This window comes from Nomascus leucogenys, chromosome 3 (genome assembly GCF_006542625.1).
Source record: "Nomascus leucogenys isolate Asia chromosome 3, Asia_NLE_v1, whole genome shotgun sequence".
NCBI lineage: Eukaryota > Metazoa > Chordata > Mammalia > Primates > Hylobatidae > Nomascus > Nomascus leucogenys.
In genome coordinates, this window is record NC_044383.1 from 140,399,705 (window position 1) to 140,543,883 (window position 144,179).

At 42.8% G+C, this 144,179-nt stretch overlaps 1 protein-coding gene across 2 annotated transcripts; it reads right to left on the bottom strand.

The window, feature by feature from the left end:
• Window positions 1-14,950: 14,950 nt before the first annotated feature.
• On the bottom strand, window positions 14,951-117,828 carry CNKSR3 (CNKSR family member 3). Of its 2 annotated transcripts, none has more exons than XM_003255497.4 (13): window positions 117,207-117,828; window positions 57,349-57,512; window positions 49,353-49,555; window positions 48,558-48,645; window positions 40,358-40,399; window positions 37,382-37,501; window positions 35,031-35,090; window positions 29,834-29,902; window positions 29,426-29,572; window positions 24,128-24,252; window positions 20,469-20,677; window positions 19,894-19,983; window positions 14,951-16,310 (listed from the first exon to the last, which is right to left on the bottom strand). In XM_003255497.4, the coding sequence occupies exons 1-13, from the start codon at window positions 117,256-117,258 to the stop codon at window positions 16,012-16,014; spliced, it is 1,668 nt and encodes a 555-aa protein (XP_003255545.1). In that variant the 5' UTR covers window positions 117,259-117,828; the 3' UTR covers window positions 14,951-16,011. The 2 variants fall into 2 exon arrangements, with proteins under 2 accessions (XP_003255545.1, XP_030665721.1); XM_030809861.1 differs by having other exon boundaries at window positions 16,020-16,222.
• Between the last annotated feature and the right edge of the window lie 26,351 nt (window positions 117,829-144,179).

Genomic DNA, 144,179 nt, shown 5'->3' on the forward strand with positions numbered 1-144,179 from the left:
ATCATTCTACCCATATCCCTCTTTTATTTTATTTCATTTTGAAGATAATAAAATGAACACCCCAGGTACCCATTATCCTAACCAAGAACTAGAATATTACTCATCAGTCACAAATCTCGTATGCTTCCCCACATTTTCTCAGCACCACCTTTGTCTTAGACCTCAGCCATTTGCCTTGCCTTAGCCCCAGCCTGTGCCTGACCAACTCACCTAGGCTACCGAGTTCCCTTCTAGGCTGATTAGAGTTGGCTGTCCCCTTGACTGGCAACTCTGCAGCAGGGCCAACCATACACACCCAGAGTTCCTAGTTCCTCCTGCCCTTTATGGAATCTGACAAAAGGCCACACTGCAGGGCATAGGCTTGGCATCTTGAACAGCAACAAAAGAAGGTAACACTTTGTGAAAGTATAGGGACATTAACTTCTCATGGAAAAATTCTCACCATTAGAAGACAGGAAATGGAGGCTCCCAGAGGATAAATTTCTTCTTCCCTTCCTCTCTTCTATAGACTATACCTTACAGCTTTCTAGGGAAGTTTCACTGAGTGGGACACAATTGCCTAGTGCCCCATTGTGTCTCTGTGTGGCTCATTTTGAAGTGATAGTCAGTAAGGTTGTGCATCATTTTGTGTATTAGTTTGTCGGGGCTGCCATAACAAACTACCACAGACTGGGTAGCTTAAACAACAGAAATTTGTCTTCTCACAGCTCTGGAGGTGGAAGTCTGATCAAGGTGTCAGCAGCATTGGTTTCTTCTGAGGCCTTTTTTTTTTTTTTTTTTTTGAGATGGAGACTCATTCTTGTTGCCCAGGCTGGAGTGCAGTGGCTCCATCTTGGCTCACTGCAACCTCCACCTCCCGGGTTCAAGCGATTCTCCTGCCTCAGCCTCCCAAGTAGCTGGGATTACAGGCACATGCCACCACACCCGGCTAATTTTTATATTTTTAGTAGAGACAGGGTTTCACCATTCTGGCCAGGCTGGTCTCGAACTCCTGACCTCAAGTGATTTGCCCGCCTTGGCCTCCCAAAGTGCTAGGATTTCAAGCGGAAGCCATCGCGCCCGGCCTGAGGCCTCTTTCTTTAGTGTGTAGCTGGCCTTCTTCTCCCTGACTTCACATGGTCTTTCCTCCGTGTGCATACATATCTGTGTCCACATGTCCTTGATTGAGCCCACCATAATGACTGCATTTTAACTGAATCGCTTTTTTTTTCTTTCTTTTTTTCTTTTTTTTGAGACGGGGTCTCACTCTGTCACCCAGGCTGGAGTGCAGTGGGGCGATCTCGGCTCACTGCAAGCTCCGCCTCCTGGGTTCACACCATTCTCCTGCCTCAACCTCCCAAGTAGCTGAGACTACAGGCGCCTGCCATCACGCCCGGCTAATTTTTTGTATTTTTAGTAGAGACGGGGTTTCACCGTATTAGCCAGGATAGTTTCGATCTCCTGACCACATGATCCGCCTGCCTTGGCCTCCCAAAGTGCTGGGATTACAGGCATGAGCCACCAGGCCCAGCCTGAATCACTTCTTTAAAGACTGAATCTCCAAATACAGTTATATTCTGAGGTACTGGGGTTAGGACTTCAATATGTGAATTTGGAGAGAACGTAATTTAGTCCATGCCATTTTGTGTCACCTTGTGTCTTCTTTTGCTTCCCTTCTCTTTTTTCTCACCTCGCCTTGGGCTTGTATCTTCCAAATAAAGCACCAATAGTTTCATCCTTGGCACCAGCTCTGTTTGTAGAGATTTGGGCTAATGCAACTCTCTGTCACATACCTGTGGCTTCCTTCCTTCCCCACAATCTTGCTGCCTCGTCACGGGTAACCAACATCCTAAACTTGGTCTTTTCACATAAATGTTGTGTCTAAATTATATATTTTTCAGTTTTACCTGTTTCTGAATGTTTAAAAAGAATGTAGCTGGGTGTGGTGGCTCATGCCTGTAATCCCAGCACTTTGGGAGTCTGAGGCAGGCGGATCATGAGGTCAAGAGACAGAGACCATCCTGGCCAACATGGTGAAACCCCGTCACTACTAAAAATACAAAAATTAGCTTGGTGTGGTGGTGTGCACCTGTAGTCCCAGCTACTCGGGCAGCTGAAGCAGGAGAATCGCTTGAACCTGGGAGGTGGAGGTTGCAGTGAGCCGAGATGGAGCCACTGCACTCCAGCCTGGGCAACAGAGAGAGACTCCATCTCAAAACAAACAAACAAACAAAAAAAAACAACAAAAAAAACAGTGTACCATTATATGTTGTCTTCTGATGCTTTTTCCCACTCAGCACTATATTAATAAAATTCATCTCTTTGATATGAATAGCTGTAATGTATTCATTTTTACTTGCTGCAGAATATTCCATGGTAAGAATATACCACATGTAAACCTTTTTTTGTCAACAGACATTGGGCTGTGTTCTACAAAGGCAGATGGCCAAGCAGCACACATAACAGGCGCCCTAGAGACCCTCTGCTGGGGATGCCTTGAGAAAAAGCAGAAGGAGTGCAGGTCCCCTGCTGTCAATTTCATCTGGGGCACTAAACAGACGGCTAAAGGAGCCCACCCTCAATCCAAAACAGGGTCCCTAAACCTTGTGGGGATTGTAAGCTCTGTGATGAAAGAGGCACCAGCCTCTCTACTGGCATCATCAGAGGTTGTGTTTGCAGCTAGGCAACACTGCAAACTAGCAGCAGGATTTGCTTCATTAGCATCGATGTTTGGGGAACAAAGAGCCCTTCCCTCCCCTGACAGCAGCAGCAGAATGGGGTCTAAGCCTTGCATTTGATGAGACTTCACTGCCCTAAGTCATGGGTCATTGCCAGTTTCCATGGAGCTCCGCAAGAGCCCGACTTCTTTTCTGGGAAACCAACTTATAGAACACTTTGACATGTTAGCTTTGTCCTCTGAGGTAGTTAGTGGTTTGGTTGTTTGTTTGGAGATGGAGTCTCATTCTGTCGCCCAGGCTGTAGTACAGTGGCACAATCTCAGCTCACTGCAACCTCCACCTCCTAGATTCAAGCGATTCTCCCACCTCAGCCTCCCAAGTAGCTGGGATTACCGGTGCCCGCCACCACGCCTGGCTAATTTTTGTATTTTTAGTAGAGACGGGGTTTCACCATGTTGGCCAGTCCGGTCTCGAACCCCTGACCTCAAGTGACCCCTGACCGCCTTGGCCTCCCAAAGTACTGGGATCGCAGGTGTGAGCCACTGAGCCCAGCCTAGTTAGTGTTTCTAATCCCCAGGATATATATCTAGGAGTGAAACTGCTGAGTCATAGGGCATGTGAATACTCAATGCTAATTTAACCTCATACTCATAATATACCAGATCCCACTGATCGTTCTAGCATATCCTCCAAGTATTTTCTAATCATTTCACTTTTGCCAGTCAGGTAGAGAGCAGCATCTCCCTGTGATTTTTACTTCACTTTCCCTGCTCGCTAGTGAAAAATCGCATGTGCATATGGACCATCTGATTCTCTTTTGCAAAATGCCTTTTCGCTCGTTTTTGTGTTGATTTGTCATTCTCTTGCCAGTTTGTAATAATTATATGTATATATTCTTACTGCTAACCCTTAGGACTTTTTAATCTTCTCCCAATTTGTAACTTTTTTTAAATTTTCTTTAGGGTGTCCTATGATCAGGAAAAGTTCTAAGCTTTAGCTTAGTTGAATTAGTCTTTTCTTTTGTACTCAGCCCTTTTATTGTCTTCTATAAGAAATCTTTCCCTATCCAAGGTTATAAAAACAAACTTCAAAATGATTCATAGATCAAAGAATAAATCATAATAGAAATTAAAAATTAGTTAGAATTGAAGGGTAATGAAAATGCCATATACCAAGCATTGCAAAACATGGCAAAATAAATGTTTTGGGGAAAATGTAGTCTTGAGTATTAATATTAGAAGAGTTGTAGATTAATAAGCTAAATATCCAACTTAAGAAACATGTCAGAGACCACTCATCCTGACCAATATGACTCTCCCAACCTTCCTTGAAGTTGCAGTGGCTGTGACTGTCATTTCTTTTCTTTTTTTTAGATGAGGGTTTTGCTTTGTCATCCAGACTGGAGTGCAGTGGTGTAAACCTGGTTTACTGTAACCTCAAACTCCTGGGCTCCAGCGATTCTCCCACCTCAGCCTCCCAAATAGCGGGGACCACAGGTGTACATCACCAAGCCCGGTTGTTATATTTTTTTGAGAGATAAGGTCTCACTATGGTGCCCGGGCTGGTCTTGAACTTCTGGTCTCAAGCAATCCTCCCAGCTCAACCTCCCAAGTGTTGGGTTTCTGACTGTTAGCCACCACATGCGGCCTTATTATTGTCATTTCTAGGCCAGGTTGGTTGAGTATTCACTTTCCTGGGGCCCATCCCCCAATGTACCAGGTGGGTAATGCCTGGGTCACCTTGAAGTCCAAAACTGGAGACATCATAACCAAACTGGAGACACCAGGAGCAACCCAAGTCCCTGAGTCACTAGCTAGAGGACAGCCACAGAGCATTACCCAACCTGGAATATCCAAAGTGGACTTTGATGAGGAAAATGTAAACTCTTGGTGTGTGAAGTCACTGAGATTTGGGGATTGTTTGTTACAGCATGAGCCTAATATAAGAAGTAAAAAAAAGAAGAATTCCAAAGGAAACAGAAGAAAAGAGAAAATAAAAAGCAGAAATCAGTGAAATTGAAAACAAAGAAACAACAGAAAGGCCCAACAAAGGGACCACTGTTCTTTCCTGAACCTTAAAAGCCATCAGATAACTGTCCGATTCTGTTCTTAGTCCTCTTGCCAAGTCTATTTTCCTCTCCCCATGCTGTTCACAAGAAGAGCATATCGAGAACCTGCATAAATAAAGCTGTGTGGGTTGGATTCTTTGTTGCTTATACCTCCAATGGCCAAATACATTTTCTTTCATCACAGGAACTAAAGGAAAGAGGGTCTGAGCACAGAGAATGAATCTAGGAAAGAGGTGACTGGTTTGGGCTGCATCAGGAAAACGCGAAGGCTAAAGACCAGAGCAAGAGACCAAAATGCAGGGAGTACAGGTGGAAAAGGGCAAGTGGAACAGAGGCACCCAGGGCAGGACAGCAGGGCTTCCTGGCAAGCTTAGGACGCGTGCTCCCCCTGCAAGGAGAGAAGGAAAAAGTAGAGTTTTCTTATTTGCATGCATCAAGTATTTTCCATTGCCAAGAAGAGAATTCAATCCCATTTCCCATGTAATGAGTGAAGGGTAGTCTATGTTTCCAGTTAATTCTACAAGAGTGCTTTCGAAAAAAGTACTTCAAAGAATTAATTGGGAAAACGATCATACAGAGCCCTGGTAACAGTCATCATCATCATCCATTGCTGTTTACAAAGGAGTCTCTGTATTTAACCATCCAGGATCTCTTTATTTTGTTTTCTTTGTTGAACTGCATCATAATTGAGTATCTCCTGCTACTTATTATCTTTCTGCAGTGCAGGATGTGTGGGGGAGCAGAATTTCCACTTGTTTTCTTTCATCAACAAAGTAGAACATCACAGATTCAGATGAGCCCTATGTAGCAATATGCAAAGGACTTTACTTGAAAACTCAACTTTCTTGTTCTCAGACTTTTATTAGTGTAGTTTGTTGTCTCCAATAGAGCAGCAACAATATTCTCAGTGGTTCTACCACTCAATCCCTTGGGATGCAGGTTCTTAGTAATATTTCACTATTTAGTCTACAGCCTCACTATGTATGTATGTACGTTTTGTTTGTTTGAGACGGAGTCTCACTCTGTCACCAGGCTGGAGTGCAGTGGTGCAATCTGGGCCTACTGCAGCCTCTACCTCTCAGGCTCAAGCAATCCTCCCATCTCAGCCTCCTGAGTAGCTGAGACTACAGGTGCACACCACCACACTCGGTTAATTTTGTATGTTTGGAGGCAGGGTTTCACCATGTTGTCCAGGCTGGTCTTGAACTCCTGGGCTCAAGCAATCCACTGGCCTCAGCCTCCCAAAGTGCTGAGATTACAGGCATGAGCCAACTGTGCCCAGCCAGCCTTAGTATTTATAGACCTGGTTGCCTCAGGTCCAAATCCCTCTCCTTCAATCAAATGTTATACAACTGCAACTGTCCTCCACGTCGCCTCCATTTATAGCGCATTCTATTACCTTACCTCCCCACCATTAACTTTTCCCTGGCTAATTTGAAACTGCCTGTACGAGCTTTAAATGAGTTCTTTGTGGACTTCAGAAAATGCTTACATTCTCAGCAGTTCCTGTAATCCTGTAACCAAAGAAGTGTTGTTGATGGCCAAGGTTTATTCTTCCTATAAATATGATTGAGTTCTGACACCTGGTATAATGTTTTCTTTAAAATGAGAGCCAATGTAATAAAATTCTATATGGAATAGTCTGCAAAATGCTTTACTATATTAATAAAATTAAAACAATTTTCACGGAAAATTTTAATAATTTTTTCTAACTTCTTTTCTGATTGCACAGTTAATTTTACCATCTAGTTACTTCCAAAATATTTTCTCTGCCTACAGAGCAAATATAAGGGTAAATTATACAGACCCTGCTTTAGAAAGGCTCACAGTCCAACCTGGTCTAACTAATACGATGAGTCAATGCTATGGAAAAACAGAAGAGACCAGTTAATTCTGTTCAGAGTAAGATCAAGGAGGATCTCGTATGGATGATCTTGGGACTTATTGGGGTAACTAGACCGAGAAGGATGAGTCCATTACCAGGATTTAAGAATTCAGAACTAAGTGCTAAGTAAGGGGTTTAAGGAAAGCATTGGCTAAAATTCACTGTTAGTTTAAATTACCATATACATGAAGTCTTAAACCCTGGCATTTGTATTTTATGTTGGCTAAAGAGTATAATTCAATAAGACCATTGGATAAATGCACTATTAAAGGTGCTTCAGTGGCATTCTTTCATTAAGAAATCTGCAGAAGGGTAGCACTTTCTAGTAAAACATAGTACTCTAAACACGGTTGGCTTACATGTTCTTCCATTTATTTAAGTGCCTTAAAAACAAAAGGAGAAGCAAAACCTTGAAAGATCTTGGTTTAATTCTTTTCTTCTCTAAAAGTAGGTTTCTGTTTTTTGGAGGGGATTTAATTGCTCATCTGATCTAAATGCCCATGACCAATTCTTGTTTATCATTGGCATGGCCACGAACACAAATAATATAAAATGCCAATTTAACCAATCCACCATGCTTGTTTTTTCTTTTTTCCTAGGAATTAACAGTGACAGGCCCCGGAAATAGATGGGTAAGAGCAAATCTGTGGTCATCAACTAGGTGCACAGTCCAGTGGGTGTGTAAGATGCATGCACAGGGCAGACAGTACAGTCTGCAACTGTGATGGAATTAACAGGGTAGGCCCTGGAAACAGATGAGTAAAAGCAAGTCTGCAGTCATCACTAGGTTCACAGTGCAGTGGGGGTGTGTGAGATGCACAGGGCAGACAGTACAGCCTGCAACTGTGATGGAATTAACAGGGTAGGCCCTGGAAACAGATGAGTAAGAGCAAATCTGCGGCCATCACTAGGTGCACAGCCCAGTGGGGGTGTGTGAGATGCATAGGGCAGACAGTACAGCCTGCAACTGTGGCGCAGGCACAGAACGGGATTGAATTTCGCTAAAAAGACAAAGGAAGAAAAAGTAGGGTCTCTGTCGTCAGGGCACTTGCAACCCATTAGGCTGAATCATATGAACTGCAGATTATGCAGGTAAAATATGGCCACATATCCACACCTTCATAGGGCTCTGCCTGACACACAGAGGACACAATCACAAGAGCCAAAGCAGGGAAGGGGCCGGGAAAAAGTGGACACAACCCCACCCCAGTCCAGCGGTGCCAATCAAACTGAGACTTACAGCCAACCTGAAATAGATTCTATTCATGAAAGTCCTTCCAGAAACAACATTCAGGATGACGGCATCAGTGTTAGCCAAGTGTCTGAGTGGTCTGGGTGTCACACGTGTGTGCCCCCAAATGGATGAAGTTCATGCACAACCAATAAGCCCCACAAAAGTGGTTGTTATGCTGAGCCGAACAACCATTTTTTACTTCCCTTTGTCTCTCCCATAGCTTCTCTTTTCCCTTTCACTTCCTGGAACTACCAAAGCCGTGGGTGGGGAGGCATCCAGTGACTGTCCTTTTCAGCTTCAACAATGGCAACACAATCTCTTGGCTTTGTATTTGTGTAAGAGTTCCTTTTCACGATGAGAATTTCCAAAATAGATACCATTCTACATTATTCCTTTATTTAAAACCACAGGAAACATAGAAACGAGTTTGAGGAATACCACTTCAAGATGGGAATGGGAGGCAAAAATGCTTCAGCCAACTAGGAGGTGGGCAAAACGCTCCGATTCCCTTTGTTTTCATATATGATTTCATTGAAGGAAGTGGAAGGGATTTAATAGAAAAGATATGATGATGACAAATCAAGTCAATATTAAAAGAATCCTTTAGGTCAGGCATAGTGGCTCATGCCTGTAATCCCAGCACTTTGGGAGGCTGAGGTGAGCGGATCATCTGAGGTCGGGAGTTTGAGACCAGCCTGACCAACATGAAGAAACCTCGTCTCTACTAAAAATACAAAATTAGCCGGGCATGGTGGCCATATGCCTGTAATCCCAGCTACTTGGGAATCTGAGGCAGGAGAATCACTCGAACCCAGTAGGCGGAAGTTGCAGTGAGCCAAGATCGCACCATTGCAATCCAGCCTGGGCAACATGAGAGAAACGCCATCTAAAAAAAAAAAAAAAAAAATGTGTGTCCAATCATAGACTTTTGTCATTTCTTGAGTTCTGACTCGGCCAAAACATCTGAATGAGATTTCTAACGGTAAAAACTGCATCTCCAGGCCACTGACCACATTGTGGCCCTCTGACAGTCTCACGCTGGCATTATTTTGCTGCTTATGGACAAAAGAATGAGCAATTTCCTGTTGGCCAGCTCTGAATACCTTATTCACCGGAGGCTGAGATGGAGTCAGTACTGCTACTACATGAACACGAGTCAACATCTCTTAAATGCTGTGTGCCTGACTATGTGAAGAAAGGGCCTTAAAAACATTATCTAATTTAATCACCATAAGCCTTCGAAGTAGACGCTATTATCATCCCCATTTCATAGATAACTGAGGAGTGGAGAGGTCAGTCACCTGCTTCAAGTCACAGATCTTCTAAGTGGCAAAGTGAGACAGCTGGATGATCCGACTTCAAAAGCTGAGCCCCCACCTGCTTCTATCTGCTTGATGCAAATTCCCAAAAGTCAAAGGCTTCTAAATTCGCGCTAATGCCTCAAATCCCTCCTCTTATCCTGGTGCAGCCTCAGTTGGAGTGACAGGAAGTTTAGATATGAGTAAGAAAACAGAACCTGACACTGGGTTAAAAGGACAATTTCTTCCTTCAGAGACAATCTTACTTTATATTAAACTGCATTTCTGAAGCTCCCTGATTCTCTAAAATAATCAAAATGTTCAGCCCAAGATATGTCAAAATGGTGGAGAAATATCTTAAAATCTAGTTTTCATCCCTCTAACAATAAAGTTAAATCCTCCCCTTTAATGGGTCTAGTCAGTGGAAGAACATTTCTCTCATTTTAATCATTTTTCTCCTGATATTTTCTCTCCTTTTAATCATTTCTTCACAAACATCTGAATGTTTACAATGCTCCAGGCAAGAGGAGAGAAAATGATGAGAATATCCTTATCCCTGGGTGTGAGGAGTAATTACTCCATTGCCCTTTTAAATACCTTTGAGGTTTATTTCTTAATTTTTTCCTCTAACTTCAGTTTCACAACTTCTTCATGAAACAAGGAGCTTGGTAAAAGAGGCCAGCGAGTAACAGGTTGGCTGTGAGTGTGACATGAATGCTCAGGCTGTAAACTGTCGTCCTCAGAGAGCAGTGACTCCAATGGTCAGTGACATGCAGGAGGAAACGCAGGATTAGGACCGACTTTCCTTAGGTGTAGCCTCACGTTTTAATCCCTGAGGTATGTTGTAAATGGGCAGCACATGAACAGGTGATCAACTCAGAAGACGAGCTTCATAAAGGTTGCCATAGAACTTTAGAATACGCCTGCAGATGGCCAAGTTACAACCAGAATTGAGTCCTTAATCACTGACCCCATGTGTATTTCTATGGAAGGGGAGTGCAGTATGTGCCCCAAAGGTTCTGAAAAACTGTTTGTGGCAGTCTCCTGGCTGTGTAGCATTATTTTGTTGCTTATAGACAAAATTTCTCTCCTCTATCCAAATCAGTAGGCCATAGGCCATTATTTAAGACAAATTTTTGAGTACAAAAAATTTGTCTTTTATATACACACATGCACACATATATAGGGTTTGGGACAGACTCCACATGCCTAAAACTAGAGGAAAAACAAGGCCCTCTAGCAGGTCTGAACATGATGTAATCACTTTTTCCTTTACTTATGTAAAAGGTACGTTTTGTCAAATTAGCACACTTCTGGCAATAATTCTGGCCCCAAATAAATAGAAACTTTAAGGTGAAACTTGGCAATTGTGAAATTTCCAAATAATTAAAAGGTAAATTTTACAGTAAAGAGATTAATTTTTTTCTAATTCCATATGCTATAGGTTATAAAATATATATTTAAATTCCCTTAGGTATTACCAAATGTATGTTGAGGTCCTCAACTGGGGTTGAGGGACCCTAACTAGGGTTAATACATCATGCAAAATTTTCCACGTATTGGAAGAAACATCAGAAATCAGCTTTTGTGTGCTCCTTAAGCCAGTTTTGAAATAGATTTTAAAATATTCACCTTCCAGCTGATTAGCATGAAAGGTTTGAAAAAAATACAAAAGCAGAGTGCTATGGATTGCATGTTTATGTCCTCCCAAAATTCATCTGTTGAAACCCTAATCTCCAAAACAATGGTATTAGGAGGTGGAGCTAATACCGTAAGCGGGCCTTTGGGAAGTGAGTAGGTCCTGAGGGTGGAGCCCTCATGAATATTAGCGCCCTTACAAGAAGGGAAAGGAGAGCTTGCTTGCTTCCTCTCTCTCTCTCTACCATGTGAGGATGCAATGGGAAGATGACGGCTATCTGCAAACCAGGGTAAGGGTGCTCACCAGGAACTCACCTTGATCTTGGACTTCCCAGCCTCCAGAATGGTGAGAAATTTCTGTCATTTAAGCTACCCAGGGTATGGTATTTTGTTATTGCAGCCTGAGCTGATTAAGACACAGAGTAACTCACAAAATAAATAACATCAAGTATCATTGGCCAAGCCAATGAGCGGCCATACCAAAAGTAGTCTACTTTTAAGATGTCCATCTTCCACAGAATCTCCAAGAAGTAGCTTGCAGTAGTCTCATCCCCACGGAAATGATGCAGTGATTTTATGCACAAGGGTAGAAGCAAAATGTGAACTAATGGTCTACAAAACTAATCTCATCTACAATAGGAGAAAACAAGTCAGGCCTACTCCTCCATACCATTCATGCCTATGGTGGCAAAGGCAGCATGAGTCTCATGCTTTGCTGGTGACATTCAAACGTCAGACAGATTTGCTTACTCGAGCTCTTTGGGGGATGAAAAGTTTTGTGTCAATACCTCAGGGTTTGCCGCAATACTAACAACCTAAAGAGGAATGTTCATGGTCTTCCAGGGAAAAAATAAAAAAAAGAAAGCCCACAAAATAGATTCTGAAATTTCAGGTTTGGTGGGGAAAGAACTGAGAGAGAAGCAGAGATAGGAAATGGACAAATATATAGACTGAAACACTACTTAAGGAGGATACAGGATTTCTTTTAAAATACTTGTCCTGAAAGAGATGGCACCCTCCCCCACCTCCGCCCAAGAGGCAGTTTTGGAAATGTGAGCACGTTAGGGGTGCCACTGATGGGCGGCCACTACTGAGATTTAACCTGTTGGAGCATGCGTGATACACAAGCCCTGCAGCCTACAGCCCTCACAACAAAGAGCTGACCCATCAACACAACTTTCAATTGCCCCACCAAATATTCATATAGATGGAAACTCAGTTTACAATAACAAATCTATGATCTAATTTCATTTTATATATAAACACACAAAGAAATTTTCAGCCCAGTTTTAATATGCTTTGGATTTTTCAAGAATGCAATGAAAGAATTCTATAAATGGAAGGAAGCCTATATACCAAGTGATTACGAGCAAGGAAGCCAGAGCCAGGCTTCTTTCATTTTAATCCCAGCTCTGCCATTCTTAGCACATAACCAGGATAACTAGCACATAACCAGGATAACTAGCACATAACCTGGGTAACTCCCTCATATGTAAAACGGGACTAACAGCAGTACTCACCTCATAAATTTATTAGAAAGGTATTAGAACAATGCCAGGCATGCAGCAAGCACTGTAAGAGTGAAGCCATTACGGACTTGGTATGCCTAGAACTTTATCAAGAATTGGCCACATTTTAGAAAATCATACTGCTGATATCAACCCCGTTCCTGGTATTGAACTGCCAATGCAGCGGGTCTGAATTGATAACTACCACATTCATGGTGATTTTTCATATATTTATATTTATATACACACATACAAAGTACGTGCCCTGCTTAGTAATATAACCATGCTAGAGTATGTACATAGGAAAATAATTATTTCATTATAAAATATTTTATCTGTTTCAGTTAGAACATCACTGATGGGTATGTTTTAGAGGCTGGTTATATTACCTGCTAGTTTCATTTCAGAATAGTAAATGGAGTGATGTTTTTATGAGTGAAGGTAAGCTTTATCATCCACGATTTTCATTTGAAGATTGAAAAGTGATGCTATAAAATATTATAATAGGGGTAGGTGTTGAGTTGTGTCTGGTAGAGTTTTAAAAATCACTCTTTTAAAGTATCCTGTCAAGGAGTTCAAGATCAGCCTGGCCAACATGGTGAAACTCCATCTCTACTAAAAATATAAAAATTAGCCAGGTGTGGTGGCGGGCACCTGTAATCCCAGCAACTTGAGAGGCTGAGGCAGGAGAATTGCCTGAACCTGGGAGGCAGAGGCTGCAGTGAGTCGAGATTGTACCACTGCACTCCAGCCTGGGCGACAGAGTGAGACTCTTCTCAGAAAAAAAAAAAAAAAAAAAAAATTTAAAGAAATAAGAATAAAGAATCCTGTCAAAAAGCATCATCAAGCAACTTCATATGTGAACACACATCCACAATTAAACCTGGATTACTACTGAGGCAAGCAGTTTCCATTAATTTCTAAGAAATCCATATTAAACTATTATTTATATATGTCCATAGTAGAGGTTTACAAAGGGTTTTTTTTTTTTTTTTAGCAGCAATATATTTTTCAGACACAATTCAGGAGAAAACCTCAAATAAAAAGAAAGATGAAGCTGTGGAGGGTGACTGAAGGTAGAGGAGCCAGGAGCTTCTCTCGCGGGTCCTGGGACTCCAGGGAACAAAGGCTGAAAAGCACCGATCTGGTTGGCCACTGCCTATAATGAAGACTGACTGCCGAATATTCATTTAAAGGATGGCTATTCAATTCACGAGTGGCATTTTCCCCACAGAAAAAGAGCTCACCAGCCAGCCAAGGCCTCCAAAGTGATTTAACTCATTATGCAGCAGAACTACAGCTCTTAGAGTTCTCCCCACAATCTGGGGAGTAAGAGGAGATGTCGCCACCCACTTCCTAGGCATAAAGCCAGCTCAAGACATGAGTAAAACAGGCAGGGCTGGCTCGCCCCTCGTACACAGCTCCCTCCTCATCACCAGTGCCCTACACGAGACCTCCCCAGCCCACACCCCACCCTCCTAGTGTGCTGAACGCCCTGTGCTCACACACTGCAAGCCTCTTCTCTCCATCTGCCAAACACCCTTGGGTCTCCATGAAATACCAGATCTTTTTTTTTTTTTTTTTTGAGACGGAGTCTCCTTCTGTCACCCAGGCTGGAGTGCAGTGGCCTGATCTTGGCTCACTACAACCTCTGCCTCCAGGGTTCAAGTGATTCTCCTGCCTCAGCCTCCCGAGTAGCTGGGACTACAGGTGCCCTCCACCATGCCAAGCTGATTTTTAGTAGAGACAGGGTTTCACCACGTTGGCCAGGCTGGTCTTGAACTCCTGACCCCAGGTGATCCACCCACCTTGGCCTCCCAAAGTGCTGGAATTACAGGCATGAGCCACTGCGCCAGGCCGAAATACCAGATCTTCATGGCAGTTGTCTTAGAGGTGGAGAGGAAAACAGCTAGACTGAGCCAGGTGTGGTGGTTCACGCCTGTAATCCCAGCACTTTGGGAGGCTGAGGCTGGCAGATCAGTTGAGGTTAGGAGTTTGAGACCAGCCTGGCCAACATGGTGAAACCCCGTCTCCACTAAAAATACAAAAATTAGCCAGGCATGGTGGCAGGCACCTATAATCCCAGCTACATGGGAGGCTGAGGCAGGAGAATCGCTTGAACCTGGAAGGTGGAGGTTGCAGTGAGCTGAGATTGCGCCACTGCACTCCAGCCTGGGTAACAGATTGAGACTCCATCTCAAAAACAAACAAACAAAAAACCAGTCTGATTGAATTCAGTCACAGTAATAATACGTGAGTGGGTGCTAGTTCCTTTAACCACACCAGAGGCATTTTAAAGGGAAGACATTTCCTAACTCCAGTGATTTCCATGGGCTGAATTCCAGGCAGTTCAGCAAACTCAACAGTTCCGGTGGTGTGAGAAAGGGCATTTTGGAGTAGGGGATTTCAGCTCTGCCTAGGAAGACACCCCAGAAAATTCCCCTCGTGCAATTTCACTCTGCATATGCTTCTCCTGTTCCTCCATTTCTAATCCATAAAATCCCAAAATGCTTGGGAGGGTTTATTTTGATTCTTTTTTTAACAATACTGCCCTCCTGGCAACAGCCACGATAGTCACTTGCTCATCTGAAAATGCCTTGCACTTTCTTTTTCACTAGCTTCGTGTATGACGCAAAACAAAAATATTTCAATTACAGGTGACTAAGAGTAAGAAAAATATACAACTATATTTAAAATACTTAAATTAACAAGATAGTGCTTTTCCATTCTAACAAAATATCATACATTCAGTTTAAACAAGAGTTAATATCCAGACACACGTTTTCAAAATACCTGATGCTAGTTGAAAATTAGTGACCATGAGGCTTTCCAAGATATTTCTAATTAGCAAACTGCGTACAATTTTGAAGAACTGTACACACCGTGCTGGAAGACAGACACTGAACAGGTCAAAATGCAAACTGATGTATCTTTCATCAACCTAAATCTTGTTGCTTCACTCTTCTAAATGATACTTTGGCTGTCAGCGAATCTTATAGCTTCTTTTCCCTTAAAGACAATAATATATAACAACAACACCCCACACAAATAACCATAAACTTCTTTGTGTGGAATAAGCCCTATCAAAATGTGTTCATGTTTCTGTACCAACAATCTATACTGAGACTGTCATGAAAAAGGTATCAAACAAGTGTAACAGGCCTACACTTAAACCTCTGCCTCAAAGGAGAAATCAGATACTTGCCACGTTATTGCGAAGTCAAAGCTGCTACACTTAAAATATGGTATATAGTTTAGAAAAATCAAATCAAAAATGTTTTCTCACTGGCTTTTTCAGAAAAAGAAGTTGGACCACAAACCAACACATCTGTGTGAAAATAGCCACCAATTTTAGTCCCCTCAGCCCCTCAAAGAGGAACAATGCCACCAGTCCCTCACAATGACCATAACGTCTCTGGCCAGGACTGCGAATTCTAGTGCATGTCTTCACATTCTGTCTCTGGGGAAGCAAGACAAACAGGCTCTACCCATTTCCCTCCTTTTGTCTCCACAAGCCAGCACCTAAGATCCTCTGAATTTGTTCCCATCCAATCCTGCAAACTTCCAAGAAGGGCAGTAGATAACTTTTCAAAAAAAAACAAAAAAAAAGAAATTGCTTAAGGTCCCTACATAATACTGAGGCTGAAACGAGAAGAGGCTGTCCACTGTAAAAGCAAGGCACTTGGGGCAGGAGCCAGGCAGGTGGCCTGAGCAGGGTCCCTCTCAGTGAGTCAACAGTTTGAGTCGCGTAAACCAGCTGACCAGGAGGGATGGTTCTGTGGACGAGGATTTTGTAGCTGACGAGCCAGATTTCTTTTTGGTCCCTTCCTCCTGGAATGGAATCGTGGCGCTGCTGTGGAGATCTGAGTTGATGTAGCACCTGCTTCCTCGGATGTAGTCCGCACCCCGGACCAGATGCCGCTCGGTCGTGGGTCTGGAGAACCGGTATGGGGGAGAGGAGCTCTCTTCGATGATCGGAGGAATCCGCTCGTTACTGAAATACCGGCAAAGGGCATCCTCCCCTGTTTCCAGACAAACTCCATTAAGTCACGATCCCAGCCGGGCGTGGTGGCTCACACCTGTAATCTCCACACTTTGGGAGGTCGAGGTGGGTGGATCATGAGGTCAAGAGATCTAGACCATCCTGGCCAACATGGTGAAACCCCATCTCTACTGAAAATACAAAAATTAGCTGGTGTGGTGGCAGGCGCCTGTAGTCCCAGCTACTCAGAGAATCGTTTGAACCCGAGAGGTGGAGGTTGCAGTGAGCCAAGATCGCGCCACTGCACTCCAGCCTGGCGACAGAGCGAGACTCTGTCCCCTCCAAAAAAAAAAAAAAAATCACAATCCCCTGCACAGTCCTCTTTGGAGGGCCCTTGGCCTGCCCAGACTTCTGCCACCTGGGCAGAATGTGGGCACCATACCTTTACTACTCTCCTCCCCGGATTGGCCACAAAGTCTCACCTGTGGCTGGGCCCACCAATGGGTGCTCTGGAAGCAGAAATGGGAAAGGTCCCTCATACTTTAGGCTGCTTTAGCGCCTAAGAGGTAACACACGGGTCTCCTTTAATGGGTGGGGATCAGAGACTGTAGTGCCCTGTGATGGCTGAACAAGAACTGTTTATGCACTGTTTAATGCAGGGCATTAAAGTCAGGCATTCAGGGACATTCCTGAACAAGGAAAAGAGTGATCCTGCCCTAACTGCCAGCAGACCCCCTGGGATGGGGGTGGAATGTTAAGAAACTGAATAGAAACTTAAAATACAGGACACTTTGGTAACCTGTAGCATCCTTGTGAAGCAGAAATTCTACACCCCAAAATGTGCAAAGATCTATGGACATGGATGCTTACTGAAACATTTATTTTTATGCTTATTTTTATTTTTTGAGAGGGTCTCACTGTCATTCAGGCTGGAGTGCAGTGGTGCCATCTCAGCTAGTTGCAGCCTCCATCTCCCAGGTTCAAGCGATCCTCCCACCTCAGCCTCCCAAGTAGCTGGGACTACAGGTGCACACAACCACACCCAGCTGGTCTCGAAATCCTGAGATCAAGCAATCCACCTGCCTCAGTGTCCCAAAGTGTTGGGATTATAGGCATGAGCCACCACACCTAGCCTACTGAAACATTTAGAATTTGAAAAAAAAAACAAAACCTAAATTTCCAACAGTGGCACATTGAATAAATAGGCATTAGAGCCATAAGATGGCATATTAATACAGCTATATTCTTTTCAAATATGGTATAGATAATATTCATTTTTACATAGTACTATTGAATATTTACTTCTCCCCTTTTTTTGAGACGGAGTCTCACTCTGTTGCCCAGGCTGGAGTGCAATGGTGCGGTCTGGGCTCACTGAAACCTCCGCCTCCCGGGTTCAAGCGATTCTCCTGCCGCAGCCTCCCGAATAGCTGGGATTATAGGCGTCCACCACCACACCTGGCCAATTTTTGTATTTTTAGTAGAGATGGGGTTTCACCACGTTGGCCAGGCTGGTCTCGAACTGCTGACCTCGTGATCCACCTGCCTTGGCCTCCCAAAGTGCTGGGATTACAGGTATGAGCCACTGCGCCCGGCCAACTTCTCCCATTTTGTACATTTTTCTAAGTATATAAATGTAAATACAGGAACAACTGGAAATCACATGAAACATTCACAGTGATTATTTCTTAGGTCGGAGAAACAGATTCCAGCCGAGCTTTATTTTCTCATGCCTTCCACGTTTTTCAATATTCTTGCTTTGCTTTTGTAATGAAAGGGGAACAGTCACATGGAAAAAGTGCCCATTGTCAAAGAGCCACATGTTGTATAAATCTATTTATATGAAACGTCCAGAACAGGCAAATCCACAAAGTAGATGAGTGCCTGTCAGGGGCTGAAGAAGGACGGAATTGGGAGTGACTGCTAAAAGGCACAAGGTTTCTTTTTGGAGTGACAAAAATGTTCTGGAATAGTGGCAACTGGTGCACAACTCTGTGAATATACTAAAACCCACCTGATTGTATATTTTAAAAAGCTGAATTTCATGCAATGAGTTATATCTCAATAAAACTGTTATTTTTTTTTAAGAGGCTGTGTGTAGATAGATACCTTTATTCCAAAACAGTCATGTAAGAAAAATATGGAAGGAGGAGTGGAGGGAACAAGCATTTTTCCATTTCCCAATTTCACACCCCATAACCCTGACACTTCATCTCTCTGTGTATAAAATAAATAAAAGATTCAACCCGGGCTCAGAAGAATGGCAAGAAGATGTTAACGTGTCTAAATCTAAACAAAGGACAGCCCTGCCACCTGCTGACTGCTCCACGGATACTCACACGTTAACTAAGGGGATCCTGAATGGTACCCAGGCATCTTCCCCTTTTTCACTAAGTGATATGGGTACTCAGGTGACAAACTTTACCAAGTCCCTAGAAAGGGTCAGGGCCCAATCAATCCCTTTGGAAGGTTAGGCCTCCAGAATTTTTTCTTCTTCCTTTTACTATCTAAAGCCTATTGTACTTTAACTTTTCAACTGCCCTTTGTTTCAACAACTGCAAAAACAATGTTATAACGTTCTGCCAATGATGACAATCAAATGCAATCTGGCAATAAAATGAGAATGTTTTAAAACATTTCACTCAAGACCAGTATAATAACCAGTGACTTTGATTACAGGGTGAATTAAACACAAATTTCTTTTCAAATAGTAATTGCCTTCTAACATAAGAAGGACTTGGAAGAAAAAAAATCCATGTTTGTTCATCAGAAATCAAACAGACTCCAAAAATAAAAGTAACAAAATTTAGAATAAGATTGTTTAATGAAAGCTGGGCATGATGGCACACATCTGTAACACCAGCTATTCAGGAAGCTGAAGTGGGAGGATCACTTGAACCCAGGAGTTCAAGGCCAGCCTGGGCAACACAGTAAGACCCCATCTCAATTTTTAAAAATAAATTTTGAAAAAGATTGTTTAGTGAATAATTTATTTCTATTTATTAAAAAATTAGACTATTGGCTGGGTATGATGGCACATCCCTGCAATTCCAGCACTTTGGGAGGCTGAGGCAGGAAGACCACTTACAGCTAGGAGTTTGAGACCAGCCTGGACAACATATTGAGACTCCGTCTCTACCAAATAAATAAATAAATAAATAAATAATTCTTTAAAAAATTAGCCAGCTGTGGTGGCGTGCACCTGTAGTCCCTGCTACTCAGGAGGCTGAGGCGGGAGGATCGCTTGAGTCCAGGAGCTCACGGCTGTAGTGAGGTATGATCATGCCACTGCACTCCAGCCTGTGTAACAGAGCAAGACCCTGTCTCTAAAAAATAAATGAATAAAAATTAGACCATTAAAGTCTATAGCCTTTTTACAGCACTCAATGCTAATTAGGATATCTACAATCACTAACCAGGATTACGTAATTTTGCCATTCTAGAAATAAGTAGGATCTTACAGATCTTCAGCAGTCCTAATTTTATAGATGAGAAAACGGGACTCGGAAAGGCCAAGTACTCAGTCTACTTACTATAACACATTTAGAAATAGAGGTGAAACCAGGGCCTGGGTCTGTTCACTCCCCATTTGCCGTTCCTTGGTTTGCTTGGATTAAACGTACCTTTCCTGCCATGACCTCGAGGTCTGGCAAAAGGGTCCACAATCCCCATCCAGTTCCCATCAGCAGGCATGGACAAAGGCCGTGGCTTGCCTTCAGAGGGATGAGAAAGAAGGTGACAAGTCTGATGAGTTCTGGAACTTTAGTGAATCCTTCCCTTTATTTATAACTTCGACCTCACAATATTGCACCCACTTAGACAGAAGCAATAACAAATTTTAAAATAAAAGTATTTTAAAGCACTGCATTTCCATAGCAGGCAACTAAGATAGAGGCACATTAAACTTGAGCCTATGAGTCTACAGAGCAAAGCAAGTCCAAAACCCAGGCACTGAAAGTTAAAACTGTAACATGATCTCACCCCGTTGGGCTTTGATGCCAGGCAGAGTAATGACTCAACAAGGATCCGCTTGAGAGAGATGAATAAAGGTCTCATACTTAGAATTTCATTGAGGTTTATGTTTTCCTCAGATTACTCTTAAAGTCTGCCAAATTCATCCAACAGTTCCAACTAAGGCAGGGGGCGGGGAGGAGAAGTCAAGGCCGACGGCAGAACAAAACAAACACTTGAAACTTACCATAAGATGGTGTTTTCTCTCTCATTTTTGTGGGCAGAATGTTGGTTTCCGCCGAGTACCCAGGCAACTGATCCGAGTCGGCAATGGTAAATCTTCGTCTCCGGCTTTCCTGGTCCAAGAAGGAATTCGGGGACTCTGAACCCTTAGGACCAGGCAATGGTTGTTTGTACTTACTGGACCCTCCATAAACAAAACTGCCATTCTCATCCCTGGAAGATAATGTGGACAATAACTAAATTGTTTACAAAGGTGTTCTCATACTGAAGAATTCCAGCAGTGCTGCTACCTCCGGCACACAGAAGATAATTTAAATTCTCCTTTTCCACTGGAGGAAAAGCGTTCCTTTTGTCAACCCCAGTGGCCGCTCAAATACATATAGATCCTATTAAATAAGCAAAATACCATGATGTAATGAAATAAGAATAAATGCAGGCCGGACACCGTGGCTCCCGCCTGTAATCCCAGCACTTTGGGAGGCCAAGGCAGGTGGATCACCTGAGGTCAGGAGTTCAAGACCAGCCTGATAAACAAGGTGAAACCCCATCTCTACTAAAAATACAAAAATTAGCCAGGTGTGGTGGCAGGAGCTACTTGGGAGGCCGAGACAGGAGAATTGCTTGAACCCAGGAGGCGGGGGTTACAGTGAGCTGAGGTCATGCCACTGCACTCCAGCCTGGGCAATGGAGCAAGACTCCATCTCAAAAAAAAAAAAGAAGAGTAAACGCAGGGTTTTTTTTTTATATATATCCAAACAAATATACCTTTGAAAAGACAGCCCTAGTTTTCCTGTGCTTCTGTGTATAGCTGAATATCCTATTTACTACAGCAATCACATGTTAAGGTACGCTCTAGGGAACCACGTTGCCCATGCCAAGAGTCGGATCTTTGCCAAAATCCAGCAAAAAAGACTTGATGTATAATGAAGTTGTTAGATTTGAAAACCATGTCAAAAGATACAAAGGAACCTTTATAGTAACCAATGGAGGGTGATTCTTTTCTGAACCAAATACTACAAAAACCAGCAAAAGTTGGATCACCGATTCCATTCTAATTCTATCTACATGTCAGTTTAAAGTGTAGGATTAATTTGAGTCCAAGTTACCAGCTGCTTAGTTTTTTTTTGCACTTGGTAAATTCCATTAGGCAAATCGGGACAAAAACTGCTAGACAAACTACAGAATCAGCTGAGTCCCAAAGCAATCTACTGATCAGCCATGTCTGTGTGTGGTATTCCCAGGTGGGATGGCACCCACCTACCCCTCCCACCCACAAATATATCTCCTTCCATACCTTTAAACCGGGCATATAACTCCCCATTCACAAAGCTTTCATGACTCATAACTTGTTTCTCGGTAATCCATTCGCATTTTTCATTCCTCAGAAAATCCTTCATGAGTGGTGTGTGTGTGCACTCTCAACAGCGTCTTCCCAAGCAGTTTAATCCAGTTCTCCTTCTAGCCCCAGGTTCCTTTATCTCTCACTATGTACACACCACCCCTTTTCTTGCCACTACTCCAGGAACCCAGACAAGAATATTCTGGATCAAGGGAGGGCGCCTTCCTCCAGTTTCTGATAGAACAACCCACACATTGGTCGTGGAATGTCATGCTCTCTATATGCAGAGGCAAAGACTATCTGTAACTTTAAACACACCTAAGATCCCGCGAACCAGAATGTCCCGATCACCTGAAGTACATTTGCTACACACTGTAGTAAGTTCTGAGTAAGCCAAGACTCAAGGAAATGGAAAACAACGTTGAATCTCTGCACCCAATACAGAATAAACACAATGAAGCAAACACCTCAGCCTCAAATGAAAACCAACAAACAAAAAATTCTGATATAAAGTAAAATGTCACTGTAATAAAATCCAGCCTGAACTTTATGAAATATTGTAGCCCAATCATATATTTCTCAATACAGGCTTGAATTGCTGAATAAGACCCTGGCAGTTCTATAGGGTCAAGGACCGAGTCTGTTTTGTGTCAGATGATAACCCAGACCCAATACTGGGGAAAGATATGCTGAATAAATGAGCCAGATCGTCTAGTTTTATCAACATATATAAATATGTGAGTTGATAAATAAGCCTAGATCACACCTAAATCATCCTGTACACTCTATATACCACCCTTATTATACCATACAGTATTTAAGTTAGCCATGAAGAAAACAACTATCTTTTTAAGAATTTATGGTACACACACAGGCCGGGCGCGGTGGCTCACGCTTGTAATCCCAGCACTTTCTGTGAGGCCGAGGTGGGCGGATCACGAGGTCAGGAGATCGAGACCACGGTGAAACTCCGTCTCTACTAAAAATACAAAAGATTAGCCAGGCGTGGTGGCGGGCGCCTGTAGTCCCAGCTACTCGGAGAGGCTGAGGCAGGAGAATGGCGTGAACCCGGGAGGCAGAGCTTGCAGTGAGCCGAGATTGCGCCACTACACTCCAGCCTGGGCGACAGAGCGAGACTCCATCTCAAAAAAAAAAAAAAAAAAAATTTATGGTACACACACACACACACACACACACACACAAATACGAAATGTTCATACCTACACTCACATGGGTTTGGGTTTGTTTTTTGTTTTTTTGTTTTTGAGACTAGGTCTCACTCTGTTGTCCAGGCTGGAGTGCAGTGGTATGATCATGGTGTATTGTACTGCAGCCTCGACCTCCTGGGATCCAGTGATCCTACCACCTCAGCCTCCTGAGTAGCTAGGACCACAGGTGCACACAACCACACCCAGCTTATTTTTTTGATTTTTTGTAGAGATGGGGCCTCACTATATTCCCCAGGCTGGTCTTGAACTTCTAGGCTCAAGCAGTCCTCCGAACTGGCTTCCAAAGTGCTGGAAATATTGGTGTGAGACACCACACCTGGCCACATAGGTTTTTTTTCAAGTTCTATGAAGAACACGTCTTTCTCAGCAAAATCAAGCTGCAACTCTCATTAATCTCACAGAAATACTTATTATCTACCCCCTCAAGATAAATTTACCATGGAGTTAATGAAACTTAACCTGCAGGGCCCCCAACAGACCCTTCCAAGGCCCCAGGAGAGCACGTTTTCACTTATTTTTCAAAAGTAAGGTATTGCTATATCCTTTACTTTGTTTCTTTTTTGAGACAGGGTCTCGCTCTGTCACCCAGGCTGGAGTGCAATGGCACAAACTCTGCTCACTGCAGCCTCCACCTCCTAGGCTCAAGCGATTTTCCTGCCTCAGCCTCCTGAGTAGCTGGGACTACAGGCATCTGCCACCACACTCGGCTAATTTTTGTATTTTTTTGTAGAGATGAGGTTTTACCATGTTGCCCAGGCTGGTCTTGAACTCCTGAGCTCAAGTGATCTGCCCGCCTCAGCCACCTAAAGTGCTGGGATTACAGGTGTGAGCCACCACACCTGGGCAATACTGCCATATTCTTTTCTCCAAAGGGCCCTCCCCACCAAACTGTATAGCTTCAAGCCCCACAGAACCTAGATCTGTCCCTACACTCCTACAAAGTAAGGCTGATCATATGTTTAACGGCAGTTCAAGATTCAGCCCTGTCACACTGTGGCTCAGCAACTTCCTCTCTCAAGACCCTCTTTTCACACCACCATTTACAAACGACACCAATGGGAGACAAGCATACCATGACAATGGACAGCAACATACCGGGGAGAGTAGGGAACAGCTGGCGGAGGAGGAATATAAAGATCCAGGATGGCCGACTTCTCCTTCTTCAGTGAGGTATCCATAGTGCTTTCAGGGGACTGGGTTGTCGTGGGTGGAGGTGAGGTCTGAAACAGGAGTAACGCAGCAATGCAGAGTGGAGATCAATTCAGAGATGATTCTTGGTGTTCATTTCCCCTCCCCCAAACCAACACCAACCCCGTGTCTGAACAGGGACTGAGGTCATTCATGTGTTTACAGATATTCCCAATATTTAACTTACATTCTTCTTTGAAACCTTAGAATGAGCTGAGGGATTTGAAAGACCATGTATAGTGGCAAGAAGCAGAGGCTTGGGAGCCAGGTGCCAGGGTTATGATTCTAGCTCTGAGCAAATCACTTAAACATCTGTGGCCTCCCTTTCCTCCTCTGTAAAGGAGTGATAATGATAATATCTCTTGCATAGAGCTGCAGTGAGAATTAGATGAGTTAGTTCATGAAAATTAGGAGCAAGGCTGGGCACGGTGGTTCACACCTGTTATCCCAGCACTTTGGGAGGCCAAGGTGGACGGATTGCTTGAGGTCAGGACTTCGAGACCAGCCTGGGCAACACGGCAAAACCCAGTCCCTACAAAAAATATATAAAAATTAGCTGGGCGTGGTGGCACACGCCTGTAGTCCCAGCTACTTGGGATGATGAGATGGGAGGATTGCTTGAGCCCAGGAGGCAGAAGTTGCAGTGAGCCAAGAGTGTACCGCCGCACTCCAGCCTGGGTGATAGAGTGAGACTCTGTCTCAAAAAAAAAAAAAAAACAAGAAAGAAAAGAAAAGAAAAAGAAATCAGTAGCAGTGCTACTATTGACTAGGAGTATTGCTTGGAACTCTGGATGTGATCCTGGCTAGACTTACTAGCTGGTTTTTTTTGTTTATTTTAATCTTCTGAGAGGGTCCTCAGAATGAAGCCAACTCCACTGACACCTTGACTTTGAACTTCTACCACCCCGTACAGCAGCCCTAGCAGAGTAATAGAGGTATTAACGTAAAAGCAGCTGTCAACCTGTCACCTGTGGGAGAAAGCCCATACTCCCCAGCCTGGCACTCCAGACTTGCCACTATAGTCTCATGCAACCAGTCCAACTTTATCTCCTACCCTCAGCTCCACAGAGTCGGAGCTACTCATTTCTTGTGGCAGAAGCTCTGGAGCCCACCTAGAGTCTCACTACCGCCACTACCACCCCTCGCTGCTGGGAATGTCAGCTGCTAAAGCGCACAGCTGCCCCTTCTCGGAAGAATGGCCCTCAGCTGACAGAGCTGCCTCGCCCGAGCAGGGCCACCAGAGCCCGGAGCTGTGTGGCTCCACCAGGGTGCTTTGTCCTGCATAGTAGGTCAAGGCTATGCTGCACCTGAGAGGCATCCTTGCTGCTTCCCCGTCATCATTCTGCCTTCCTCTCTCCCTTACCAGTTTTACTTGGAGCACGTACCCTCAAAAATTGCTCTCACAAGGATGTGCACCTAAGACTCTGCTCTAGGAAACCTTACCTAAGACACTGCCCTTCCCTGATGGTGGTCTATCTGTGTTTTGTGGGCGAGTGTGTTTAAAGAATAGCATTCATCTCCTGTATGATACACGCTCCCATCCGCCAATGCAAATCCTACCTACCCTCCCAGGCTCCCACCTCACAGTCCACACCTCTCTCTCCTTCAGAATCCAACATTTATCTTATGCAACAATTAGCGGGCAGAGCAAGCATTTGACAGGCACTCCATCAATTACCTACGAGGAATTAGCATCTCTGTAATGTTAAGCATCATATTCTGAGAAATCCAAAAAAATCTAAGCAAGTTTAAATTTTACACTGACCAATGCAAACAGAAACAGCTGGAGTATAATCAATAGGCTCGGTTATGGGCAATGATTTTTTGGCTCTGACTGCAAAAGCACAGGCAACAAAAGCAAAAACAGACAAGTGGGATTACATCAAATTAAAAAGCTTCTGTATAGCAAAGGAAATAATCAACAAGGCAAAGAGTCAACTAGAAAGTATCTGCAAACCATACATCAGATAAGGGGTTAATATCCAAAGTATACAAGGAACTCAAAGAACTCAACTGCAAAAAAACCACAAAGAACCTGATTTAAAAATGGGTAAAGGACCTGAATTGACATTACTGTCTTGCTTTTTTTTTTTTTTTTTTTGGAGACAGGGTCTCACTCTGTCACTCAGGGTGGATGCAGTGGTACAATCAAGGCTCACAGCAGCCTCCCAGTCTCAAGCAATCCTCCTATCTCAGCCTCTCAAGTAGCTGGGACTACAGGTATGTGCCACCACACCCAGCCAGTTGGTTTAAAAAAAAAAAAAATTGTTGTAGAGACAGGATCTTGCTTTGTTGCCCAGGCTGGTCTTGAACTCCTGGGCTCAAACGATCCTCCTGCCTTGGACTCTCAAAGCACTACAATTACAGGCATGCGGCCCTGCAGCCAGCCCCGAATAGACATTTCTCAAAAGGAGATATACAAATGGCCAACAGAGATATGAAAAAATGTTCAACGTCACTAATCATCAGGGAAATGCAAATCAAAGCCACAGTGAGAGGACAGCTGGCACCTGTTGGAATGGCTACTATCAAAACACAAGAGGTAAGTGGTGATAAGGATATGGAAATGTAGAAATCCTAGTGCACAGCTGGTAGGAATGTAAATTAGCGGAGCCATTACGGAAAACACTTTAGAGGTTCCCTGAAAAATTAAAAAGCAGCCTCACTACTGGATACACATCTAAAGGAAATGAGATCAGTATGCTGAGGAGGTATCTGCACCCTCATGTTCACTGCAGCATTTTTCAAAACAGCCCAGCCATCAACAGACAAATGGATAAGGAAAATGTGGTGTATATACACAAGGGAATGCTACTCACCCTTAAAAAACAAGGAAATCCTGGCTGGGCGTGGTGGTTCACGCCTGTAATCCTAGCACTTTGGGAGGCTGAGGCAGGCGAAACACCTGAGGTCAGGAGTTTGAGACCAGCCTGGCCAACACGGTGAAACTCTGTCTCTACTAAAAATACAAAAATTAGCCGGGCGTAGTGGCAAGCACTTGTAATTTCAGCTATCAGAGGAGGCTGAGACAGGAGAATCGCTTGAACCCAGGAGGTGGAGGTTGCAGTGAGCCGAGATCGCAGCACTGCACTCCAGCCTGGGCAACAAGAGTGAAACTCCGTCTCAAAACAAAACAAAACAAAAAAGAAAAGAAAAGAAGGAAATCCTATCATGTGTGACAAGAAGGATGAACCTGGAGGACACTGTGTTAAGTGAAATAAGCCAGGCACATATAGACAAATACCACATGATCTCACTTTTATGTGGAATCTAAAAAAAAAAAAAAAAAAAAAAAAAATCGAACCCTTAGAAGCAGAAGCAGAGAGTAGAACGGTGGCTGCCAGAGGTTAGAAGGAGGAGTACAAAATTTCAGTTAGCCAGGAAAAATAAGCTCAAGAGATCTATCGTATAGCATGGTGACTACAGTTAATAAAAATGCATTGCATGCTAGAAAACTGCTAAGTTGCTATAACACTTGTAGATTTTAAGTGAACTTGCCACAAATAAATAAGTGTGTGAGGTAATAAATGTATTAACGAGCTTGATTTAGCCATTCCAAAATGTAAACATATTTTGAAACATTGTGTTGTACAATACAAATATATACAATTTGTATCTGTCAATTAAAAAGTGAATTTTAAAATCTGTTCTGTTATTATTTATAAACTGATTGTAATTATGTTCCCTTCTTGCCCTGCCTTTATCACTGTGAGTTTTTGTTTGTTGGTTGGTTTTTGTTTTTGCTTTGAGACAGGGTCTCACTCTGTCACCCAGGCTAAAGTGCAGTGGTGCAATCTCGGCTCACTGAAACCTCTACTTCCTGGGTTCGAGCAACTCTTCTGCCTCAGCCTCCCGAGTAACTGGGATTATAGGCACAGGCCATCATGCTCAACTACTTTTTGTATTTTTAGTAGGGGTTTTGCCATGTTGGCCAGGCTGGTCTCGAACTCCTAACCTCAAGTGATCCACCCACCTCAGCTTCCCAAGATGCAGGGATTACAGGCGTGAGCCACCACACTCGGCCTCTGAGTTATTTATTTTTAACCTCTCCTCTGTGACACCTAGAATGTTTCCAGTACCTTGCCTCACAAAGTTTCAAAATTGATGGTTTAAGACTACTGTTCTTCCATGGGAAGACATACAATAACATCAAAAATACTTACAAATAAACCATAATCTCAATCTTATAAAAGGGCTTTATAAGGTTATTGCTTTTCATTCTTCGTTTATGAAATCAACACCAAGGACCAATGGCATAACAAGGAGTGTGACCAGTGAGCGTGATCCACCCAGGTGTCAGCAATAAGAGGGTATATAGTTTGAAAAGAATTTAAATAAAAGTCAGTCAGTTTGTCTTCTGTTATCAGCACAGATTGGCAATACTACATAATGTCTAAATAATGGTGTGATACTGTCCCCATGGGGCGGGCTGCACTCACCGCCCCCAACCCTGCCTTGGTAAAGCGCTGCTGAAGACTCAACCCCATGTGGTCCCTCCAGAATTAGTGTTCAAACTGTATAGTTATCTAGGTCTATGTTTGAAATGAGAGAGGAGAAGGACTAGAAGGAACTTTCTGCAATGATGGAAATGTCCATATCCAACCGTCTGATATGGGAGTCACTAGCCATATGTGAATATTCTACAGCTGAAATGTAGCCAGCGATCCTGCAGAGATTAACTTTTAACATCATTTCATTCTTTTTTTTTTTTGGAGAATGGAGTCTCACTCTGTCGCCCAGGCTGGAGTGCAATGGCGCGATCTTGGCTCACTGCAAGCTCCACCTCCTGGGTTCACACCATTCTCCTGCCTCAGCCTCCCCAGCAGCTGGGACTACAGGCGCATGCCACCACGCCCGGCTAACTTTTTGTACTTTTAGTAGAGACAGGGTTTCACCATGTTAGCCAGGATGGTCTCGATCTCCTGACCTCGTGATCCGCCTGCCTCGGCTTCCCAAAGTGCTGGCATTACAGGCGTGAGCCACCGCACCTAGCCTCATTCTTTAAATAGTCATATATGGTTACTGGCTACTATACTGTTCCATGTAGATCTAGAATTTATATTTTCACATAGGCGGGATTATAGGATAATTACATACAAACTCCTGAAATCAATCAATCACCTTCAAATTTTAATCTCTTTTTGTTTGGAGACTAATGAGATACTCGACATTGTTGGATGGAGGTTTCCAGTTAATCCCAGATACCTGTACAAGAGGTGGCTTCCACCGTAGGTTTTTCAGGGGAGCAGGAGTAAAGTTGAAAGACCCGGTGGGGCGCTTCTTAAGCAGTAACACAACTCCTGTGGGATTCTCTCTCAATTTCTTCACCAGATTTTTCAGCTGCCATCCCACCTTCAAAGAAAGCAAATGGGGAGGGAGGACTTGCTCATGAATAACGAAAAAACCAAACCTGAGAACTCATCTCAAGGCAGTCAGGGTTGTGAGCAGACACACAGAAACAAAATAGGCAGGCATAAGTATGTTCATGTTAGCACAACCTAAAATAATGAAAAATAAGATAGAAGCGGCAAATTTTAAAAATTTAATCAAAATGGTTTTAGATTTAATTAAAAGTTCTAAGGAGGAAAATCGAGTCTCAATAAACAAACTCACCACAGTTTGCTGATTAACTTGAATGACTTCATCACCAGCATGAATCTTCTGAGATCTGTCTGCAGGAGACTGTACAGAAACCAAATAACCTGCCTTAATTATTTTAAACCTTCTATTTCTTTCTGCTTTTATTTCTTCTTTCTTCTGTAGACAATTAGCAACTGAAATAACATTTTCTCAGGAAAAATAAAACAATGCACTTTATTCCCCTGAGACTACACAGTCTATAGGACCTTACACATGAATCCTGTGTTATCCATTTTATTGGTGTCTGTTATAACTGATAATTTGTCTGTTAGAATAGCCAGGTTCATCTAATCTATCGGGAAGAGACTGGACATACTGTCTTTTGTTTTGTTTTGCTTTTAAGATGGAGTCTCACTCTGTCAGCCAGGCTGGAGGGCAATGGTGGATCTCAGCTCACTGCAACCCCCACTTCCTGGGTTCAAGCAGATCTCCCCACTCAGCCTCCCGAGTAGCTGGGATTACAGGTGGCTGCCACCACGCCCAGCTAATTTTTTTTAGTAGAGATGAGGTTTTACCATGTTGGCCAGGCTGATCTCAAACTCCCCAACCTCAGGTGATCTGCCCACCTCGGCCTCCCAAAGTGCTGGGATTACAGGCATGAACCACTGTGCCCGGCCTGGACATATTGTCAAAATGATTGCCTGATAAAAGCTACTGGTTCATCTAAAAAATTCTTACACATATCCTTATCAAAATTAATCTCATAAAAGCTGACCAACTGTTCAACATGGAAAATCATCTTTGTAACTCTGTCATCTCGTTTCCTTATTAAAACTAAATGTTGTTCTCATTCCATCTTCTTTTACATATTATTGCAATGCTGTTAAAATAGAAAGTTGGTGGCAACAGAAATTGCTTTAAAGAAAATGAATTTCGTTTTCTTTTCATTTTCAGATTACATTCGAAAATGAGTCTTCAGTGTCAAAACAAAATCCAGACTTTTTTTCCTTCAAATAATGCCTGGTTATTAATTTACCATCACTGCAACAAAAATATATATAAAGGGATAGGCCGGGCATGGTGGCTCATGCCTGTAATCCCAGCACTTTGGGAGGCCGAGGTGGGTGGATCACGAGGTCAGCAGATCAAGACCATCCTGGCTAACACAGTGAAACCCCGTCTCTACTAAAAATACAAAAATTAGCCAGGCGTGGTGGCAGGCGCCTGTAGTCCCAGCTACTCAGGAGGCTGAGGCAGGAGAATGGCGTGAACCTGGGAGGCAGAGCTTGCAGTGAGCCGAGATTGTGCCACTGCACTCCGGCCTGGGCGACAGAGCGAGACTCCGTCTCAAAAAGAAAAAAGAAAAAAATATATATAAAGGGATATAATCCATTTGTCAAATATTTTGCTCACGGTGTTCTTGTTCATATAAGCCACCTAGAACTCTTTATGTTGAAGGTATCTCATACATGACTAACAGAAGAAGAAAATATAAACCTTGGATTTCAAATTCTAATCAAACATTATCTAGAATAGAAGATTTAATTTTCTAACTTACATTACTGACTGAATCTTCAAACAATTTCCAAATATCCAAAAAATAGCACCTTTGAACATGGGGAGAGGGACAGCAATGAGACCCAAGACACACTGGCTGAAGTTTCTCTAAATTGTTGTGACAGGCTCAACGGGAAATTAACAAGCAACCCTAAACTGTAGAAATATTCCCTTTGATTTTATCTAGGTCTCATACAAGGCCCTGGTAACTGTGACAGTTATTTGTGAAAACATTTAACCTGCTACCGTACCCGACAGTGCTCACCTGAGAGACCAGCCCATGTTCATCTCAAGTTTCTTTTCTTTTTCTTTTTTTCAGACTTGACTTTTCAGTCTCACTCACACTCAGTCACCCAGGCTGGAGTACAATGGTGTGATCTTGGCCCACTGTAACCTCTGCCTCCCAGGCTCAAGCCATTCTCCTGCCTCAACCTCCCGGGTAGTTGGGATTACAGGCACCCACCACCACGCCCAGCTAATTTTTGTATTTTTAGCAGAGACGTGGTTTCACCATGTTGGCCAGGCTAATCTTGAACTCCTGACCTCAGGTGATCTGCCCATCTTGGCCTCCCAAAGTGCTGAGATTACAGGCGTGAGCCACCGCACCCAGCCCATCTCAGATTTCTTATATCACTTAAAAAAATGAATTTATCTACGCTCCTTTTTGTGCCAGATGCTTAACCCACAGTTAAAGGCTTACTCTAGTAATTCTGATCCTAATCGGTCCGGTCCAGTTAATCTTCCTGGGCAAGGGATTCATTTAAGATAAGCTTCACTTTACAAAAGATAGCCCCAAGGCCAGGAAGTCCCTGTCTCTACATGTATAATCTTAAAAAACATGCTCTGATGTCCTGAATTGACTTCCCTTCCTAAGGATCCTTTTGCATTCATTTCTCAAATGTCCAATCAAGTGATCAAGAGTTGTGTTTGGCAGAACACTGGTAAAGAGAGAGCTTGGTACCAAAATTCTGCCCAGGGCAGTAGCTCTTGCCTATCTTCACCATGAGGAGGACTACTGAAAAATGATGCTTGTGTTGGTTTGCTGCAGAAGGGTCATGACCTAAAGAATAATGCACCCATTCTTCAGAGGCTAATCTAACTCCCACCGGATCTCAGGGGTGGAGGACAGAAGTACGAATGAGGTTGTGTCAAGACTCTTGTCAAGGTCTAAAATAACATCAAAAAAAGAAATAAGATAAGAGAAACATCAGACACTGTTGGTCTGACTTTGGAATGATCCTGGCCTCTCAGGTAACCTTCAAAGAAATGGACTGAAGACCTTGCTTGCTTCAGCCTCAAGTGAGCATTACTTCAGCCTCAAGTCCAAGATTGAAGAATATGGACATAATTCACTTGTGAAAACAATGGGTGATTTTCATCCACTGCTACCCCCCATACTAGGCTTCCATTAAAACATTCTGACAGTGAAGTCATAGCAACCTTAAGTCATAGCCAAAAGCTGACCTGGAGCTGGCACTTTCTACTGCCATTCAAGTATATAATACCCAATATTAAGAATAAAATAGCCAGATTGAGCCCGGGAGAAGTGGGCTCTCACCTAACTTCCCACGCTTGTCTAGAAGACTTAGTAGTGTCTAGCACATTCCAGGTCCTCAATAAATGTGAATTGAATGACTAAAGGAATGAGTGACATTTTCAAGTGGATTACCAGATGGAAGACAAGTTTTCTTTTTTGATCTCTAACAAGATGGTAGCCACCACTCCCTGAGATGACTTCCATACAGTCCTACATGGGAACACCAGGACAGACCCTGAGTCTGTCAGCCAGTGTTACAATTCTGGTAGGAATTCAGGGAATGTATCATTAATGGCATATGACATCTCGTTTCATTCAAAAGCAGCTTTGTTTAGTCTGTCATTGAACTCTTTTCTTTTTTTTATTTTTTATTTTTATTTTTTTGAGATGAAGTCTTGCTCTGTTGCCCAGGCTGGACTGTGCAGTGGCTCGATCTCGGCTCACTGCAACCTCCCGGGTTCAAGCAATTCTCCTGCCTCAGCCTCGCGAGTAGCTGGGATTACAGATGTGCGCCACCACGCCCAGCTAATTTTTTGTATTTTTAGTAGAGATGGGGTTTCACCGTGTTAGCCAGGATGGTCTCGATCTCCTGACCTCATGATCCACCCACCTCAGCCGCCCAAAGTGCTGGGATTACAGGCGTGAGCCACCGCGCCCAGCCCAAATTCTTTTCTTTAAAAAGGGGGGTGGTGCAAGAGGAAGGAAGTACTATGCCTTCCGGTAGTAATTCTGTAGTGCTCCAGATCCAAGATGGAAATTGCTTCAAGAAGACCCAATAGAGTTGGAAAACACACTGGTCTGGTTAAGACAGACAATGTAATCATCAAATTGCTAGACTGTGAAACTTCAACTCTCAAAACTGAAATGACATTCACATGTTTCTCATCTATACAAACAGACATGACTGTGTTGTTATCACAGCTGAGCTGCAATGTACTGAGTCTCGACCAAGGATGCAGGAAGAATCATGTGTTGCATCTTGTGTCTTTTCTTCCGCACCATCCCAAGCCTAAAAGCAGAGCTTCCTGTGCTGTTACCGTCCAGGAGGTGACATGGTATAAAAACTCCTAGTGACTCTCAGGGCTTCCTCGCTGTAGCTCAACAGGGAATCCTGAAAGACACTACCATTTCCTACCCATTCATCTGCCAGAACCATGCAATGTATTTATAATTCATTGACTGCCTTAAGCAGTATCATTTTCTCACTACAAACATCAAGTGCTTATCACAGACACTCAAAGATCATGCCATTTTCCTTTATCAAAAGATCTAGCAGCTGAAGTTAAAAATTAGACACATATTTCTACCAAACAGATTAGAAAAGCAGCTCCTAAAATTTCCCCTAATTTTAGGAATTATCTCCTCCTGTCTTAGCTGATTAAATAGGTTAATTCCCCCAAATACATGCTTCTTTTGCACAGACCCAGGGAAGCTATTCAAACATTTTTAGTTTCATATCGATGTCTTTCAAAAGCAAGCCATATTGTAGGCTGCAAGAAGAAAGCATTCAACTAGCTCTACTTCTCACAAACTCAAAATGTTTGAGGGGCTAAAGACAACCCTCCACATAGCAGAACTTCCAGAAGGAAGTACACGGTGTACAGAAGTCTCTCACAGTAGAAAGAGACCTGCTTTTCCTATTCAAGGGGTGGGGACAGAGGACTAAACGTCAATCTCATGCCAAATATGATGAAACACAGCTATAAAAATATGTTGTAAAAAATCCTGAAATAGCTGCTTTGGAGACATAAAAATTCCATTAAATCAAAAAAATTGTAATTTATACACATGGCCACCAATCCCAGTTCTTATAAGAGTGATTCTCAAAAACAAAAAGATCATTGCTTTTGTATTTATGGCTTAACACTTCCAGGATGCAAAAGGAATAATTAACACAAGGGTTGGGGTAAAAACTGGGCAAGGCATATGAACAAGAGCAATAAAGGACAATTTAAATAATAAATTGACAACAGCTGGTGACAAGCAGTACTCTATCAACAGAAATAAACAAAGCAGGTACCCATGCTCTCACAATAATCCAACAGCATGCACACATTTAAATTCAAAGTATAGAGACTATGGAGCAAATTTGTGTAAACACACAACAGCTTTTACACTTAATGAATATACACTTACATTTTCTGTGGTTCCAGTAATCACGTGTAAACCATCATAGGTTGATTTGATGTACATGCCCTGGAGTAAATCACAACTAGATTAACTCATTACTCCAACGTTTAGAGACATAGCCCCAAGTGAGGCTTAAACTTATAAAACATTAACAACAGTCCCTTCAGAACAATACTCATTTTTCAGCCTCCTGAAACATCGAGAAACAAGATCCAAAGGGTGGTGAAGGGGAGCTAAGCAAACTGAAATACTGGTGAAAGAAATAAAACATGTGATCTCTTTGATACTATAATCTAGTGTACCAGGCACACAGAATTATGCCACAACTCCGAGGATGTGGGCGTTTTCTTAGACCTACAGAATGAGTGAATGAGTGAGGCACTTCAGACAACAACTGTTCTATTATGTTGATGATGAGACACAATCTTGCTAAGTTGCCTAGACTGGAGTGTAGTGATGCAAACACAGCTCACTGTAACCTTGAACTCCTGGGCTCAAGTGATCCTCTCATCTCAGCCTCCCCAAGTAGCCAGGACTACAGGTGTGTGCCACCACACCCAGCTAATTATTTTATTTTTTTAATAGAGAAAGGATCTCGCTATGTTACCCGGGCTGGTTTCAAACTCCTGGGCTCAAGTGATCCTCCCACCTCGGCCTCCCAAAGTGCTGGGATTGTAGGTGTAAGCCACAACACCCAGCCAAAGAACAGTTCTTTCTTGACCATTTCTTTGTCTAGGGACACAATATATTCATTTAAATTTGGTAACAGAAATAACCTCAGAGTGACTATTAAAGCTACTAATAATCCAGACAAAGATATATGAACAAAGATTGTTAAATAACAAAGCATAGGTAGCAAATTAGTAACAGACACCCCTCCTTTTAAGGGAAATGTAAAGATGAATGAATATTCTCTCTCCTAAGAGGCCTGAGAGGCAAACTCAGAGGCAAATACCTCACTGAGTAATACACCGAATGTATCATTGAGGAATTATTTCTGCAGTTGGACTCATCACATGTAAATTTTTTTTAATTAAACTGTTACAGGATGGGGAAAGAGAGCAAAAAGTAGACCAGGCAAAAAGTAGTTGCTCACCCTGGTATCTATGCTGTAATAATGTGGACCCTCCTCAGAAATTATGCTGCACCCAGTCTGCTCATCAACCTACGCTAATATATGATCAGAGTCCCATCAAACACCAGCGCCTTCAGGTTCTCCTGATTCCTCTCCTATCCTGTTACTTTCACTCGAAGATTATATCAGCTTCTTCTCTACACACAGTACTCCCCCTCCCAGGGCACTGCTTGTATAACTTTACCATCTGAAATGACAACTCCATTTCTGCCTACTCAGGGCATTTATCTGCTTAAATATTTGACTATAAACCTACCTCCACAGGAAGTCCTCCCTGTTTAAACTTAATCTGATATAACCCATCATTTGCTTTGAAGCCAAGCAGTACCAATATGCAAATTTCTGCTAAGAATGTGGGCCTGTCAACAATTGGTTGATTTTTGTTTTTTTCTATGTAAGAGCAGAGACTGCCTTAATAGCTCCCGACAGCTACCTATACATTAGCTACTTCTCCCCCTCCCCCTTCTCCTCCCCCTCCTTCTCCTCAACTGATGTCATCAATACCAGCAACAGTAGCTGCAGCCACATTAATACACACGAACTATGTGCTTGGTGCCTGGCACTTGGCATTCATAATCTAACACAATACTTTCAACAACCCTATGAGGAAACTGACATGTAAAGAGGTTATGTCCCTCAAGAGCCGTGATTTAAACCCAGCTCTCTCTGACTCAAAGCCTCTAAGCTAACTAATGGGCTTCACAGCTTCTTCACGAAGATTTCAGCAAATTAATCCCATAAGATGCAAGCTAGGTACTAGGAGATCACTTGTATGTAGTCCCACAGCCTGTTATGATATAGCTTATCTATTACTTATGAAATATTTCTAAACCCTTCTTAAGAATCACTGCCTTCAGCCAGTCTCTTCTCACATTCATCCTAAGTGCTAATACTTTCAGAGCAGATGTTGTTTTTGTACCCAGAAACTATCTTTCCTTTGTGTAAATGTTTTATATTTCCTTGCATTGCTAAGTCCTAAAAATAAAGTGTTATCTTCAAAATACGAGTATACAGTTTTTAAATTGTATTTATTTTTATACTTTGAAGATAGAAAACATATCAACAGGATTCAAGATAGCACATTCCTAACTACATAATGGAAGGCGGTCTAACTTAATTCTACTTTTCAGAATTATAGTGAAAGCAATAAGGAATTTTTTTTAAATCTAGTAAATGATGATGTATGTTATCTGAAAATAAAACAAGTGTTATTAGAACTTACCAAGCCTTCTCCAGGTTTAATGTTTGGTAAGTGAACTTCCTCCAGACATGCACACTGGCTCATCACAGGATCTGTGGTAGATCGGATTGTTTTGTCACAGATGCCATTTAAAACCTTGACCTAGAATTGGAGAAGCAAATAGGAAAGTTGAATCATTAACCAAGTTTATCTCAAGCTGATTTTTAGAGAAATGCATTTCACCTATCATCTTTAGTTCTGGTTGGCAATCATTTTGATAATTCTGCTCAATGAATGCATGGCATTTACACTCCATGTTTACCATCTGTGGGAACAGTGCCACTATTTCAGCTTTGTTTAGAAAAGGCAGCTTTTATATTAGCTCCTTTGTGACCACTGAAGAGCACAGGCGAGGAAAAAATCCGCTTTCAGCAATGAAGTGGAATCATCTCTCCCCGGCCACCTACCTGACTTTTCAATGATTGCTCACAGTCTCTGAACACCAAATATTGACAAGGTAAAAAAAAAAAAAAAAAATTGTTTTGAGCCTAAACCATTTTTTTAATGGACTTTACTTTTTTGAGCTGTTTCAGGTTTATAAAAAAAAGTTGAGCAAAAAGTCCACTGAGTTCCCATATATCCCCTCCACCACCACCCTCCATTCCCAGCTTCCTCTATTATTAACATCTTGTACTAGTGTGGTGCATTTGTTACAAATGATGAACTAGGCCGGGCACAGTGGCTCATGCCTGTAATCCTAGCACTTTGGGAGGCTGAGGTGGGTGGATTACCTAAAGTCAGGAGTTCAAGACCAGCCTGACCAATATGGCAAAACCCCATCTCTACTAAAAATACAAAAATTAGATGGGCATGGTGGCGGGTGCCTGTAACCCCAGCTACTCGGGAGGCTGCAGAATTGCTTGAACCTCAGAGGCGGAGGTTGCAGTGAGCCGAGTTGCACCACTGCACTCTAGCCTGGGTAATCGAGCAAGACTCGGTCAAAAAAATAAAAAACCCCCCACCAAAAACAAATTATGAACTAATATTGAGACATTATTACCAACTAACATCTATAATTTATATTAGGGTTCACTTTTTGTGGTGTACATTCTATGAGTTCTGACAAATGCCTAATGTCACGTATCCATCATTACAGTATCATATAGGATAGTTTCAATGTCCTAAATATCCCCTGTATGCAACCTAATTATCCACCACCCCATCCCTCACCATGAACCCCTGGCAAACATAGATCTTTTTATTGTCTCTGTGGTTTTGATTTTCTAGAAAAGTCAAACAGTCAGAATTATGCAGCATGTAGCCTTTTCAGACTGCCTTATTTCAATTAACAACATGCTTGTAAGTTTCCTCCATATCTTTTCATGACTTGATAGCTTATTTCTTTCTTATTGCTGAATAATATTCTATTTTATAGATGTACAACAGTTTGTTTATCCATTCATCTACTGAGAGACATTAAGGTTGCTTCCAACTTTTTTGGCAATTTTGAGTAAAGCTGCTATAAACAACCTGTGCACATTTTTTGATGTAAATTTTCAACTCCTTTGGGTAAATATCTAGGAGCACAACTGTTGGATCATATGGTAAGAATGTATTTAGTTTTGTAAGAAACTTCCAAATTGTCCTCCAAACTGCCTGCACCATTTTGCATTTCTACCAGCAATTAACGAGCGTTCCTGTGGCTCCACATCCTCAGCAGCATTTGGTGTTGTCAGTGTTTCATATTTTAGCCTATATAATAGGCATATAGTGGTATCTCATTGTTGTTTTAATTTACAATTCCCTAACACAAATGACATTGAACATCTTTTCACAGGCTTATTTGCCATTTGTATGTATTCTTTGGTGAAGTACCTGTTCAGATCTTTTGCCTCCTTTTTAATTGGGTTGTTTGTCTTATTCTTGTTTTTTGTATACTTTGTTCTTGTTCTTTGTATATTTTGGATACAAGTCCTTTATCTGATAGGTGTTTTGAAAATATATTCTCCCAGTCTGTGGCTTGTCTTTTCATTCTCTTAACAGTGCATTTCACATAGCAGTTTTTAATTTTAATGAAGTCTACATTATCAATTTTTCTTTCATGAATTACGCTTTTGGTGTTTTATCTGAAAACTCATTGCAAAACTGACAGTCACCCAAATTTTCTCCTATGTTATCTTTTAGACAGTTTATAGTTTTGCATTTTACATTTAAGTCTATCATCTTTTTAGTGATCGCTCACATTCTTTGAATGCCAAACACTGACAAGGTAAAACTAAAGAGACAATGAGAGGATCCCTATTAAGTGGTCTCCTTGTAGAAGTCACAGTGGCTACGTGTGGTATTTCCCCAATCAGACTCATCTAACCTTTCAAAATTAAACAACCAAAGAAATCAGGATATTCCAAAGAGTGATTTTTCTTTCCAAGGGGGAGAATCCAAGAAGTGATACTTTTTACATTCTTCCAATTTGTTTGGCCTCCCTATTTATGGAAAATATATTTATAGCAGTTTCATTGCTAAATTCCTCAACATCAGTAGGAGGAAGGCCTTATCAAAAGAGCACAGGCTGGCTTATGTCAAAAGGAGGAAGTGATGATGAATAGTTACAAAATGCTCCTTAAACAGTTACAGCACATCCCCCCTCCATCATAAGGTTTTTGCCAAGAATTTTTTTCTTATATCAAAATGGTCCTAAAGTGAAATTTGTACATCAGTTCAATCCTGACTAGCAGGCTAGCTAGCAATGTATATATAACTGTATCCTGATAAAATGTTAGAAAAAAATAATAATAAAACAGAGACTCAATGTAGTTAATTTAAGCACAGAAATTTTCACAGTAGTTGGTCTTGTTAAATAACTTTTATGCTTTCCCACCTAAATTTAAAAACTCATGTCCCAAAGGCCAATATTTCAAAGTATCGCCTGAAGTAATTAGCCACAGTGCATTTATTTAATGTGATTCCCACTGCCTTTGGAAAAGGAATTTTACAATAACTTTTAGAATGTATACTTACCACAGTTAAAACTTTATCCTCCATTTCCGCTACACAGCAATCCTAAAGAAAGGGATGGAGAAAATGAACACTAAGTACAAGAGTTAAAAACGTTCAGAATTGTTGGCTTAGCTTTCTAGATATTTTCTGCAGCTCAAGACAGTCCCTGACACACCCCTTAGCCTGCACAGTCCTGCGGGACTGGGATGGGAATGAGAGGGCAGAGTGGGAACAGAGCTGACGTTTGCACCTTCTGGAGGTCCCGCTCTCCCTGACCTAAGGAGTTCTCATCCAAGGAACCCATTTGGCCAATTACTTAATTTGAAAACTTACAAAAATAATTGAACTGAAATCCACCTACTCTCCAGACTGTCCAGAGAGTAGTAAGTCAGAAGTCCAAGTTAAGAAACCTGACGATGGCTCCCAATGTGCCCCCAAGGACAGATAGCAGTGGGCCAACAAGCTGGCAGTCTTTAGCTCTGGGCCTGCCTATAAGAATAGCTTTCAAATAAGGGCGTGAGTAAACTCAGCCACAAAAGTTTATTTTAAGCACCACTGAGATTAAATCAGGTATTTCAGTCCTTGATAGATGAAAAGGGTTCAACAAAACATTCATTAACACACTGCCAAAAAAGTGGTCTTGAGGTATGCTATTGATGACATGAAATAAAGGGCTGGAATGCAAAGCATTATTTATTCAGCTTAAGAACAAAAGGCTTGGAACACTGTATGAACTGGGTTAGCTGATTATAGGAATCACCATTGTCCTGTCTAAAAGCTGCCAAAGTGAAATTGCCAATGTGAAACTTTCACAGCTAACCTTCTAGAACTCATCTGTAGCAAAGGATTTCAACCTATACTGCAGAATGCATACAGAAAAAAAATCAATACAACTAGATGCTATAGAGTTTATTCAGCACTATTAACTATAATCCCAAGTTAGGACAATCTTAAAGATAATGCTAATTCTTTTATGTACATGAAAAAATGTTAATCAACTGTGTTGGAATTCTCAGGTGAAGATTTTTCACTTCAATCAAAAAGTCATTTTTAGGTCATTTTTTACTACTTCTGAAGGAGGAAGATGCCTACCAGTTTCTACTCTATATGATTTAATAATCAGACTTTTATTGTCTTCTTACATTTGTTTAAAATTTTTTCTACTAGATAAATATGTAGGAAGCAATAATAATGACTGCTCCTAAAATTTATACTGACTCTCAGGAAAAGAGCAGCCTAGGGAGAAAAGACTTAAAAAAAATAAATTTAGAAATGTATTTTCACATGTGTGAATTTGATATTATCTTAAATTACAGGAGCGACTTCTGTAAATAGGAATAATTATAGCTCCAAATGTGCTTTTCCAATTCTATCTTGTAGATAAAACTAAATTGTCAACTACCATTATGGCTCATCCCCTATTAATACTGTCTGGCAGACTTGTTAAACACATTTCAACCTTAGAAACACAGTATACATATGTGATCGTGTGCTAGAAATAAAACTAATACTTTGACAAATTTCTTTTTTTTTTTTTTTTTTAGACAAGGTCTCTGTCGCCCAAGTGGGAATGCAATGGTGCAATCTCAGCTCACTGGCAGCCTTGACCTCCTGGGCTCAAGTGATCCTCCCGCCTCAGCCTCCCAAGCAACTGGGACCACAGGTGCACGCCACCACGCCTGGCTAATTTTTGTATTCTTTGTAGAGACGGGGTTTCACCATGTTGCCCAGGCTGATCTGGAATTCCTAGACTCAAGCCATCCACCCGCCTCAGCCTCCCAAAATGCTAGGATTACAGGCATTGGTAACCACACCCGGCCCACAAATCTCTAAATTAATACAAGCACTGTCACTTCAGGGAGACCATCACCTAGAGGCAGAGAGCAACTCTCAATACACCAGAGCCCAAGAACAAGGTAGACTTGTGACCGCATGGTTCCTACAACTGGATTCCTTGAGGGATCCAAGAGGCCACCAAGAATATCGGTTCCCTGCGGTGGTGACTGCGGTGGTGAGGGAGCCAGCAGCACAAGGAGCTTCCCACCTCCCAAATTGTTCCAGTTGGCGTGTGAAAGGACTCCCTCTCACCTCCCGCCACTGTGAACGTGGTTCCCACACCCAGTCCTGCCGAGAGGAAGCAGCTGCAGGCATGACTTCACATTGTTTTTTGGCATGAAGGCAATGGAATGGAAAAATGAGTGCTGAAACCAAGTCACTGACCCTCACAGGCTGGACAGTGAGCTGAGCTTCTCACAGCCCTGGGTCACCTGGCAGCAGAGGCCCAGCCTGGGTGGCTCTCAGCACCACCCTGCCTCTCCTCCTATTCTGCCTTCTCAGGAACTGAGCAGCCTTGTGCAGTAGGTTTAACTTCTCTGAGCCTTAGTTTCCTTCTTTCTAAAATGGGGTTATAACAAAGCCTACCTCTGAGATCTGCTGAGAATTCGGTGTGATGACATATGGCAAGCGTGGATGCACACCTGCTGAGAATTCAGTGTGATGACATGCGGCAAGCGTGGATGCACACCTGCTGAGAATTCAGTGTGATGACATGCGGCAAGCGTGGATGCACACCTGCTGAGAATTCAGTGTGATGACATGCGGCAAGCGTGGATGCACACCTGCTGAGAATTCAGTGTGATGACATGTGGCAAGCGTGGATGCACACCTGCTGAGAATTCAGTGTGATGACATGCGGCAAGCGTGGATGCACACCTGCTGAGATTTCGGTTGATGGCACGCATCAAGCGTGGATGCACACCTGCTGAGAATTCGGTTGATGGCACGCATCAAGCGTGGATGCACACCTGCTGAGAATTCGTTGATGGCACGCATCAAGCGTGGATGCACACCTGCTGAGAATTCGGTTGATGGCATGCATCAAGCGTGGATGCACACCTGCTGAGAATTCGGTTGATGGCATGCATCAAGCGTGGATGCGCACCTGCTGAGAATTCGGTTGATGGCATGCATCAAGCGTGGATGCACACCTGCTGAGAATTCGGTGTGATGACATGTGTCAAGTGTTGATATACACCTGAGACACAGCACTCAGCAGCAGTCTTTTCCTCTTCTGCTTCCATGGCTTGCTTTCTTTGCGTGTATGTGACACAGGGTCTCGCTCTGTCACCCAGGCTGCAGTGCAGTGGCATGAACATGGCTCACTGCAGCCTCCGCTTCCCAAGCTCAAGCAATCCTCCCACCTCAGCCTCCCAAGTAGCTGGGACTACAGGCACACACCACCATGCTTGGCTAACTTTTTAATTTTTTTTTTTAATATAGAGGTCTCACTATATTGCTTAGGCAGGTCTCAAGCAATCCCCCCGACTTGGCCTCCCAAAGTGCTGGGATTAAAGGCCTGAGCCATTGAGCCTGGCAGGCTTGTTTTCTTTCCATTCGGTTTTCTCAGGGACAAATATTGCTCATTTTCCTAATTCTTTTTGTTGTTGTCGTTAAGATAGTATCTTGTTATGTTGCCCAAGCTGGTCTCAAACTCCTGGGCTCAAGAGATCTTCCCATCTCAGCCTCTAGTAGCTGGGCCTCCAGGTGTGCACCACCACACCTGGCATCATTTTCCTATTTCTTTCCAGACTGAAACCCAGCACCTGCCAGTGCCATTGTGTCTCTCTTGCCGTCTCTATTTCAGTTTTCACGGCATTACGACATGAGGAGACTACACTGGAAATACAGATCTCAATCCCTTCCCACCTTGGGGTCCTTCATCTCAAATTACAGCCTCAACACTGAACGGGAAGATCTATCCTTGTACTTGGTGTAGGACTACAGCTGAAGAAATGTTAAGAAATGAAGAAATTTCTTAAAAGAAATGTGCGGTTTCCTTGCAGGAGAAAAGCAGCAGCAATATGTATCCTTCAAATTAGAGGACTCATAAATTATTATTGGAAGGAAGGATGCAGAGATGGATGGAAGGAAGGATGTCACCACAAGAAGAAGAAGGCGGCACGGCAAGATGTAGAAGAGAGACGGGACAAGCAATGTCTCTTCACAGACAGGGACACCAAGAATAAAGACAGAACATGTTCTTTGTCACTGGGAAGAGATACAACTTTTATTCCTCCAGTTCCCCAGTTAAAAGGAATAAATGGCAAAGACAGATGTCTTCCCAAAGAGTCAACAGATCTTCTGTCAAGCAGCTGCAAGAGAATGGGAAGTACCCTGGCACGTTCGATCTTGTTGCTACCATCACAACACACATGGGGAAAGCCACACTCAACTCATTCATCAAGTTTGCAATTTGTAATTTGTGTGTACCTGAGCGCACACATCACCATTTGCCAAAGCACCTATGTTTGTGTTGTTGTTTGTGTTGTTGTTGGTGTTGTTGTTGTTGTTTTGAGATGGAGTTTTGCTCTTTCACCCAGGCTGGAGTGAAGTGGCACGATCTTGGCTCACTGTAACCTCCGCCTCCCAGGTTCAAGTGATTCTCCTGCCTCAGCCTCCCAAGTAGCTGGGATAGATAGGTGCCCGCCACCATGCCCTGGGTAATTTTTGTATTTTTAGTACAGATGGGGTTTCGCCATGTTTGCCAGACTAGTCTCGAACTCCTGACCTCAGGTGATCTACCTGCCCTGGCCTCCCAAAGTTCAGGGATTATAGGTGTGAGCCACCACGCCCAGCTATGTTCTTCAATTACTACAGAACATGTGCTTGTCAATAGCACATGTCAAGAAACATATTTTTCAATCTAAGTTCAGAAAATGATATCCTGATATATATTTACATATCAGTCTTACTCCTTGAAAACTGTTCAAATTTAAAATAAAAAAAATACCAGAGAATAAGGGCAGTATATTTGTCCAGTTCTTCTCTTTAAACTATCAAATTTGATTCCAGAAAACAAGTACAAGGCAAGATTTTTGTATTTCCTACCACAGTCTACTCCTTCTGAAGCAGGCACTGTGCTTTTCACATGTTGTATCTCCATCTCCTGACCGCGTGATCCGCCCGCCTCGGCCTCTCAAAGTTCTGGGATTACAGGCATGAGCCACCACACCCGGCCCACATGTTATATCTCATTTAATCTTCATAACAATCTTTTGGAGCAGGTATTATTTTTTAAGTATTTTATATTATTTATCTGTATCTAATTTTACACAAATGTGGTCATATACATGATTTTTGTAAATAAAAAATTTTTGTTCTCTTTTTTTGTCTTGGCTTCTACATTCCCTCCCTATCTCTCCGTCTGCCAGAGTAAACACAACTTTTTCTCCAAATTATCCACTGTATTTACATATTACTTTGTATACAAGTTTGTATAGGATGTATGTTTTATACACACACACACACACACACACACACACACACACGTATTTTAGGTATGTATGGTAACCATTTATCTTCATACCACACTTTTTTTTTTTGCCTTTTTCCTTTTTTAACTCAACATTAACTTGTAGAAATCCCACCAAATTATCTGGTAAGGTAAATATTTGTATTCCCATTTTGCAAATGAGAAAATTGAGGTTCAAAAATTGTAAGTGACTTGTCCAAGGCCCCAGGGCTAATTAATGGTAGAGGTAGGATTTGAACCTATAGCTGTCTCTCTGTGAAGAATATGCTCTTAACCACTAGACTAACCTCCCTCCGTGAGCACCACAGGAAAAAGAGAAACAGAAAATGAACGCGGAAACAAACAAAACTAATACCTCTTGTGTCCCTTGAGTTCTGATAAAAGTCAAATTCTCAGCAGCCTATCTTTCCAAAGCATTATTTCATTCATATAACACACATTTTAAAAATCACCATTCATCATGTCCCAGGCATTCTTAGGCCCCGATAAGCCGGGCAGGCGCAATGAAGACGCTCACAGGTACCCTTCTGATGTGACCAGATCAGGACGTGTACTTCCTATGGGAAGATTTTTTTTTTTTAATCATCAGTTCATAATGATCAACCCCTCTCTACAATTACCAGGAAAAGTAGCACTTGAGATGATGCATTAAGCCCATCCCATCAGACAAGCACAGACTTCTCCTGGCTGAATTACTCAGGTGTCACCTCCTCAAGGAGGCGACTCTAGACACGTATCTCAAACTGTACTCCCCTCACTCCTTCCTGTGCGCCTTCCCTCCCTAGCATTGCTCTGCCTTTATATAATCACATATATTCATATATAAAAGTTTCCTTATCTATCCATTTTCTCTCTCCCAGAGGCTGTATGCTCCAGAAGGTCAGGGACTTTTTATCTGTTTATTCACTCTGGTATCCCAGGGCAGCAGACACAGAGTACGTGCTAAATAAAAATGTATTGAAAGAAGTGTCCAAATACCTTGGAAGCCAACATCAACTTGCTTAGGCAGAAGTTCACCCCGTGAAACAAACATGACCCCCTCTGCCTTCGCTTTCATCCCTTTCTCTCCTTTCCCTACATTGCAGTGGGGACAGCCTGAATCAGCCACACAGTTGAGGACCCTTCACAATAAAACACAAATGTACCAACAAGCAAAACTTTCCCATTTGCTAATCACAATATTTAACTCTTTCATTTAATTGATTGCTAGTAAACTCTGTTAAAAATCAAAACAGGGCCAGGTGCAGTGGCTTACGCCTGTAATCTCAGTGCTTTGGGAGGTAGAGGTAGGAGAATTACTTGAGGCCAGGAGTTTGAGACCAGCCTGGGCAACATAGCAAGACCCTGTCTCTACAAAAAAATTAAAAATTAACTGGGCATGGTAGCATGCACCTGTAGTCCCAGCTATCCAGGAGGCTAAAGTGGAAGGATTGCTTGAGCAAGGAGGTCGAGGCTGCGGTGAGTCACGATTACACCCCTGCACTTCAACATAAGCAACAGTGAGACCCTGTCTCTTAAAAATAAAACAAAATCAAAATATGAGGAAAATATTATGGGAAGAGGGAAGCAAGGGAGAAAAAGGACACTCAAGGTAGGTATCAGGGAAACGCCTTTAACCACAGATGCCATGCCTTCATGGCTGTACGACTAATGCATCGCAACTGGTATCAGACTCTTTTTTGTCAAAATTACTTTATGCATCATAAAAAAGGGCAAAAACTCAGAAGCTACTTTAGTTGCTCTGAGCACCTTTCTAAGATCATGACCTCAAAAATCCATATGCCTTGAGAACAATGGCTGCTCAGGACTAGAGCAAACAACTGCCACGTGCAGAGACGAAGTTCACAATTCACATTCCAGAAACAACCAGAAAACGCATGGCTTTTCAGAATTGCATCTCTGTTATGGCATGGTCGGACAGAAGGGAGGATGTTCTTTATGTTTTGCCAAATCAGCAGTAGAAACAAATGTGGAAACAGAATTTTAGAACCAATTGGGACGTGAAAAAACAACAAGCTCTTCCTTACATTTCATAGCCTCAATTCAATTCAAAAATATTTTATAAGCATCTGCTGCATGCCAAGTAACAGGACAGAAGGTAGTCCTAAGAGCTGATGGTCCAAGAAGAAATTTTTTTTAAAGTTAAGATCACAGAAGCTCAATCAGTTGCAGACTGGCTAATATAAAACTTCCTGAGCCTTTACTAAGATACCTAGGTCTGGGCAATGAGCCATGAGTGAAATTAACATGTGTCACTTGCAGTCCAGAACATCAGTCAGTATGAGGACCTTCATGGTTTTTACCTCTCTGCCTTGGGGACAAGCAACATGACATACTGGTGATTCTGTCAACCTATGTCCTATATACATCTTGAAATGAGGAAAGTCAGAGGTGACTGTCCCCTACCCCTGACCCATTTGGATGTAAATAATCAAGGAATAAACTGCTAAGGTTTGAGGTTTGGGGGTTGTTTGTTACTGTACCACAACCTAGCCCATCCTGACTGGTAAATCCAACAACAAGAGGCCAAAATGAAAAGAAAATTAAGAAGCAGATATAGTAAAGTACTCAGAACAAAGACTATCATGCACCTTAGTTACTCCAGAATTTTCATTAAAAAAAAATTAAGTGCTCTAACATTTTAGGGGAAGTACAGGAACTATTAGTTCGACTATTTTAAACCACACAAAAAAGGTAATCTTTAGTTCAAAGGCCACTGGTCAGTTTTCACAGAAAACATCTTTACAGTGGATCCAATTTAAAGCCTTTCATCTCTCCCCAGTTCTGATGGGAAAAAAAACTGAGGTGGGGAGAGGAGAGTGGTACTTCATACCTGCATGAAAATCCTTTCAAGAAGAGGAAAAGCAAAAAAAAATAAAAATTAGAAAGTGAAAATGACATACTACTGACCTTCTGCACTGTAGTGGTCAGGTCCAAGCAAAGCTGGATAATTTTGTTCTTCGTGACTGAGAAATCAGTGATCCCTGTAAACGGAGCCCTAGAAGGTAACAAGAATCCTCTTAAACAGGGGCAGGGAGAATCCACTGGGATCCCACTGTATGTTGATGAGCATAGCTACTACCCCCATGGGCTACTCTAAATTCCTTTTTGTTTTGTTTTGTTTGAGACTGTGTCTCGCTCTGTCGCCCAGGCTAGAGTGCAGTGGAATGATCTTGGCTCACTGCAATCTATGCCTCCCAGGTTCAAGCAACTCTCCTGCCTCAGCCTCCCGAGTAGCTGGGATTACAGGCATGTGCCACCAAGCCCGGCTAAATTTTGTATTAAATTAGTTTTTATTTAACTGTTTTCTCTCAAGTGACACATAAAATAGGAATCTGAATAGAAAGAGAGAAGCATTAGATTAAAAAAAAATCAAAAATGACAGTTAACATCCCTTCTGAAGTCAACTAACAGCTTTCATACCAATCAAATCCTCAACCATTAATGTTTAATCTCAGTAAAACACAACCTTTAGCACAGTTTCACTCTTCTTTATAAGCTGAGGTTAATTTGTTCCTGCTATTAACCTTTTAAGTAACTGGCAAAGGAATCCTAAAATCTACCACTGATCGAGGACTCCTTAAGAGCCGGTAAAAATGATAGGAAAAGAACAATGGTTCCTTTTCCTAAGACAAAGTACAGCTTCCATGCAGCCGGGACTCCATCTACTCTTGCAGGGCAGTGAAAGGCACATCTCCAACTTACCGGTCCAGCCACGCCAGCAGGGCCTTGGCGGCGCCGATGAGCTCCACCACGGAGGTCAGGAACTCATTGGGGGCCTTGCGGGAGGTGTTGCCATCGTAAGCGGGACTTTTCCGCCGGCTACTTATGTAATTCTGTAAATTGTGGGAAGATGCTCTCAGTTTCAGAACCAAGTTCTTCATATTATCAGTTTCGAGGCCATAATTCTGTGGAAAATAAAATCAAAGGAAAAATTCAAAACAATGAACAATATTCGGCCGGGCAGGGTGGCTCACGCCTGTAATCCCAGCACTTTGGGAGGCTGAGGTGGGCGGATCACGAGGTCAAGAGATCGAGGCCATCCTGGCTAACACGGTGAAAACCCGTCTCTACTAAAAACACAAAAATTAGCCGGGCGTGGTGGCGGGTGCCTGTAGTCCCAACTACTTGGGAGGCTGAGGCAGGAGAATGGCGTGAACCCGGAAGGCGGAGCTTGCAGTGAGCCGAGATGGCGCCACTGCACTCCAGCCTGGGCAACAGAGGGAGACTCCATCTCAAAATAAAAACAAAACAATAAACAAACAAACACCAATATTCAAACTCTCTGATAACTCAAAAGCCCAGTTAGTCACTTGAAAAACTCTTACAACAACCACAAAACCCTATGTGATCTATCCCCAGCCCACTTCACTCATCCCAGCCACACCAGCCTTCTCTCTGCTCCTTCCACAGCCACCCGGGCCTCAGGGACTTTGTTCTTGATAGTTCCTCTTCCCCAAATGCGCCTCCTACAAATATTGTCATGAACAGCTCATTTTTTTTATTTTTTTTTTATTTTTTGAGACGGAGTCTGTGTCACCCAGGCTGGAGTACAGTGGCGCCATCTCGGCTCACTGCAACCTCTTCTTCCTAGGTTCATGGGTTCAAGCGATTCTCCTGCCTCAGCCTCCTGAATAGCTGGGATTACAGGCGCACACCACCACGCCGAGCTAATTTTTGTATTTTTAGTAGAGACGGGATTTCACCGTGTTGCCCAGGCTGGTCTCAAACTTGTGAGCTCAGGCAATCTGCCCCCCTCGGCCTCCCAAAGTACTGGGATTACAGGCATGAGCCACCGTGCCCAGACAACAGCTCATTCCTATCACTCAGGTGCTGGCCCAAATGTCCCCTCCCCTGCAAGGCTTCCCTGACCACTTAATCTAGAACAAGGTTTTTCAGCCTCAGCCCTACTGACATGTGGGGCCAGATAACGCTTGTGGGGTGGGGGTCCCCGTGTCTTATAGGATGTTTATCAGCATCCCTGTTCTCTACCCATCAGATGGCAGTAGCATCTCCTCCCCTGGTGTGGCAATCAAAAATGTCTCCCAACATCGCCCTGTGTCCCCTGGTGGCAGAACTGCCCCTTCGATTGACTCTCTAACCCATCACCCACTTCTGCCCCATCTGAAGCACCGTGTTTGCGGCCTTCTTCCTCCACTGGGATGTGAGGGCTGCAGAAGCAGGGCTCTGTGAGTATGCCCACTACGGTATTTCCAGCACAGCGGACAATCATATAGTCATGGAATGCATGGATTTCCACCAGGCGAGACACTCACACACACACACAAAAACACAGCAGCACTAACTAAACACCAATTCACTAAGCGTGATCTCCTGAGCTTGAACATGTGGCTCCTGTCTGTACTCCCAGCTACTCAGAGGCTGAGGTAGGAGGATCGCTTGAGCCCAGGAGGTCGAGGCTGCAGTGAGCTGTCATCATGCCACTGTACTCCAGCCTGGGTGACAGAGAGAGACCCTGTCTCAATCAATCAATAAAATTAATTTCTTGCTCTTGTGCTTCTAACTTGTGTTCTTTTTGAACAATGTTCAGCTTACGTGGGTGCTTCAAAAAAATCAATTTCATGAGATAATACTGTCCTAGACTCCCTTTCAGAGAAAAGAGCCAATCCTGGGAAACAACACGTAAATCTGCAACATTAGAGGTGGGGGTATAAATTTCTGTATTCAGTTGCCTCTGTATGTCCTAAATTGTTTTATCATTTTTTTAAAAACATGACGATATTTCTTGAGATACATTATGCCATCTCAATAGCATCCCAAGGCAAGAATCTGGTACCATTTAAAAACTGAAACTAACAGAATACTTAACATTATTGAACACTTTATGCCAGGAACTGGACTCAGTGTTTGACATGTATTATCTCAGGAAAACAGCCCATGAAGGTGGAAATGTTTTTATCTCTAATTTACTGGTAAGGAAACTGAGTCATGAAAACAGTAAATAAATTCTCCAAAGTTACAAAGCTCATCAGCGGTAGTGCTGGGCTTCTGACCAAGGCAATCTGCATCTAGGGCACAAGCTTTTGATTACTCTGCTGTGTACGTCCCCTTCCACACAGTCTGCCCAAAAAAGGGCCATGTGATAAGACAGATGACAAGATGGACATTAGATAAGGATAAGGAAAACTGTCCAGTGATCCTGGATCCAGCGCAAACTGAATCGCTATTCAGCTTCTCAAAATTCTACACATCCCCTCTGAAGTGGAGAAACTTTTTCTTTTTTTTTTTTTGAGACAGAGTTTCACTCTGTCGCCAGGCTGGAGTGCAGTGGCGTGATCTCGGCTCACTGCAACCTCTGACTCCCTGGTTCAAGCGATTCTCCTGCCTCAGCCTCCCAAGTAGCTGGGATTACAGGCAAGTGCCACCATGCTCAGTTAATTTTTGAATTTTTTTAGTAGAGACGGGGTTTCACCATGTTGGCCAGGGTGGTTTTGATCTCCTGACCTCATGATCCGCCCGCCTCGGCCTCCCAAAGTGCTGGGATTACAGGCATGAACCACTGCACCTGGCTGTGGAGAAACTTCTTTCAGCTGGCTTTGGCCATGTGGGCCAGAGAGAGGCAAGTCACGTGTCAAAATCAAGCTACATAAAGCATAAATATACTTGGAAGTAGGTAAGAAACTTTTTTTTTTGGCAAGATGAACAATGGTAAGTTAAAAACAACAACAAAATGCTTTGACTTTAACAAAACAATTGTAATTTTAAATAGATTTTACTTGAAGTTTAAATTTATGTTACCTCCTAGTAAAACAAAAAATATTTTAAAAATTAGAAATTTTGAAAGAAGCAAAAATTAGCTGAAAATTTTCTCTTCCAAGCTTTTGAAAAAAACTGAATTTCAAAATATAAATGAACATTCTATATTAGCAGTATTTTTCTATCTAAATGTGATATTCATTTTTTATGTTATTTTCTAGAGACTAAAATATAATATTGTCCTTCAATAGAGAGACAAAAATAAGATGGATTTGCATCATAGCTTTTTAAATTCAAAGAATCAAAGATTCACAATTGAATGGATAAAGAGGCCACAAGACAGAGCTTGTTTTGAAGGACTTGTAACTATGATTAAAGGGAAAGGTCCCCTCATTCAGTCAGTTACTCAGCCTGCCAACTTACATGAAGAGTTTTGAACTAAAAGCAGGAAAGTCAGCTTTCAATAATCAATGTCACCATAAATTACTTGGAACTTTTATTACCCTATACATAATGTTTACTTATTGAACTCAAAGAGGATTAAGTGCATTTTATTGTTGCAAGAAACTTTAAACCTCAATCTTCTAAAAACATACCACTTTTAATATGGAAATAAAGGGGTAGAGTGGCTTCTTATAACTGGTTCTCTTCATTTTCCACTCAGTTAGCTCTTTTTTTTTCCCCAAAACAAATAATGGACCTAGAAAGATGAATAAATATAGCTAGAATAGAATTTTTAAAAGAAGGAAGGAGGAAAAGAAGAAAGGAAAGTTCCTTCGCTTCGACCCCATTCCACATTAAAGAAAGAGCAAGAAACTGATTATAGTAGCTCAAAAGAACCTCTACTGTAGAAGCATAATCAGGAAAGGATTATTGACTTAAGTGCCCCACAAAGAAAGACCGAAAATAAATAATTTCTCAGACCAGATTAATTATTTTCACCAGTCTTTTCCCCAAAACCTGTCTCCTTCAAAAACTGCTTTGAGATAAGGCATCAAACAGATACAAATTAAGTAACATAATGAGTTTCTGAAAATCTGTTCACCTACTAAAACCCTTCCACTGAGATCTCATTGCCTAAGTTTCACCATCCGGGATCCTTTCCTGATCTGGCTAGAGAAACCATACACTAAATGGGAGAAACGGAAAGCAAACAGTCTTAAAATTATACACATTTAGCTAAGGACAAACCTCACACAACTTCTTCGCTACCATCTTCTCCATTCCTACTAGCTCTGTTCGTGATCTAACGTGTGCTTAAGGTGTGCCAGAGACACAAAATCAAAGCCATCTTATTGACTTGGGTCAATTAAGAGACAACCTAAGAAATATAGTTCACAGTTTTCCTAAGGCATTTTTAAATAAGCTCATAAGCAAGATCAAGTTAAATACAATTTGCCAGCAAAAATTCCTGTTCCTCCATTTCTTCTCATAAAAAAGATAACATGTTTAAATGATTTGCTGTGGGTAAATAATAAACAACAAATAATCTCAGAGGTATACCAGTGCACATAAGCACTCTAGGCCCATAGATTCATGACAGGTATTTCATTTAACCCCAAGTCTAGGTAGCATCATTTAACACATGTATCAATTCCAACTCTGTTCACTTCTCAACCTCCTTCAACCTTCAAAACACAGCTGCCCATGCCTTGGTGTTCAGTAAACTAGGGCCTCACTGACTTGGCAAAGAACAGAGGTTACAGTCATACTTATCCTTGTTTTGTTTTATTTTGTTTTGTTTTGTTTTGTTTTTGAGACAGTGTCTCACTCTGTCGCCCAGGCTGGAGCACAGTGGCATGATCTCAGCTCACTGCAAGCTCCACCTCCTGGGTTCACGCCATTCTCCTGCCTCAGCCTCCCTAGTAGCTGGGACTACAGGCGCCCGCCACCACGCCCAGCTAATTTTTTGTATTTTTAGTAAAGACGGGGTTTCACCATGTTAGCCAGGATGGTCTCAATATCCTGACCTCGTGATCCGCCTGTCTCGGCCTCCCAAAGTGCTGGCATTACAGGCGTGAGCCACCGTGCCCAGCCACAGTCATACTTAACCTTATTGGTTATTCTTACTGGTTATTCTCAATCACACCCTCTCTACCAGTACTGGCCAACAGAACTCTATGCAAAGATGAAAATGTTCTTTATCTGTGCTGTCCAATATCGTAGCCACTAGCCACATGGAGCTTCTGAGTACTTGAAGTGTTGCTAGTACAACCAAGGAACTGAATTTTATTTTATTTTAGTTGATTTTCATTTAGACAGTCACCGTGGGCAACAGCTATCCTACTGAAAAGAGCAGCTCTATAATCGATCTCAGGTACCCTCTACCCAGAGAGAGGAAGAAAAATTGGGCACAGATTCTAATTCAATCTTGGAAAGTGGTCTTGGTCTCATCGTATAATACAAATCAGTCTCCTAAGCCACGACTGCCAGCCAAAGTCAATGTTCACAAAGGACGGTTTCTCTCATTGCTCTCTAACCATGACCAGCTAATTTGTGAGCCACTGCTCACCAGTTTTGGAATCTTCATTAATAGCTGTTTCCTATTTTAGGTTCCTGTCCATCTATCTGCCCCTCTCTTTGCATTGATACTTTCCAGTGGTTTTGTTTCTCCCCTCCCCCTTCCTTACTTTTAATTCTATTCATTTCCTGTCTATCATAAAATCAACATCCACTAAACTAAGTTTACATAGAAACCTCTCTTATAACACAAAGGCCAACTGTATTTACACATTAACTGCTCTGGAGATGGTCTGTTCAAAGCATCACCAATTTATACATCCAAAGATCTATATGCTATAAATGGATTAAAAAGATAGTATAATTAGTATAAGAATATTCAAAAAGGAGATTATATCAAGACTAAAGACATTTTAGTAAAACTCATTAAAATAATCCACACTCTTTTGTGAACCCCTAAGTGATCCCCCTGTCCAATGCGGTCACTGGCACAGAGCAGGTCCAGAATGAGTCTGAGGTCAAAGCTTGGTCTGCAAAGGAAATTAGAAGGAAATTGTAGGAGATAAAACATAGCTTTAGGTTCTGGCATTTGTCCAGCTTTGTTCATTTTAGCCTAATGCTCTAAGAGGTAGAGAAGAGGAAAAAGCAAACAGAATGCCCAGAGGCGGCTGTTATGGTTATCATCCCACTTGACGCACGTGATGCGTCTCTAGCTGACCCTTCCTGCCTCTCTTACTTTGGATTTCCAAGTAACTTTACCTGTCCTCAAAGTATTACTGCAAAGTGAAAGAGACAATTCGCAAAATATCAAGCAGAAAAGACGGAAAAGCCATGTTCCCAGAAAGTATAACAAAAGTAAACTCAAACACGTTGGTACAAAAAAAAAAAGAAAATACAGTTTCGGTAATAAACAGGATGCTTAGATGTCTGGGCAGTGCAAAACACTTACACAATAGTATACAGCCACATCTAAGGTGAGCGTTACTGTACAGATGGGAAAAACAGACACCATTTCCCCGGAGGTCACAGAGGGAGTAGCATGTAGCAGAGCCAGGATTAGAATGCAAATTCCTGCTTCCCAGACCTGTGCTCAGACTACTTGGCCGTAGCGTCTCCCAGGCGGCAGCTCATTTATCAACTACAAATAATTTCCCCATTACTTTCCTAAACAAGAGCAGCACATCTCAGAGCAGAAGACAAGGCTCTGTCCATTTTAAGAAGAAGAATACACACAATGCAGCAAGTGTTATATAATCAACAGTACGCAGACCAGCGATGGCAAAATCATCAGCAGCACATTCTTTCCCACCATTCTCAGTGATGTAATTGTATATACCCCTGGCTGGGGTTCAGGGCATTACTAACCCAGCCTGAATGCTGTCGAGTTTGTCCAAATCCTGACAGTTAAGTAAACTGCATCTTTAGCCTGGCACCGGGACAGGCAGACTTGAATCCCACCCACACTAACCAATTTATAAACAAAATGTCCTTACAGGTGTTTTTGGCCCACACCTAACGAAGCTACCCATGTGATTCTAGTGTCAGGACCCAGCGGGATTTTACTCATTCATGTTAAAACCAAAACCTATCATCTACAAAATGTAATGAAGGCCACGTTTTTTTTCCCATTTTATAGGTCATGTCAAGTGCAAATATCAGTTATTTAAATATCACAAATATCTGTGACACTCAACCGCTTTTTATAGTAACAAAACCAGACATGAAAATCAGAACCTATTTCTCACTTCAATTTAGAAGATGACATTTTCTTTTCTTTTTGGAGACAGGGTCTCACTGTCACCCAGGCTGGAGTGCAGTGGTGTGATCTCTGCTCACTGCAGCCTCCACCTCCCAGGCTCAGGTGATTCTCTGATCTCAGCCTCCTGAATATCTGCAACTATAGGTGCGTGCCAGCCACACCTGGCTAACTTTTTGTATTTCTAATAGAGACAGGGTTTTGCTACGTTGCCCAGGCTGGTCTCAAACTCCTGGACTCAAGCAATCCACCCGCCTCAGCCTCCCAGAGTGCTGGGATTATAGGCATGAGCCACTGTGCCTGGCATTTTCATTCAGGACTATTTCCATCATTTTTTTCCTTATAAAAGAAAATTAGACTAATACAGAGATTTTCTGAAAAAAAGACAAACTCTTTCTGTAAAGGGCAAGTTAATAAATATTTTAGGATTTGGGGGAACCATGTGGTCCCATTACGACCACTCAATTCTGTCACTGTAGCAAGAAAGCAGTCACAAACACGTTAAGTGAATGGACATGGTTGTGTTCCTATAAAACCTTATTTACAAAAATAGATAGTGGGCCAGAGTTAACTCGCAGGCCATAGTTTGCCAACCCTTAATGTAGAAAATAACATTTTTTCGCCTTCCTATAGTATCTTCAGCTCATGTTTTATTTCAATGGAGCATTAAGGAAATAGTGATATGCTAAATCACAAACAATGAGGGCTTAAGAGAACAAGGCTCTAAAGAACGTCATCACGGTACAGACCGTCTTTTCCTGAACTAACCAGTGCACAGAGAAGGTCCACAGCCTCCAACACAAGCTCCTGGTGTCCGATCCGCGTGACCCCCAGCTCCTCCAGATCCTGATGGGAAATCTGCAGCAGCTGCTCGCCATTGATCTTCTCTCGTTCAAACTTGTGGACATATTGTTGCAGGCAGTCATCCAACCCTGCCAAAAAACAATCAGAAGTCCCATTATTGTCATTTTGTTCCTTTACCCCCCCCCCCAAACTGCCCACATGTCACATCAATCTCAGCAATCACCAATTATGATGCCACTATCTGGTTATCTATGTGAGGCCTATTGCACTTGATGGGCATTTTTGCATGACGTGTCAAACAGGTTTTCAAGGGCAGCTTAACATTCTCAAGTGATCCAGCAGAATTTTATGATAGTTACCTTCTCATTCCCTGTAAACTAAAGGAATAAACACCAAACCCCTGTTGACTTAAAACGCTAATTATCTAGACCAGACATGTTGTCTGTTTGCTAAGCAACCTGTCTTTTGGGACATCATCCCTCCCATCCCACGTAATCCCAGGGAGCTTGCCAGTCAAAACGCCTTGCCACAGTGGGTGGCACATGGCCAGGTCTCCCATAGTGCTCTATACACCAGCCAGGCATAGGTTTAGGGATGGACATGTGACTCAAGCAGAACCAATCAAAATCTTCCTTGATATTTGATATATGGACACAAGAACTGAGAAGCTCCTTCTTACTTTCCAATCAGAAGTCAAAAGATAAACCTTGGCAATACTGGCAGTCATTGTTCTCATCAGTTTTCTGAGAATAAATCCATTTGAGAAAGAGAGAGAAAAAATGCCCCAATAATATCCTATATGCCCCTGGATCTAACCTTGCTTAATAAAGATACTTCTAGCCCTAGAATATTTCACTTAAGTTTAAATGAGTTTTCTTTTTAGATTAAGCTTGTTTGTGTCGAATCTCTGTCCCTTGCAACTGAAAAAGTCCTGATAAATACAGACTCTAAAGGAGACAGGTACCAGCAGTGGTACCATATAGAAAGGCATGGTAAATGGGTTCACTTACGGGAATTTTTCCAGGTCAAACACTATGGCCAGAAGTGCCATATTTTAATGCTTGTATATAATGACTAAAACGAGTAAGCCAAATAGAACTTAAGAATTCTTATTCCTGTACAGAGAACTTGTTTTAATAGTTTTACTGGAATAACATTTTACCCTGAATCAATTGATCTATTCAAGCCTAATAATAAAAGTCACCTTAGTGTTTTAAAAGACCCGAGTTATATCAACTCAATCCCAACACAAAGAGTGAACACTCAATTTAATGGGAAAAGTACGTAGAAAGCATGCTGCTGCCCCCTCCCCACCAAACACACGCACGCACACACGCGCACTCGCGCACACACACAGATACATGCACACGCACACATGTACGCACACACACAGACGCACACACACGCACTCGTGCACACACGCACACATGTACGCACATGCACAGACACACGTGTGTACACACATGCACACACACGCACACATGCACACGCACAGATGCATGCACACATTATATTTCATTTAACCCTCACAAAACCTGTGTCATGTGGGTATTTCTCTGAGCTAGAAAAGGCCCAGCACTTACTTTTTGTAATACTAAAGTCTATGGATATTAAAATCTGATGCGTGAGGCTAAACTACATCTCTGCCCTACAAATGTTCACCATTTGCCTCCTAATAAGATACAGGAAGAAGAGTAGTTTTCTGATAACCATTTGGGGCTATTAAATATAGGAAGAGGAAGTAATAAAAAAAACTATGGTAACCATTTGGAACCCAACTCATCCTCCCTGAAATGACATCTGTCTAGCCCAGGGGCTAGACATCATGCAGCAAATGAGGCTGGGGATATTGATATAAACCCAGCTCTGCTCCAACAGCCTTGAGCTACAGGTGGCCTTCGGGGCATGTGAGTCAGGCAGGCAGTGGAGGCCAGGCAAGTCGGCAGGTGTTGAGACCGACACCCTACCTGGGCTGCAAATGCAACCTCAGCACCAGGACACTCAGAATCAATCGTCTGCAGGGGAGGCAGTATCTATCTGTAGCGGGCAACCATGACAAGGGACAAGATTGAAGGATAGCCTCCTATTTTGTTGATGAAAGAATTAAGGCTCACGAAGGATACATAACCTGTCCATAGTCATACAGCTGGTCAGATGCCAAGAGAAGGGCTGATGCACACATCATCAAGGGTCTGTTGGACACAGCCTCGCTCTTCTGCATTTTCTCACAAACGTGAGATTATAACCCAGGATTATAAAAATTCTTCTCCAACAACTTCTTAAATCAGCAGTAAGGTCTAACTACAAGACAGTTATTAAAATAGAATTACACAATCTTAGAGGCTCTTAAAAAGCATTTCAGATCTCACTGAGTACAAAAAATTGAGACAGCACCGACAAAACAGAAATTACTGTGAGGTTTACCCAGAATCACTTAGCCAGTTCTAAGCCTGATCATGATTTTCTCCTCTCTCGGGACGCTGTCTTCCCTAGCCTACTTTTAAGCTTTAAAAAGAATTTTTTGTTTTAATTCGTCATACAAGTTTAGGACAACTATTTTATACATTTAAAGCCTGTTATGGCTAAACTGTGTCCCCACAAAATTCATATGTTACAGTCCCTGGAATGTATTTGGAGAGAGAATCCTTAAAGAAGGAATTCAGTTCAAATGACATCGTTAAGGTGGGCTCAATCCATATCACTCGTGTCCTTATTAGAAGAGGAGATTATGACACAGACACACACAGAAGAAAGATATGTGAAGACATGGAAAAGATGGTCACTGTAAACCAAGGAGAAGGCCTCAGAAGAAACCTACCCTGCTGACCCCTCGATCTCAGACTTCTAGCCTCCAAAATGGTGATGAGACAAATTTCTGTTGTTCCAGCCTCCCAGTCTATGGAACTTTGTTATGGCAGCCCAAGCAACATAATACAAATATAATAACATTTCCTTTCATATTAATCCACATGTGATGGACTCTCTTAAACAAGGCCCAGTGACCAATAGAACAGGTGATGTTTACTGTGCTAAACAAGCTCACTGCTCATAATACAGAGCATTAACACTGAGAGATTCACATTCGTTCTCATGTACAGAATAAATCAGTCCATTAAAACTAAAGTGAAAAAGTATATTGGATGTTCCTTGAGCTTCATTCCTGAATGCTAAGGAGAAATAAAGATGAGACCAGATCATTTCTCTGTTAATGAACTGAAAAATTCACAGAAGGAGTAGGATTTCAGGAGTAGGATTTCAGAAGTAGCTTTAGAACAGTAAGGAAATGTTTGAAGCACTGGAAAGGTTGAGATGGGGGGAATGGTGAAGGTTCCAGACAGCGTGCAGGCAACAAATTATTAGAGATTGAGAATTGAAGAATACAGAGCATTTCTCTGAGAAACTAACCAGAATCTCCCTGAGGATTATGAGAGAATATAAGCATTGTAACCTCAAATAATCACAAGTTCCCTGAGATGTAGAATTATCAAGCAGAAACATCACGTTACTACCCATATAAGAATAGAATCTATTGTAGCTTCAAGACTTTGTCCTCAAGGCACACATATATCGAATATGCTAGGTTTTAAATAGTGTTACCCCCCAGAGTTTTATTATTCCAATACATTCTGACCTATTGTTCGGCAGTCCTATTGTTTAGAATACAATTAAACATTTATAAACAGCTAAATTAAACTATTACGCAGTCCCACAAAGGAGGGAAAAGCCTCCATTTCTAGTAAACTGATCTAATAGTCTTAGAATTTGCAATAAACCATATTCTTTTACTTATTTGTCAGATGGATCTATCTGCCAGTTTCTTGCTTCAAGCAATTTACAGAAAGTCCAGCAGGACCAAGAGAAACACATAATTCAGTAAATTTAGATTAAACACATTGCACTTATACAAATTAAACACATAATTAAATGTGAAGGAAAAAGAGAAGAAATTCTCACAGAAAGGGAGCCACAGGGCCCAGACCTACTCTATTGTCACGCAATCTGGCCGCATATAATCCTAAACCTTCAAGGAAATCCCAAATGCAAGATGAAAACACACACACACACACACACACACACACACACACACACAAGCACACACACGGATAAGAGCCCGCAATCCAATACCAGTCTCCCTTCTTACTGACTGGGTAACCTGGGGCAAGTTACTCAGCTGTCTCATTTGTAAAATGAGAATACTCATACTACCCACTACATAGAACTGGAATGAAAATTTAATGTTAATGTTTATAAAGAACTTAAAACACCATGGAACACACAGTAAATACTCTGTAAATTTAGTTAAATTTTAAAATGTGATTTATTCAGGTCCTCAATTTTCTAAATGTTCAGAATAACAGTTGATGGCTGGGCATGCTGGCTTACTCTTATAATCCTAGCACTTTGGGGGGCCAAGACAAAAGGACTGCTTGAGGCCAGAAGTTTGAGACCAGCCTGGACAACACAGCAAGACCCCATCTCTATTAACAGAAAAAACTTGCTGTTTGTTTGTTTGAGACAGGGTCTCACTTTTAGCACAGCAGCACGATCATAGCTCACTGCAGCCTTGAATACCTGGGCTCAAGTGATGCTCCTGCCTTAGCCTCCCAAGTAGCTGGGACTACAGGTGTGTGCCACCACACCCAACTAATTTTTTATTTTTTTGTAGAAACTGGGTCTCCCTAAGTTGCCCGGGCTGGTCTCGAACTCCTGGGCTCAAGCTATTCTCCTGCCTTAGCCTCCCAAAGTGCTAGGATTACAAGTGTGAGCCACTACACTTGGCAGAAAAAAAAATAATAATAATAATAATAATAAAATTTTTGAAAGAGAATAAAAGTTGCTAAAGAGACACAGAAAATCCCAAATGCTTAGGTGGCCATGTTATTACCTTTCCCAGAAAGTATTCCCAAATGAGAGAGGCTGCAATCATCATTGGTTTCACCTAAAAAAATTTTATGATTTATATCAGAACATAAGCACCATGAAAGTAGTGACTTTGGCCGGGCACAGTGGCTCACATCTGTAATCCTAGCACTTTGGGAGGCCAAGGCAGGCAGATCGCCTGAGTTCGGGAGTTCAAGACCAGCCTGGCCAGCATGGTGAAACCCCGTCTCTACTAAAAATATTTTTAAAAAATTTAGCCAGGCGTGGTGGCAGGCAACTGTAATCACAGCTACTCGGGAAGCAGAGGCAGGCGAATCACTTTAACCCGGGAGGCAGAGGTTGCAGTGAGCAGAGATCATGCCATTGCACTCCAGCCTGGGCAACAGGGCAAGACTCCATCTCAAAAAAACAAAAAAAAAAGTAGTGACTTTGTTTTGTTCACTACTTCCTCCACTGGCGTGGAGAACATTGCTGGTATTCAATAAATATTTGTAAAATAAACACATGAGGCATGAAGAAAGACAAAGAGCTCCACATAAATATTAATATCACACCAATGCATGGAAGTCATCTGCTTTTATTTTCTTTCTTTCCTTTTTTTTTTTTTTTTTCAGACAGAGTTTCACTCTTGTCAATTCTCCTGCCTCAGCCTCCCAAGTAGCTGGGATTATAGGCACCTGCCAACACGCCCAGCTAATTTTTGTATTTTTAGTAGAGACGGGGTTTCACCATGTTGGCCAAGCTGTCTCGAACTCCTAACCTCAAGCAATCCACCTGCCTCGATCTCCCAAAGTGCCAGGATTATAGGCATGAGCCACCATGCCTGGCCTGCTTTTATTTTCTTATACAAATAAGCAACTAAAGATAAACTATTGATTATGATATCAGTTACAGATATTTGCTGCACATTTCAACATTTCAAGATTAAAGGAGGTCATTTCCACACAAAGAGAAATATCATAAACAAAATAAAACTCCAAGCCTCTCAGTATCAGTCTTTGACAAGATACTTGCCTTGTGCTAAGAATTTTTATTAATTAATTAATCTCCCCTAAGCGTAGAAAGGATTATATACACGAAGACTAAGAAGTTAAATGCCCCAATGCAAACAAACAAATAAACAAAAAACAAAAACAACAACAACAAAAAACTATGGCTATTCTCATTATCTGTAAAAGAGTAAAATCAGATGACGAACTAGGTCCCAGAAAGCAAATGCTTATCATGACTTTAGCGGAAAGTGTCCCACAGACCACACCCTCTGTGGCTTTCCTTCCAGCTTGGCAAGCTTAAGTTGGCAGAAGCTACAATTCTTCAAATACAGGAGCCCAGAGTGGTTCTTCCAGCGTTTTGCATTGAGTACTTTCACCTGAGTTGGGTTTTGTGCTTTTAGGTTGTTTTTTGTTTTCTGGGTTTTTGTTTTGTTTTGTTTTGTTTTGTTTTTTAATGATTAAATTCAGAAATCAGTTTAGCTAAAGCTTGTAAACTCTCATCTCACTCAAGACTTTTAAGAATCACAAGTGACATGTGCCGGGCACGGTGGCTCACGTCTGTGATCCCAGCACTTTGGGAGGCCGAGGAGGGTGGATCACTTGAGGTCAGAAGTTCAAGACGAGCCTGGCCAACGTGGTGAAACACCATCTCTACTAAAAATACAAAAAAAAAAAAAAGAATAGCTGGGCTTAGTGGTGGGCCCCTGTATTCTCAGCTACTCGGGATGCTGAGGCAGCAGAATCAGTTGAACCTGGGAGGTGGAGGTTGCAGTGAGCCGAGATCATGCCATTGCACTCCAGCCTAGGTGACAAGAATGAAACTCTGTCTCAAAAAAAAAAAAAAAAAAAAGTGACATGTGATGCAAAAATTTGCTCCAACAGGATTTTGGTAGACTATGTTCTTCCACAAGGAGAATCATCACAGACTCACACAAATTCAATTTAATTCAACAAACTTTAGGAAGCAACTACTACATGTAAGATACTCTCTACTGGGAATCGACCTCCACTACAAAGGAGACGGGGTTCAGGGGTAGGTCAGATTATTATTATCTGAACCAGAGGGAAGGAAACAATATTTGGGTGGTACATTTACACCTGACCACAATATTCTCAGAATTCCCAATACTTTGAAAAACATTAAATGGTAAAGACCTGACATCAAAGCTCCTTAGCCTTCCTGACTTACTGACACCACTGTCCAGTATATTATAACTTCCCCAAACATGACATGTTGCTAAGAACAAAAAGACAGTTTCCAACAGAAGCGTGACATGTTTTGGCTTCTATGTGAGCATAGTATGATTAATGGAGGGAGGAAGGCTGATATCAGGGCACGCCAAAAGCCAGAAAGGTGGTCTACTGGTAGGCCTCTGAGTGCCCTTTGGTAAGATGAGTCACCCAGTTACATCACTTGGAAATGTCTTTCTTCTGTCGCTCGTTTTGTTGATGTCTGTAGGCCTTAATTTTCAGGACTAGTTGATAAAGAGTTTATTTAAATATAGCAATTTGAGGTTGTTCAATAATACTACGTTTGAAACCCAGGAGTGGGCCGGATGCAGTGGCTCACACCTGTAATTCCAGCACTTTGGGAGGCCAAGGTGGGTGGATCACCTGAGGTCAGGAGTTCAAGAACAGCCTGGCCAACATAGTGAAACCCTGTCTCTACTAAAAATACAAACAGCCAGGCATGGTGGCCTGTAATCCCAGCTACAGGCATTCTCTACCTTCTGTTCTGTCATTTGTCTCTGCAGAGTATCCCTTCACCATGTTCCCTTCTGCTTGTGGTCACTGTCACAGCTGAACTTATGTCTTGCCCAGATTTCTGCAATAACCTAGAAAGTGGTGGCCATGCTCACTCTCTTCTTCCTCTTAATTCATCCTCTATCATTCCATCTGAGCAAAACCATCCTGTCCTTTACAGATCCCAGTCCATTAGCTCAACACAGCATCTCAAGCCCTTTGCGACCCGTCCTCTTCCAAACCTTCCTGCAGTCCCATCATCCTGTAACTCACCCTACTGGTGAGGACACGGTAAGCACCTGTTCTGCTGAGTTTCTCCAAAAGTAACAAAAATGTCACACTCACAGGTTGGCAAAAACAGCACCCAGGCCAAATCCTGCCGGCTGCCTGTTTCTGCAAACAAAGTCTGAATGGAACACGGCCATGACTCCTTGGTTTACAGATTGCCTCTGGCTGCTTTTGTACTACAATGGCAGAGTTGAACAGCTGTGATAGAGACCGTATGGCTCTCCCACAGAGCCTAAAATATTTACTACCTGGCCCAGGTTTACAGGCCCTTGGTATAACTGACAGCAGCAATGAGTAGAGAGTGATGATGACCTCTGCCGACCAGAAAAACAGACTCCACCAGTCTAGTCTGGAATTAAGGGAACATGAGTTTTTCTTTTTTTGTTGTATTTTTTAAGGAATCATTTCATACAGTTACACTGAATTTAAAAGCATAGAAAATGTTACCTCCCCTCCCCTAATGAAAGACCTGAATGTTTTAGGAGGTTCCTTACAACTTTTGAGCCACTTTATTATTTTCTTTTTGTCAGTTCTCTTGAGGCATAATTTATAGACATTAAAAGTCACCAATTTCCAGGGTAAAACTCAGTGAGCTTTGACAAATAGGCAGTCATGCAACCACACTACAATCATGATAGAAACATTCCTATCACCCCCCAAAAAAGTTCCCTCGGGCCCCTTTGCTGCCCACTCCTTCCCCATAGCCCCATCCCCAGCTGCCACTAATCTGATTTCTACCTAAATGAGCCCAATTTCTCCTCCTGGCTGTACTCCCTGTCCTGCCCCAGTAACACTGGCTAACTCACTTACTTCTGGTTCTCAGGCTTCCCATCAGTGGATTAGCAGGCTTCCATTAGAACTGACACCCACACACACTACTAATTGCAGCTCTGATTTTATCAGTCATCCTTCGAGGTTTGTGGTTAAATTTAATTTGAAAAACAGGGACCATGATGAAACATAATGTCTGAAAACTGGATTGGAAAGCTGCAGTGTTTCTTTCAAGTCTAAAGATCCATAGTTCCAACATATGTCTGAGCTACTCAGCAGCTACCTTCACTTACAAGAGCAGAGCATGAAAAAGGAAGTAAGCTGCCCGGAAACTTAAGTCCTAAATATCCTCAAAGCTACAAAAGAAAGAAAAAGAAAGAAAGAAGAAAGAGAGAGAAAAAGAAAGAAGAGAGAGAAAAAGAAGAAAGAGAAAGAAGAAAAAGAGAAAGAAAAGAGAAAGAGAGGAAAGAAAGAAAGAGAAAGAAAGAAAGAAAGACTAGCAAATGAATGAACTTGGTCTTGAGAAAAACCATATAAAAACGATGCACGTAAGTCGGGTTTTGACCCTGATCAGAGCTGTGAGCTGGGACTGCTACTCCCTTGGAAGCAGGGGCCACGTGAAATCCAAACACATAATAAAGATCCAGCCACCAAGAACCCTGGGAAGCCCAATTTAGAACCAGCAAAGTTCTTTCACTTTGTTTCTGAAATGGAATGACTGATTTTGAGGACAAGGGACACCCCACTGGCCATTTATTTTTCGGGGTACCAAGCTGAAAGAACAGTAATGCAGAAGAGAAAATGAAAGTTTAGACTCTCACCCATTTGGGAAAAGCTGATCTACACATTGCTGAAGAGCTACCAAACATGTAGTAATGAACCCACAGCTTCAATATTTTTACAAAAGGCAAAAACAGGTGGAATGGAAGGACAGTCAACCCTAAAGCGCTTTCTTATTCCCAAAGCAAACGCAACTTTCTTGTCAGTAACCAATGTCCTCTAAGACTTAGGTCACCCTGAAGACATCGGAAGACGTAACCAAGGAACAACCACACTTTGAGTTTCATGACATAAGTAGAAGACATATTATTTAAACAAAATTTGGAAGTAGCAAACACATCCATGCCAGGATAATTTAAGAAAGTAAAGATAGAAGGAATACCTTAGCTCAAGGATTCAAGTTAACCAGAAAACAACAGTCAGACGGGCTGCCCTCATTTGAGGTTTCTGAATGGGTAAGTAATGTGTCCCAGCTGAAAACTTTAACCAGGAACCTCTGGCTCTCAAGTTGTAGGGCTCCCAAGCCTACGCTACCCCAACCCCAACAGATTCTGTACAACTTCTGACCACTGTGAAAGGGACCCAGCCTGCCCCCACCCCCTCCTGGGACCCTGAGCTGCTGAACAAAGTCTAGCCATGGAGGGATAAGTGCCCAGAGCAGGGACAGGCAAAAGAACAGAAGTTGGTATTATCTGAAAGCATTTTTGGAGGGAGGAGTTTATGCTGATCTAAATCACAAAAAAAGAACCGACATGCAAATCTTAAGTCAACTGAAGAGATCATCAGAATTCAGAATATGATGGCAGCCCTCAATATTCTCCTTTCAGTCCTCCCCTTCCTTGCTCCTCCCTCAAAAAACAATGTATGAGGAGCTTGAAAGATAATACTGAGGGCAGGGGAGAAACACAACACTGACTTATATGTTTGAAGGTGTGTGTGCGTGCATGTGTGTGTATAAGCATACACCTATATCTCACAGCAGACATGAAAAATGCAAAATGAGAGATTCTAAAGACAAAAACACAACTGTGGGGATGAACACAAAGCCTACGCAATACTCTGGTAAACATGTACTTTCCAAGGTTGTTTGTTGTAATTCAGTAACCTAACCACTGTATCCAATTTTGTAACAGACCTTGGACCAAACAAGGGGAGGGAAGGGGAAGAGAGAAGCCAAGTGTGAAACAGAAGAAAGGAATCCATTTTACCCAGGAAGCTGTACTTTTTGCCTCCTCTAGTGCAGCCTACTTTGCCAAAACTGTAAATTCGATTTGGTCTAAAAACCAAACACCGGCAAAACTATCCTCAGTTCATGCTTACGCTGAATGAAGGGTAGAATTAACTAGTTCCCCTGCCACACAGCAAGTTTACGTTTTTAGCACTGGGGAGAACCAACTCCACACAGAGACATGCAGTGGCCGCGACAGCTGCACCCACTGCTTGAGTGTCAAGTTGGGCAAGTTCTGCCGTATGGAGGTGAGCACATCCATCACTTCTGCTCCACCTGAGCCGTCAGGATTTCCACGGAAAAACCATTCAGCCAACCCTTTCCCAACATTGCCATTATCATTTCAAAGTGCGAGGTCCAAACAGCCAGGTCTTGCATTAAATTAAAACCCTGCATGAATAGGGGACGGCTTGATTTACAAAGTTCTCACCCACACAGTGGCTCATGGCTCCCTGCAGTGACCCCATGGAGGGTGCTGGCCAGGTTATCATCATCTCCAGTTTATTGGTGAGGAAAGCAAATCCCAGAGACTATCAGGAAAAAGGCAAAGCTAAGACAGAACCCAGACCTCAACTGGGCACCTAGATCCTTGTGGGGTCTGAGGTGGTCAATGAAGAAATAAGTGGAGTGGAAGACAATTAAGTACGTTAATGTGCAGACTCTATTACTGAGTACTTACTGTGTTTTTAGCACCACAGGATACATTGTAGAAATGGCATAATTTACAGTTGCTGTTCAAGTAGCTGAAGATTAAACAAATGTAAATCAAGAAAGAAGAAGCTCTACACCAACTATACAGGCCAGGAGAAACAGTATGGCCTGTGGAGCCAGAAGGCCTGGATTCAGCTCTACCACTTCCCAGCTGTGTGACCTTGTGCAAATTACTTAATCTCTCTGTGCCTCACTTTCCTCATCTACAAAATGGAGAGGACAGCAGTCTCTATACTTCATGGGATTAACTGGATGATTAAATGTGTTAAAATGTGTAAATGAGTTAATATTATTAAAGCACTTACAAAAATTGCCAGGTATATAGGAAGCGCTATTATTTAAAAAATAAAAGAAACTGGGGTTCAGCTTATAAGTAACTGGCCTAAAGTCACAGAACCAATAATAGGCAGAGTCAGGATTTAAAGCCATTTCCCAGAATTGTGAAAGAAGAGCATGAACCCAGCATGGGCTTGCGAGATTTGGAGGTTTGATGGCAGGAATCTGACATTATCCGAAACCGATGCCTTTTACTTCCTGAAGTGGCAGGAATTGGAGGCAGGAGGGGGTGCTCCAATACAAGGAGGCTGGAAAAGGGCCGAAACAGCTGGGGACAGCCACCTGGGACAATGGAGCAGGTTTGCCAGGCAGCATTAAAGTCTTTCTAAAATGTTTTAATAGCAGCTTTATTGAGACATAATGCATATACCATACAATTCGCCTATTTAAAGTAACAATTCAGTGGGTTTTAGAATATCCACAGAGCTGTGCAATCCTAACCACAACCAATTTTAGAATTTTTAACAACCCCCCACCAAAGAAAATTCTGTACCCATTAGAAGTCCCTCCCCCCGAAATTATACAATAACGTTGTATAATTTTCCCCCACCCTGTCAGTATTCTTTCGGGTGAACCTGTCTGACCCTTAACCCTGAGCAACTACTAATCTACTTTCTGTCTCCATGGATTTGCCTGGATGTTTCACATAATGGATCCTGCACATTTCACATAAACAGAATCTTACAGTATGTGGTCTTCTGTGATTGGCTTCTTTCACTTAGTATCATGTTTTTGAGGTTCCTTAAAGCCTTCTTAACACACAACTTCAATGCCCTTCCCTTGCTCCAAGCCCTGCTGGCTTCCCACTGCACTTGGGATAAAATCTACAGCCAAAAAGGTCCAGTGTGATCTTCCTGAAGGCATCTCCGGCCACATTCTCCCCTAACCACTATGCTGGATGCTGGCCAAGCACCTCGGGTTCCTATCTCGAGGCCTTTCCCTGTGAGGTCCCATCTACCTAGAATGGCTCAGTCTCAGCTCCCTTCACATCTGCAGGGAGGCTTCAGCTGACCACGGTATATGAAGGAGCCCAGCACTCCGTTATTCGCTGTGCCCTCCACAAGCCTTTCCAAACCTGTGACTGTTTATGTGTTCGTTATGCTGCAGTGAGCCCCCTGCCTCCCGCCACAGAGGGCCGGGACCATGCACGGCCGCATTATTTACCATTTCGCCGCCTGCATTGCCCAGCACAAAGGAAGCACTTCGGGATTGGTTGAATGAAAGAGAAAAAAAGGAAGGAAAAGTCCAGCTGAGGTTGAAGACCGCAGTTTGGAGTGCATAAATCAATAAAGCTGTATAATTTCCCCCCACCCTGTCAGTATTCTTTCGGGTGAACCTGTCTGACCCTCATCTTCTCACCCTTCTTTTCTTTTTTTCTTTTCTTTTTTTTTTCCGAGACGGAGTCTCACTGTATCGCCGAGGCTGGAGTGCAGTGGCACGATCTCGGCTCACTGCAAGCTCCACCTCCTGGGTTCACGCCATTATCCTGCCTCAGCCTCCCGAGTAGCTGGGACTACGGGCGCCCGCCACCACGCCCAGCTAATTTTTTGTATTTTTAGTAGAGACGGGGTTTCACCGTGTTAGCCAGGATGGTCTCGAGCTATCTCCTGACCTTGTGATCCGCCCGCCTCGGCCTCCCAAAGTGTTGGGATTACAGGCGTGAGCCACCGCGCCCGGCTTCACCTTTCTTTCATATACACATCACCAAATATTTATTATGCAACCCACTGGCACATGGGCTGGGGGTATTCACCATGGGAAATGAGAAAAAGAAGATCCCGATCCTGCAGCCTGCAGTACGGCAGGGGAAGAATCCTACGAGTTCTTCAACACAAAATTCCCACAAGTTTGCTATGCTCACGGCTTCACGGGATGCCAGCCCTGGTTACCAGAATGACTTAACTGAAGCTTTCTCTTGTTCTCCAGAAAACCCAGTTTTCACTATACTCTAGGGGCCAAGACAACATTCCCCAGATCCTATGCTGCTTGATATGAATCTCTAGGGTCCTCTCATCTTACAGAGTCACCTTTTTGCTGTGCTGAGGGAAGAGTATCTAGGCCTGTGGCTCTGGCTCTCATGAGCTAAGTGACCTCAATCAGATCACTTGGCTTCTTCACCACTGTGTAAAATGCAGGGGCTGGGAGGGTGACCCTGTGGTTCCCACTGGCGCTGCGTTGCTATGATTCCGTACGTCTTAAGGTGTTATGTTTTTTCCCATCTTCAAACTAATCAGGCACCACCTTCATGCCAAACCCCCGATAGCACCAAGTCCTCTAACAGCAAAGCCAGCTCCCATCAACAGGGCAGGAATTGGCCCTATTTGTGTACAGTTAACTGACATGTGCAAAAGTAGTGTTTCTGAGGTTAATACATGATAAGATCATACAAGGCCAGAATTAGAGAAGAACTGTAAAGCACTGTTATACTTCTTGGTTTTGTTTCCTGCTTAATAAAACAGTTGTGTGCATCGTGCATCTGATATACAGAAAACCAGATCCTGGGTTGGCTCAGCTGGGACTGACTGTTAGGGTGGAGGATGAAAGCCTTCCTGTGATCACTGCACATTGTCACAGCAGGGACAGCAGTGCCCCCTCTGCTGTCCTTCCCACAGAGGGCAAGAGCAGGCAATGCCACTGAGGTTCTCAAAAAAATTCTACTCTCGGAAACATTCACACTAACATACAATTCACATAGTGGATTAAGAAGCACGCTAAAGAAAGTCAAAGGCCTGGGCCGGGCACAGTGACTCATGCCTGTAATCCCAGCACTTTGGGAGGCCAAGGCAGGCGGATCATGAGGTCAGGAGATCGAGACCATCCTGGCCAACATGGTGAAACCCCCATCTCTACTAAAATACAAAAAATTAGCCATGCATGGTGGTGCTCGCCTGTAATCCCAGCTACTCGGGAGGCTGAGACAGGGGAATTGCTTGAACCCAGGAGGCAGAGGTTGCAGTGAGCCGAGATTGCACCACTGCACTCCAGCCTGGCAACAGAGCAAGACTCTGTCTCAAAAAAAAAAAAGGAAAAAGAAAAAAAGAAAGTCAAAGGCCTTAGTGAGCCATAAAGCCCAGGCCACCAGTGCGCTCTCAAGAGGGACGTCATGGCACGGGAGGGAGAGAGCAGGGGAAAACTTCAAAGTGGTCTGTGGGCTTGGCACTGTGGCTCACACCTGTAATCCCAGCACTTTGGGAAACCAAGACGGGTGGATCAAGAGGTCAGGAGTTCGAGACCAGCCTGGCCAACACGGTGAAACCCTGTCTCTACTAAAGATACAAAAAAATTAGCTGAGCATGGTGGTAGGCACATGTAATCCCAGCTACTCAGGAGGCTGAGGCAGGAGAATGGCTTGAACCCGGGAGGCGGAGGTTGCAGTGAGCCGAGATCATGCCATTACACTCCAGCCTGGGCAACTGGGCAAGACTCCGTCTCAAAAAAAAAAAAAAAGTGATCTGTGTTTGGTGAATAAATACAAGAGTTTCCATCTTCAGATATGCAAAATTGACAACTTAAGTAAAACTCTATAAAGTCTTTAATGCAAAATACAATAGGGTCAATCTATCTTACCAAATATTATGGTTAAGAAGAATTCAGATTTCCTCTAATATTCAAAAGACTCTACTAAAATTTGGGAAAATGCACATATAAAATTACACGTATAATTACAGAAAACAGGTAAATGCCATTTTCTGCATGGCAGGTACTTTCTAAGACTTAATATATATATATAACCCCTGAAGTCTCCTAGCATCCCCTCATATGTGTGCTATAACTGTCCCACCCGGAGCTGAGGAACTGAGGCACCCAGAGGGAAGTGACTTGCTCACAGCCTCTCCAAGCCTGGCTCACACCGAGGGACTCACGTTCTCACTGCCAGATGCTGCCCCCATCCCCCAACACAGAAACATTCACAGATGTCTCTTTAGCTGATCTCTGGAAAGTACAGTTTTATGTAACAGGAAATTATACACATCATTTAAGCTAACTTAGCTTACTGTCTGTGACTGCCATCAGAAATGTTCATGACCATGTAGATATAAATGGCTCTCCCACCTGGATGGGTCAGGCGAGAAAATACTTTTAACTTAAAGACATCATCAAAAGCCAGTATGTGATGAGTTGGGTAGCCCAAGTCTCTAAATAACACTCAAAAATACAGGTGAGGGGGATTCTGTATATTCTTTCCAGGAAATCTGGATGGAATTCTTTTCTAGCGCTTTCATGTTTGAATGTATCTCTAGAAACTGGCCCTCCAGGCCAGTAGTGACCTAAGCAGCCATATGCAGTTGACTGCCTCCAAAGGATGAAACACTTGTGGAATTCACAAACTCTCTACCTATATGTTCCAAATTTATTTTGAAAAAACTTTAGAAAATGGCAAGTTATCCCTTGCTGGGACCAAATAACAATATGGTACTTTAGGCTGTGTACTTCAAGTTTTCTGTGTGCCATTCACATTTCAGAAATAGACAAAAGCAGGGAGAGAGAAACGGTACTACAGAAAGAGAAAATGTCAAGTAGTTGTCAGCACAGGTCACCATGTACCTGTATATCCTAAGGGCTCCAGAAACAAAATACCTGTCTAGTGGCTCGTAAGTAGAGAAAGGCCAGTTCCCTCGGCTCATGTACTGACTTGTGTTTCACCACACAAACAAAAACAAAGGAAGTGCCTGCCCCACAGAAACACGCACAAGCATGAGCAGCAACACTGGCAAAATTTTGGAAATACTGTAAACCCTGAGGGATCACACTCCCAGAGTCCAGGACCCAGCCTTGGCCCTTACGGAAACAACTAGGTGATCCCTTAAAGAAAATATGTTGGGGATGGGGGGATGTGGGGTGGGGAAGGATGAGTGAAAAAAGACCTCTTGAGCTATTGTCCTCCAATTGCTCTTTTGGTTTTTGTTTTGTTTTTCAGTCAGGGTCTAGCTCTGTCGCCCAGGCTAGAGTACAATGGTGCAATCATGGCTCACTGCAGCCTCCACCTCCCAGGTTCAAATGATCCTCCTGCCTCATCCCCCCGAGTAGCTGGGACCACAGGTGCACACCATCATACCCAGCTAATTTTTTTTATATTTTTTTTATAGAGACAGGGTCTCGATATGTTGTCCAGGCTTGCTCAAACTCCTGGGCTCAAATGATCCACCCACCTCAACCTCCCAAAGTGCTGGGATTACAGGAGTGAGCCCGGCCCACCTGTATTTTTTTATGAAAGAGAAGAAAATGTGGAAGTACCACTTCAAGGAAAAGAGCTAAGCAAAGAGAAAACAAACAGGACAGGCAGGCAGGAGGCAGCAAAGAGGGAGGCCAAACTTTGGGGAAGAGGAAAAGCAGATTAGATGGCCATTCTGTTTCTAGTTAGAGACCTCAAATGGCCTCCACAGCCATTCCCAAGAGCAGTCTTTAAGTAAAAACAACAGCTACTGAAACCTTTCCCATGGAACCACCCACCGCATCCTCCCCAGATACCCACTGGGAGTCAGAGATACTTTAATCACCTCCATCCCTCGTGGCCTGTTTCTTGTTTTGGAGAGGCACGGTGCTGCCAACAATATAAAAGCTTTCTGCTTGGGAGTCCTAAAAGAATGACACCTTCCCCAAAACAAAGAATTTATTCCATCTAAACCAGCTTGTATTTATTTAGCCAGGACATACATCAACTAGATGCTACTACTATGTAACACTCTCCCATGGAGGGCTTACAGATGCCTTCAGGGGTCCTCATGATACACACTGTCAACAGGTGGTCCTGAAGAGCACCAACAACTGGAGACGCCATCTTCTGCTGACGATCGTCACAGCTGTTTAGTGACTTAAGCAAGAAGCATAGGTCATATTCCTAAGAGGTAACTCCTTGAAGTGATTTTGCACAAGGCTTATGCCTTGATGGGAAAATCACACATGAGAATGACACTCTTCTATTGAAAAATAAGTATTTAATTTCAAGTTTATTTTCATAATATTTTACATATATATATGCCATATAAGCATGTAAAGTATGTGGTTAGACCCATTATAAATATATATATATATATATATCATTTTTGTTTGTTTTGAGATGGAGTCTTGCTCTCGTCGCCCAGGCTGGAGTACAACGGTGCAATCTCGGCTCACTGCCACCTCCACCTCCTGGGTTCAAGTGATTCTCCTGCCTCAGCCTCCTGAGTAGCTGGGATTACAGGCGCCCACTACCACGCCCAGCTAATTTTTGTACTTTTAGTAGAGACGGAGTTTCGCCATTTTGATCAGGCTGGTCTCGAACTCCTGACCTCAGGTGATTTGCCTGCCTCAGCCTCCCAAAGTGCTGGGATTACAGGCGTGAGCCACCATGCCTGGGCTTTTTTTTTTTTTTTTTTTTTTTTTTTGAGACAGGATCTTACTCTGTCGCCCAGGCTGGAGTACAGTGGCTCGATCTTGGCTCACTGCAGCCTCCACCTCTCGGGTTCAAGTGACTCTCCTGCCCCAGCCTCCTCCCAAGCAGCCAGGATTACAGACAGGTACCACCACACCAAGCTAATTTTTGTATTTTTAGTAGAAATGAGGTTTCATCATGTTGGCCAGGCTGGTCCTGAACTCTTGGCCTCAAGCAATCCACCCTCCTTGATCTCCCAAAGTGCTGAGATTACAGGCATGAGCCACTGCACCCAGCCCATATATATTTTATACACACACACACACTCACACACACACACACACCATGACCATCTAACCTAAAAAAGTCCACCTTTGTATCGCAGTCACTTCTATCATACCGCCTCTTAAATTTTTTCCTTCTGAAGACAATCCTTTTTGAAATTACCGACTCTATTAGGATAATGGCTTCCTGTCTGTCATCTCCTCTAAAACGTCTGCACCGTAGAATTAGGGATCTCATCCGTCTTATTACCTGCAGTATCTCCAGCTCCTAGAACAGATTCTTGCTGATAGGAGGCACTTAGTAAATAACTACTGAATGAATGAAGAACGAACGCCTCCCCACACGCCAAAGCAACAGGAAGCCATTACGGAAAAATTCAAATAGAGCCGACACAGAGTCAGACAACCTGGGCTTAAGAGCCAGCTTGACTTCTTAATTTCCTATATGTGTAGAGAAGTTGCTTAATCCCTAGACCTCAGTTTCCTCAGCTTTAAACTAAGATAGGATGGGCATGGTGGCTCATGCCTATAATCCCAGCACTTTGGGAGGCTAAATCGGGAGGATCGCTTGAGCCCAGGACTTAGAGGCTGCAGTGAGCTAAGATCGTGTCATTGCACTCCAGCCTGGGCAACAGAGCAAGGCCTCATCTCTAAATAAATAAAGTAAGAAAATACAAAGTACTATGTTTGACAGTTCTTTGCAATTTAAAGAGTACTTTATTATTGCTGTTCATGACATCTTGAGTCAAAATTTATAGTGGCATCAAAGAAAAAATTCATTAGCATAAATCCTTAAATAAGTGAGTTAATCTGGCAAGAGTGAACTTTCTCATCTTCAACCCCATTTTGCAACGATTGGCTACCTCTCAAGTGTGTGACAGTTTGTTTACAAATAATAGTAGAAAGAAAGTATAAAGACCAGGGTTCAGGTCCCTACTCTACCACCCAACTTTAAGCCCTCATCCCCCATCATCATCACATATGAATAATAAATATTTGAATAATCAAGAGATCTCAGAATGCTACCGTGAAGACAAAAACCTAATATTACACTTTGTCCAGCCAGTTGGAGCTTGCTAATGTCAGCTTACAATAGGATTTTGGCACCAACGGCTGGCTACATGGGCACCATTAGGAAAAGCACCATCCTATTAAACAATGGGACAATGACACCAGTCCCATTCCACTGGCAAAGCCAGACAACACCTCCACAAAAAGCCTTCTATCACCAGTCATGTGTTCTTTTGCTACCAGATCTTTCTTATTAAGATGTAATTCACATACCATCAAATTTGCTCTTTTAAAGTGTACAATTCAGTGGATTTTAGTATTTTCACAAGGTTATGCAATAATCACCACTATCTACAGCTGACTCTTGAACTAACTTGGGGTTAGGCGTGCCAACCCCCTCATAGTAAAAAATCCATGTGTAACATTTGACTTTCCCAAAGCTTAACTGATAATAGCCTACTGTTGACCAGAAGTTTTACAGATAACATAAAGTCTATTAACACACAGATTTATATCTACATATATTTTATGCATTCATGAAACACCTATCTTTTTCTTAATTTTTTTTGATATTTTGAGACTACAGAGTTTTTTCAAATTGTTGCAAATCTCCAAAAAATTTTCCAATACGTTTACTGAAAAAAAAAATCTACTTATAAGTGGACCTGTGAAGTTCAAACCTACATTGTTCAAGGGTCAACTGTAATATGAGAACATTTCCATCACCCCAAAAAGAAACACCCTACCCACGAGCCATCGTTCTTTATTTCCTGTTCTCCCAACCCCTGTAATCAAGAACCTACTTTCTTTTCTTTTTTTTTTTTTTTTTTGAGACAGGCTCTCACTCCATCGCCCAGGCTGGAGTGCAGTGGTGCAATCTCAGCTGACTGCAACCTCTGCCTCCCAGGTTCAAGCAATCCTCCCACCTTCAACCTCCCAAGTAGCTGAGACTAGATGCAAGCCACCATGCCCAGCTAGTTTTTGTATTTGTAGAGGCAGGGTTTCACCATGTTGTCCAGGCTGGTCTCAAATTCCTAAGTTCAGGAAATCCACCAGCCTTGGCCTCCCAAAGTGCTGAGAATGAATCTACTTTCTATCTCTATGATTTGCCTGTTCTGAACATTTCATATAAATCATTTCATACAATATACAACATTTTATCTTTGTCTTATTTCATATATCATCAGGTGATCAAGGTTTATCTATGTTGCAGCCTGCACTAGTACTTCAGTCCTCTTCATGGCTGACTAATATTCCATTGTATAGATATACCACATTTTTATCCATTCATCAGTTGATAGATGTTGCTATGAACATTCATGTATAGGTTTTTAGGTGAATGTACATTCTCAGTTCTCTTGGGGATATACCTAGGAGTGGAAATGTTGAGTCATGTGGTAACTCTTGAACATTTTGAGGAACTGCCAAACTGTTTCCCAGAGGAGCTGCACCATGTTACATTCCTGCCAGCAATTTATGAAGATTCCAATTTCTTCACATCTTCACCAACACTAGTTATCATCCATCGTTTTTAGTATAGCCATAATAGTGGGTAAGAAGTAGTATATTATTGTGTTATCAGATTTTAACATCCAAATTTTAAGTAGGTCCTCAGAAACAGAAACTAAATACCAGACAGTGGAAGAAAAAAAATCCACATTACGCCAAGGCAGTATTCCCAAACTTCAGTCATTCAGTCATTCAAGTACTACCCTCATGATTTTACCAAATCTGAGTGTCATTTCTACTATTATTTACTTATTTAACAAATCAATTCATTTTTAATTTCATTTTTATAAGAATCTTTAAGGCACTGCTATAAATATGTGTCACTTGCCATAAATAGAAATATCATGAATACACACTTTGGGAGGCTGAGGCAGGCAGACCACTTGAGGTCAAGAGTTCGAGACCAGCCTGGCCAACATGGTGAAACCCCATCTCTACTAAAAATATAAAAAGTAGCCAGGCATGGTGGCACAGAGGCATGCAATCCCAGCTACTCGGGAGTCTGAGGCAGGAGAATTGCCTGCATCCAGGAGGCAGATGTTGCAGTGAGCCAAGATTGCATCATTGCACTCCAGCCAGGGCAACAAAGCAAGACTCCCTCTCCATAAATAAATAAATAAATAACATGAATATAAATATGAAAGCAAAGCAAAGTTAGCTAGATGGAACTGTCTCCCAGGGCCTGCTTATTCATGTTAAAAGAAAAATTTGCAAATAAAAGGTGCTGGAAAAATGACAGCTACAGAGAGAATCTTCCCTTGACCTCATCAAACAGACTGGACAGCAAGGTGCTGGAACCATCAGTGACACAGTAGTTCCCTATCACGTTTGTGTCTCTTACAACGTAATCTCTTTACTATCCCAGGCACCTCACTTTGAGAGACCCTGCCATAACGCTTCAGGAAATGCCAGTCCTGAAAGAGAAGGCCAGTTCCATAGCGGCCGCCATACTGGGGGTTTTGGTGGACAATTCTCTACATAGCCCATTACACTTGGCTGAAGGTGTCCCTACTTCATGGTAACAAACCTTGTTCGGCAAATTTCCAATAAGTCTGCCCATTCTCTAGCTGCAAGCACCTGGCTTTTCAAGTTTCAACAAAAACAACTTTCAGAGCAAATATACGTAATACAAATTAAAATAAAGAGCACCTGCCCTGGGCAGGCAAGCCCAGACAGCGCTATCCATAATGTGACAAAGTGCCTGGATGGGCTTTACTGACAGAACTGGCCCCAAGTATAATTAAAAAAAAAAACACACAATGCATCGGTTGTGCTTAAATATAATTCAGCCTCCCTCACCCAGCCCAACACACGTACTATTTATAGTGAGATAAAAGCAGCCAGTGACAGCATATTTGGATGCCTCCAGATTTTAAGAATAATTATCATCTGTCATCATCCAAGCTTAATAAAATACTAAATAGTATATTACATTAAAAGAAAAGGAGTGATGATTAAATCTGAAGGTATTCCACTGCCTCTGTACCTGGGTACTCCTCCTGGGCCCTCAGATCTCTGCTCACACGTCCTTTTCACTGGGAATACTTCCCTGGCCCTCAACTCTAAATGCCCCTTATTTCGTATCTCAGGATACCTTTCATTTCCCTTCCTAGCACATCTCGCTATGTAGTTTACTCTATGGATGGCTGGTGTCTGTCTCCCAACAACAAAGCCCCATGAAAACAAAAACCAGGACTGTTTTGGTCCACATCATGCTGCCAGCAGCTACGACAGTTCTTGGGACAGAGGAGATATTCAAGAATTATTTGCTGAATGGATGAGTTCAGAGGATGTCAAAATTGTATAAATTTCTTTTTATTTTATAAAGTCTGGCCATGCTTAGAACTACCACTAAGAGTACATCTTTAAAAGGCAAAAAAAAAAAAAAAAAAAAAAAAAAACGCAAAACAACAACAACAACAAAAATGTATAGGGCAGGACTCTACAACTTTCTGGAGTTCCCTGTGAACTGACTACAGCAACCCAGGCTGTCCCATACAACAGGAACCTCCTTTCTTCTAAACTAAGTGAGGTATTGAGTCTATCAATGAGCTTTTATGGGCCTGCTGGTCAGTGGAGGGAAGTTGGCGATGAGGGAAGGAAGAAGGCAAAGAAACTAAAATGGACTGAGTGCTTACCATGATACACACATTCCTCCTTCAGTCCCCAAAGAACCCTCCGTGATCACCACGGTACATCTTAGGCTTGTAGAATGTAGTAACTTGCTCAAAGTCACACAGCTAATATATGGTCAAACAGGAACAAGTATCTAGTTCATGATGAGCTGAAGATGTTAGACAAGTGTCAGAGAGCACACACATGTTGAAAGGGGCCAGAAAAGAATGGACAAAGTTAGATGATAGAGCCGGTGGAGCTATTGTTAGCTTACCATTTTCTATGCGTTAGGCATAGGACTAAAGCACTGACTCGCAAAATTTGATGTGTTCATCATACAAGCTCCAGGAGGTGGGCACAGTGATTATCGCCATTTCTTTAGGGTGAAACCGTAGCTTAAAAGAGTGACCTGGAAAGTGGTTGAAATCTGAAGCCCAAGCTGTCTGAGTTCACATTCAGAGCACTGACCCCTGCCTCCACCTCCTGCCACGATGCTGGGGGAGAACGGCATAAACGAGGCACAGAAGAGGAAATGAGGATGTTGTACAGCGCATGCATTTCAGGAGTGTCTGCTCTGCAGGGTAACGAGTAGAGGCGAACGACAGAGCCCCGCTCTTCTAGAGCGTCTAGAAGACAGTGAAGTCAGAGTGGGTCTGACATATAGGGTCTGGAGTCAGGTCGCCTGGATTCAAACACTGACTAGCTGTGCAACTCAGACAATCACTTAATTTTCCTATGCTCAGTTCTCTCCACTATTTTTTTTTCTTTTTGAGACAGAGTTTTGGTGTGTCGCCAGGCTGAAGTGCAGTGCTATGATCTCAGCTCCCTGCAACCTCCGACTCCCTGGTTCAAGTGATTCTCCTGCCTCAGCCTCCCAAGTAGCCGGGATTACAGGCATGTGCCACCACACCCAACTAATTTTTGTATTTTTAGTAGAGACGGGGTTTCACCATGTTGGCCAGGATGGTCTCGATCTCCTGACCTTGTGATCCACCCACCTCGGCCTCCCAAAGTGCTGGGATTACAGGTGTGAGCCACTGTGAATGGCAATAGTTATCATACCTACCTCATGGGGTTATAAAAAAAAAAAAAAAAATGGGCCAGCTGGGAGCAGTGGCTCACACCTGCAATCCCAGCACTTTGGGAGGCTGAGGTGAGCAGATCATGAGGTCAGGAGATCAAGACCATCCTGGCTAACACGGTGAAACCCCGCCTCTACTAAAATACATAAAAAATTAGCTAGGCATGGTGGCACAGGCCTATAATCCCAGCTACTCGGGAGGCTGAGGCAGGGGAATCGCTTGAACCCAGGAGGCGGAGAATGCAGTGAGCTGAGATTGCGCCACTGCACTCCAGGCCGGGTGACAAAGCAAGACTCTGTCTCAAAAAAAAAGCGGGGGGGTCAATATAAAGTCCTTCAACATACCCAGCACACATCAATATTAGCTATTATTGTTCTTGGAACTCATGGAAAACAAAAACAAGGTTAGATGGGAAAGATATGACCAACGTAAAGGATCATGGAAGGATTGAGTTCAGCAGGGTCTGAGGAATGTGCGAGATAGACGGGGGCTTGCTAAAGTCAAGAATTGCCCTCGGGAAGGCGGCTGGGCCATCTGGATGTGGGGTGATGTGCCCCTGGCACAGCTGTAGACTAGAGTGTCACGGGAGAAAGAAATGGACAGGATGAGATGATTGACTGCGACATAACATGAAAGGCAAAAACTAGCCAAAGAGGGTGCCAAGGGTTTGGACCAGGTTCAAACTCTACACCAGACAGAAAATGTGGCACAAAAGAGAGAGGAGACGTGTGGGAAGAAGATGAGGTCATGCCTTTCCTCCTGTGCCTGCTGACTTGACAGTGGCTGTCAGTGAGTCAGAAAGCTGGGCAGGGACTTTCTGCCCAACTTTCTCAGGAGGCTCCAGACCAGGGCCCTGTGGAAGGGCTGGCCCAAGGAAACTACCATGTACTGAGCATATACTAGGTTTACATTGTTCACGGTTAAATCTAAGTCTTGCTTTTTCCTTCGGAAAAGTCTGCAAGATCACTCCTGATCTCCCTTGTACACATGAGGAAGCTGATGGAGAGGGACTGGGGACATGGCTGAAGATGACACCACTAAAAAGTGGTAGAACCGGTCTTGAGGTCCAGGCCCATCTGACTCCAGAATCCATTGTCTTCCCACTGGGAGGCTCAGCCAGAGAAGCCGGGAGGTAGAACAAGCTCTGTTAAAAAGCCAGCACCTCAGAGTTACAACACACACCTGGCCCTTCTCCACCTCGCCCCTCCTGGCCACCATCTCTCCCCTTGGCCGCCCTTGCCTCCCCTTCTCCAACCCAGCACTGTGCTAATTAGACAGGACCCAGCAATAATCCACCCTCATCCATGAAGTTTTCACGCCCCCTCCCCGGTGGAAATGGTCACCTCCTCCATCTGCTGCAGCCCTTGCTGTCCTCCCTACCCACCTGGCGTGTACAGACAAGCTTCAACTCAGGTGTGGTGTTCTGGCCACCTTATGCCACCCGCTGACAGATGGGGCTGATTCTGCTATCGTGCATTTCCCAGGGCCTCTTGCTCCCTCTCAGCTCCATCCAAGTCCCCCTGAAAGCTGCACTCTCAGTCAAATGTCAGTCTTCTGGGGACAGGAGGACTCCCCAGCCCTAGGCCTTCCTGGGGCTAAGTTACCCTGCTGCACCTCTGACAAATTCCAAGTACTGTGGCTAGCTCTGCTCCACTATGTCCTCCTCCAAACTAGAATTTAAGTTCCTAGAAAGAAGTCATTTCCCTGTGCTGTTTGTAGTGCCTTACACGTGGTAGACGACCAATAAATAACCACCATTGTCAAAGATGATGAAAAAAACCTTTAGTACAGTAACACCTCACTTCACACACCTTGGAACCAAAAGGCAAGCCAGGGGGCCTCTAGGCAAACAGTGTAAGAAGGCTTGGGGGTGTTGTTTTTACCCTGCAAACCCAGCAGTGATGCCAGTAGAAGTAATAATATCATTTTTTTTTTCAGATATGGATGGTTCAGTGTTAAAAAGACTTGAAAAAACAAAATGAGTCCTCCTTCTTTGAAATGTTAAAGATATGATAAAACCTATGCAGTCAAGCACATTTGCTTGACTTAAGGCCTTCTAAGACAGACCTTCGGGCCGGGTGCGGTGGCTCACACCTGTAATCCCAGCATTTTGGGAGGCCGAGGCGGGTGGATCACCCAAGGTCAGGAGTTCAAAACCAGCCTGGCCAACATGGCGAGACCCTGTCTCTACTAAAAGCACAAAAATTAGCTGGGCATGGTGGCAGGTGCCTGTAACCCCAGCTACTTGGGAGGCTGAGGCAGGAGAATCACTTGAACCTGGGAGGCGGAGGTTGAGGTGAGCCGAGATCGTGCCATTGCACTCCAGCCTGGGCAACAAGAGCGAAACTACGTCTCAAAAAAAAAAAAGAAAGACAGACCTTCACCCAAGGCCTGTTTGTTCTCATTTTAGAAAGCAGAAAAGCTCTTTTGTTTCCCAGCCTTCAAGAGAGACAAGTTTAGAAAATCCAAAAGAGGAGCCAGTGTGCATGTTACTTGGAGCATCGGTTACCTAAAAGCCAAGGAGAGTAACTTAGAAAACATGGCATTCTGGGGTCACTCAGCAAAAGTCATATGAGTATCGGTAGGCCCTATCATTATAGTAACCACACACTTCAGTGATTCTGAATAATTCATTCTTTTACAAGCAAGGAATGAAGAAATCATTAACTCACGTTGAATGCACTCTGTAAGCCCAAAAAATTAAAAATTTATTTTAGAAAGATTTCCATCCAAAACTACAAGGAAAAATTAAAAATATCCAGGTCTTAAAAATATCCAGGTTTAAAGACCTTAAACCAGGTCTTAAGGTTCAGTTATCAGGAAAATCCCTCTATATGAAACAGTTCATTCCCTTATGGGCCCAGCAAACAGAATGAGACATCATATCAGTTCTCTCAGAAGAACTGCAGAATGTCTACTTTCTTATCTTCTTTTAACTTTGCAAATAGCCCAACTATGAAATGCACATGGTTGTGAGGTCAGGCTGTCCTGAAGCCAATTTAAGAACCTAATAAAACCTATTTTTACATAAAGAACCCACTTTATTTCAAAGCATTTCAAAAAAAGACAATTCCTTCAGATTTTTCAATCACTGAACTACCAAAAATGATTGTAACATTATAACATCATGACTTTTATTGGAATACCTGGGCAGCTATCAGCTTTGCAGAGTGAAAAAAAAAAAATTCTGAGCTTCTTTGTAATTTTTATTTTTATTATTTATTTATTTATTTTTGAGACACAGTTGCCCAGGCTGGAGTGCAGTGGCACAATCTTGGCTCACTACAACCTCTGCCTCCCACGTTCAAGCAATTCTCCTGTCTCAGCCTCCTGAGTAGCTAGGACTATAGGCACACACCACCACGCCTGGCTATTTTTTTTTTTTTTTTTTTTTGTATTTTTAGTAGAGATGGGGTTTCACCATATTGGTCAGGCTGGTTTCGAACTCCTGACCTCAGGTGATCCACCTGCCTCAGCCTCCCAAAGTGCTGGGATTACAGAAGTGAGCCACGGCGCCCAGCTGCTTCTCTGTAATTTTAAGTAGTTTCAAAATGTCACTGATGGAATGACATTGATACTAGCTATTGGTAATTAACTAGGCCAGCAAAGCTTGGGCCCACCCAAGGTAGCCTGAAAAGCGGGACCGCTAATGGACTCCCTTCCACTCAATGTGCATGGAGGCCCTCCCTAAATACTTGTCATCAGCTCTCCTGCCATCCACACTGCTCTTCAAACACCCAAATGCACTCATGTGACTCCCGTGATTTAGACCTTCAGTGATCCTGCCATCATTCACTACGAAGATGAGTCCAAATACCCTAACATCACTCACCACCAGGCACCACGGGAGCCATCACAGAAGAACGTCCCCGCTCTGCTCAGGCGTCTGTCCTTATGACGGAAGACAGGCAGCGAACACACAAACCCAGAACAGGGCAGGCGGTAAGTGCTTGGAAGAAGGCTAAGGCAGGCACCGGGGCTGGAGAATGGCACTCATCCAAGAAGCCCTCTCAAGAAAGGTGAGTAAAGCCTGAATGACATGACCATATGACAAGCAAAGCCTCCCAAAGCTGGCCCGAGGCCTGCTGGCCAAGCTCCGCCTCCGCCTGTCCTCTTGCAACCTGCATTCCAGCCTCCGGAGCTGGGATTCCTTCTCCTAACGCACCTCGCTGCTTCCACACTCCATGCATTTGCATTTGCTCTTCTGCCTACAACATCACCCACACACATATCTGGTCTGGCCAACTCCTCCTGATCCCCCAAGGCTCCCCAGAAGCTTCTCCTCCTTTTTGAGGCCTTCTCTGGACACCAACCACGCACCAGCTTCCTCACCAGCAAGATCCATCACTTCTCCCTTCTGCATCTCTGGACCGCACCATGTTTATTCATGTGTCTGACGCCTGAGCAAAGTGGAGCTCCTTAAGGTCCCGGAGCTGTGACACTCATCTCCATAGCTGCGGCCCCAGGTCCTTCAAGACAGCTGCGCCTCGAGGGCCTCCATTAATAAAGGAATAAAATGCACATCCTCTTTTTACAATGCCATCTTTGAAAAGGTCTGCCCATGAAGAAAGCACAAACAAATGCCTTTTTATTTAAAACTCCCTTTGTAAAAATCACTCTCCTTTTTTCCTGAAACCTGCAAGTTTTAAAAGTCCTTTTGGGTCCTTCCCCCTGTAAAACTATCTTGACACCTAGCCATGTATCACGGCACATGAAGCAGCTATAACACTGCAGTTGGAAAAACATTATGCTGTGAAGGAAGAAACTCTATCTGCCAAGACACCGAAAGGCTTGCTACAGATACCATGAGAATGTCATGCTGGACACAATGAAAGCAGCTTGGACACTCCTTTATAGCCTGTGATCATTTTCACAAACATTTCCTAAATTCTACATAGTAAAACTTTCTTTCCAAGGAGGACAAATTGTTTAAAAGTAGGGGGCGGGGGAGATACGCTTTTCTGGTTTTGTTTTTCTGTGGTTCAACTGATCTTTAAAAACACAGCCTATACCTCCCCATCCTTAGGACGCCCAAACACAAAGTCAGTTGGAGGAAAAAAGGAAAAAAGTGGCCAGGACGCAAGACAAATGGCTCCCAATAAAGGAGATGGACTCAGAGAGAAAAAAAAAATTCTTCTTTCAGTGCAGATTCCACTACTGTTACTTGAGTTTCCATTCCGTTTTCAATGTAGGGCAAATAAAATTGCAGAAGTGAGAGCTTCCCATGTCGGTGGAAGGGAGCTGGATTCAGAATCAAGTTCCAACTGCAGAAACACCAGCCAGATCTCATAAAGACCAGCCCAAGCCACGCTGACAGCTGGCCCTCCTCAAGCCTAAACTAGAGCTCCAAAACTGAAGACCCCCTAAAAATAACAAAGAAAGAGAATTCAGCTGCTCCATCCAAACTCAAGCACAAAAGAAAGAGGGGGGAAAAATCGTTTCCATATTTCACATAAACACAGATCTCACTGCGACAGCTAGGAATGCATGAGTCAACCAAGGACTGACAGTAATTACTGCACACATCGAGCCCCCCGCTACAATTCAAGACGAGAATGTGCAACACAGAACGAAAACTATGGACCTCTCTATTGGGAAACGTTTGTGCTTACATATTTCAAGATGGCTTTAAAAAAAAAAAAAATAAAGTGTCCTTTTACGTGAGCTTTTAACTTTTTTGTTGTTGTTGTTCCAGAGAGAGCACCTGGAAGAGACTTTAAAATTTAAAACTTGTCCCAAAGTCATGTGAGATTTTATTCTTGCAACTTACTGTAACTGTACACTGTGAGTTTCTCCCAGCCCCCAGACTCCCTCACACGGTGGTTAAGATTAGTTCTGCCCCTGAACAGACTGGGGGTTTAACTGTACTGCAGTGGCCATTGTGGGGTAGGAAAAGAGGCAAATAAATCACAAGATGGCTGTAATTCCAGAAGAACAATTTTGGGAGAAGTAAACTTTCTCGTTGTTGGCTGTCAGGAACGGAAAGTTATCTATGGTGTACAGTGTTGAGAACCAGGCACCAGATGTCTGGTGATGGGGCCGTCTCATTTCATGAAAAGGAATGTTTTTTTTCTTAAATGTCTAAATAACAAGTACCATTTCCTAAGCTTTTCTGTATTCCACAACATGAGCTGGGCACTCTCCCCTGGTGTTTCATTAATGCTCACAACAGCCATGTGATGTATTATTATGCCCATTTTGCAGATGTGAAAGCAAGCTCTGAAGGGCTAAATGCCCAAGGTTATACTACCATTGAGTGCTGGAGTGAGGATTCAACACGGGTTATTTTACTTTGCCCCAGACTGGCTCTGCTTTCTCACTACAGCAGGTGGGGCACCTGTTCTGGCGTGTGACTTCCCCAAGCAGGTAAAGCCTGTGAGCGTGGCGGAGTCTCATGAGCAGGACAGATACAGGAAAACAAAGCTGTCTCCCTGGCTCATTCTCCATGCGATTACATTAGTCAATGCTTACTACATGGATGAATGCAGAATTTAAATCTAGTGTCTGAAGAGCCTTTATTAACCATCATGTGAGCATGTCCCTGGTTACCCACTGTCAAAGAAGTGACACTACTGAACTATAAACATCAATTTTACATCCAACAGAAGATATGCCACGTTCTTGACCTCCTTATGATCCCATGAAGCCCAGTTTCCTTGAAAGCCAGATTAAAACGGTTCACTGAGCATGTGCCACCATATCTCACAATTACGATTTCTTTTAAAGCCAGGCGTGATCCCATATCTTTAAGAAATTTATTTGATAGCAGTCTTATGCTTATTTATTTGATAGCAGTCTTATGCTTATTTGATAGCAGTCAGTTCAAATTTATTTGATAGCAGTCTTATGCGTATTTGATATTTATTTTGCTTATTTATGCTTATATTTTATTTGATAGCAGTCATGCTTATTTGATATTTATTTACTTATTTATTTATGCTTATTTGATATTTATTTTATTTGAAAGCAGTCTTATGTTTATTTGATATTTATTTATTTTGCTTATGTATTTATTTGCTTATTTATGCTTGTTTGATATTTATCTATTTTATTTATAGCAGTCTTATGCTTATTTGATAGCAGTCAGTTCTAATACAGTTTCTAAGTCACTGAGCATGAAAGTCCATCTCTCCTCAAGAAGTTCCCTATCTTAGGCAGCAACTGGCAGTGTGAAATATAAGAGACCTGATGCCTTCAAGAGTAGATGAGGAAAACAGGCACATGCTGCCCTGTCTCCCTAAGAATGACATCATCCTTTTATGCTGTATGATTTTATGCATGTCTGTGTTTTTTTCTTTTTAAAGGAGACCTGATGACCAGGTTCTGGTCACCTTCAGGGCACTGAAGAAAATGAGTGACAGCAGGTGGCTGTCACATTATCAGGCCAAGAAGGCATCTTCCTCTTTTTCTAAATAACATGAGCCAAGGTAATAATGACAGCATTCCAAGAACATCTTCTACTCCCGGGACAACTGCCACTGCACTTCAGGGAGTAACCAAAACACCAAGTCCCACTGCTGGGTTTGCTGGGGTGGCAAGCTCTAATGCACAGTACAGTTCTACCAATCTGTCATCAAGTGCTTTCCGATGACGTCGTCAGCCCCTGAATGTAACAAAACAATTATCTGCCCCAAGATCCCTTCCAAAAGGTTCCCCCTTATTAATTCTGTGTCCTACTTCTCAGCACTAAAATTCAAAGGAGTTACCTTGCCCTTTGGGTCAACCTTACCAACTTCTCTCAAATAGGCTTTGTAAAATCATGAAACAAGCTTTGGAGAAAGATACAAGTCCCACATTCTCCCTATGCCTAAAAGATCTCAAAGATTGTTTATCAGGCCACCTCCCACTTTAATATAAGCCTGGCCTTAAAAGAAGACTAAATGTTTGTTTTAAGCAGAAATGGTGCCACAGTAATAAACTTTCAGGGCAGAAGATCAGTTCTCCCTTGTTAGACTGACCCAAGATAATTTGCCAGGTGCAAGCCAGCCTGCCACAAAACATCCTAAATCCACCATCCAGTCCCAAAGTGGGTGGGCCATGACACCTTTCTGTTCCTAAGAGGCACTTAGATTTTTAGATTAATTTTTAGATTAATAAAGTTAATTAAGTTTGATTGCATAAGCACTACTTCTAAAAATTTGAGGTTTATCTAAATATAGTGATGCAGAGAAATCGTTAAGACAGTATTCAATGTAAAAACAGATTCACACTGTGCAGAAATCCATTTACAAAAAGACAATGATTATGTGTAAATAAGAATAAACATGTATGCAAATATCTAGGAAGGGTTCCAGAAGGTGCTGACCCCCAACTCTGGGAAAGGAGAAGGGTATAGCAGAAAGGGGACTATCTTTTCCAACCTATCTAGAGTTCTGTTGTTTAAATTTTTTTTTACAAGAAAGTATTTCTGTATTATTTGACAAATAAAAATAAAATCTACAGGCAACGGAAAGATAATGGGAGGAAGGGTGAATATATGAAAGTAAATCACATTCCATAGCTCCTGAATGTTTAATTAGAGATGATTTTCCATTAATATTCCTGTGATGACCAATTTGCTCCATGAGGATGCATTTCTGCCTGCCACGTTAGAAGCAGCTGTTTCCTATCATTCATTATCTGTTTCCTCCAAGGCCATGAAAACTGAAAGGCAGTTCTGTCTGGTTCCAGAAGCTGAACATGCAAAGCTGCATCCACACCTTTACCCCAGTGGCATCTTGGACGAAGGACAAGAAGTCCCCAAACAGAGCCTGCTGTCTTTCTATTTCTGAGTCTAACCAAAACATTCTCCCTAACCCTTCCTCCTGATCACACCTAGGCCACTGAGCCTCTAGGTATCCAATAATCCACACTAGTCACGGCCTGTTCATCATCACACCAGTCATCATATGCAGACATTTAACATTCTTTAACCTGTAAGAAAACAGGAGATCACTGATGCACTCTCGGCAGCCTCTTTCCATTCTGAATCAGGCTGGAGAAGAGGAACAGTGCGAGTACACCTAGTGATTTCCACAACTTGACAGCACACCACGCACAACCAACTTCACTGCCCAGCACTACCAGTGGGCAGAATCCCCTTAGTTTTCTAAGTCACTTCACCTAGAAGTCCCCTACCCTCACCCTTCATCTGGCTGGCATCTATCCTCTAAAACCATCCTCAAGCAACTGTCTTTAAAAAAAACAAAACAAAACAAACTCTACTGCTTTTTGTGGAGCATGGCCAACTCCTAGGCAGGACACAGAGTCAGCCTTATCATCTTTTATTTTTAAAATACTTTACTGCTCCTTGTGGAGCACCAACAACTCTCTAACTCACTCACTCACTCCCTCTCTCTCCCTCTCTCATTCATTTGTGCTCCTCTGAACAGCTCCTAGACCTGTAAGTACATCTGAATGCATCAGATCATGTTGTGTAATAAATAGTGCTGACATTTCTCCTGCTAGACTGAATGCTCCTTACCAGTGGATCCTCCAAAGCCAACACTGAGTCTAGTCCATCACACAGAAGGTTAATAAGGCTTCTTGATTGGGACTGCACTACAGAACAGGAAAAATGCTAGGATGTGCCACATTATTGCTGGTGGATGGGACCTACAAAGCCATAGGTTTTATGGGATTTGCGGAAAGGGGGCCAATCACGGCAAGGTGGGAAAATAGTATAATCACAAACCTTCTGAACTGGGAGTCTAGATAATTTGGTTCTGGTCTAGGTCCTGCCACTTCAATCTCTGGGCCACAATGTCATTAACGACAAAATAATTTATTCACACAAAAGAATAAAATATTTGGACTGAATGATCGAAGGTCATTATCAACCCTCAAAATTAGAGTTAATGATGGAAGAAAAAACATGGAATCCATAGTGCTGAAACCACAGTCCTAGGAAAAACGCCTGCTCTTGTTATATAACCAACAGAAGTCAAGAAACATCTCAATATGCCTAATACGCAGGCTGTCGTCCAGTTTACCAATGTGAACAGGATTTGCATCTGAGCACTGCCTCATACCCAGTATTTGTTCACTATAAGGATACTCCTGGCCGGGCGCGGTGGCTCACTCCTGTAATCCCAACACTTTGGGAGGCCAAGGCGGGTGGATCACGAGGTCAGGAGTTCGAGACCAGCCTGACCAACATGGTGAAACCCCATCTCTACTAAATACAAAAATTAGCCAGGCATGGTGGTGTGTGCCTGTAATCCCAGCTACACAGGAGGCTGAGGCAGAAGAATCGCCAGAACCCAGGAGGTGGAGGTTGCAGTGAGCCAAGATCGCATCATTGCACTCCAGCCTGGGCAACACAGCGAGACTCAAAAAAAAGATACTCCTTGTCTCTATCATCTCAAACCTAAATAAGACGCCTCCCTCCTCCCCCCTTCCCCAAATAAAATGAATAAATACTTGAAAATAAAAATCAATTGTTACCATCTGGATGGAGGCAAAGCTTCTTTGAGAGTTTAGTCAGCACAGGAACACTGATGGCCCACGCTGGGTCTTAAGGCTTGAAAGCTTGAATAGCCACACAGATCTGGTAGCTGCTACTGACCTCCCTGTCTCAGGCCTTTGGACAGGTGGTTTTTAGCTTCATTCATCATCACTGCTTTCTCAGACAGCAAGACTGCCAATTCCACTGAAGGCAGAGCTGCCAATTAGCTCGGATTTTAACTTCTCTTTATGGGAATTTTTAGTGGATTTTTTTCAACTTTTAAGTTCAATGTACAAGTTTGAAAACTGACAGCATCTAAAATATGATGTAATGAACCCGTTAATTATGAATCACATCTCCCTACACAGAGTTCCAAATCTATAATGTTTGGGAGGAGGAGGATTGGTCTAGGTATCTTAGAAATATCTTTTGAAAAGTACTACTCAACACACAAAAATTAGACAAATATTAACTTGGAAACTGATCTAGAAGAAATTATATGTGTTTCTAAAGGGTTGGAAAGGGGCTTCTTTGGCACATACAGATTTTTCCAGTTTTAAAAGAACTTTTCTACATTAATCACTTACTAAAGCTCTGTTCCGGAAACAGGCACACACTGAATAAAATATAGAAACAGTTTTTTCCCCTGGGTCAAAGATGCCTTACAAAAAGTCTCCTTCATCTATAAAAAGGCAAATCAGGTCAACTTTTAAGTTTTTTATTTAACACCCTGCATTTCCCAAAATGCATCAGGTATGAGTCCTGCTCAGCGTGATTCACGTCACTCCAGGTTACTCCCTGCGAGGCGCCTCTTTGTCACGGTGGGCATCATTCTTTCTCCTCTTTGCACAGGCAATCTAAAAGGCCCTTGAAAAGTTTGAGACTTTCTGTGATTTGGAAACTGAGGAAGCAACTCTGGTGACTAAGGAACAGGGGTAATCACCCTTCTGATGGTTGCTTCTGTAAGATCTGCTCCTATAAGTTACTCCCAACAGTGCTTATAGGAGCAGATCTTTCCAAATAACTTCTTGGCTCCCAAGAAGAACCGGGCTGGTTTCCTTAACTGGGCTTGGCACGACGGGACACCTTCCATCTGGGTCCGTTCTGCCAGGACAATAACTCACTGGCATACACACTACATCATGGACACACCCATGTATTACTGTCACACCCACCAATTATCAAAAGCAGCAGTAAAGCAGGAAATGTAGTAAGTGTTGGGCATTAACTGTGATAAAACAAGAGATATGGCCTTCAAGGGTGTGCCTTTGTGGATGCCTCCCCTTGGCCATGTAATGCCTACTCTACATGTCAATATCACCAGCCCTCAGGTCTCTTTATGCTAGTGGAAGAACTGAGGAAAGACATTTAAGAACTCATTTACCATCACCCCTCCACAGCATGACATTTAAAAAGGTACAACTGTCTTCTCTTTTCTCTCTCTTTTTTTTTTTCAGACGGAGTCTCATTCTGTCTCCCAGGCCGGAGTGCAGCGGTGCGATCTCGGCTCATGGCAGCCTCCACCTCCTGGGTTCCAGTGATTTCTCCTGCCTTGGCCTCCTGGGTAGCTGGGATTACAGGCACGGGCCACCACGCCCAGCTAATTTTTACTTTATTTTTTGAGATGGAGTCTTGCACTGTCACCTAGGCTGGAGTGCAATGGCACGCTCTTGGCTCACTACAACCTCCCCCTCCTGGGTTCTAGCGATTCTCCTGCCTCAGCCTCCCAAGTAGCTGGGATTATAGGTGCACACCACCACACCCAGCTAATCTTTTGTATTTTTAGTAGAGACGGGGTTTCAGTATGTTGGCAAGACTGGTCTCGAACTCCTGACCTCAGGTGATCCGCTTGCCTCGGCCTCTCAAAGTGCTGGGATTACAGGTGTGAGTCACTACACCTGGCCATCTTCTCTCTTTTAAAAATATTTTTTAATTAACAATTTTTACTTTTTTAAGTTAAAATAGAGACAGGGATCCCACTTTGTTGCCCAGGCTGGTCTCGAACTCATGGGCTCAAGCAGTCCTCCTGCCTCAACACCATTTCATATTAACACACTGCATAAAGGATGTGGGATCCGGTTTTCTCTTTACCAGTCCTCTCACCAATGGGCAGTTTACTATTTATAAAAGGCAGAGTATCCTTGTTTGATTTGAGATTGAAACTACCCTGTTGGAAGATGTGAATTTTTTTTCCAGGATATGCCTGAGTTCTATGCAACAAAAGTAGCAGCTAGTGCTTTATTAAGCACTTAAAATATGGCTGATATTATGATAAATGAAAAATGCTTCACTCACATTATCTCATTTAGCCCTGAAAACAAATCCTGAAAGTTTAGTAACAGCATGATTCCAAGTTTAAAGATGAGCTAGTTGACTAAACAATGTACATAAATTGGCCAACATCAGGCAACCATTAGAGGCAGTAAAGGATCCAAACTTGGGCAGTTCCTGAACAGCCCTGGTTCTCCAGTACTGTGTCACCCTGCAGCAGCCACAATGTTTCAGAATGAGGAACGCCCACCCACAAACACACTGATTCATCCAGCCCCAACAGAGACAGGAAGAGACTATGAATGAATGGATACATGAATACGTTTTCTCTCCAGGCAAAATCCCTAAAAGTAAAACAATTATTCTCTATTGCAGGCAATTAACTATAGGCATGTGCTCCCACCTTTACCCAAAACGGACACGCTGAAGCCAGAGCCATGGTTTTTATACGCTGATTCCAACTTTGTTGGACAAAGAGACTTTAGGGTTTTACCTTCTTCCCTGTCAAATATTGACCAAAGACCTTTACTGCCAGGGCCCTAATCTGAACAAACAGATGTCATCCTTGACCATCTCAAGGACAAATGTTACCGCTACCATCACTTGGCTTTGAGATGAAAATAATGATTTTTAAAAGAGAAAAAAGAATGTTAACTACATGAAACAAAAAACAAACCAAACAACTCTAATCTTTACATCTTATCAACAGTATGTCACTTTCACTGTAAATTTAGATCTGTAAAGCGCAAACAAAACCAGCAATAACAACGATAAGATCTAAACTATGCAATCTGCTTTTATAAGAAAAGTAAGGTAGTCTTATAATGTTTTTATAATGTTATAGTTACTTAATTACCACCAAAGATGATAATTACCAACCTTAACCCACAAAATTGGTGTGAGATCTTTTGATGACAATTAAGTCATTATAACAGATGGATTTCACATCATTTACCACTCCCAGGAAGTCTACCACAGTTCCATTTAACAAGGCAGATTCTTCTTAGGTTTCTTCCTGAATTCCTAAGGTTGCTTATGGACATTTGTACTTTTTTATTTCTTTGTTACTAGGTACTCTTAGGAAATGTTCCTTTTCTCCTTAATTCATTAGATCATGATTTTAGGAGATGGAATTTCTACAGCATGACTGGAACATTACAAATCAAGTTAAAGTTCATTTTAAAATATGAAAAAGATACTAATACACATGCTGTCTTAAGGAAATATTTTTTCAATATTCATTCTAGGGATGGATCTTTTTAAAAGATAAAAGAAGAGAAATAAGAACACCCTCAGGATGTGAAAACAAAACCATTGATACCAAAAAAAAGTTGCAAAACAGAATTTCAATTTGCTAAAATATACAGATAAGGATGCTAAATTCAAAGTTAAAATAACAGCTATCCATGTCCTCCAAGAGATCATATACTCAGAAATCATGACTGGGGTCGGGGGTGACAGGAGCAGAAAAATTGGGACTGTGTTTTGAAAAGGTAACTATTAAAAACTTAAAATGTACCTTGTTAAATTACTTTCAAATCACATTCCACTGAATTCTAACTTTGGACTGTTGAAAATGGAAGCTTTCCCAGAACTGAGTGTACGTTTAACCCCAGGAATGATGCGACAACCTCAACCACATGAACAATCTGGAAAACGACACAGAGGGGAGGGTGAGTGGCCACACCCTTCAGAGGTGGGGTTTTGTGGGTTTGGGGTTTTTTTTATTCTGCCTAATCAATTCCCATTCATTTCAAGTATAACCTGTGTGGTCTTACAGGGTTCAGGAACTCAGAAATAAATACCCACATGGCTGCTTCTGGATCTGGTACAACAAATATATGATTCCCCTGGGCCTGTGTCTGAGATGCTCACTGTATGTATTTTTAAGATTTTGGTGTAAAGTCACCCTATTGCTGCTGGGCACGATGACTCATGCCTGTAATTCCAGCACTTTGGGAGGCCAAGGTGGGCAGATCACTTGATGTCAGGAGTTCAAGACTAGTCTAGGTAACACGGTGAAACCACATCTCAACTAAAAATACAAAAATTAGCCTGGCGTGGTGGCGCACACCTGTAGTCCCAGCTACTTGGGAGGCTGAGGCACAAGAATCGCTTGAACCTGGAAGGTGGAGGTTGCCATAAGCCGAGATGCCACCACCGCACTCCAGCCTGGGTGACCGAGTGACAGTCCATCTCAAAACAAACAAACAAACAAACAAAGGTCACTATTGTATATTAGCATATGGGCATAAATACTAATAAATACTAGGTACAGTGAAATCGGCGGATGAGCAGTGTTGTGTTGGAAATACTGGCCTATATTGTTTATCTTACATGTACCCTTCTTTGGGGGCGTGGGGTTGGGGAATCCTAACCCTCAGATGATTGATATTTCTAACCACTTCCAGAGAAAAAATTCCAACCAATGCTATGCTTTGGCTTATCCCACTAGAGTGAAGTCTCTGAACATATAAAGACTAAATTACGTACTGAGCTAGAAACAATTACTAATCATTCATCAGCAATGGGCAGCAGATCAGTTGATAACACAGAAAACACCCACAGCTCAAGGTGTGACCTCTGGGGAACACTCCCCTCCAAACTTCCGCCATCTGTGCTCCTCCGCCTTCCCCCACCCCAGTCTCCCTCCTTTCCATTCATCACGGCTCCCCTTTCCTCTCCCACTCCCTGTCAGCCCAAACTCCCATCTCTTTTTTTAGCTTAGGTCAATGTGTTAGTAGTTCCTTCTTTCTTTAATGAAGAGTTTTTAATGTTTTCTTATGCTTAACGTCAGCTCAGTTTTACATTTCACAGATCAAAGGAAATAAATACCCAGTAAGTCAAGTTCCTTTTTGCAAAGAGCCTTTAAATGACATTTCCCCTGGAGATCCAGGAGCTTCCCCTACAGTAGGGTGACTGGGCCACTGCAGGTCTAAAACCCAGTTAGTGCTACATCCCATTAAAGAGAGGACAGTGCCTGCCTGATAGAATTCTGAATCAAATAATGAGCATTAAAAAATAAATACACATGTATGCATATTTATATGTATCTAAGTATATATATGTATTTATGTATTATGCATGTATATATGATATAATATGTACATGTATATGTGTATTGTGTGTGTATATATGTATACAATATATCTAATATGTATAATGTATCTATTATATACGTGCACACACAATACATATATACAAATACACACACAGTTCCTCCACAAAGGAAGGCCACGAAAAGCTCTTCATTCTTTCCTTGGATCCCACCTGCTTGGAGACTTACAGAGGGGCTTGGTGATCTAACACCCCACCCCCAACTCTCCAGCCTCATCTGTTTCCATTCACCTCACAACAGATCCACCACATCGGCTTCTTTCAGTGGCTGACAAATGTCAAAATGTCATGCTGTCTCTTGCCTCCCAGTTTTCTGCCAAGAACATTCTCCTGCCCTAGACCTAGCTACCTCCTGCTCATCCTACAGGTCTCTATTTATTTTATTTTAATTTTTTTTTTTTTTTTGAGACGGAGTTTTGCTCTTGTTGCCCAGGCTGGAGTGCAATGGCATGATCTTGGCTCACTGCAACCTCTGCCTCCCGGGTTCAAGTGATTCTCCTGACTCAGCCTCCCGAGTAGCTGGGATTACAAGTGCCCACCACCATGCCTGGCTAATTTTGTATTTTTAGTAGAGATGGGGTTTCTCCATGTTGGTCAGGCTGGTCTTGAACTCCCGACCTCAGGTGACCCGCCCGCCTTGGCCTCCCAAAGTGCTGGGATTACAGGCATGTGCCACCATGCCCGGCTAATTTTGTATTTTTAGCAGAGATGGGGTTTCTCCATGTTGGTCAGGCTGGTCTCGGACTCCCGACCTCAGATGATCTGCCCGCCTCAGCCTCCCAAAGTGCTAGGATTACAGGCGTGAGCCACCATGCTCGGCTCATTTTGTATTTTTAGTAGAGATGAGGTTTCTCCATGTTGGTCAGGCTGGTCTTGAACGCCCAACCTCAGGTGACCCACCCGCCTCGGCCTCCCAAAGTGCTGGGATTACAGGCGTGAGCCACCATGCCCGGCTAATTTTGTATTTTTAGTAGAGATGAGGTTTCTCCATGTTGGTCAGGCTGGTCTTGAACTCCCGACCTCAGGTGACCTGCCTGCCTCGGCCTCCCAAAGTGCTGGGATTACGGGCGTGAGCCACCGTGCCCGGCCCAGGTCTCAATTTAAATGTCTCTTCTTCCAGGAAGCCTTCTCTTGCAGCACCCATTCGTAACTGCGAGAGATACTCCTCCCTCTGCACTTCTGTGACGCCCTGTAGCCTAAATGCCTGTTGATTTGTCTGTATTCCACTTAATTGAAGGCACCAAACAAAGACAGCCCCTGTCTTATTCACTGCACCTAGAAAAGAACTTGACAAACGGTAGGTGCTCAATAAACAGCTGGTGAATTCTATTTCAAGTTGACTGGTTTCTCTCCAGTTGCACCAGTTTTCCTGCTAATAAATGCCTTCCACCTAGGGTCTGTAGCAGACATGACATGTATATGATTTCACGGCATTCTGAATGTTTCAGATAAATCTTGAAAGATATAAAGGTAAATCATTAGTAACAAGGAATTCTTCCAAGGTTTTGGATCCGTCCATAACAAATCTTTTCTACTTCCATGGGTAAGTTATAGAATAACACCAAACTCAGAGAGAGAGCTATTTACTCATTTCCTGATCTTCATTTCCAAAACAATGTGAAAAAAAAAAATGAAGAGATAATTTCTGCTGAATAACTCTTCTCTGTAGAAGCCACCAGTACACAGTCATTCACTAAATGAATGGCATTGTCAGTATTAAAATAAGGGATTGTATAATCTACAGTGTCTGTTACCCAGTTCAGGGAGGGCATAACATGTTCCCATTTATCAGATATCTAGTTACCAAACAGCTGATTACAGATTTTAAAGGAATTAAAATAAAACGCATTCAGCATGAATGCATCCTGAGAAAACAAAGAGCTGTGTGCACTGAGGGAGGTTCTTCACGAGTGGGTGGTTTCTTAGGATGTTGATTCCTCTCCTCCTGTTTGTTCTTGAATTTACTCATCAGCTGTGTGTCCCACCAACCCACCAAAACCACCCAGTCAAGTTCACCAACCTGCACACAGCTAACTAGATACAGTAGTCATCAATTCTCAGTCATCCTCTCACTGATCTCATGGCAGTATTTGCCCCAGTTGATCACTACCTTGTTCTGGGAACAACTCCTTCGCTTGCCTCGGGCCATCACCCTCTCCTATTCCTCTTCCTACATGCTGGCAGCAACTTCACTGCAATCCTTGCCGGTTGCTCAGCTCGCAGATTTCTAAAGGCTGCGATGCCCTAGATTCCTTTCCTTGTCTCCCTACTCTCACTCACTTGGTGAGGTCATCCGGTCTCAAAGATTTAACACCATCGGCACCCCAATGGCCCGCAAATTTGTCTCCAGTATCAACCTTTCTGATTAATCCTAACACATATATCCCACCATCTCCCTCACTTGGTGGGTGAATGGGCGCCGCAAAATTAAAAGCCAGATCTTCCCAGCACTTTGCGAGGCCGAGGCGGGCGGATCACTTGATGAGGTCAGGAGTTTGGGACTAGCCTGGCCAACATGGTGAAACCCCATCTCTACTAAAAATACAAAAATTAGCCTGGCGTGATGGTGCATCATGTCTGTAATCCCAGCTACTAGGGTGGCTGAGGCAGGAGAATCTCTTGAACCCAGGGGACGGAGACTGCAGTGAGCAGAGATTGTGCCACTGCACTCCAGCCTGGGTGACAGAGTGGGACTCTGTCTCAAAAAAAAAAAAAGCAGATCTTTCCTTAACCTGCTTCTCCCACCTCTCAGGAGATGGCAACCCTATCCTTCCAATTCCTCGGACCAAACACTTCAAGGGTATCCTCTCACACTCAAGTTCAATCTCTCAGTAAATCCTACTGGCCTTTCAGAATACCCAGAACCTGGCCACCTCTCAATCTCTTTCATGTGACTATTGCCATGGCATCTGAACTGGTTCCCTGATCCCACTCTTGCACAGCCACCATTATCATTTTTAAATGTAAATCTGATAATACTTCTTGGCTCAGAGGCCCCCAGTAGCTCCCCAGAACACTGACGGTAAGCCAAAGTACTGATCAGGTCTCTAGGGCTCCACACCCTCAGCTTCCCCTTGGTCACGATGCCTCAGGAACACTGGCCGTCTCAGGACACATGCACTCGCTGTTCCCTTTGTCAAGAACATTCTTCCCCCATTAGCCACATTGCTCTGTGAAATCGTTCCCTGGTCACCCTAGTTAAAATTGCATCTCCACTCCTCCAAATCTACCTGTGGCCCTTCCCAATGGCATCTATCACATTCACGTGTTATGAATTTTACAATCATCTTTCTACCCTACCAGAGTATCAGCTCCGAGAAGATAGGGACTGCTGTCTCTTTCATTCATTGCCACATCCTCAGCTCTCAGAACAGTGCATGGCACACAGCAGGCACTCAGTAGATGTGTTTAATGAATGCACAGTGAATAGCAACCTTCTCCAGCCTTAATGGAGGTGCCAATTAACTGGGCACTTTAGTTAACAGGCAATGAGTGAAGGGAGTTGGAGTTAGCCTGTATTCATCCATTCTCACATTGTTATAAAAAACTACCTGAGACTGGGTAATTTATAGAGAAAAGTTTAGTTGACTCATAGTTCTGCAGGCTGTACAGGAGGCATGGTTGGGAGGCCTCAGGAAACTGACAATCATGTCGGAAGGCGAAGGGGAGGCAGGCACACGTGGCAGCAGCAGGGAGAGGGCACCAAGGGGAAAGTGTTACACTCTGTCAATCAATCAGATCTCGTGAGAACTCACTCACTATCACGAGAACACCTGGGGGAAATCTGCCCCCATGATCCAATCACCTCCCACCAGGTCCCTCCTCCAACACTAAGGATCACAGCTCGAGATGAGATTTGAGTGGGGACACAGAGCCAAACCATATCACAGCCCCTAATGTGTTCCAGGGACACTGAACTTCACTGAAAGCTTCACTTCCAGAGCTAGGTAGGATTAATAAGAAAGACAAGTGGCATCATTTCAGAATACCAGGTAAATTCGTGTATCAGTCTGTTCTAACACTGCTATGACAACATACCTGAGACTGGCTGGGTAATTTATAAAGGAAAGAGGTTTAATTGACTCACAGTTCCACATGGCTGGGGAGGCCTCAGGAAACTTACAATCATGGTGGAAGAGGAAGCAAACACGTCCTTCTTCACATTGTCAGGAAGGAGAAGAATAAGAGGCGAGTGAAGGGGGAAGCCCCTTATAAAACCATCAGATCTCATGAGAACTCACTCACTATCACGAGAATAGCATAGGGGAAACCGCCCCCATGATTCAATAACCTCTCGCCAGGGCCCTCCCATAACACATGGGGATTATGGGAACTACAACTCAAGATGAGACTCGGTTGGGGACACAGCCAAACTGTATAAGTGGGGTTTGTTTTAATTTTAAAATCAGACATGAGAAATTAGCAAGTTTTAATAGAACTGTCAAGGAAACAGAACACGGGGGAAGAGAAATACAAGAAAAATAACTTATAAGAAAAACAATCTATCATTTTATAGCTAATCCTATTAAGTAAAGGATTTATTAACCTAACCTGAGAGAAGGCATAGAAGAAATCACACCTACTTCTAAGGGCTTGTTGGGCCAATGATAAACAAGAAAACAGGCCACTCTTCCACCCTCTTCCTTCAGCACGAAACCTTGAAGAGCTCTACACACCCCTGTTCCTCCCCTGTCAGTATTCTATTCACCCTCTTGCCTTGGCAACCCTAAGGAGGCACAAATCCCAGGGAAGTGGCTCACCCACCCAAATAGCAACTGCAGCCAGTTATGGTAGCCAGAACTGCTTATCTCACCAAGCACTGGACAAGACTTCAGGGATTATGCCAAGATGTATTTTGCATTGATCAGCACTGATTTTAGATCTCCATTGACATGCTGTCCTGTAGGTCTCTAATCCTCTGATTTTATTTTGTAGTCGATGACTTAGGATGCGCTGTACAGAAATTAATTCTGGGTGCCATATTCATGTACATTGCATCATTTCACACTCAAGCTTGAGGACCTGAATTTCAACTAACACTGCCCTATTCTAGCACATTTCATGTGCCAGGCTGCATGATATTTGCACCTCATTACAAAATGACACAATTAGAATGCTATAATAAGAGAGGGCACTGCATTTTCTTAAATGTTTGAATCATGGAAGTATCTTTGTTGGTATCAAGGAAGATGTATCATCTACAAACTGGAACAGCGTTTGAGATTGGTATCTGTAAATTGTGCTCACTCTTAAATCCACATAGCAGCTCCTTCCCAGAATTCAACACTTTTTTATTTATTTATTTATTTTAGAGAGAGAGGTAGCTTTTGGGCTTTTCTGTCACCCAAACTGTAGTGCAGTGGTGTGATCATAGCTCACTGTAGCCTCGAACTCCTAGGCTCAAACAATCCTCCTGCCTCAACCTCTCAAGTAGCTGGGACTACAGGTGTGCACAACCACACCCACTCATTTTTAAATTTTTTTTTTGTAGAGACGGTGTCAGTATGTTGTCCAGGCTGGTTTTAAACTCCTGGCTTCAAGCCATCCTCCTGCCTCAGCCTCTCAAAGTGCTGGGATTACAGGCATGAGCCACTGTGCCCGGCCTCAACACATTTCTAATGATATGGCCACACTAAGTCACTGAGGCACAAAACCTGGACTTAAAGTTCTCCCTCTCACCACTCCCACGTGTATTCAGACCCTGCCAGGGCGCACAGAGTACTCCTGTGTGGCTCCTCTCTCTGCATCCTTCCACCACCTTTCGGTTCCGAGGCCTCTGCCTGAGTTCAGGCCCTTTCAACACTCACCAGGAGACAGGCCCAACAGCCACCTCCTCAACCCTCCCAATTGCCGCGGCTCTATCATCAAGACACCACCTTTCAAAGCTCTGTATTAGATCTCTATTATCTAGTGAATTCAGAACAAACTCCCTAAAAGTCAGTGTCTCACAAAGTGTGATTCACAGACCACCCCAAAAGATTTACCTGGCCACCTGTTAGACATGCAGCCCTTACTATACATGATGTTACCAGAATTTCTGGGAGTTAAAGCCAAGAACTGTTTCATCCTGACTAGTGACTCTAATGTCCACTAACAGCTAAGTACCCACACCCTAAATCTTGCATTCAAAAGACATGGCTAGACACATCTGGCTATGATGGACTAACATCTATCAAGCCAACCCCGACAAAACTAAAAAAGAAATAAAGACGAGCTGGCTGTTTGAAGGTAATAGAGAACAGCAAAGGCAACCAGGACTTGAGGGGTCACAACCCTGGAAAGACATGAAAGTGAATCCAACCTTCTCTCCCACATTTCCCTTTAAGGCTTTTCTGGTTCCACAGCAGCCCGGGGGAGAGGCCAGGCAGGAAGCAGCCAGGGCTCTGAGTACAGGAGAAGCACCATCTGATTGCTTTAATAAGAGCAAACAAGAGAATAAAGCCATCTTTCATTCTATCCTCTATAGATAACCAACGTGGGCATTTTGATGTATTTCCTTCTAGTTTTTTTTAAATATACAGTCATATAATCTCAGAATTTTAACATATGAGAGCATTAGAACCTAGAAACATTAAAGGACTACCCAAAGGTCAAATAGTCCCCATTAAATAGATTTTAAAATCCACCTTGTCCCATTTACAAGAGCCCAATCATATATTAAAGAGAAAAGAAGTAGATACGCTATTCTCTAGAATTTTGAGTGGTAAGATTGCAGGTTAAAATTAAGTAGATCGATGTGATTCATAATGCTAATATGTAAATGTTTTTCCCTTGTCCTCAAAACCTTTTATCAGGCCAAACTTACCTACCTAAGCGCCTCTAGGGGAGAGGTCAGGCTCTGGAATCAAATGCCTCTTGATTCAAACCCTATTTGCTATCTACACAAGCTCAGACATATCAGGGTTTGGTTTCCTTAACTCTAAGATGGAGATGATAAAAGCACCCGATTTCAAGTAAGCATTGTGAAGGCAAAATGAGGTAACGCACGAGAAGCCTTAGCAAGAGCCTGGCCCTTAAAGAATCGTGATAAAGGCCGGCGCAGTGGCTCACTCCTGCAATCCCAGCACTTTGGGAGGCTGAGGCAGGAGGATCGTTTTGAGCTCAGGAATTTGAAACCAGCCTGGGAAACATAATGAGACCTCGTTTCTACTAAAGTTCAAAAAAAAAAAAAATTAGTCCGGTGTGGTGATGCATGCCTGTGGTTCCTGCTACTTAGGAGGCTGATACGGGAGGATCTCTTGAGCCCAGGAGGTCAAAGCTGCAGTGAGCCCTGATTATGCCACTGCACTCCAGCCTGGGTGACAGAGGAAGACCCTGTCTCAAAAACAGAGAGAGAGAGAGAGAGAAATGCTATACATGTCAGCTGCTCACTGCTGCCTCCCTACTAAACTGCCAGCTTCCTGGACACGGATTTCATTTACACCTAACTCACCTGCATAATGTCCCTTTATGTCCCTAGCATAAAGCAGAGTAATTGCTATAAAAAAGGAAATCTGTACTTTTTTGGTTTTAGCTTTTAGAAAGGGTCTAATGGTTGAAATAAAAATCTAATGAAGGTTTATCAAAATGTCATCCACAATAAATATTTATGGTATGTTTATCTGTATATGTGTGTATATACACTTACATATCTATATAGCCTGTATACTTACAATGCAAACTGAAAGGCTACAATATTCTCCAGTATTTAAGAAGTTTTGTAAATTGTGTTTTGGGGTGAGTACTATTCTGGATTAAGAACTGAAGCTGGTGTGTTTCTTGTTTGTTTCATTTCCCGATGCAGAGCACCTTGAAGATGGAAAGAACCTTGAGTCAATAGATAACTTACTAATTTACACAGGACCCCACTAACCAGCACAGAGATCGGGGGCACACTCCCTACTTTAGGTGATATGTGAAAACTTTCTGTGCAAACACAAACAGCTCCCATCAGAGGCCAATATTATATAGCCATTATGGGGAGGTAAACTCAACCAAGAGAAGCCAAATTCCTGTTTTTACCCTGAAGAGTAACTATTCAGTGGTTTGCTGAGTACATCAGGGCATGAGTGTTTCTGGCTAAATAACACCTGCATGGAATTACATGTTGCAATTTTAGGAATAACGGAATTAGGTAAATAGGAAAAACAAATTATACATTAAAAAAGTTTACTGAATAGCTGATTAATTACTATGTAGCCAATTTTATTCACATCTTACAGGTACACTTCTCACTGGACAATTAACACCTGACATGGCTGTCCACAGAGGAAATTGCAAACTGGTCCATAGATATGTTTTGTTTGGTCTATGTCCAAAAAAAAGCTATAGACAATTTTGTGAACACTGGGAAATATCACACAGAAACCCAGATTTACAGCTTCATTTGACAAGAACAAAAAAAATGACAAAAATCAGAAGCTCTGGAAACTTTACAACCACAATCAGCAGAAACCAGACAACACATGGCTTTGGGTTTGCCGCAGTCTCCACCACTCCCTACAGTCACACGCCCCCACACTGCAACTTCTGACATTGCCTCCTGGCCCCCGTAGGCATCTGTGTTTGCAATTCCTGTTACAAGTCTCAGGGCCATTCCTGGTCTTTGGTATTCACTTCTGTAGTGTCTTTTTTATTCTGGACTCTCATCGGTTTTGCCAAAAGTACAGGTTCAAATTCCATCTACACTGATTCAACGTTCACAACGTCCACCTACTAAGATAAAAGAGCTTTTCGCTTTGAAATGCAACATGTTTGTGTCTCAGTATTTCTCTTTTCTGATTTTTCTTTCCCTCACTTCTCATCTCCATGCTTTGTTCAAAGCCAAAACCTGAGTGCTAAGTGAGGAAGCTCAACTATCTTCTCGCAATGGAGGGGAGGGGGTTACATTCTGCTCCCCTATTCGAGTCAGGTCTGGAAATTCCACATGAAAGCTAAACAGGTCCTTTCAGACCCATGAAACATGCCCCTCCTGTATGTTCCTGGGCTGAGCACTCACAGGGACACAACAGAAGGATGCCCTGGGCCTGGGGTTTAGCAGGTGGCTAAGAGCCCAAGGGGATACCAGCTTTAACTCTTCCCTGCCTATTCTGCAGAAAGGACACTTACAAGCCAAGGTGCATTACTCATCCACTTAAATATGTCACCACTGTCCTTACTGGAAACATTGTCTTTCTTAATCAGTCATTACGTATTAGCAAGAAACTGTCAACAGGCATTATGAGGAAGAGTCTGGCTTATATCACCTATTTCCATAGAGTCCACATGAGTGGTGTAGACCCCCGCTTCTCCCATTTTAGCCTGTACCAGAATTCTCTGAGGAGTCTGTTAGCCTCCTGGATCCCACCCCCAGAGTTTCTGATTCTGTGGGTCTGGGGTGGGGCCCGGGAATTTACATGTGCATGTTCCCGGGTGAGGCTGGTGTTGAAGAAGTGAGTTCAAGAACAATGGTGACAAGATGTTGAGACGCCCTGCATGTATGTGCCTGGGAAAGGGTCTCTTGAAAAGCTCGGTTTAAACACTCATTAAGTTTCTCTATTCCATGGTGCCAATCTCTGCTGGGTTTTTTTTTTTTTATTTGGAGTGTCCTTTTGGTAGAGACAGGGTCTCACTATGTTGCCCAAGTTGATCTCGAATTCCTGGGCTCAAGCCATCCTCCTGCCTCAGCCTCCCGAAGTGCTGGGATTATAGGCGCGAGCCACTATGCCCGGCCTGTCCATCTCTGACTTGATCCAAGTAAGAATGAAGAATTTCTCCAGCTCCAGGAAGGATTTTTCTTTAATCAGCTTTATGTAAAATTCTTCAAATTGGCCTAGGGGTGCTTAGAATCAAACCACTTCAAACCATGTGTCTCTAGGCATCTTACTAGCAAAGAGCATTTATGTTTTTTTAAATACTTATTAGTAACAATTTAAGGCTTTAGTGTACAGAGTCGTTTCCTAAATGCCACCCACAGTTGTGTCATCTGCTCATGGTTAGTTTAAGACTCCAGTTGGAATCCCTATTAAGATGGTGCTGACAACTTTAACAGGTGTTACATGAAGTCTGATCCACCCTACATATTAAGCTAGTTTTCCTCTATTTCAAAGATCTTATTCCAACTAGTATTTTGACTTGATTCTCCTGAAGACTTTGTAATATAAAATTACTGCGAGAACATGCAAAATTGTTCAATTAATGCATATGTAAGTAAAATTAGAAACACACAGACACACACACACACACACACACATCCACTCCCAAACCCAAAGCACTGAATTTCCCCTCTCCACAGATCTCTGAAGATAGGAAATAGAATGCTTCCTTTCACCAAAAGGTTATCCTCAGGAAAGCAGGATTCAGATTATCATAATCGCCGCCTTTTCTGATGGAAAGCACGTAGGGGGTTTTCCTCTGATGGAGCTGACAGACTGTCTCCTTTTGGGGGACTCACAGCTAGGTGTGAGCACGGGGTTAAGGTTTCCAGGTTATTTTATTATCAGCCTCCCTCCTTAAGTTCCCTCTCCCACTCCCTCCCCTCTATGGAGAAGCGATATATTATGTGTTTAAAACTATGCCCAGCTCTTGCTGAAAATTTCTCAAAATGCCATCTATTCCACCAAAAGTATGGGAGCTATAGTTTCTAAAGCAAAAATTAGGATAGTCTTTCAGTAGAGCAAAATATTTTAAGTCAGATATACCAGTTTCTTTACTCAAATACTTTAAAAGTTTTCACATAGAAAGCTTTCTAATTTCTACATCTTATTGATTCGCATTCTAAGGAACTGCTTTGCTTTAATAAACACAACCGCATTTGCCCTTCTAATCCCAGGTTTAAAAATGTTCAATCAGCCATTTGATGTCAAAGTAAACAAAGTAGGCTAAGTCCAATTTCACAAAAACCCCATTCATAGATGAATAAACAGCTTCAGAAACTAGCCCCAGCAAACAAAAAGTGCCAGAAAATAACAATGATAGGAACAAGGCAAAAAGACAGAGGGCGCTCTCTATTCTAAATGACCATCATACATGGCCAGAGAGGAGCCGGGGGGAGAGGAGAGCATCTACCTTAGCCCTGGCAGGAGGGGAAAGAATGAGCAGACATCCCAACTGCAAATATAATGTTTACATTACTGAGACTGGAAGCTGTCAATGACCCAACCGTAACTAGAACTTGGCTTCACAAAGGCAGGAACCACCAACACCTGAATCCAAGACACCATCGCCTCCAAAATACTGCAATGCCTTCCAGCTGGATTTCCTGAATTCATTTCTGCTCAAAAACCCTGACTGATCTTTCAACACAGAGATCAAATATTGTCACTCTCTGCTTTCCACTGCAACTATTAAAAAATAAAAAATAAAAAATTGCACCTCCCCAACCACGACTTGTAAGACCCTACATGATCTGGTCTCTGTGTGTCTCTCTCACCTGCTCTTCACCCACCACCCCCACCCTCGCTCTCATGACCCCACAACAACTTCCTTTTCTCAAACTTTCCAAGCCCGTTCACACCTCAGGGCCTCTGCATGAGTTATTCCCTCTCCTACAATGCCCTTCTCCCTAATTTTCTGATGGCTTGTTCCTTCCTACCATTCATGCCTAAATGTCACCTCTGAAAGGCTTCTCTGATGACTTCATCCAAAGAAGTCCCCCACCCAGTCCCTCTCCTTCACCTCTCTGCTTTATTTTCTGATTTATGCTTATCAGTAGAAATTTTCTTATTCATCTGTTTTGTGGTTGGTGATGGCGTTTGTCACCCACACATCTACCACACTAAAGCAGGGACTATGGATTCCCAGCACTTACAACAATACCTAAAACCGAGAAGGTTCCCCTAAGAACAGGGCGAAAGTGTCCAAGGAAACAATGAGAAGACGGAAGACGGACTTGATTTAACTTACCTCCTGTGTAACAACAAAAGGGTGAATGGAATTGTCATAAATTATTAATAAGCACATGAAGGGTGACAATCAGCCACAACAATATTAAACGTTAAAATAAAAATACCCCAATTACACCACCAGTTAACTTGAGTTATTATTGATCATGAATAATAAGTGGGTAAACACATATGCCATATGTTACGCAAGGGGCTTTCCCTGTATTTCTTCTTCTTTTTTTTTTTTTTTTTTTTTTTAAATGGAGTTTTGCTCTTGTCGCCCAGGTTGGAGTGCAGTGGCACGATCTCAGCTCACTGCAACCTCTGCCTCCCGGGTTCAAGAGATTCTCCTGCCTCAGTCTCCTGAGTAGCTGGGATTACAGGTGCCCACCACCATGCCCGGCTAATTTTTTTTTTTTAGTAGAGATGGGGTTTCACCATGTTGGCCAGGCTGGTCTCAAACTCCTGACCTCAGGTGATCCACCCGCCTCAGCCTCCCAAAGTGCTGGGATTACAGGCGTGAGCCACCGCACCCGGCCTCCCACACTTGTTGGTTAGGAAGGAACTAGAAGGCACCACCTGGATAGAGGAGGAACCGGGGACGGGACAGGACCACAGAACAGAAGCTAGTGAAGCCTGGTCCCGGCTCCTCACCTCTGGACCTTGGACAACTCATTTCACTTCCAAAAGCCTCCTCCATGCTGCTCATCTGCAGTGGAAACTGCCTTCCTGTGCATCTCCAGGCTTCAGAAGAGTCAAATGAGAACAAATGCAGAAGTGCCCTGCAGAGCTCATGAAAATAACATCTGATTTTTTCACTTAAAGCCTACATAATGGGTAAGCCAGTGATGACACACCAGAAATAGCATAAATGAGAGGAAAGAGAGAAAGCAAGGCAAGAACGCTCAGGTCCAGGAGCTAGAAGACAACACGCTGGGTGAAAAGAGAGGCAGTGACACAGGCACGGGGACACAGACGGGAGGGCCCCTCTCGGTTCCTCACAATAAGGGGAATGCACAAAGGAGCTGGAGCAGGAGTTGTCACTTGCCAATCTCCATGGATAAAGGATGGAGATACCCCAGTCTCAGTGCAACTCATATATTTGTGCCAAGTTTTTAGAACTGCCATGGTTATTTATTCCTGAAATGACATTTGGTGTCATTTCCCATCAACAATAAAATCTCCACCAAAAGTCAGTTAAGTGTGGTAAACCCCATGTGCTCACCAACTATAGGATGGTGTGACTAGCCAAAAGCCCATCTCATCCTCCTAGGTCCTACTGAGGATCCTGAGAACAAACTTCAACCACAGTGACCACTGACCACCCCACAACTCCCTTCTTACTACTTGTGTTAAAGATTTTTTTTAAAAGCGGGGCAGCAGGTGGTCTGAGCATGGTGGCTCCCATCTGTAATTCCAACACTTTGGGAGACCGAGCCGGGAGGATCACTGCAGACCAGGAGTTCCAGACCAGCCTGGGCAATACCACAAGACCCATCTCTACAAAAAAATTTTTTTTAATTAGCCAGGTGTGGTGGCATGTGCCTGTGGTCCCAGCTACTTGGGAGGATGACACAGGACGATCACTCAAGCCTCAAGCCCTGGAGTTTGAGGCTAAAATGAGCTATGATCGTGCCACTGCATTCTAGCCTGGGCAACAGAGCAAGACCCTGCCTCTCATTAAAAAAAAAAAAAAGGCTGTTATAAGGACTCTTCAAGGAATAAGGAAGAAATCTCAAAGGAAATGTCTCATTTATTTTGCTAAGAATTGCCTGATGCTGTTGCCAGGTGGTGCTTATAAATATAAGCACACACCGTTAAGACTGCTTTTTTACTTCAATTAGTGGCGAAGTCAAGCCTTCTCAAATTAAGTGTCATCACTCCAGAATGTAAATGAAACAGCTGGAGTACATACCAGACCAAATAGCCCAATACTACAATAGCAGGACTCCAGCAAAGTTTGAAAACACATTTGCAGCTACGTGCCAGAACAGTGCTTCTCTAATTGTGATGGGTGCACGAATTGCCAGGGGATCTTATTAAAATGCAGATTCTGACTGAGCAGGCCCAAGCTTCTGCATCTCTAACAAGCTCCCAGGTGATGCTGAAGTTGCTGGTCACAGACCAGGTGCCAGACGGGGGCCAACAGTTGACAGCAAAAATCGTCCTATGCCATGCTCACCGCAAGCCCAGGTACTATTTTTTAAAAGCGAGGAAATATGGCTCAAACTAATTTACCCAAGGGAAGTTCATGATATTTGCAAGAGGCATTTATCACTCCGCTAGTCAAGAACCCTCCTGATCAGCTGCAAGTTCTGCCCTGGATCCTCTGACCAGCTGGTAAACAGCGGAGAAATCTCTTTGACACCGAAAGGTGCCCCTGGATGATAAGAATACACCTTATGAAAGACTTGACTGCTCAGAGAGAACAGTTTGTGTCCTGGAGCTATAGGAAAAAGGAAGAGAGAAAGCAGTAAAAACAAGGAGTAGAAATTTATGGAGAGCTTACATATGATCACACAGTCAAAAGCAGAACTGGGATACAAACTAAGTCCGGCTCCAGAGCCCATGCTCTGAACCACTCAGCTCCACCCCCTGGTACAAGTCATCAAAGTGACAAAGTGATGGAGTACAGGAGAGCCCCAAAGAGACCACGACTAATAATTACGGGACTCTGAGCAAATTCTCTCTGCTTCAGTTTCCTTAATATGGGCTAGAAATTATTCATACACCTCACTGGGTTTTCTAAGGATGAAATCAAAGAGGCTGGACAGGTGCAATGTCTCACATTTGTAATCCCAGCACTCTGGGAGGCTGAGGTGGGAGGATCACTTGAGCTCAGGACAAGATCAGCCTGGGCAACAGAGTGAGACCCCATCTCTGTATTAAAAAATAATAATAATAAAGAATTTTTATAATGAGAGAGCCTAAATAAAGCACTTAGAACGGCATCTGCCAAGATAATAAATGCATCAATCAATGTTTTTCTGTTATTAAGAGAATTTTATCACTGGAGTGCAGGAGAGAGAATGGAACCAAGGAGAGGGTGGAATGAAGAGCTTTTCTGAACTATGGCCAAACGGTAGACCTACAGCTGCTAAAAGAAAAAGGCCTCCCTTTCCCAGGGACCACAGAGGCTAAAAGAAAAGGTATAACCTAAACTGGAATCAAGATACAGAAAGAACTGCCTCTGTCTGGACGGCAGCAGGAAGGGCCTAACAGTGCAAGGTAGTACATTGCAGTTGACCTGTGATATATCAGATCTCTATAGTTAACTTGGAAATTCCAGCCTTTCCATGACCAAATAGTGAAGCACCTTAAGACTGCTATGCGTCATAAACAAATAGACATGACAGGGAAAGAGCAGGGCCCGTGGCTTAGACCTTGAGCAAGAAAGCCCCCTTTTCTCTTGGTTGGTGATGGGGACTGCTACCAACACTAGCAGCACCAGAAGCTGGCCAGAGAGACTTCTGTCCTGGGACCAAAGCTGGGTTTTAGAGATGTGCTGACTCAACTACACAATTTTTTTTAATATTATTATTTTTTGAGAGGGAGTCTCACTCTGTCACCCAGGCTAGAGCGCAGTGGCGCTATCTCGGCTCACTGCAAGCTCCGCCTCCCGGGTTCATGCCATTCTCCTGCCTCAGCCTCCCAAGTAGCTGAGACTACAAGTGCGCACCACCACGTCTGGCTATTTTTTTTTTTTTTGTATTTTTTTTAGTAGACACAGGGTTTCACCATGTTAGTCAGGATGGTCTCGATCTCCTGATCTCATGATCCACCCACCTCGGCCTCCCAAAGCGCTGGGATTACAGGCATGAGCCACCATGCCCGGCCAACTACACAATTATTGAGAGCCTACCCACTCTGGGCTGATCAACAGCCAAGGCTAGGACAGTTCTGCTGGGACAACCAGTCCCACTTCTTCCTCGTTGAAGGCACTCCCCAGTGGCCTTAAAGCAGAAACACGACTTGTGGTAGCTGCATTTGACAATGAAATTTCTCATATTTAAATCGAGCTTAGAGAAAAAGACCTCATATAAGTTCAGATTTTGACCTAAGAAGATTGAACAGGAATGAAGATATAATGCTATTTCTAAAACAGGGCTAGATATAAGTAGGGAATGTGGCACATGTCTACTCTAAGAACTGAGCTATGAAAATCAGTGCATGTAAATCCTTGTTGCCTGCCTACCAATATCTATTCTCCCCTTTTTCCTTTCTGACCAAACTCCGAGTTTTTTTCAGGGCCACAATGTACCAAACTTAAAAAAAAAAAGGAAGGGAAAAAGCAAAAAGGGAAGAAGCAATGAAAAGGAAAAGAAAGGAAAGGAGAGGAAAGGGAAGGAAGGAAGGAAGGGAGGGAGGGAGGGAGGGAGGGAAAGAGGGAGGGAGGAAAGAGAAAGGAGAAAAGAAACAAAAGAAGGAAAAAGAAAGAAATTATAGCAACCAGCCTTCTTTGCTGCATGAGGTGGCCATGTGACATTTCTGGCACCTGAGATGTAAACCAGGTCACTTGATAGTTTTTCAAAGAACTCTTTAAAGGGGAAGACTTGGCTGCTACCTGTCTTCTGTCTTCCATGAGTCTCCCTTCTGCCTGGAATAGGAAGACAATCGTGCAGGAGCCGCCACCTTGCACTGAAGCATTAAGTATGAAAAGGAACACCATGTGCCAGGCCATACCCTACGCCATGTGCTACGAATGGCTGAACAAGATGGCAGCGCCATGGAACCCCCTGATTTGGTTAACCCACTGGGTTTTCTGTTATGTGCGGCTAACCCTACATATTGTAAAAAATCATTTGCTTTGCAAAGGCCTTTACTAAACTGACTGGCAAGGCGCCATGAACTAGGAATTAATTTGACTTACAAATAACTTTCTGACATGAACTAAAGATAGAGAATAACACAGACATATACTGGATGAGTGTCCTCTGCTACCATATGCTATTCAGACTGAATCCTGAAGTTCCATTCATAAATGTAAAGATTCTCGTTGTGGTCTAGGTGTGGCCTTGGGAAGACACTCCTGAGAAAATGGAGTGGAGTGAAAGCCAAACCACCTGCTCTGCTGGGTGACATCGGTCAATCTCTGTGTGACTTGGTTTCCTCAACTGCAAAATGGAAATAACTGTTCCTACCTCAAAGGTGGTTGTGCCTATTAAATGAGCTGATATTTGTACAATGCTTAGACATGTGCCTGATACACGGCTTAATAATGACTGAGGATCCACTAACATTATGGTAAAATTGGGGACAGTGCAGCTAAACATTAATAATATAAGCCAGACAGATTAATTCATTCTGTAGACAGCAACTTCTTTCCTAAGGCACACGTCTGTCAAATAACAAGAAGGTGAGCTCCAGCTGTCGACTGTGGCCAGGTTTAGACAGTTTTAAATCTAAGGCCTTCTATGGTTCTCATAATTGCCCTACCCAGATTCATGCAATACCAAGAGTAGCAAAGTCTACGTGAAGAGCTGATTATCAGTAGCATGTATTTATAAAATAAAGGTTGGGTAAAGAGATTAGCAAAGAGCACTAAAAATAGTCCTATAAGCAAACAAGCTTTTGTAAGTCGATAGTTCGTTAAAAAGTCAATACTTGAGCATCATTATTATGAGAAATATTCAAGTAATGGGTCATGCAACTTGGAAGATTGCGGCCTCTTATCATCTTAGCCATCTTTTTTAGATTCGAACACAGAAAGTATCCAGGTCTTTCTACTAGGCTGTATTTCAGGGTCCAAAAGGGCACTGGCATTTTGTATAACGTAGCCAAGTGCCAACCACAGGTATGTAACCTAGTAAGTATCGTAGGTGTTGGGCCAGCCATAGGTGTTCTTTCAGGTCAGGAGAAAACTTTTCCTAGATGAAAGTAACTCAACTAACTCATAACTCAACTGGATAACAAAAACATTTAAATACTCAACAAACATAACGGGATGTGATTTTACACTTCTCCTTTTCCAATCCCAAGAGGGACAAAAAAAAAAAAAAACAGACACAAATCTTGAGGGTGTGAAGATCTCACTCCATAATCTTCCTGTGTGCCTGTTACCATTTTTCTGATTGTACATTATCAACTAAGCTGGCAGAGGCTCAGAAAAGCCAGGGTGATAAGATGTAACCCTTTCTTTCCGCTACAGCAGCACTGTCCAATAGAAATATAATGGAAGCCACAAATGTGAGCCCTGTGTAATTTTAGATTTTCTAGGGGACATATGTAAGAAGGTAAAAATAAACAGGTGAAGTTTATTTTAGTAATATGTTTTATTTAACCTATCAAAATACTATCATTTCCACATGTAATAGAAAGCATTAAGATATTTCATGTTCTTTTTTTCATACCAAGTCTTCAAATGCCATGTGTATTTTAGACTTACAGCACATTGCAATTCTAACCAGCCGCATTTCAAGGGCTGGAGAGCCACAAGTGGTACTGGTTACTAAGTTGGACAGAGCGGCTCTAGAAGTCAACAGTAGCTGAAATTTGCAGTGTCTCAAGTTGGCTCTATGAGGGACATACAGATAAAATAGATATGAACTCAGTTTCAGCAAGTTGCCAGCCTAGGGAATTTGGTAGCATCCTGAATGGAGGAACACACCTCATTTCAAGCTAGCGTGGGCATGGATGGCTTTTAAGCTCATGCTTCCTACCAAGTACTGGCAATGCCACTTACCCTTTACCCAGGGAAACCTAGTCACCAACGCAAAAGCATGTGTTGTTTTTAGCTTCATTTTATATAGGAGTCCAGGAAATTCTGCTCACTTGACAAACCCGTTCTCAAGGAGTTCTCCCAGAGGAGCAGGAAATGGTCAGACATACCCACTGACACACCCCACACACCTCGGACATCCTATTCCACGTGGTCTATGCGTAAGTCACAGGCGTGAGAAATGAGATGTAGCGGTGATCAGTTTTCAGTATGCTGCAGCCATGGGTGGGACGGTTTGAAAGATGACCTGGTCTTACCAGTATTACCTACCTCACAGGCTTACTGTGATGACCAAGGACAATAACAGAGCTCTTAGCAAACTGTAAAGCGCTATACAATTCTAGTTACTACTGAGAAAGAACACCATTCCTCACCTGGAAGAGCAGATAGAAAAACAAACAGTAACTTGAAACAGAGATGTCGTTGGGGGTGGGGGGGGGGGGGGGAACACGAAAATACAGATTGTTCTTGGTGGATTTTGTTCTCTTGAAAGTACAGAAAAAGGTTGAGTAAACTCTAGTACCTTTCCCTCGAAATCGTGGGAGACATCGAAAAGTAAGCGAGCCAGCTAGGAGGACAAGCTTCTACCTCTGCTCGTTCCCCCCACCCCACCCCCACCGCCCCAGCCCCATTGCCTTCCCCATCCCAAATATTGTATGAATCAAAGTGGTTCCAAACAATTAGATTTCTCCTTCCCAGTGCTTACATGTGGCCTGAAAATGCAGCGCCACCGGGGATACTGGCGCCTCCCGGAGCAAAAGTCACTGCCTCCCGGGGAGTCCTGACTCGAGGTTTCTCTCCGGCGCAAATGCCACGGTGTTGGCTCTTGCGCGGCCCTCTGGCCTTCTCCAACAAAAGCAGACATGCTCAGCGACCCGCCGGAGTCCCCTCCTCTACCTGTCCGACTGCCCTGTCACGCCTGCGGACGGCTCTGGGCAGGCGGCATGGACGAGGTCCGGCGGGAGTCACCCACACAAAGGCGCCTTGTGCCTCTGCGCTCGGGCCCCCGGGTCGCCGGGCACCGCACCGGGGCCAGGCAGGGAGAACGCCCCCCGGCCCGAGTGCCGAGTCCCGAGATCGGCATCCCCAGCCCTCAACCGCCACAGAAAGGCCACCCCTACTCCCTGGTTTAAAGATGGGGCTCCCCTCGGCTTGCCACAATCCGCACCCCGGAAAGGAAGAGCTCAGAGCAGGTACGAGAGATAGGAGCGCACAGGCCACTCAGCAGAAGTTTGCATTGCCACCGGGCTGTGCCCTCACCGCTTCTCGCCGGGAGGAAGGGCCAAGCACCCCCTTCCTCAGCTCCCCGCCCGCCCCATCCCCGAGGCTGGAGGACTCTGGAACCCCCCCCGCCAAGGCCCGCGCACCTCTAGTCCAGTCCACCACTTGTTTGGGGCTCCACTTGGTCACGGGTTCCATGGTAAACTGCTTCGCCTCTCGCTGGGCTGGAGAGTCGGAGATAAAGTGCTGCTGCCTGCGCTCCGGTGCCCCTTCCCGGGAGGGCGCGCCGCGGCTGCTCCCCTGCGCCCGAGCGACTCCGTCAAGGCTGCATGGCCGCGGTCAGCGGGTCGTCCCAGCGCGGCTCCGCCAGGGGAGCCTGGTCCTCTCCCTCCAGCTGCCACAGTCCAGCTGCAGCTCCTCCTTCCCCCACCGCCGCCGGGATCCCGGGCACAGCTGCTGCTCCCGAGAGACGGCAGCTGCAGGCACGCCGGGCTCCGACCCCAGACCCCTGGCCTCGGCTCGGCACGGGAGCCTCCCGACCCGGGACCACTTCCTCGGGTCTCCCGAGGCGCTATCAGTTCTCCCACGGCCCGTCTTCTGGCCTGCTGGCTCTCCGGGGTCCCCGCTTCGCGAGCGCCGGCGTCCCGGAGCCTTCCCGGCGCAGGTCCCACCTCCTGCGCCGCCCTCCCGTGCTGCCCTGGCAGGGCCGAGCGCAGAGCGTGCGCGCTCGGGTTGCAAAGTTTCAGCTCCGGTTGCTGCAAACCGAATAAAAGAGAGGGCGGGGCCGAGAGGCCAGGGAAACTCGTGGGAGTGGGCGGGTCCGCCCGAAGCGGCCGACTCCGGTTACTTTCCCTCTCTAAGCGGGTCCGGCTGACACCCGTAGCGTCCCGGGCCCTGCTTTGCTTTTCAAGGGGCGGGTTGTAGATCGCGCGCGCACCCTGGAGAGCCCGCTGGCTTGTGTGAGGCCCTGGCCCTGTGGGTAGCAGAACACTCTGTCTCGCTGTGAGCAACAATACACTAAAAAAAAAAAAAAAAAAAGGAAAGGGAAAAAAAGTAAGATCTGCATGTTCTGTTCATTTTAAATGCTTTATATCGTAATACTACTCTGCCATTAAGCCGTCATTTTAGGTTTCTTAAAGTAGAACAATTTTTTTTTTAATGGAGCCTCGCTCTCCCGCCCAGGCTGGAGTGCAGTGGCGCGATCTCAGCTCACTGCAGCCTCTGCCTCCCAGGTTCCAGCGATTCTCCCGCCTCAGCCTCCCGAGTAGCTGGGATTACAGGCGCGTGCGCCACCACGCCCGGCTAATTTTTGTATTTTTAGAAGAGACAGGGTTTCACCATATTGGCCAGACTGGTCTCGAAATCCTGACCTCAGGTGATCCGCCCGCCTCGGCCTCCCGAAGTGCTGGGATTACAGGCCTGAGCCACTGCGCCAGGCCAGAATAATTTTATTTCATTTATATGTTGACTGAAATCGTAACAATGTAACTCTTTTAATGCTATTGCTATGAATTTTCAACTTTGCGACTAAAATTAGATTGATGGCTTTTAGCGTTATATTTTGCTATATTATAATTTCATATTTGCAGAGTGAGCTAATGCTCCTTGGGATTAGTCATTAACCGTGAGAGGAAAGTTGTTAGCCAAGGAAAAAAAAATAGCTCGTGCACAATTTCAGCACCTGGCAGGGGGAGGGCCCTTCCACATTCATGGACTCCAACTGGGGCCAGAGTTAACGCTAAACTGGGGGAAAATCTAATTTGAATGCCTGCCTCTCCTTCAAGTTCTCCCTGCATCCTAACCGCCCCCCACCCTGCCACCCTCGCCACCACCCTTCCCCTCACCCCCCAACCCCCCACCCCCGCCCCGCCCAGCAACCTCTACCTCCCACTCTTTTTGGCACTGAATGAATCTTACTTTCAATTACGGTTATTTATTTACATCTTTCTCTTGGAGACTATTAACCCCTTGAGGGCAGAACCTACTTGATCTCATATAGAGTTTTCTCTCCTCCCTTCCTTCCTACCACCTAACTTGTAGCATCCAGCACGGGACCAAGGGCAAGGTTGGTGTTTATTCATTCAGTAAATATCCGGGATGGTTCCTATGTGCCAGCCACTGTATTCATTCAGTATTTGTTGAATTCGTGTGATATGTGCTACTTACACAGGTCTGTTTGGACACACATGTGGAAAAATGGCTAGCAGCCAGCCTAGCATCTGATGAGCTGGAGCATCCAAGCAAAAGAAACATTTTTAAAAAGCAAAACATCAGACCCACCTCCCATTCAACTCCCCTAGAGGACTGGGCAACACAGAGACACACAACTATCAAATATAGTGATTTTTTTTTTCATCTAGCAAAAGTGACTGGCAGACCATGCAAGTTGGCAAAGGCAATGACAAAATTCCTGATAGAGTAGTTGTCCTTAAAAAAAAAAAAAAAAGAAGAAGACCTTTAAACTTAATGACATCCAGCATTAACCATCTTTACAGCAGTCAGCAGGGAGAAGGACCTTGACACTGGTTCACTGTAAAGGGTAACCAACCTGATGCACACCTTTTGTTTCAGCAATCACTGCCTGTTGTGTCATTTCTGATTATGATTAGGGTGACCACATAACTTACCTCCAAATCAAAATACTCTTGAGCATGAAAGAAATGACTATCAAGAATTGCATTGGAATAACATGAATAAACCGGGCCATACAGTCCTCACAATTATAAAGAAAGGTCAAATATTAATGATTTTGCCATGGAATTTTACTTGATGTTTTCACGTCTTCAGATTCATTGGCAGTAGTCTTTACCAGAAGAGCTAAAACACTAAAATTCTGCGAGTCAAGCAAGAGTTTGCAAAACATCCCACGGAGCCAACACCGTATCTATACTTGGTTCATAAATACAGCATAGCTAAAGAGGAAGGCCACGCTAAGATCTCTAACCCGGAAGACCAATTAACTATCTAAATGAATTAGCATTCTGTTTACACTTCAACTCCCGGAGGCTAATTACTATTTAAATAAAGCCTTCTACCTTAATTATAGCTGTTAGCATGTGAAAGTTTTAGGGAGGCCTGCCTTCCTAGCTGAAATGCAAACTTGAGGACATACAAAGCTATTAATGGCATACAAAGCTAATAAAGGCAGAATCTTAAGTAAATGGCTTTAAAAATTAAGTATATATAAAAGGATAATTTGTAAATTTGCTAACTTTTCTTCTCTGCCAGCTAAAATCTGTAGCTATTACACCATATGTTCACGCACATTACCAAACTGCAGCTATGCCATCTTCCAGATCAGAGCTCTTCATTTGTGCCTTAATGTTTACTACAATTCTTCGCACATACAGGGAGTTCAACAAGCCTTTTTTAAATTGAATTAATATGTAGAACTGATACTAGAACCCAGATCTTCTAGATATCTTTCCAGCTCTTTCGTTTTTCTGACTTTGATCCTTCTTGCATGTTTAAGTCATTTATTCAGTTGATGAAATACGTATTAGGTACTTACTAGGCACTAAACTAAGCACTAGGAGGATTCAAAATGATGAGTAGCCTTTTAGATCGAAAACACCATGTGACTCTCTAAAGGTGGATTTCTTCTGTAGTCTTTCATCCAAGGAAAGTGACATAGTAAATAAACCCAAACAAGGGAGTTGGAGGACCAATGTGATATTAACATTTTAAGCTTGTTCGAAATGTATTACTTCTTTATGTGACAACAAGGGATGGAGTATTTTGGATTAGTGGTTATACCTATAATTTGATAAACACAGGAGCAAATTAAGCAAACTTTTAAGCAAATTATTAATCTGTAAAAAGCCAGTCTCCTTCCCCAGTTAAAAACAATGTTTTCCAAAATAAAAGAAAAAAATAAAGCAAGTTGCTCTAAATATTCAACTTTATTTCACAATCTGAGGTTCTTCTCTTATCGTTTTCTTTCCCTCACATTTCTTTTTAAGTATTTTCAGAATATTCAAAATTATTTAATTTTTTCACATATAATTGTCTCGTGTATGTTCTTAAGTTATCTTTTATCTTGAGAGATACCAAAAAGTCTGCAGTTTTCTGCCTGGAAAATACCCTACAGTTAGAGCTAAGCATTCTTATCTATGACATTACATCACTGCAAAGTCAGCACTGGTTAACTAAATTATCCAGACTGCTCATGTTCTTGTCTTTCATTTAATTCCATTTGGTCTGAATTCTTCACACCATAGTAATGTAGTTATCTCCCTAAACATGCCAGGTTCCCTATCAGATAATTCAGGTAGGGAAGACTTCAAACTTTATTATTTTTTATTTCTCAAGTGCTGCCTTACTTATTCAAATTCTTCTGATCATTGAGGAACATTAAAGCTGGTATTTGGAAATACCAAATACCTACAGTTGGAAATACCTACAGTTGGAAAGCTGGTATTTGACTTTCTTTTACTGAGCCCTATCTCTAACTCAAAGACCAATGTCAATTAGATAAATATTCAAAAACCTCACCTGCTTTAAATCATACTTGGAAAAGTTGATTAATCTTTTCTAATAAAAAGAGAAACATTGACGTTGCTAAATTCTATTTTCAAGGCCTTATCGTTGTACCTTGGAAGAGTTGATAGATGAGGCAGTACCCACAAAAGAACTGGATGTCCTTGCCCTGAAGTGCAGAAGCTACTAACGAAGGAGGGTGCTACAGACAAAGAGGGAACAATCAAGCGTACATTTTTTCCTGTGGATTTTTGTTACTTTTTGTACCCCCTATCAAGTTGCAGAGTATCCAAAAAGAACAGAATGCCATTTGCACCAGCTGTTCTTACAGTTCCAGTTTAACTTTATGGGACTCAATCTCAGAACAAGTCAAGAATTTCAGATTTGATGATTTTTGTTTCAATCATAAATTCTATGTTGATAAGGACAAAGTCTCAGGGTGAAAGATTAATGAACGTCACTCTAAACCTAAAAATAAAACAATAATTAAGTTAGGCAATGTAAAAATACAACATTTGGAAATAAAACGCAAGATTTGGTCAGGTGCCGTGGCTCACGCTTGTAATCCTAGCACTTTGGGAGGCCGAGGTGGGTGGATCACTTGAGGCCAGGTGTTCGAGACCAGCCTGACCAACATGGTGAAACCCCATCTCTATTAAAAATACAAAAGTTAGCCGGGTGTGGTGGCGGGCACCTGTAGTCCCAGCTACCTGGGAAGCTGAGGCTGGAGAATCCCTTGAACTCAGGAGGCAGAAGTTGCAATGAGTCAAGATTATGCCACTGCACTCCAGCCTGGGTGACGAGCGAAACTCCGTCAAAAGAAAGAAAGAGAAAGAGAGAAAGAGAATGCAGATTTGAGTATCCTAAACGCACTAAGCTAAAATTTTAAAAAATCTCTACAATGTTAACAAGAAGAGTATAAAAGTAATTGTTTATATATTGTTTTATGTGTTCAAGACACTTCTAGTAAAAAAATAATAATAATTTTAAAATATGTACTGTTTTATATTTTTCTAACTTCAGTTTGGCATAATAAATATTTAATAATCCTATTTCAAATAAAATAGAAATATATACCCAAATGCCCCAGACTATAATTAAGAAGCTGTAATGAACTTTGAGCTCAGTCTAAAAGTTGTCTGCTCTTCCATTACTTAGCTACCATTCCATACAGAGGAGGAGGCTTTTCTTCTAGTTTCAACCTACCAAAGGTATTTAAATTCTGCAGCCATTGCTAATCAACACATCCAGATTTTTACTAAAGGCACATGTATGTTTCCCCTTTGGGATCCTTAGACATTTGAGCCTGTAACAGGAGACTATTCCTTAATTTTCCACAACTAGCTTCTTGCATTTGGAAATACTATAACCATTTGGGATGGGAGAGCGGTGGAAAGAAAAAGAATGTAGAAAAGCAGGAAGTGTTTCAGTCTACTTCAACATCAAAAGGGAAAGGATGAAAATTAATACCAATCAGGGTTTCCTGTAGGCAGTCAGATGATTCCATAGGATTTTGAGAGCACTCCCAAGGGTCTCATAGAACAGGAAAACTCACACTTACTGCCAAAAAGTCAGCAAAATGATTGTTGAAATCCACAATCAGCTCACAAATGATAGCGACAGTCATTGTTTTACAGTAATTGTTTTAATACATACGCATTCCATTCTGGGAAAACTCCCAGATCAAATCTCTTTTCCGTTTGAGTTCCGTATAACTTTTGCTTTTGGTTACAGAGGAATGGGCTTCTATCCGTTTCTTTTCCACGTTTTTCCCCTTCTCCTGGGCCTAGTCCCAGAGAAACAGCTGGGGTAACGGGCAGGTGGCAAGAGGGACTTCAGGAGCTGGAGGAGCCTCATTTTAGGGAGCCACAGAAAGCCCTTGGATGGTTAAACCAGTGTTACCTGAGTCCAAGGAAATCTCTGCTGCTAGTGGGAGAACCCAAGGGAGAACCTGAGGCCACAGCCTTCACTTCTGTCCTGCTCCAAATTACATCCCCTAGGTGTGCCACTCAGTGGCCAGCCAGATGGAGTATGGGGTTTCTATCTATTGAATATTTCTCCTAGCACGAAAGGACAGGAGACATAGGGCCCACTTCATAAAGCACCTTCTTAAGGTTTAAGAAGGACAGGAATACAAATGCAATGCTGGTCTCACCTGGGAGGACCAGGCAGTGCCATCGAAGGGGCCAAGTGTGCCGACTGTGTCACTCCTTTTCCAGAGTCACCTCCTCTGCCTTTGCCTCCATGCCTTCTTGTGAGATAACTTCATTTCCACTAAAGTGCTGGCCTAAGATTTCCCTTTTCTTGGAAAATTCATATTTCCAAGAGGAACACTTCGTGATCCCAACTAACTTGATTACCCCAGTCTCTTACCTGGTTTATAACTGGCCGTGTGAGCTTCAGCAAGTCAGCTTCTTTGGGTGGAAAGGAACATTAAGGATCCTTCTAGCTGTAACATTCTCTTTTCTAATATTGAGATATCAGTTGTTGAGGGCAGCTAAGGAAGGGGATTTTATTTATTTATTTATTTATTTGTTTATTTATTTTGAGAGGGCTCTGTCACCCAGGCTGGAGTGCAGTGGCATGATCATGGCTCATTGCAGCCTCAAACTCCTGGGCTCAAGCAATCCTCCAACCTCAGCCTCCTGAGTAGCTGGGACTTTAGGCACGTGCTACCATGCCTGGCTAAGCTTTTTTGTTTTGTTTTGTTTTGTTTTTGTAGAGGCAGAGTCTTACTATGTTGCCCAGGCTGGTCTCAAACTCCTAAACTCAAATACTCTTGCCTCGGCCTCCCAAAGTGCTGGGTGGTGTGAGCCACCCTGCCTGACCAAGAGGGCATTTTTGAATGAGAGAACTAATGAATCTCTTCCTGTGTGCCGTGAGTTCACATGGCTTACTGTGGTTGTGTAAACTCACTTGCTGAATTGGTTTTGGAGACATTAGGTTTGAAAATCGGAAATGGCCAGGCATAGTGGCTCATGCTTGTAATCCTAGCAATTTGGGAGGCTGAGGTGGGTGGATCACTTGAGCCCAGGAGTTCGAGACCAGCTGGGGCAACAGGGTGAAACCCCGTCTCTACAAAATAAATAAATAAATAAATATAATGAGCCAGATGTGGTGGTGCGTGCCTGTGGTCCCAGCTACTCAGGAGGCTGAGGCAGGAGGCTCACTTGAGCTCAGGAGGTCGAGGCTGTGGTGAGCCATGCTTGTGCCACTGCACTCCAGCCTGGGTGACAGAGTGAGACCTTGTCTCCAAAAAAAAAAAAAGAGAAAAGAAAAGAAAAGAGGGAAGGAAGGGAGGGAGGGAGGGAAAAAGACAGAAAGAAAGGAAGGAAGGGGAGGGAAGGGGAGAGGAGGGGAGGGAAAGAGGCAGGCTGGGCATGGTGGCTCACGCCTGTAATCCCAGCACTTTGGAAGGCCAAGGCGGGCGGATCACAAGGTCAGGAGTTCGAGACCAGCCTGGCCAACATAGTGAATCCACGTCTCTACTAAGAAATACAAAAAAAAAAAAAATTTTAGCTGGACATGGTGGCAAGCACCTGTAGTCCCAGCTATTTGGGAGACTGAGACAAGAGAATCACTTGAACCCGGGAGGCAGAGGTTGCAGTGAGCTGAGATTGCACCACAGCCTGGGTGACAGAGTGAGACTCCAAAAAAAAAAAAAAAAAGAGAGAGAGGAAGGAGGGAAGGGAGGGAGGGAGGGAGGGCCTGGTGACAATGGGATAGAAAGGAGATTCAGGGTTCTGTATAATGTTTATATATTTAATATAGAATGAAGATATGCAATTTATCAGTAGAATGAAGATATGCAATTTATCAATAATGCAATGATAGCAAATCATACTTTGCATTTCAAACTGAGGCATTTCTGTCAGTATTAAAATAAAAATATTACATCCACAGAGAAATACTTGTTGCCATTATTGGTCATCAGATGCCAACTCAGGCTCCCCTTGAGGGTCTGGCTCCCCAAGAAAGAGACACCATCTGGTGTGATGGTTAATTTTATGTATCAGTTTGACTGGGCTAAGGGATGCCCAGAGAGCTGGTAACACGATATTGTTATTTCTGGGTGTGTCTGTGAGAGTGTTTCTGGATGAAATTAGCATTTGAATCAGTAGGCTGAGTAAAGATTACCCGTACTAATGTGGGCGACCATCATCCAACCACTGATGGCCCAAATAAAACCAAAGGCGGAGAAAGTGGATTTTGTCTCTGTCTCCTTGAGCCAGAGCACCTGTCATCTCTTATCCTCAGACATCAGTGCTCCTGGTTCTCTGGCATTCAGACTCCAGTACTTATACTAGTAGCCCACCCCCCCGTCCCCCGCCACCCCTGCCACCCACCCCACACAAACACATAGGTTCTCAGGCCTTCGGACTGAATTACACCATTGGTCTTCCTGCTTTTCCAACTTGCAGAGAACAGATGGTGGGACTTCTCACCCTTCATAATTGCGTGAGCCAATTCCCATAACAAATTAAAAAATGAAGTATATTAATATATACTCATATATGTCTATGTGTGTACGTGTATGTCTGTGTGTGTACGTGTATGTATATGTGTGTATATGTATGTATATGTGTATATATATGTATGTATATGTAGCTATATGTGTGTGTATATATATAGGGGGGAGTTAGCATCTTGGATATTTGAGACCTCTCTAGTTTTATAGTGACACAGACTGAAGATGTTGGAAGCTCTTTGTCTCAGAAACACCTAATATTTTACAAAGTGTTTATATATATATACACACACACACACATATATATACACACATACATATATATACACACACACACATATATACACACACATACATATATATATACACACGCACACATATATATATGTTGGGTTTTTTTCTCTGAGGAACCCTAATACACCTGGTGTAAACAGAGGGGCTCCAATTTCACTTAGGACCAAAACACTTTCTGCCTTCCAGCCCCCTTTGCTCTATCTGCCCCACAAACCTCACAGGCAAATGTTGTTTGAGCTTTAATTTCTCTGGGTTTTTACAGTTTGTATTCTGTTTAGTTCTGTGGTTCTCATTTCTTTTTTCCTCATATGAAAACACAACTATAAAATGACCTCTAATTAAGTTATTACTTTACAAAGACTGAAAATCCAAAACCAGTGGAGGTTTTTTATTTTTTCCAGAATAGTGTACTGGAAGGTTCTAGTAGCCCTCCCACATCTCTTCATCAAGTAATGATCCACCAAATCATTTCATCTATGATTAAATCATCTACAATGTCTTCCTCAGCCCTGTCATCATAAATTTAACCATTGCAATGCTGCTTAACATCAACATAAATACATCTTAGGTATGCATCCTCTCACCCAAAAGAATTCTCAAATGTAAGTATTGCTTTAATCAGCACTTGGCTTTTGTTTATTTAGGGCTCTTTGTGTAAAATATTAGATGTTTCTAAGACAAAGAGCTTCCATCCTCTTCAATCTATGTCACTGTAAAACTAGGGTGCTAACTCCCTCACCAGTGCTTTCCCTACTCCTTCTTCTCTCTTTAACATCTGGCTCCATCAGCAGCTTCTTCTATTGAATGTGGGATCTAGTACGAATTAAATCTCTACATAACTGACAAGGTCTGAAATTTGACTGATTATCTTTTATATGGTTTTTAAAATTTCTTCTTCTGATAGCATTTTTTCTGCTATTTTATTTGTTGGAAAAGTGGCAACAATTCAAGGAATGGTGTTTTCTTCAGTTACTAATTAACCCACTAAGAAACTTAAAAGCATTCCCTTCTGGGAAAAGGGAGCCTTATGTAGTTCACAAAAGTCCTTTATCCTAAAAGGTCCAAAGGCTAAATCATTGTCAATCTCCAGTAGAGCTGCCATACTTTTAAAGACTCCCTGAAGGCTTCTCATGGAAGACTGCTCAAAGAAGAAGTCTAGTCATGGAGAAAAGTCGAGCTTGATGAATTCCAAATTCAGCATTTCAGTTACTTAGAGATAAGCCTTGTAACTGTCATCACATACGGGCCACAAAAGGAGAGCCTCTTATCTGTTCCAGTCAAGTATGTAAACATTATAGCCAAGTAGCCGAAAAATTACCCCTTCACCCACATTTCTTTAGATGTTATTGATATCCTCGAACAACCATGTACAATCTCCCACCAGGTTTTTGGGCTAAAATGTAGCTGACCAAAAATGGAAAGTTTCATTGCATCTTACAGTATTTATGTACCAACAATCCTGAGTGGTCTCCACATAGGAGCTGGACTTCTGTAGACAATATACGCACCACAAAATTAACTTATTTGGGAACTGGAGGGGATTTTTTTCAAATTGACAAATGAAAGTTGTAAATATTTATGGTGTACAAGATGAGATTTTGATACACACACACATTGTGAAATGGCTAAATCAAACTAAGAGGGGATTTTATTTTACCCTGGACCATGTAATTCCAGTATAGCTGTCATTTAGGCAAATAATCTTGGATACAAATGTAAAGTAATAACAAGTGATCTTAAATTCATCCACAATTTCAGAAATGAAAAAGAAAAACCTCAAATGTTTTTATTAAGGGAAATTTAAATGACGATGGCAGCTTAGAAGTGACTAAAGTAGTAAGAAGAATGAAGCTCAAGAAATCAAAATTGTCAATAATTCTTTGTCCAACAATAATATTAATCGATAATAAGCAACAGATGTAAAACAAGGCATAACAAGGTATTACATGCTAACAAACAGTATGAATAAAGCAAGGCATGGCTAATTTAAAGGTCTCTGAAGCACACCATTTGTTTTTTAATGCATCAGGGTAATTATGGTAACTTTTGAATATGTCCACAAATTCTTTGATATTTCCCTTTTCAGAGGTAAAGCCTAATTCCCCTCCCCGTGAGGATGTGACTTGCTTCTAACAGAGTATGGCAGAAGTAAAGATATGTGACTTTGAGACTATGTCATGAAGGACATTGTGGCTTCTGCCTGTCTTTCTTCTGGATCACACCCCAGTGGAGAAAGCCAACCTCCATGTTGTGAGGACACTCAAGCAGCCCTTCGTGGAGGTCCACATGGTGAGGAATTGAGGCCTCCTGCTGATGGCTCATGCTAACTTGCTAGCCATGGAAGTCAGCTACCTTGGAAGCAATCCTTCATCCCCAGTCAAGCACTCAGATGACTGCAGCCCTGGCCAACATCTTGACTGCAACCTATGAATGACCCTGAGCAGAAGCGTCCAGCTAAGCCACTCCTGGCTCACAGGAATGAGGGAGATAATAAACATTTATCGTTTCAAGCTGTTAAGTTTGGGGGTATGTTATGCAGCAAGAGATAACTAATATAGAATATTTCACTCATTTCTACATGAAGATTTCTTTTCTTTTTTGTTTTGAGACAGAGTCTTGCTCTGTCACCCAGGCTGGAGTACAGTGGTGCGATCTCGGCTCACTGCAACCTCTGCCTCCTGGGTTCATGCCATTCTCCTGCCTCAGCCTCTCGAGTAGCTGGGAGTACAGGCACCCACCACCATGCCTGGCTAATTTTTTTTGGTATTTTTTTAGTAGAGACAGGGTTTCACCATGTTAGCCAGGATGGTCTCGATCTCCTGACCTCGTGATGTGCCCGCCTCAGTCTCCCAAAGTGCTGGGATTACAGGCGTGAGCCACCGTGCCTGGCCCTACGTGAAGATTTCTATCACATAAATATACAATACTATATTTATCAAACACTATATGTTAATATATTCATTGGCAGTCCCATCCTGTTAGAATGTAAGCTGCATGAAAGAAGAAAGTTTGTTTTGTTCATTGCCATAGATTTACAGTGTTGATAAATAAATATTTCTTGAATGTATGAATCACTTGATGAGTTCATCATAATTTGTATCAGATTAAAAAGTGGAGAATAAAAAACTTTTTGGACTAGTGTTTCATCAGTGGTAAGCTAAATAAACTTCAGCAAAGGGGCTAAAAGGTCATCATATTTATAGTTGAAAGCTGGAATAACCTTGCTACTGTTAATTTTATTATTCAGATACAGTACTTGTGAAATCTGTTTGTTGACAAAAGAAAAAAGTTCAACTGTAGATAAAATTCTATAATTTCTACACATAGTGTTTAACGAGTATGAGAAGAGAAAGTACTATAGAAAAACAATTACCAAACTCACACACATAACACACGCACACAAACACCCCAGAGTCTGGTGTGGAAGTGTACTAAAAGGTCTCTACATGATGAACTCTATCAACAACTTCAAAATGCTAAGGGACTGTAACATGAGTACAATGTGGTAAGTCTTCCATGAGCCAAAATATATAGTGCAGTGTTCATTTTCAACACTCACAAAGCTGTTGCTTTCCTATGTGTGCCACGGAGCAGACAGGTCAGTACGTTTTCTTTCTTTCAGCAGCGTTCCTATTTGCATCTAAAGACCCATCTAATCAATCTAATTATTTTCCACCATGTCCAGTTGAATCCTTCTCTCCTAAATTGCTTCTTTATTCAAGCTGTACAATTTCCTCTGTGTTCTTCCACGGCCGTCATTGTATCTTTTAATTTCTTTGCCTTCACTGGACAATTAAAGAAGTGCTTAGTAAATGACTATTCTGTATTTTACCATTCAGGCCTAAAACAGCCTTAAAAAGCCTGTAGTTATCTCCTGATCAATCCAACAAGGAGTTGAGTCTCTACCACCAGCTCCTACTGTTCTAGGTGATGTAAATGAGATAACATTTTTGAAAATTAGATCATCTTTTCCAAAAGAAAATATAATTCACCACAAAAAGATGGCACTGTAGTGTACAAGATTATCACACTAGTCTTATATTAGGCAATTGGTAAAAGTATGTATGAGTTCAGCGTCCTTGCTGAATTGTGTCCCAGAGATGGAAACTATGGAAGTTCAGTGAAATCAGAAATAGGTAAACATTTCAGAAGCAAAGTTAATACCAGGTCTGTATGGGTGGCTTGAGCTAAAAGCAGATTGGTTTCCATGTCCTAAAGAAAGCAATCCCAGAAAATAAAAAGAGAAAAAGAGAATGAACAGAGAAAATAATAGTGCATGAATAAATCAGGGACATAAAAACTGACTTACTAATGGGATTCCACCTTTAATAGAAAAAATGATGATTGAATGTTTTATGAATTACTGATGCCTGGGACAATAAAAATAAGAATTGTCTGACACTCTTCTGTTTAAGAGGCAACAGCCGGCAGGAGCTTGTGAGATGTGTTGTCACTGGCCTGGGTCTAGTCAGGTGACATCCACTTTTCTCCCTTGTCCAGTTGTTTTAAAAAATAAATGCAGAGAAACATCGTGTGCCAGGTATGGACCGCTTACAAAGAATCATAATATTGGGAGAAAGGAAAATCATGGTAAGAACAAAATAAGATGATGAAGTGGAGCATCATAAGTAATCTTGACTCTTCCACCTGTGTTAGTTCGTTTTGCATTGCTATAAAGGAATAGTCAAGACTGGGTAATTTATAAAGGAAAACAGGTTTATTTGTCTCACAGATCTGCACGTTGTACAAGCATTTCACCAGCATCGGCTCAGCTTCTGGTGAAGCCTCAGGAAGCTTTTAGTCATGGCAGGATGGACAGGAAGCCAGCATGTGACATGGAGAGAGAGGAAGCAAGAGGAGAGAGAGGAGGAGGAGGTGCCAGGCTTTTTTAAACAACCAGCACTCAGTTGAACTAACCGAGTGAGAATTCACTCGTGACCATGGGGAAGGCACCAAGCCATTCATGAGGGACCCGTCCCCATGACCAAAACACCTCCCACCAAGTTCCACCTCCAACATTGGGGATCACATTTCAACATGAGATTTGGAGGGGAGAAATAGCCAAACCGTAGCACCACCTCATCCCCCTTCCCACCACATGGGTTCTGCAGTTCCCTGCTCTGTTACTGTTAACATCTTCAATAGGCCCGTGTTGGCTGGGGGACACAGTGGTGCGCCAAACAGGCAAGAATCTCTGTCCTCATGGATATCCCCCTTCTTCATGTACTGCATTTATTGTCTGCCTCTACCACCTTAAAAAGCAAGGTCCAGGAGTATACATGTATATATACATATGCGTGTATACATGTATCTATACATATGCGTGTATACATGTATCTATACATATGCGTGTATACATGTATCTATACATATGCGTGTATACATGTATATATACATATGCGTGTATACATGTATATATACATATGCGTGTATACATGTATCTATACATACGTGTGTATACATGTATCTATACATAGGTGTATACATGTATCTATACATGTGTATATACATACATGTGTATGTATGTGTATATACATATATGTGTGTATGTATGTGTATATACATATATGTGTGTATATGTATATACATATGTGTGTATATACACACATACATATAGATATGTGTGTATATACACATACATATAGATATGTATATATTATCTCTATATATACACACAAATTAATATTGAGTTTATACATATAACAACTCATTAATTTTTCTCACATTAAACAAATATCTTCTAATGAAATTTTAAAATGACAGTGGAAAGCCTTTGATACTGGTCCACATGTTTACCTTTCCTCAGAATTATCCTCTTCAAGGAGTGAGGAAGCTGGGGTATTTATACATCAATTCCCTGCAGTCATTGATTGAGAGTTGCTTCCAAGGAATTGTTAATTTCCTGAGTTAGAGCAACTGTTTTGGCCAAAGAAAGCCCTCAGGCAAAGAGTTGTAGCCGTTAGCAGTAGGTCATAGAGCCAGCTTGCTCCGAAATGGTGAGGGCTGAGAGGAAAGGATGGGGCAAAGTTTGCGACAGTTTATAATTATAGATGCTACATTACAGAATGCCTTATTCACAGGCACACTAGCAAGGGTGCCTATGGCCTTCCTCTGCCGTGGCCCTCCCTACGAGGGAGCTAAGAGGACATGACCACCTGGATCCCATGCAACCCCTTCTAGACCATGCTTCAAAGAGCTGGAATCCCAAAATTTCTTCCTGTTAAGGGGTGAATGTTGTCCCCCCGCAGAAAATACGTCGGAGTCCAACCCCTAGTAGCTCAGAATATGACCTCATTTGGAAATAGGGTCTTTACAGATATAATCAAGTTAAAATGAGACTAGGCATGGTGGCTTATGCCTGCAATCCCAGTACTTTGGGAGGCCAAGGCAGAAGGATCACTTGAGCCCACGAGTTCAAGACCAAGTTGGGCAACATAGCAAGACTCCATCTCTATAAAAAATAAAAAATAAATTAGCTGGGCATGGTGGTGCTCACCTGTGGTTCCAGCTACTCAGAAGGCTGAGGCGGGAGGCTAACTTGAGCCCAGGGAGTTAGAGACTGCAGTGAGCTGTGATCATACCACTGCACTCCAGCCTGGGTGAGAAAGCAAGACCTTGTCTCAAAAAAAAAAAAAAAAAATTAAGGCGGGGCACTGTGGCTCATGCCTGTAATCCCAGCACTTTGGGAGGCCAAGGTAGGTAGATCACTTGAGCCCAGGAGCTTGAGACCAGCCTGGATGACATGGCAAAACTCCGTCTCTACAAAAGAATACAAAAAAATTTAGCCAGGCGTGGTGATGCACACCTGCGGTCCCAGCTAATCAGGAGGCTGAGGTGGGAGGATCACTTGAGCCCAGGATTTCAAGGCTGCAGTGAGCTGTGATTGAACCACTGCAATCCAACCTGGGTGAGAGAGTGAGATTCTGTCTCAAAAAAAAAAAAGAAAAAAGAAAAAGAAAAAAGTTAAAATGAGCTCATTAGGGTGGGCCCTAATCCAATATGACCACAGTGTTCTCATAAAAAGGAGAAATTGGACATGGAGACAGATGTGGGAAGATTGTGTGAAGAGACACGAGAGAAGATGGCCATCCACAAGCCAAGGAAGAAGTCCTCACAGCACTCAGAAGGAACAAACCCTGCTGGTATCTTGGTTTGGACTTCCACCTCCAGAACGGTGCAACAGTAAACTTCCGTGGTTTAAGCAGCCCAGCTTGTGGTACTTTGTCATGGCAGCCCTAGGAAGCCTCAGAGGCAGGTAGGAGCTCTTCGGAAATCTGTTTAAGTGTGTATTGGTTTCCTATCAGCAGCAATATCTGGTTTTCACTCTTTTTTTTATGGTAGCAGCTACCGGTGCTCAACGCCTAGATTTATCAATTAATTAGGTTTGCATACTAGTAATGTTCTAATTCTACTACTTTGCTTTTATTTATTCAATGGAATAATTTTATAAGATGATTCTTCCTCTCATCTATTTGGTTACCAGTGCTGTGGTTCACATGGGAAAAGCAGGACAAGTGCTTGATATTTCCCCTTATACCGTTTTCATGATAATAAGTTGGGTCTTTATTATCCTTGGAAGGTAATGAGTTTCTTACTTTTTATTTTTATTGTATCCATTTTCAAAGTCATGGTTTTAAACATATTTGATAGGTTTCAACCCATTGAAATTCTTATTCTTATAGAAGTTCAAATTTTCCCCATCTTTGGCCAGTGAGAGCTTCAGATTGGCTTGCCGAGTCCTTTTGACATTATGTCTATGCCATTTAATCCTCAAAGCAATTCTTTGACGTAGATATTTTTGTCTCTATTTTACAGGTGGGTTTACTGCAGCTAAGTGCTTTGCCCACAGCTACACAGTAAATGATGGAAATGGAATTAGAGTCTAGGCAATCTTTTTACAAAGCTTGACCTCTTCAACACTGCGATAACTCACTATTGACAAGGATATGTCCAACTTTAGCTTTACAAGTCTTAACTGGGTCAGATAATATTGCATATGTACTTTTATTGGTCTGGGTTCTGCAGAGAAATGGAATGAATATGAGATAATATGTTTACATCTGTATATAATTTATGTGTGTGTGTGGGTGCGTGTGTGTGTAGAGAAAGAGAGAGAGAAATTTACTATAAGGATTAACCTGTGTGATGAAGGCTTATATTAGTCCATTTTCACTCTGCTAATAAAGACATACCAGAGACTGGGTAATTTATAAAGGAAAGAGGTTTAATTGACTCACAGTTCAGCATGGCTGGGGAGGCCTCAGGAAACTTACAATCACGGCAGAAGGGAAAGCAAACAGGTCCTTCTTCACATGGCAGCAGCAAGGAGAAGTACCAAGCAAAAGGGAGAAGACCCTTATAAAACCATCAGATCTCATGAGAACTCATTCACTGTCACGAGAACAGCAAGGAGGTAACTGTCCCCATGATTCAACTGCCTTCTGCTGGGGCCCTCCTATGACACGTGGGGATTATGGCAACCACAATTCAAGATGATATTTGGGTGGGGACACATCCAAACCATATCAAAGTTGAATAGTCTAATCTCTGCAGCTGGCAAGCTGGACACCCAAGAAAGCCAGTGGTATAGTTCCAGTCTGAGTCCAAAGGCCTGACAGCCAGGAACACTGATGGTGTAAGTTCCAGTCTGAGAGGAGGAAAAGACCAATGTTCTGACCCAGGCAGTCAGGCAGTGAGAGCACATTCTTCCTTACCCTGCCTTTTATACTATTCAGGCCTTCAACCAATTGGATGAGGATCATCCACACTGCAGGGTGGGGGTTGGAGGGTAATCTGCTTTACTCAGTCTGCAGATTCAAACGTCAATTTTATCCAGAAATACTCTCACAGACACACCCAGAAATAATGTTTAACTGATATCTAGGACCTTGTTACTCAGTCAAATTGACACATAAAATTAACCATTGCAATATTCTTCTGTAATTAATGTTTAAGTGAATGTGTTGCAGACTGTAGTGCAGTCAGGCAATGAGCATAGATTTTTGCCACTGGCCAGAATCACCATCAGAACAAGTTTTATGGATGGTCATGGTTTGGTGTTGGCCAAATACAGAGGCAAAGCAATGTGGCATACACAGCATTGAAGTGTAGGTGACAGTTCAACAAAGTCAGTCTCCAGACATTCCTCTAGCACCATTAGATTTGAGCTGTTCATTTCACAGGAACCTAAATACTAAACTGGATTTAAACTATCATTCTGTTCTCCACATTGATGGTGGTCTATAACTTAAGAACAATGAGCAGAGACAGAAAATCATAATAGCAATATTCAAACAGTCAAAGGCTGAATGAGGCCCAGCGCAGTGGCTTACACCTGTAATCCCAGCACTTTGGGAGGCCAAGGCAGGCAAATCACGAGGTCAGGAGATCAAGACCATCCTGGCTAACATGGTGAAACCCCAGCTCTATTAAAAATACAAAAAAAATAGCCAGGCGTGGTGGCGGGCGCCTGTAGTCCCAGCACTTTGAGAGGCCGAGGTGGGCTGATCACAAGGTCAGGAGATCGAGACCATCATGGTTAACGTGGTGAAACCCCGTCTCTACTAAAAATACAAAAAATTGGCCGGGTGTGGTGGTGGGCGCCTGTAGTCAGCTACTTGGGAGGCTGAGGCAGGAGAATGGCGTGAACCCGGGAGGTGGAGCTTGCAGTGAGCTGAGATCACGCCATTGCACTCCAGCCTGGCAACAAAGCGAGACTCCATCTCAAAAAAAAAAAAACAAAAACAAAAAACAAAAAAGGCTGAATGAGAGCTGTTGCTGGTTGAATTGTGTCCCCCCAAAAGATATGTCAAAGTCCTAACCCCCAGTATCTGTGAATGTGACCTTATTTGGGAACAGATTTGCAGATGTAATCGAACTAAAATGAGATCATTAGGGTGGATCCTAATCCAATATGACTGGTGTCCTTAGACAAGGAGACAGGCACACACAGGGAAGACGGCCACAAGATACCGGAAGTAGCAATTGGAGTGACTCATCTGCAACTAAGGAACTCCAAGGATTGCTGGCAAACACCTGGAGCTGGAAGAGGCCAGGAAAAATTCTCCCCTGCAGGCTTCAGAGAGAGCGTGACCCTGCAGACACTTTGATTTCAAACTTCCAGCCTCCAGAACTGTGAGAGAGTACACTCCTGTTTTAAGCCACCCAGTACTTTGGTACTTTGTTACAGCAGCCCCAGGAAACTAAGATGGTACCTTTCTTGGGTCATATTTTACCTACGAGAGGATCAAAGGCCAGTGAAGCTGGCCAGTGGCTCACGCCTGTAATCCCAGCATTTTAGGAGGCGAAAGCAGCAGGACAGCTTGAGCCTAGTAGTTTGAGACCCATCTGGGCAATATAGTGAGACCCCATCTTTATAAAAATTTCTAAAAATTTAGCTGGGCGTGGTGACGCAGGCCTGTAGTCCCAGCTACTCAGGAGGCTGAGGTGGGAGGATCACTTGAGCCCAGGAGGTCAAGGCTGCAGTGAGCCATGACTGCACCACTGCCCTCCAGCCTGGGTGACAGAGCAGAACCCTGTCTCAAACACAAACACAAACAAAAAGAGCCAGTGAAGTAAAAAGATTTGCCAAAGTCCTCACAGTACAGCCAACACTTGAATCCAGACCTGACTCTTATTCCAGTTTTCCATAAACAATAACATATTCATTGCCTCTTGATCCAAGCATAAAAATTAATTCTTTTACTCTCTTTACAAATATCCATTAAACACCCACCAGTTGGCAGTCGCTAATATAGACAAAGAGATACATCGGTCTGGAAAAAGTTTTTTTCCTTCATGGGACTTAGAATCTACTGAGGAATGGCCAGGCACAGTGGCTCACACCTATAATCCCAGCACTTTGGGAGGCCGAGGTGAATGGATCACTTGAGGTCAGGAGTTTGAGACCAGCCTGGCCAAAATGGCGAAAGCTCGTCTCCACTAAAAATACAAAAATTAGCCAGGCGTGGTGGCAGGCACCTGTAATCCCAGCTATTCGAGAGGCTGAGGCAGAATAATTGCTTGAACCCAGGAGGCAGAGGTTGCAGTGAGCCGAGATCACATCACTGCACTCCATCTTGGGTGACAGAGTTAAGACTCTGTCTCCAAAAAAAAAAAAAAAAAGGAAAAGAGAATCTACTGGGGAAAATGGATAATGATTAACATTAACAATTAATAACAATAAAACAACTACACAAGAATATATAGCAAATATGATAAGTTCATATTCTGGTAAAGGGAGTGAAAAAATAAAAGAATGAAAACAAGTTACAGTAATAAAATATTTTCATGAAAATGAAAAAATTAAATAAAATTAAGTGCAATGTCCTTGTAGCCATTTCACAAATAAATCAAAAGTTAGGCCACACTGTAATAAATGTATAAAGATTAGACCAGTAGTTCTTAATGGGGGGGATTTGCCCCCAAGAAAACATCTGGCAAAGTCTGGAGACATTTGTGACTGTCAAAGCTAAGGGAGTGCTATTGGCATCTAGCAGATAGAGGCCAGAGATGCTGCTAACTGTCCTACAATAAATAAGACAAACTCTCAGCAACGTATAATTAGCCGTTCAAAATGTCAATAGTGCCCAGTTAAACTGAACTAGACTAAAATAGAGGCTATTTTTTAAACTGTACTCCTTAGTTTTATCATCAGTTCCTTATTGAAAAGGACTTGAAGGTTGATATCTGAACCACTGTAAATCCACTAGAATGTGTTTACTGCAGGTCTATAGAAAAGTACACTTATTTCTCATTCCATATTCAACAAACCCTTTCTTCTTCTGAATAATGTCATAGCCACTATTTTACACTGATATCTGTGCTAGGTGAACTCATGACAATTGCTATCAAGATCCCGGAAAAATCTAACTAACAGCACCTTTATATAATGCTGCCTTAACCAGACCCATTTCTGCTAGAGTATACTATGCATTTCACATATATCAGAGACTGATGTTTCTATGTTCTCCATTGTTCATCTATGGCTTTCTTTTTTTTTTTTTTTTTTTCTGAGACAGAGTCTCACTCTGTCGCCCAGGCTGGAGTGCAGTGGTGCAATCTTGGCTCACGGCGTACTCCACCTCCGGGGTTCAAGTGATTCTCCTGCTTCAGCCTCCCATGTAGCCAGGATTACAGATGCCTGCCACCACACCTGGCTAATTTTTGTATTTTTAGTAGAGACAGGGTTTCACCATGTTGGCCAGGCTAGTCTTAAAACTGACCTCAGGTGATCTTCCCACTTTGGCTACCTAAAGTACTGGGATTACAGGCATGAGCCACTGCACCCAGCCATCAGTGGCTTCTTATATAAACCTATACATTATTGACCTAAGAGTTTTTAGATTTGTTAGGCACCAAGAATAAACAGTTGAAGCTGAGATGAATGCCTCTGAGATGACCGCAAGGATCAAACCTGAACAATGGGACAGAAAGCAGAGAGCAAATAATCATGTGAATATTAGGTTAAGGAGGAAGTGAGTGATGCATTCAGTACAAGAATATATACAAAATCAACACCAGGGGGATCGGAACTTACACCATTATCCCAGCTGAGCAGAAGAATCAAAAGATAAGAAGTTTCGTAAAAACAGATGATTCCGAATCCAGTATAGGAATGACAGGGCAGATAGATCATGCACAAAAAGATAGGGCACATGGCCAATTCAAATTGGTTGACCTTGAGCTAGGGATCCTGCCTCAATGGCAAAGGAACCATGGATTTAGGAGCCAGATCCCGTGTTAAGGTTGACTGTGGACAGCTGCAAGGTGGAGAAGTGTGATTATGGAAGTCTAGCACAAACACCATTAGGCAGAACAATAAGAAGACACAGTCAAACACATAGACCAATGGAACAGAATAGAGATCTCGGAAATAAAACCACACGTCTACAACCATCTGATCTTCGACAAACCTGACAAAAACAAGCAATGGGGAAAGGATCCCCTATTTAATAAATGGTACTGGGAAACTGACTAGCCATATGCAGAAAATTGAAACTGAATCCCTTCCTTACACCTTATACAAAAATTAACTCAAGATGGATTAAAGACTTAAATGTAAAACTCAAAACTATAAAAACCCTAGAAGAAAATCTAGTCAATACCATTCAGGACATAGGCACAGGCAAAGACTTCATGACAAAAACATCAAAAGCAATCACAAAAACTGTCAACAGAGTGAACAGAAAATGCAGTCAAAAACTGGTAGAGTAGTCTAGACTTTCTGAATGACCTTCAACGAGCAGATCATGATTGTAATTGAATACACTAATGAACATTCATAATCACCCACTAAAAGGAAAATTTTAAAATTACTATTGACTTTCAACATAAGCCTTTGATTTTTTTTTTTTTTTTTTTTTTTTTTTTGAGACGGAGTCTCGCTCTGTCGCCCAGGCTGGAGTGCAGTGGCGCAATCTCGGCTCACTGCAACTCCGCCTCCCGGGTTCACGCCATTCTCCTGCCTCAGCCTCTCCGAGTAGCTGGGACTACAGGCGCCCCCCACCATGCCCGGCTAATTTTTTTGTATTTTTAGTAGAGACGGGGTTTCACCGTGGTCTCGATCTCCTGACCTCGTGATCCGCCCGCCTCAGCCTCCCAAAGTGCTGGGATTACAAGCGTGAGCCACCGCGCCCGGCCAAGCCTTTGATTTATAAAGTAATGATAATTATAATTAGCAATAATAATAAGTAAAACATATGCTTCTGTGGGCCAGGAACAATATATTATTCTATTTTCTCAGTTGAAGCTGAGACGAATACCTCTAAGATGACCACAAGGATCAAACCTGAACAATGAGATGGAAGGCAGGCAGCAAATAATCATATGTATATTAGGTTAAGGAGGAAGTGAGTGATGCATTCAGTATAAGAATACACACAAAATCAAAACCTGATTTAATACTGACACTATTTAATACTGATACTAACCTTGTGAGATAGGTACTATCTATAATTTCATCTTATCGGTGAAAAACCCAGGGATGAAAGAGGTCAAGTAATTAGACAAAGATTGTGTAGCTAGTAAGTGGCAGGCTAAGGTTCTCACCTAAATCTTTCTGATTCTTATGGCTTTGTTATTTTTTCTTGTTTTTAATTTACTATGTATTTTAGTTGAGAAACAAAATACATGCACCTCATTAAAAAATAATGAACTATAAGTGAATGATAACCATTCTTTCCCACCCCACCCCCACCCCAGATTTTTTTCTTTTTTTTTTCTTTCTTTCTTTCTTTTTTTTTTTTTTTGAGACGGGGTCTCATTTTCTCACCCAGGCTGGAGTGCAGTGGCACAATCTTGACTTTCTGGGCCCAAACGATCCTCCCGCCTCAGCCTCCTGAGTAGCTGGGACTACAGGCACATGCCACCATGCCTGGCTAATTTTTGTATTTTTAGTAGAGATGGAGTTTCACCATGTTGCCCAGGCTGGTCTCGAACCCCTGGATTCAAGTGATCTGCCCACCTCGGCCTCCCAAAGTGCTGGAATTACACATGTGAGCCACCACACCTGGCAAACCACTCCAGATTTTCTGCTCCTCAGTCTTTACTCCAAAAGGAATCACTATTATCAGTTTTTTATACATTCTTCTAAAAAGTCTATAAATCATCTCTTGCTTACTTTATTTTTTTTTTAAGAGACAAGATCTCACTCTGTTAGCCCAGGCTGGAGTGCAGTGGTGCGACCGTGGTTCACTGCAGCCTTAACCTCCTGAGCTCAAATGATCCTCCCACCTCAGTCTCCCAAGTAGATAGGACTACAGGTGTGCACCACCACACCCAGCTAATTTTTTCTATTTTTTGTAGAGATAGCATCTCACTATGTTGCCCAGGCTTGTCTCAAACTCCTGGTCTCAAGTCACCCTCCCGCCTCAGCCTCCCAAAGCACTGAGTTTACAGGCCAGAGCCGTTGTGCCGAGCCAATCTATTTTTAATCCAAATGACAGCACACAGCAGACCATATTCTGCACCTTGTAAATTCGTTCTTCTTAATCACTACACTATAGTTCTTCCTTCCAAATGTTAAGCTCTTCTGATAATATATTATCATTGAACTTATAAAGGCCAGACCAGCGCTTTCCACTAGGGGATGATTTTGCCTCCTGGAAGACATTTGGCAAGGTCTGAAAACATTTGTGATGGTCACAACCAACGAAGTCCTACTGGCAGCCTCCGGGGAAAAAAAACATCACAGAAGAAAGCTCAGTGGCACAGTCACAAAAAGACTATATATTGTACAAAAAGTACAAGAAAATCTACCATAGATAACCAACATTTTGCAGTGGGTTAAGTGTGATCCTGCCTATTAGAGTGATCTCTTCAGTTTCCTTTGAGCCTTATCATGATTTAATGCAGCAATTATCAAAGGGTATATAGTTTGGAGGCTCATCATGGTCCCTAAGACCTTCTCAGGAGCGCTACCAGGTCAAAATTTATTTTCATAATAATACTGAGATGGTATTTGTCTTTTTTGCAGTGGAGTTTTCCAGAAGCTTTATGACGTGTGATGTTGCAACAGACTGAATGCAAAACAGATATGAGAATTCAGCTGTTTCCATTAAGCCAGACAAAAGACATTTGCCAATGTGCAAAACAATGCCATTCTTCTCATACATTTTTTTGTTTGGTATAGTAACTTTTATTTTTAAAAATATGTTATTTCAGTTGACATTATTACTGCTATTGGAAATGAATTATAAATAAATATTTCACAACTCTCTCAGTTTTAATTTCTATTATGGGTAAATATTGGTAGATATAACCCACATAAACCCACATAAGGGCTCTTTGGAGTTCTTGATAATTTTCAAGAGTGTAATGAGATTCTAAGACTAAGAAGTTTGAGGACCACTGATGTGGTGACTTAGAAGCCTAGTTAATACATTATAAATAGCATAATCTTGGCCCTACTTATAGAAGAATGATCTGAACATGGCAGCCACAAGGCAAGCGCAAGAAGCAAGAAAAGAGTCCCAAAGAAGAACAACTGTTCTGTAACTGCTAAGGGTAGGGCAAGAATCTTTTATTAGCTGAAAACAATAGATTGTTTTATCCTATTTTAAAATGAACTTTTTTAATTTTAAAATTAGAAAAGAGCGAAATTAGCAGAAAAGCAGTCCAATATTTAATAATTTATGGCAGAATATTTTATGGATGATGTTAATATAAAAACAACAGAACTCAGCTATTCCAAGAGAAAGAGAGGCTTCCAAGATTTCCCAGAGAAGCAACACTGGATGCCAGATGTTCGTGCCGTTGAAGGATTTGCATGGTCCCTTCAAATTCATTTATAAACAGAAATTGATGATATGACTAGAATGAAAACCAAAGGAAAGGATTTCCACAAATAGGATAGTTTTTTTTCAGGTTTTAAAATTTGCAGCTAATAATTCTTGCTGAGATGAAAAAGTAGTCCCTCAAAGAGCCCGCATTACCTTGTCGCATAGCTTTTCACTGACTGCACAGAGATGGAGATAAGCTGTCTAACGCAACAAAATGGAGAAGGATGCAAGTTTGTCTTGGGGGTTTCCTGTCTTCCCTTTCCCTTTTCCTCACCTTCAGCAGCTCCTCCTTCCCCCACCCACCCTGTTTCTATCCCTGAGTTCACCGCCTTCCCAACCCCCTGCAGTTTCTGCTTTCTTGACCTGAGTCGGGTTCTGACTAAACCACCGGCTGTCGGCAGGAGTTAAGCCATGCCACGTCTCCTCTGAGCCTGTTTACTCATTTATAAGATGGGAATGATAATCTGCCTGCCACCCCGGGTTATTAGGATTAAATGAAAACACTTTTTGTAAATTATGCAGCTCCAGACAAAACTGTCAAATTATTAACCCCCTAACATTTATATCCATGTAGAATATTTATGTGAGGCAGACTGCACACTAGGAGAGGGTGTCAGAAATGCCCCTGGCATCCTGGATGTCCTGAAAGGGAACCAGTTCAGAAGCCCAGTGGCTTTGCGTGGGTGGGTGAAAAAGTCGGGTCAGAGGATTATTCTGGGCTTTGCCAGGCTCTCTCCTTTCTTCCTCATTCGTCTTCTTCAACATACCTGATCACCACCCAAGGATTCGGGGAGCCAGCCCTTTATCTCCATAGATCCTCTTATTCCTGTAGGACCATCCCTGAACTTTGACTTCCCTTCCCTTTTTCACCGTCGAATTGTTATCCTCTTACCTGCACAGTGTTGAGCTCCACAGCCCAACACTTCGAATTTCTGCAGCCAGCAGCCTTCCACTCTGTAGTTCTGGGGACCAGAGCACAGTGTAAGGGCTCCGGTGGCCAGGGCAGTGCGGGAGGATGGGGGAGGCAGACTGTGGGAGGAGTTCATGGGCAGAATTTAAGCTTGGGCATGCCGCAGAAGGCAAGGGGATCCCGAATCCTCCGTGAGTAAATGCAGTTAGATCATGCGATGTGGGGGAGATGGTACTGGCGGTGATGATAATGACAGAAAGGAATGGTAGGTTTCACAGGGAACATTCCGGACTGGTTACAAATACACCAAAGCAAGAACCTGTGTGTATGTGTGTGTGTGTCATTTTTTTACAATGATATTAATTACAGCAATTTACATGAAATGTTAAACATAGATGCTTAATGACCGTGTGTCCCTGTGATGATTATGCTGCTCGCTAGAGATGCGTGAGCTCAACTGTATTGTTTTCTTTGACAACAACAGCAAAGAGCTGCATCTGCGTGCTCCTCTTACCCACGCTCATCAATTCCCTGTCCCCAGCAAGACGAGCAAAGGCCATAAAACCCCAGCTGAGCCTGCAAGGGTGTTGCAGAGGCCGCACAGCCCGTGTTAATGTGTTTGGGAGGTGTGTGAGTGAGTATATGTTTCTCCTCTGTGTCTTCTATTTCCCCCTTTTATTGAGCTGCT

Bases quoted from the DNA above. Each gene is read 5' to 3' on its own strand.
- CNKSR3 (XM_003255497.4), bottom strand. From the start codon at position 117,258: ATGGAACCCGTGACCAAGTGGAGCCCCAAACAAGTGGTGGACTGGACT. The intron at 49,556-57,348 runs GTTAGTTCAGGA...TATTTTCCACAG, and splicing joins TGGACCTTCTCTGTGCACTG to AATTATGGCCTCGAAACTGA. The intron at 40,400-48,557 runs GTCAGTAGTATG...CCCTTTCTTTAG, and splicing joins TGACCACTACAGTGCAGAAG to GATTGCTGTGTAGCGGAAAT.